At 35.5% G+C, this 113,720-nt stretch overlaps 4 protein-coding genes across 4 annotated transcripts; 1 reads left to right on the top strand and 3 right to left on the bottom strand.

Annotated features, from left to right (window-relative positions):
- Window positions 1-31,676: 31,676 nt before the first annotated feature.
- LOC141907619 (arf-GAP with GTPase, ANK repeat and PH domain-containing protein 1-like) lies at window positions 31,677-63,686 on the bottom strand. The gene is made up of 20 exons (XM_074797325.1): window positions 63,346-63,686; window positions 62,359-62,417; window positions 58,329-58,416; window positions 57,025-57,110; window positions 54,351-54,492; window positions 53,383-53,517; window positions 52,671-52,873; window positions 51,788-51,979; window positions 50,676-50,771; window positions 49,220-49,327; window positions 44,864-44,965; window positions 44,022-44,126; window positions 43,210-43,363; window positions 41,497-41,616; window positions 40,014-40,256; window positions 39,469-39,586; window positions 38,360-38,461; window positions 37,847-37,934; window positions 36,925-37,092; window positions 31,677-35,572 (listed from the first exon to the last, which is right to left on the bottom strand). The coding sequence occupies exons 1-20, from the start codon at window positions 63,536-63,538 to the stop codon at window positions 35,324-35,326; spliced, it is 2,751 nt and encodes a 916-aa protein (XP_074653426.1). The 5' UTR covers window positions 63,539-63,686; the 3' UTR covers window positions 31,677-35,323.
- A 2,310-nt stretch (window positions 63,687-65,996) lies between these two features.
- LOC141907734 (A disintegrin and metalloproteinase with thrombospondin motifs 9-like) lies at window positions 65,997-71,159 on the bottom strand. The gene is made up of 7 exons (XM_074797474.1): window positions 70,824-71,159; window positions 70,115-70,261; window positions 69,040-69,166; window positions 67,501-67,602; window positions 67,235-67,318; window positions 66,720-66,788; window positions 65,997-66,135 (listed from the first exon to the last, which is right to left on the bottom strand). The coding sequence occupies exons 1-6, from the start codon at window positions 71,157-71,159 to the stop codon at window positions 66,778-66,780; spliced, it is 807 nt and encodes a 268-aa protein (XP_074653575.1). The 3' UTR covers window positions 65,997-66,135; window positions 66,720-66,777.
- Window positions 71,160-74,279: 3,120 nt separating this feature from the next.
- Window positions 74,280-91,550, top strand: LOC141906697 (cyclic AMP-dependent transcription factor ATF-2-like). Its single transcript, XM_074795987.1, has 12 exons — window positions 74,280-74,396; window positions 77,051-77,145; window positions 78,734-78,839; window positions 79,903-80,012; window positions 80,373-80,604; window positions 81,230-81,419; window positions 82,023-82,254; window positions 83,020-83,183; window positions 83,613-83,684; window positions 84,346-84,442; window positions 85,045-85,162; window positions 86,071-91,550. Exons 2-12 carry the CDS (start codon window positions 77,074-77,076, stop codon window positions 86,451-86,453), a joined length of 1,776 nt encoding a protein of 591 aa, XP_074652088.1. The 5' UTR covers window positions 74,280-74,396; window positions 77,051-77,073; the 3' UTR covers window positions 86,454-91,550.
- An 856-nt stretch (window positions 91,551-92,406) lies between these two features.
- Window positions 92,407-104,101, bottom strand: LOC141906698 (aspartate--tRNA ligase, cytoplasmic-like). The gene is made up of 15 exons (XM_074795988.1): window positions 103,967-104,101; window positions 102,839-102,959; window positions 102,368-102,545; window positions 101,648-101,750; window positions 100,598-100,700; window positions 98,919-98,999; window positions 98,413-98,581; window positions 96,716-96,850; window positions 96,021-96,168; window positions 95,452-95,520; window positions 95,233-95,353; window positions 94,657-94,737; window positions 94,145-94,256; window positions 92,645-92,716; window positions 92,407-92,559 (listed from the first exon to the last, which is right to left on the bottom strand). Exons 1-15 carry the CDS (start codon window positions 103,999-104,001, stop codon window positions 92,468-92,470), a joined length of 1,620 nt encoding a protein of 539 aa, XP_074652089.1. The 5' UTR covers window positions 104,002-104,101; the 3' UTR covers window positions 92,407-92,467.
- Between the last annotated feature and the right edge of the window lie 9,619 nt (window positions 104,102-113,720).

The raw sequence follows: 113,720 nt of genomic DNA, 5'->3' as shown, positions 1-113,720 counted from the left end.
ATCTGCCTAAAAGATACACTACAAATATTATTTAACTAAAATTATACGGTTAGCTTACCTATAATGTCCAAGAAGACCAAAAACACAATGATATCCAATAGTTGATCTTTATTAATGTGACGGTCGACGCTGGACCCTCTTAGTTTTGGCTCCGCCTTCTTGGACGGGGCAACCGATTGGTGGATAGAAACCAAGCTAAAGTGGTGTTTACACAGGTGAAAGTTTGCCTGATAGTTTGGTCCACTAATGGACGGGATTTTGGGTGAAGTAGCTTTAACTCAAATCAAACGGCGTGCGCACAAGGTCGGCCACAAAAGTCTGACCAGCGTTTGCCAGCAGATAGATATTTGTATTCCAGCTTTAGTTAAACCTTCACTATTTTCTAAAATGAAATTAACCCAACCATTATTGTTTTGTTGTCGTATATTATTATAATATTTTGGTAATTCATTCCAATTTAGTGTTCTTATATCTGAATTTGTTATTATTTTTCCAAATTCTTTAGTATACAATATTCCTAATCCATCCATTGTTCCAATTTTTGCTCTAAAATCTTTATTTGAATTAATATTAAATTCAATACATATTTTATAAAACTTAGAAAAATTAATATTATTATTCAATTCTTTATATTTAATTTTGAACTTATACCGGTTAAAACACTTGAACTTAATCCTAATACACCAATTGATATAGCTAAGTGTTAATGGACTGAATATTGCTAGAAATGTTATTACATAACTAATTGTAACCGAACCACTTATAATCAAATAATATATAATTTTACTTTTTAAATATTTTTTCTTCTTTATCTTTAAGTCACTTTCAAATTCTAATATTTGTTTTTCTAAATATGTTTTTAATTTAGTTTTATTTATATCATGAGGAATAATATCAATATTATCAACTTTATCTTCCATTTATTTAGCAAAAAAAATTACTTATTAGTAAACTTATAAGCAACAAATATAACAATAACAGTTCCGCCTAAAATCCATATTATTTCATATTTCTGTTGTTCTTTACTTGAGGTATAATAATCTGATATTGTAGGTTTATGTAGATGTAATTTTTCTTTATTTGTTACGGCGTTATATAAACTCATTGCATCATCAACTGATTGAAAATCTCTATGTGAAATCTTCTGATCATATAATTCCTTGTTAATATAATCCATATAGTTTTGCCTCTTTTCTCTATATTCTTCCGCTGCTTTATTATATTTTTCTAATGCTAAGTTATGTCTTTTTTGTTCTGTTAATGAACCATTTTTATCAATATGCTTGAATAAATAACCACCACCAGTAAATGCTAAAGCGTTAACAATTGCCGATCCTATAATAGTTATAACTGCAGAAGCCATTTATTTAGTAAAATAATTACGCATTTATATGGGAGGAATATATTTTTGATTTTCTAAATAATCAATAGTTAAATTAGATAAAGTAACTGCTAACGTTAATTTTAAAATATCATTTATATCAAATCTATCAACATTAACACTGCCCATTTTGAATACTTTTTTTAATAACATTGAATAACCAACAGTTCCAACTGATAGTAATGCTCCATTATATAATCCAGTTATTATCCACTTATTATCACTCATTTTTTTATCAAAAAAATTACTATCATCAAAATATTTAGTTATCTTATTTATGATTAATTCGACATTTATTTCATTACTAGTTTCATTTGTATATATTTCAATTATTATTTTTTTAATATCATCGATGATAAAATCTTCATCTAATTCATAAAATCTTAAAGATTCTCTAAAATTAAATTAGTAATCTTTTCTACATTTAAAGTTTCTTTATCTATTGTTGTTTCATACTCAAATGTTGTTTCATTAGAAAATGCAATATTTTTGATATGTGTAATTACATCATTAATTTTAAATTTCATTTCTTTCTCACGTTTAAAATCAAATCCAAAACATATACTCGGTCCAACAGTTATATTCATTTATATAGTGCAAAAATTACTCTCTACATCTTATAACTAAATCATAAATTACAGGAAAGTTAAGTTATTCAAATCAATTAAGTATCCATTGTGATTTTTAATTTCTAATCTAAAATTATTAAATTGAGAAATGCATGGTTTGAAATCACATTCTGTTAAATTATAATTTATTTGCGTTCCAAATTGTTTAACATTTTTTAATGGTAAAATATTTAATATACTAGAATTACAAATTGTATCTTTAGTTGCTTCGAAAATTTTTGTAGGATCGATTAAATTGCAATAAATATAAAATTGTGTAAAAGGTAATATATTTGAATTACCATCTACGTTTCCTGTAACGGTATCTGGTACAATTCCTAACAGTTTAGCTATAGGTTTTTTTTTAACCATAAATGCATGTTGACTTTCATCATATACCTTTATTTTAATTTTATTTGTGCTATCACTTTTTATAAATCTAATTAAAAATTTATCATCTCTTCTAATTTTCAACCGTGCTCTACGATTGATTTCTTGAGCTAATGTTTCTAAATTATATAATCCTGGTTTTAAAGTTAGATGAAACCATTTATCTACATTTCTTATATGAATTAAAACAGTATTATCTTCAATAGTTTTATCCGATATATTATAAAAAGAATTACATAAACTTATATTTACTAATTTTAAATCTACACAATTTTTATATGCCCTATCTAATTGAACTAGTAAATTACGTGATTTATAATTTGTAAGTTTTCTAGAATCAACAAATATTCTGTATTCTTTTAATTCTACCATTTATTTTACATATTTTATTCGAAATCTATTTCATGGTGCCCCTTTTCATTCTTACCTTTGTTAACGAAATAGAAATCTCCAGAACATAATTCTTCTAGATCTTCACTTGATAATCTATGAAATCTATCTGGTAAATATGTTCTGAATTTATGTGTATTTCCTTTTAATCCTTCATATTCTAAGTGTATAACTAATTTATCTCCATAGTTATTAGTAACTGTATCAATATTTGTAATTAGATATTTCTTATGGATTGTTAATTCTGTTAACTTCTTAAATTTATAATCTACAGATTTTACATTTTTTATATCTTTAATTCTATCTAGAAATGATTTGTTGTTCTCACTGTTTGCTTGTTTACTCTCCATTTATAATACATATTTTTATTAAAATTTGATTAACACGTTAGAATTCTTTTCATTATCTCGTTCTCTTTTGTTTCTTCTCTTTTAAATTTTAAGTATTCATCTAAATTGCAACCATAAGCAACTGTATGAATTCCATCATCCAGAATATATCTTTTATCATCAAATGGTTTAGACTTATCTTTTTAATTTCTTCAATAAACATTTCATGATCTTCAGATCTTAAACATCTCATTTTATGTTTTCTAACTTCTTCATTGAATATACAATTGATGTAATCTTTGAAATGAATATTCTTTTCTACTACACTTTTGGTTATTCCTTTTAACTTTTTAGATTCATGTTCTTTAGTTTTATATGAATACTTTTTAGATCTAATACCGATGAATTCAATCATTTCTTCACCACCTAATTCATCTTTGAATTTACCGGGAACTTTTTTATTATCATTGCTAAACAATTCATGATCTTTAGGATAGTTACTAAAATCAAAATGATGTTTTAATGTTTTTAAATCATCTGTTATGTTATCAGTTTTTATCTTTAATATGTAAGAATCGGTATCAAAATATAAGATTTCTATATGTTTTTCTCCAAAAAGTGGTTGCAATACATTATAATAGAATTCATACATTAGTAATTTTGATAATTCTAAAACTGATGCGCCAACATAGATTGGTTTATTAAATTTCATTGATGTTCTTCTCATCTTAACTACAGCTAAATTTTCATCAAATATTCTGTTACCAATGAACTTAGGATATGATTGTAAATGCCTTATCCTTTTACCATTACTAACTAACTCAATATCATTTCTATTTCTAATATTTTCACAAGTCTTACCATAGAATGCATTATTCATTAACTTGAAGAAATCTTTTTCGAAATCAGTTTTAGCTTTAGTTCTCTGTTTGGTGCTAAAATCCATATATTTTTCTAACCACTTAGATTGACTAAATGAAATATATCTATGTACTTTTTTTAGGATCATTCCTTGATTCAAATAAAACTTTGACATTCTATAATGTACTACATAATTATATTTATCTTCTTGAGTTACCATTAACTTTTCTGTATGAATATGATTTTCGGGTTTAATTCTTTTTTGGTAATTTGATAATTCTTCATGAGTTACAGTTTTATGTTCGGGACAGTAAGCTAGATTTCTAGATTTAAATTTTTTATCTTCAGGATATTCTAAATCTACAACAAAGAAGTAACCAGTATCTGAATCATCTGCAATATCTAGAATTCTTTTCTTCCAATCAAATTTATCATTATTTTCATTCTGTAAAACTTCAGTTAATTCAAATACTCCATAAGGTTGTGGTTCCATCATTGCCCAACCATACAAATTATTTGCATCTATATATAATAACTTATATCCGGGGTTATCATTTACATTGAAATATCTATCACCTAATACACCTGAAACTCCTCCTCTTATAGATTTTTCAAATAATAGTGATTGATCTATATTTGTTAACAAATCCATTTTTATATCTGTAAATTTTAATCCACAATCCCATGTTAAACCTGGACTAGAATAACAATGACAAGGATCAATGTTAAAATATTTTAGGTTTACATCTCTAAACCTTTCGAATATATCGGTTAATAATAATACATCTGATTCTAAATATATATCTACTAATTGCCCATGATTTTCTATTTTGAAATGATTCCAAATATTCAATGTTCTATTATATACTTCATCTTTAACATATTCATTTTCTAATTCATCATAGAATTGTTCTTTCAATAATTCAGTTATATTGAAATCATTATGTGATTTATAAAATGAATATGGAATTGCTCCTTTATATCTTATTAATTGAAAATCATCATTATTTGGGTAATATTCTTTTAATATCTTTAATTCATCATCAACTAATGATTTTGATAAGTTATCTAATGAACTATTTAAAAATCTATATGAATCTATAAATCTTAGGCAACCAAATTGGAATGATATATAATTCTCAGAGGTTTTAGCTAACATTCTAAATTTATAAGTTGGTATTTTATCTTTTGATCTATTTGAATTTAATCTTTCCATTTCATTATTAATTTCTTCTATTTTATGGCATAACTGTTTGATGAATAAATGTGCATCATATCCTGATAGATTATGAAATATAACTGGTACAAAGTTAATTTTCTTAGCTTGTAAGTTACAATTCTCATGTGCAGCGCCTCTAAACTTTCCATTCAAATGATCATGGTCTCTTACTTTTTTATCTCTAAAATTAAATATCTTTTCACAATAATAACATTTATCTGCAAACTCAAATGCTTCTTTATCTTCTTCTGTCATTATAATTTTTATATTTGTATTCAATAATTTACTAAATCTTATTTCATATTCAATTAATAAGTCACAAAAATGATTGATAACATTTTCATTTCTATAATCATAATATTCACTTTCAATTAGTTCTGGATAATCAGATTTAATATATAACCCGAAAGCTGCGGCTGATTGATGAATCTTTTTAATTGTATTTGTTTTTGGTGTTTCATCTGAAAAATCATTTTCATTAGAATTTAATTTCTTTCTTTTATAATATATTTCTTTTCTATCTTGATCAGTTAATTCTTTATTTAATGATTCAAAATCTCCATATATTACAAATGGTACTTTATTTTTGTAATCATATTTTTTGAATTCTAATATTTTATCTTTTTCATTTGGTAAAACTAATTTACAATAATCATGATTTTCACATAATTGTTTATGATTTAATAATGTACTTTCATTACTGAATCTATGTAAACATTTTCTACATAGATATATTTTATGGTGATCATTTTCTGATTTAAAAAATAAATCGATTTGTTTAATCCACATATAATGATTCTCATAATATAGTATATCTATAACATCATTTGAATCATAATCTTTTGATAGATATAAAGGTTCTAATGTATAATGTTTTATATTGTTACCTTTTGTATTTGGTAATTTGATTAAATCAAATACATTTATTCTTAAATTATTATCTCTTTCTATCTTTGGGATGTTTTTAATTATAACAGGATACTTATCTATCTTATAATTATTTTCAAATGGTTTATAATGAGTTAATCTAAAACTATGTGTAATATCTTCTGTTGGATGTAAATAACTTATAATTGTCCATAGAAAAATTTATCATCTTCATTTTGTACATTTATTACAGCATTAGTTTTAAATGGTAGTTTAATATAACTCGATGCTTCAATATCTGGTTCTTTATAATATGATACATTATTTTCATCTATTGGTTTCGATTTAGTTAACTTATTATATTTTGTGTTATAAACATGTTAAGTCATAAATATTATTTCATCAAATATTAAACCAGATCCTTCAAAATATTTCTCTTCTATTTTAGTTTTTACTTCATTATAACATTTATCTAATTTATCATCTATATGTTGTTTATATATAATATGTTGTGAATGAGAATTTATATTATATATTGGTTTATCTTCAGATTTTATAAACTTTACTTTAACTGATATACTAATTTTAGGGTATTCAACATCTGTAATTATTTTTATAATATTTTTCATATTTTCTAAATGTTTTTTATTTTCTTCTAATGTTTTTCCTTTATGAAATTTAAACTCGATAGCTGCTGGGCCAATATCACTTTTAAATGCTTCGGTTATCTCTATATTTTTTTTATTATCCAATAAATTAATATATTTTCTTACATCTTCCATGTATGGTCTTTTATTGTTTAATTTATTTTTTATGCTTTTAATTGTCTTCTGTTTCTTATCACTATCTTTATCAAAATAATCTTCACCTAAAATATCATTATTCTTATTTCTAATATGACTTTTAGATTTTAAATGTTCATTATAATATCTTTTATCACTGAATGATTGATTACATGTATCACATTTGTATGTTTTTTTTTCATTCTTTAATTCATCTAATTTAGTTTCTAATATATCATCTTTATATTCTAGTTTCAATTTATTCTCTAAATGTGTTTTAGTTTTATTGTGTCTTGCTTTTTGGGATTTATCTATATTGATATTACATGTTGGGCAGTAGTACTTATTTGCTTCCATTTTAATACTAAATTTTTTATTAAAATTGATTTTAGAAGTTCAATGATTTATATCATGCATTATTTCAATCACTATTTACTAACACTTTTAATGTTTAAAAATCTAACTCATACAAATATGTATATTGAAATAATGTTGTAAATATATACTTTTATATCTATTCTATAAGAGCTCACACTTTACTCACACTTTTATATTGAATAATCTATCAATTTATATGTTATTCATATATATTTTATTCATGTATATAAATATTTTAAGAGTAATAGGGATAATAGGCTTTCATATCAAAGGTTGAAAGGGCTAGTGAGTAAAAAATGAAAAATATGAAAATAATAATAATTTCTATTTGAATTAGGAGTGAAACTCATATAAAATGAAAAATAAATTCGAGTGTGCGAGAATTTTTTTACATTTTATATGAGTTTCGCTACTAATTCAAATAGAAATTGTTATTATTTTCATATTTTTCATTTTTTATGAGCTCGACCTTTCGACCTTTGGTATGAAAGCCCATTATCCCTATTACTAATGTGTAATATATGATAAGGATCAAATGAAGTTATTTTGGATTTGAATATATCGATAATAGAATTGAATTGACCGACAACCAGTCTAGCCCCGATTTATATTCATGAAGAAGAGTACAACAGGTTCATCGAAAACTATCAAGTATAAGATAAGAGTGTGATTTAATTACAAAAAAATTTAAATTATTTGACGCCTGCGAAAAAATGTAGAATTTCTGGGATGAGCTAATGTGGAATTGCAAATTTTGAATATTTTGCCAAATAGCTTGTATGTGTACGCATAGACCTGTGACGTTTTGCACATCGATTTACGGTTGTCGTTTGTAAAATGACGCTGAATGGTTAACATTGTTTAGGTTTCATATTGGTAACGTTTTATAAGGCGTCAAAAAATGGTAAAATTCACAATCTAATTGTTATTTTCTAATGCCAATATTGATGGCGTACTGCACGCACGTCGACTCACCCAGAGAGCATCTTAAATAACGCATAGTTATCATGGGTCCTGCTAAAGTACGAAACTATGAAATTACGAAATATGAAACGAAATTACGAAATATGGAGCGAAATTAAGAAATGCTAAAGTACGAAACGAAATACTATACGAAATGCTAAACTACGAAACGAAATGGTCATTTTTTCGCGGGTCCAGCTAAAGTATAAAATGTAATACGAAACGAAAATTTTGTATAATTTTTTGCGCTATAGCAGCGGATTCGTGGAGCTGGCTTAAACATGCGCACCCGGTCTAGTGTGGCAGGGTTCCGTGCCGCGACTGAGTTTAGCGATGCCATCAGGGAGAATGATCTGCGCATGCTCATATACAACTGGAAGGGTGGCGATTAATTAATTACGGGTTAGAGAACGAAGTGTGCCTTAAAATATATCCTGCAGTGTTTAGGCTAAAAGATTGATACCTCGTTTCTCTTCTGCTGAGGAGTTTAAAAGTTGACCCGACCGGCCGCTAATCTACCCTGTACATTAATTTTTTTTGAGCTAAATGATCGATACTAGACAGGTTCAGATATGTCGGCCCGTGTCCAAGAACGGGATAATTCTATCGCGGTTACGAGCTCGGTGTCGCGTGAAGCGCTTGCCTTTCCTTTCTGCTACAGTCAACCCCGCATAAGTCGTCATCGAATTAGTAGTATCATCACATCTCTCGTATAATCATTTTGGTCCCGATTTTTTTCTTCTTTAAACCTTATGAAATAATGCTTATAACTCGTACTTTATAAGTCGTATTTTCAGTAAGTCGTATCAATTATAAATTCCAAATCTTCTGATTTCATTCAAAATACCTCGCGTAAGTCGTAGCCCGATATGCCGGCAACAGATAAATCAAAAATACGCTACAATATTGTCTGTGTAAGTGTTTAGACTGTTACAATGTAACTTTCTTGTGGTAGGGCACGATATATAGGACATGTGGTCAGCAGTATCGCACTGTATCATTTATTTTCCATTATCAAAATGAAATAAACTAAGACCTTTACCCTGTCTGGATTTTGCAAGGGATGCGGATTCGAAAAGAAAATTCACGGCCGGAATTTTTTTCAAATTGCTCGTCACAACGCTGTTAAGCGGTAAAAAGATCGTCATGTAGTCCATGTGTAGGGCCTATCATGCTTTACCGCGTCTGAGTTCGTGGAAATGGCGCAGCGTATTTATTATTTGTTTTTGAGAACATCCTACAAGTTTCTACTAATTGTAGACGTTCTTAAAACCCTCCAGTTTAAGAAAATAAATTCTTGAATATGGTACTTTCAAAAGATCATTTACATGCACCGCTGTCACCTTAAACGCTATCAGATAAGCCGGACTGCCACCAGCTCTTCCATCCGTGATAATGATGATGACGATGATACGCACTGGGCCGCGGCTAATCAGGCAGGGTTTCGTGACGTGGCAGAATGTCACCGATGCCATCAGATTCAAATCCCTATCGAAGGAGGATGAGAAATGGCTGCTTACTTTGTCTTCTAATGATATACTGTCTAAAAATCTTTCTGTCACGCTACCGGACCGTGCGAAACTCATATAAAATGTAAAAAAATTCTCGCACACTCGAATTTATTTTTCATTTTATATGAGTTTCACTCCTAATTCAAATAGAAATTATTATTATTTTCATATTTTTCATTTTTTACTCACTAGCCCTTTCAACCTTTGATATGAAAGCCTATTATCCCTATTACTCTTAAAATATTTATATACATGAATAAAATATATATGAATAACATATAAATTGATAGATTATTCAATATAAAAGTGTGAGTAAAGTGTGAGCTCTTATAGAATAGATATAAAAGTATATATTTACAACATTATTTCAATATACATATTTGTATGAGTTAGATTTTTAAACATTAAAAGTGTTAGTAAATAGTGATTGAAATAATGCATGATATAAATCATTGAACTTCTAAAATCAATTTTAATAAAAAATTTAGTATTAAAATGGAAGCAAATAAGTACTACTGCCCAACATGTAATATCAATATAGATAAATCCCAAAAAGCAAGACACAATAAAACTAAAACACATTTAGAGAATAAATTGAAACTAGAATATAAAGATGATATATTAGAAACTAAATTAGATGAATTAAAGAATGAAAAAAAAACATACAAATGTGATACATGTAATCAATCATTCAGTGATAAAAGATATTATAATGAACATTTAAAATCTAAAAGTCATATTAGAAATAAGAATAATGATATTTTAGGTGAAGATTATTTTGATAAAGATAGTGATAAGAAACAGAAGACAATTAAAAGCATAAAAAATAAATTAAACAATAAAAGACCATACATGGAAGATGTAAGAAAATATATTAATTTATTGGATAATAAAAAAAATATAGAGATAACCGAAGCATTTAAAAGTGATATTGGCCCAGCAGCTATCGAGTTTAAATTTCATAAAGGAAAAACATTAGAAGAAAATAAAAAACATTTAGAAAATATGAAAAATATTATAAAAATAATTACAGATGTTGAATACCCTAAAATTAGTATATCAGTTAAAGTAAAGTTTATAAAATCTGAAGATAAACCAATATATAATATAAATTCTCATTCACAACATATTATATATAAACAACATATAGATGATAAATTAGATAAATGTTATAATGAAGTAAAAACTAAAATAGAAGAGAAATATTTTGAAGGATCTGGTTTAATATTTGATGAAATAATATTTATGACTTAACATGTTTATAACACAAAATATAATAAGTTAACTAAATCGAAACCAATAGATGAAAATAATGTATCATATTATAAAGAACCAGATATTGAAGCATCGAGTTATATTAAACTACCATTTAAAACTAATGCTGTAATAAATGTACAAAATGAAGATGATAAATTTTTCTATGGACAATTATAAGTTATTTACATCCAACAGAAGATATTACACATAGTTTTAGATTAACTCATTATAAACCATTTGAAAATAATTATAAGATAGATAAGTATCCTGTTATAATTAAAAACATCCCAAAGATAGAAAGAGATAATAATTTAAGAATAAATGTATTTGATTTAATCAAATTACCAAATACAAAAGGTAACAATATAAAACATTATACATTAGAACCTTTATATCTATCAAAAGATTATGATTCAAATGATGTTATAGATATACTATATTATGAGAATCATTATATGTGGATTAAACAAATCGATTTATTTTTTAAATCAGAAAATGATCACCATAAAATATATCTATGTAGAAAATGTTTACATAGATTCAGTAATGAAAGTACATTATTAAATCATAAACAATTATGTGAAAATCATGATTATTGTAAATTAGTTTTACCAAATGAAAAAGATAAAATATTAGAATTCAAAAAATATGATTACAAAAATAAAGTACCATTTGTAATATATGGAGATTTTGAATCATTAAATAAAGAATTAACTGATCAAGATAGAAAAGAAATATATTATAAAAGAAAGAAATTAAATTCTAATGAAAATGATTTTTCAGATGAAACACCAAAAACAAATACAATTAAAAAGATTCATCAATCAGCCGCAGCTTTCGGGTTATATATTAAATCTGATTATCCAGAACTAATTGAAAGTGAATATTATGATTATAGAAATGAAAATGTTATCAATCATTTTTGTGACTTATTAATTGAATATGAAATAAGATTTAGTAAATTATTGAATACAAATATAAAAATTATAATGACAGAAGAAGATAAAGAAGCATTTGAGTTTGCAGATAAATGTTATTATTGTGAAAAGATATTTAATTTTAGAGATAAAAAAGTAAGAGACCATGATCATTTGAATGGAAAGTTTAGAGGCGCTGCACATGAGAATTGTAACTTACAAGCTAAGAAAATTAACTTTGTACCAGTTATATTTCATAATCTATCAGGATATGATGCACATTTATTCATCAAACAGTTATGCCATAAAATAGAAGAAATTAATAATGAAATGGAAAGATTAAATTCAAATAGATCAAAAGATAAAATACCAACTTATAAATTTAGAATGTTAGCTAAAACCTCTGAGAATTATATATCATTCCAATTTGGTTGCCTAAGATTTATAGATTCATATAGATTTTTAAATAGTTCATTAGATAACTTATCAAAATCATTAGTTGATGATGAATTAAAGATATTAAAAGAATATTACCCAAATAATGATGATTTTCAATTAATAAGATATAAAGGAGCAATTCCATATTCATTTTATAAATCACATAATGATTTCAATATAACTGAATTATTGAAAGAACAATTCTATGATGAATTAGAAAATGAATATGTTAAAGATGAAGTATATAATAGAACATTGAATATTTGGAATCATTTCAAAATAGAAAATCATGGGCAATTAGTAGATATATATTTAGAATCAGATGTATTATTATTAACCGATATATTCGAAAGGTTTAGAGATGTAAACCTAAAATATTTTAACATTGATCCTTGTCATTGTTATTCTAGTCCAGGTTTAACATGGGATTGTGGATTAAAATTTACAGATATAAAAATGGATTTGTTAACAAATATAGATCAATCACTATTATTTGAAAAATCTATAAGAGGAGGAGTTTCAGGTGTATTAGGTGATAGATATTTCAATGTAAATGATAACCCCGGATATAAGTTATTATATATAGATGCAAATAATTTGTATGGTTGGGCAATGATGGAACCACAACCTTATGGAGTATTTGAATTAACTGAAGTTTTACAGAATGAAAATAATGATAAATTTGATTGGAAGAAAAGAATTCTAGATATTGCAGATGATTCAGATACTGGTTACTTCTTTGTTGTAGATTTAGAATATCCTGAAGATAAAAAATTTAAATCTAGAAATCTAGCTTACTGTCCCGAACATAAAACTGTAACTCATGAAGAATTATCAAATTACCAAAAAAGAATTAAACCCGAAAATCATATTCATACAGAAAAGTTAATGGTAACTCAAGAAGATAAATATAATTATGTAGTACATTATAGAATGTCAAAGTTTTATTTGAATCAAGGAATGATCCTAAAAAAAGTACATAGATATATTTCATTTAGTCAATCTAAGTGGTTAGAAAAATATATGGATTTTAGCACCAAACAGAGAACTAAAGCTAAAACTGATTTCGAAAAAGATTTCTTCAAGTTAATGAATAATGCATTCTATGGTAAGACTTGTGAAAATATTAGAAATAGAAATGATATTGAGTTAGTTAGTAATGGTAAAAGGATAAGGCATTTACAATCATATCCTAAGTTCATTGGTAACAGAATATTTGATGAAAATTTAGCTGTAGTTAAGATGAGAAGAACATCAATGAAATTTAATAAACCAATCTATGTTGGCGCATCAGTTTTAGAATTATCAAAATTACTAATGTATGAATTCTATTATAATGTATTGCAACCACTTTTTGGAGAAAAACATATAGAAATCTTATATTTTGATACCGATTCTTACATATTAAAGATAAAAACTGATAACATAACAGATGATTTAAAAACATTAAAACATCATTTTGATTTTAGTAACTATCCTAAAGATCATGAATTGTTTAGCAATGATAATAAAAAAGTTCCCGGTAAATTCAAAGATGAATTAGGTGGTGAAGAAATGATTGAATTCATCGGTATTAGATCTAAAAAGTATTCATATAAAACTAAAGAACATGAATCTAAAAAGTTAAAAGGAATAACCAAAAGTGTAGTAGAAAAGAATATTCATTTCAAAGATTACATCAATTGTATATTCAATGAAGAAGTTAGAAAACATAAAATGAGATGTTTAAGATCTGAAGATCATGAAATGTTTATTGAAGAAATTAAAAAGATAAGTCTAAACCATTTGATGATAAAAGATATATTCTGGATGATGGAATTCATACAGTTGCTTATGGTTGCAATTTAGATGAATACTTAAAATTTAAAAGAGAAGAAACAAAAGAGAACGAGATAATGAAAAGAATTCTAACGTGTTAATCAAATTTTAATAAAAATATGTATTATAAATGGAGAGTAAACAAGCAAACAGTGAGAACAACAAATCATTTCTAGATAGAATTAAAGATATAACAAATGTAAAATCTGTAGATTATAAATTTAAGAAGTTAACAGAATTAACAATCCATAAGAAATATCTAATTACAAATATTGATACAGTTACTAATAACTATGGAGATAAATTAGTTATACACTTAGAATATGAAGGATTAAAAGGAAATACACATAAATTCAGAACATATTTACCAGATAGATTTCATAGATTATCAAGTGAAGATCTAGAAGAATTATGTTCTGGAGATTTCTATTTCGTTAACAAAGGTAAGAATGAAAAGGGGCACCATGAAATAGATTTCGAATAAAATATGTAAAATAAATGGTAGAATTAAAAGAATACAGAATATTTGTTGATTCTAGAAAACTTACAAATTATAAATCACGTAATTTACTAGTTCAATTAGATAGGGCATATAAAAATTGTGTAGATTTAAAATTAGTAAATATAAGTTTATGTAATTCTTTTTATAATATATCGGATAAAACTATTGAAGATAATACTGTTTTAATTCATATTAGAAATGTAGATAAATGGTTTCATCTAACTTTAAAACCAGGATTATATAATTTAGAAACATTAGCTCAAGAAATCAATCGTAGAGCACGGTTGAAAATTAGAAGAGATGATAAATTTTTAATTAGATTTATAAAAAGTGATAGCACAAATAAAATTAAAATAAAGGTATATGATGAAAGTCAACATGCATTTATGGTTAAAAAAAAACCTATAGCTAAACTGTTAGGAATTGTACCAGATACCGTTACAGGAAACGTAGATGGTAATTCAAATATATTACCTTTTACACAATTTTATATTTATTGCAATTTAATCGATCCTACAAAAATTTTCGAAGCAACTAAAGATACAATTTGTAATTCTAGTATATTAAATATTTTACCATTAAAAAATGTTAAACAATTTGGAACGCAAATAAATTATAATTTAACAGAATGTGATTTCAAACCATGCATTTCTCAATTTAATAATTTTAGATTAGAAATTAAAAATCACAATGGATACTTAATTGATTTGAATAACTTAACTTTCCTGTAATTTATGATTTAGTTATAAGATGTAGAGAGTAATTTTTGCACTATATAAATGAATATAACTGTTGGACCGAGTATATGTTTTGGATTTGATTTTAAACGTGAGAAAGAAATGAAATTTAAAATTAATGATGTAATTACACATATCAAAAATATTGCATTTTCTAATGAAACAACATTTGAGTATGAAACAACAATAGATAAAGAAACTTTAAATGTAGAAAAGATTACTAATTTAATTTTAGAGAATCTTTAAGATTTTATGAATTAGATGAAGATTTTATCATCGATGATATTAAAAAAATAATAATTGAAATATATACAAATGAAACTAGTAATGAAATAAATGTCGAATTAATCATAAATAAGATAACTAAATATTTTGATGATAGTAATTTTTTTGATAAAAAAATGAGTGATAATAAGTGGATAATAACTGGATTATATAATGGAGCATTACTATCAGTTGGAACTGTTGGTTATTCAATGTTATTAAAAAAAGTATTCAAAATGGGCAGTGTTAATGTTGATAGATTTGATATAAATGATATTTTAAAATTAACGTTAGCAGTTACTTTATCTAATTTAACTATTGATTATTTAGAAAATCAAAAATATATTCCTCCCATATAAATGCGTAATTATTTTACTAAATAAATGGCTTCTGCAGTTATAACTATTATAGGATCGGCAATTGTTAACGCTTTAGCATTTACTGGTGGTGGTTATTTATTCAAGCATATTGATAAAAATGGTTCATTAACAGAACAAAAAAGACATAACTTAGCATTAGAAAAATATAATAAAGCAGCGGAAGAATATAGAGAAAAGAGGCAAAACTATATGGATTATATTAACAAGGAATTATATGATCAGAAGATTTCACATAGAGATTTTCAATCAGTTGATGATGCAATGAGTTTATATAACGCCGTAACAAATAAAGAAAAATTACATCTACATAAACCTACAATATCAGATTATTATACCTCAAGTAAAGAACAACAGAAATATGAAATAATATGGATTTTAGGCGGAACTGTTATTGTTATATTTGTTGCTTATAAGTTTACTAATAAGTAATTTTTTTTGCTAAATAAATGGAAGATAAAGTTGATAATATTGATATTATTCCTCATGATATAAATAAAACTAAATTAAAAACATATTTAGAAAAACAAATATTAGAATTTGAAAGTGACTTAAAGATAAAGAAGAAAAAATATTTAAAAAGTAAAATTATATATTATTTGATTATAAGTGGTTCGGTTACAATTAGTTATGTAATAACATTTCTAGCAATATTCAGTCCATTAACACTTAGCTATATCAATTGGTGTATTAGGATTAAGTTCAAGTGTTTTAACCGGTATAAGTTCAAAATTAAATATAAAGAATTGAATAATAATATTAATTTTTCTAAGTTTTATAAAATATGTATTGAATTTAATATTAATTCAAATAAAGATTTTAGAGCAAAAATTGGAACAATGGATGGATTAGGAATATTGTATACTAAAGAATTTGGAAAAATAATAACAAATTCAGATATAAGAACACTAAATTGGAATGAATTACCAAAATATTATAATAATATACGACAACAAAACAATAATGGTTGGGTTAATTTCATTTTAGAAAATAGTGAAGGTTTAACTAAAGCTGGAATACAAAGAATAAATCAATCTATTAGAACTTATTTGATATGTATTTTAGGTGCGCAAGTTGAAACAAGATCCCCAATAATTGGAAATGATAACACTTCATTCGATGCACAGAAACAATTTAAAGTATTATTTGAAGATTCAATTCACAATGATAAAAATAGATCGATTCCGGAAAACATTGTAAGATATCAAAATTATTTAGATAAATCACATATTAGATTAAATTATTGTATAGGCCCTAATCTATTAATTATTTCTAATGATTTAGTATTAAAGATGGGAAACATAATTGGTTACAATAATCTAATTAAAACTGCAACAATAAATAATTCATTTGGATTAAATGATATAAATAAAAAGATAATTACTGCTCCAAAATTAATGGAAGGTGAAAAAAATAAAAAACACATTCAATCAACAGAAACTAAAACTGATAATATTAAATTAAATAATGATTCTAAAATTAAAGATTACAATACATCAGAAAATATAAGAACCGATAATATTCAACATGATATAATTAAAACTAATGATGATAATAAATCCCATGAAAATGCTAAATTAGCTTTAACTTGTATAGGAATTGTAATCGGAGGAATATGATATTTTAAATTTTTTTTTTTATTATGTTAATGGCAAAAGGTGGAGAAGATATTGGAATTGATACTTTTGGTGACGCTCCCGGTATAAGTGATGAACAACCACTTAATTTTGATGAAACAAGTTTCAGTAATGATGGTAATGAGCCAGGACGTAATTCTAATTAAACTACACCTGAATTTATTGATAAAACACATGCAATGATAAGAACTGAAAATGAAGTACCAGAATTAACAGGAAAAAAAAATAAATAATGAAAATTTAAAATCATCTTTTAAACCAATATTAAAAAAATCTGGTTTCAATATAACAGATAGTGGTATGGATTATTTAGTAGAAGATTTGAAATATTTAGATGGTGAATTTTATTATCGTGTGAAAGATGATTCGGATTATTTTCTTAATATCACTAATCAAAAGACAATAGAAAGTAAAATAGTAGAAAAATCAACTCTTTAACTTGGTATTGGTGATTAAAAATCAGATAGAATTAAGAAAATCATTAATGGTGTTATAACTAATGTTACACAAAAAGAAATAGATGATAATATAAGAGTATTTAAAAAAAGAAGTAATGAATTATTTGAAATAATTAAAGATAATTTAGAACCAGAAACTAGTAAACCTAATTCAAGAGAAGTTCAAACTGAAAAACTTTTACCTAAGGGATTACTTGTTGCAACAGATCAAGAATTAGAAGATTTAAATATATTTTCTAAAAAAAACAATTAGAGAAATAATAAGTATACGAAATGAAGCTGATAAAATTGCACATAATAAAAGTATAAGAGATATTAAAATTAACAATTTAGAAAAAGAATTAACTGATAAAAATAAAGAAATAGAAAAATTAAAGTCTGATTTAGATCGTCAAGTAATTGATGAAATAGAATATAAGCAAAAAGAATCACGTTTAAAAAAAGAAAAAGATGATTTAAAAGATAATTTAGAAGTACAAAAAGAAGAAATTAAATTATCATTAAAATCATATGATTATAATATTAATAGATTAAAAGTTGTTGTTAAAGATTTGTTGATTAAACCAAATTCTGAAATATCATTGAAAGATAGAATAAAATTATTATTTAAGTTTGAAGGAATAACAATTCTTTCAATTCTAACAGCTGTAACTATGTTATTTACAACAATTGGTTTAGCAATATCAAATGCTTTTAAACCTACTCCTACTCCTACTCCTACTCCCAATAAACCAGATAAACCCCCAGATAATAATTCTATACAAGATAAAGTTAAAGATGGTTTAAAGAAATTAGCAAAATATTTATGGGAACTATCAAAGAAATCTGCTGCAGCATTGCCAGGAATTATTGCGTCAATTGTTGGTTTTATATTGAAATCTGCAGGAAACATTATTAACTTTGCTGCTGAACATATTATTTTATTTTTAATTACAGTTGTAAGTGCTATTATTTTTGGGTTAGTAGATATGATATCAAAAAATATCAAGTAACCATGATAAAAAATAAATAATTAATTTTTTTGTTAAATAAATGAGTGGGAGTTTTATCAATCCTTCTAAGAATCATAGAATATCTAATGCTATTAAAGCAGAAAGATCACATCATATAATTACTCATAACCCTTCTAATATTAATCCCGATGATTATATGTTAGAATCCCTCGATTAACACAAAATACTTTTTATGTTCCAAATAGTATTTATTGATCAGCCGATATAAAAGTAATCGGTAATAATAATAATTATGTTGTTGATAATGTTGGAAAATATTTGATTAAAAAGTTAACAATAAAGATTGGTCCAGAAACAGTTTTCTCATTAGATGATCATAATTTATTTATGCATTATAAAGATTTATGGTTAACTAAAGAAAATAGAAATAATATGATATTTCAAGGCATCCAATCAGAAAACCAAAATAAATTAAGATCTGAAGCCAATAATGCAGTAGTAACTAATGCTGTAGATAATTTGATAAAAAAGATTTATGGAAGCAAATATAAAATTCCATTAGACTTTGAATTGATAAATAATAATGCACCTTTATATAAATACGCAATTCAAGAAGACGTTATATTCGAAATAACATTTGCTCCTGTTAATGAAATTGTATTATCTAGCGTTGTTAAAGATATGAGTTATAAATTATCGAATATATGTTTAGAATATGACACAGTAACTGATGAAAATATTTCAAGTATAATTCAAACTCAATACAATCAAGGATTTTCATTATTATATGATTATATTGATAAATTTAAAACTGTAACTATTAATGCAAATGATGAAATTATTAATGAGAATATTAACTTCCCGAGAAGATCTATTAAAGGTATATTAATATCTTTTACCATTGCAACATATACTAATGGTGCAATACAGGTTGATAAGTATTATAATCCTGAAATAACAAAAGTAGAAATAACTATCGAAGGAATAGCAAATAAAATATTTTGTCAAGGAATGAGAATGATAGATCAATGGCCAGAAATTAGAAAACATTTTATGAATGAAAAAGTAAAATCATCTGAAAATTGTAACATTAATCAAATTGATTATTATACCGGTAATAAATATGCATTATGGTTAGATTTTAGAATAACAGAGGATAATTCATTACATGGTTCTGGAAAAAAATTACAAAACACTAAAGATGGAATACAATTATTCATGACAAAGAAAAAAGGAAGTCTAAATTTCAAAATGCACATTTATATTATATCTGACGCGCAATTAAATATTGTAAATTCACAATTAGATAGTGTTATGTATTAAAATTTTAACTTTAATAAATATTTATATAATAAATGGAAGGTGGTAAAGTATATAAACATATTCCATACATCGATACACATGAAAATAATGATGGTTTATATTATGTAATACCTTGTAATATAGCTTTGATATTTGATCCTATTTTCAAAATTTATAAAACTAAACTAATAGAAATCGATAATAATAAAAGTGGTGTTGTTGATAATTTAAGTAATGTAATTGATAATAATGTAATACCTACTACATCTAATAATGTAATACCTACTACATCTAATAATGTAATACCTACTACATCTAATAATGTAATACCTTCTACATCTAATAATGTAATACCTTCTACATATAATAATGCAATAATATTAAATGTTAGTGAAAATAGAAATTATTGTGATTATTGTAAAGGTGAATTTTCAAACGCTCCATCAAATTGGAATAAACATATGAATACAAATTCACATATTACTAATGTTATAGAACGTGTTGGTTTAAGAGAATTTATAGAACACCCATTTAGATATGTTACAAAATTTGTTTCAAATAAAAAAGTAAATGGTAAAGAATTATATGAAGATTTTTTATTAGCAACACCTAATAAAGTTGAATTAGATTTAACCGATGCTAATAAAATATTAGGATCAAACACTATAAATGAAATATTAGGAGCAAACACTAATAAAGATGATAATGAAAATGGCGCCATACGGCACCCACATGGTGATATAGTTACAGATAAGCATATTGATAATAAAGATTCTATGAAACATAAAGTAGTAACTATTGATGATGCGGTAAAAAGAATAAGTATAAAAATAATGAAGAATTTGAAGAAGATTCGGTAAAAAGGGTGAAAAATAAGTATAAAAATAATGAAGAATTAGAAGAAGATTCGGTAGAGAATTTGAGAAAATTGTTAGGGTATGATAGTGAAAGTGATTAAGATATTAATTATATTTAACTCAAATAATAATATTAGTTGAAGATTGTATAAAATAATAGTAAATAAAAAAGAGGGTTTTAAGTATTTAAGGTATCTGATACATATCTAATACATATCTAATACAATCTAATACATAAAATATCTTATTTTATAAACTGATATTCATATGGAAATTGAAACCTCAGTAATAATAAATAACCTTTATTATTTTCAAACTTATTCATATATTAGTTGAAAAAATAAAAATAAATTGGTTAAAAATTGTATAAATAATATTTATTTAAAAAAGGGGGTTTTAAGTATCTAAGGTATCTAATAGGGTATCGGGTATTAGGGTATCTAATAGGGTATCAGGTATTAGGGTATCTAATACATAGGTATACAAATAGTTATTTTATAAATCTATATTCATATGGAAATTGTAGTCTCAGTAATAATTTTGAACCTTTATTATTCTTTAATTTATTCATATATTCATCATGTAATTCAGTAGGTATAATTTGATTTTCTTCCAATGATTGTTGCATAGATTTTTTATCTTTGTTATAAAATAAAACTAGAAATCTAATGTTTTCTCTAAAGTCTTTCACAATTGAATTATATTTTTGATTTAAAACCCAAGTTGTTATCCCAAAATGTCTTCCAGAGAAAGCTAAACACACAACACATAACTCACTTTCTCTAACTTTTGAATCATGTAAATTAGCGCAATCATCTATAATGAATAATGTATTTGATCCTTTATAAGTATCAATTGCTATTTTTATACAATTATCTAAATTTTCTTTTACTGTTTTAGGATCTAATATAATAAACTTTTTTATCTTAACTATGTCTCTATTATATGTTTTATTCATTTCATAAGTAGGACAGAATAATATTATATTACCAAAATGATTCTTATAAATAGTTTCTAACAAATCTAATATGAAATGTGTTTTACCACAGTTTGTTACTCCAGTAACTAACATATTATGCGGTTCAAATATAGATAAATCTTTATTCATTTATTCTTTTAATTTTACTAGATAAAATCCATTCGTTAAATTTATCATCATATCCTTTATATTTCACCAAAGAATACTTTTTTCCTTTAAGAGTTTTTGTTTTCAATACTTTTTCTATTTTGTATTCTATTTCATCTGGATTTGGTACAAGTGATAATTCTTGTTCGTAGAAATAACCTAATATTTCTTCATCTTTTATATCTTCTAATTTATAAACAAAAGGTTTAGTTAATATTATCTTTTTAATTTTAAATATTTCTTCAGTAAAATTAGGAGTATAACCTTTATAAAAGGTTTTTCGATATTTAGATATTCTAACGTGTTGTCCTATTTTAAATTTAGGTTCACCGAAATCATGTGTAACAAATGCTCCATATAAATTATTCCAAACTATTTCCGAATTATATTCTTTTCTAGCTTGTATAGGTTTCATATTTATAGAACTATGCTTAGAATTATTATAACCTTTCACTAAATCATCTAACACATCGATATATTTATATGTTTCATTAGCAGTAAAATATTTCCACATTCTAGTTTTCAATGTTTTATAAATCTTTCTATAATAGATGCTTTTTTATCTGAATGTGTTGAAAAATATTCTACATCGTTATCAGATAATAGTTTTTTTTTTAATTTTTATTGTAAAATTCCTTACCTTCATCAAATTGTATCTTATCTGGAATAGCTTCTTTAAATATATTTCTAAATGCATTTGTTACTTCTATACCAGTTTTATTTTTGATTGGAATTGACCATGCGTATCTACTGAATATATCTATAACATTTAATATCCAGAAATACCCTTTGTTGTATTCTTCTAAGTTCTTCATGTCAATTAAATCTGCTTGCCATTGTTGATCAATATATGAAACCATAACTTTTCTCGTTTAATAATTTTTATCCATTTTCTTATGGATTTGATATGTTGGTTGATTTTGTAACCATGATTTTAATTCACTATATTTTATATCACCATGTCGGTGCCGTACGGCACCATTTTCATTATCAGATTTAATTTTATTCCATAATTCTGAAACGTTAGAATATGATACTTCACTTTCTGGGTTATAATATAAATCTCTTAAATATTGTTCCATTTTCATCTTATTTTAATCCATTAATAATAATTTAGATTTAGTTTCAATGGTTTTATGATTTGACTTATTTTCTGGTATAATAGGTTTATTATCATTGGAATCATCTTTATCATCAGATTTGAATTTTGATTTATATATTACACCGGATAATATAATAACTGTTACTAATCCAACTGTAATATGTAATTTATAATTACTTCCAGCATTAGAAGAATCAGATGGATTATTATTTGAATCAATATCAGATAAAGTCTGTGATTGATTTATATCAGTTAATTTCTTTTTCTTAGCTTTTTTTGATTCTGAAGATCTTTTACCTAATTCTCTTGCCCATTTAATTTGTTTCTCGGATCTAACCTTCTTCTTAACGCCATCACTCATTTATTTTAGTTAATTTTTGTTCTGATTCATTTTCTGTTTCGACGTTTGGTTGTAGTACAGCGTCATCTGTTTCGTTCTTACCTGATTTATATTCCATAGGCTTGATGTTCGAAAATGTTATGACACCAGTAGAAATTAATGTCATAACCGATCCTAATTGAAATGAAGCATAACCAACCCATTTTTGTAATTCAGTCATAACTAAGTAGTCATTTTTCAAATCACTATATAATTTATTTTCATCATCAATTGGTATTAACTGGTTACATAACTTAGAATAACATTTGACAATACCATCTGAAATAGAATCATTTATTCGGGCTAATCTTGCCTCTTCATAAATCTTAAAATATTTTATTACTTTATCTGGTTTCATAGCATCTAATTCTTGAAAAGTTATTATTTTTCCCAAGAAATCCTTAGATTTCCCGCCAGCAATTAATAATTCAAGATGATGCTTACAATATAAATAGTATTCATAATCTATATTACAATTAACTTGAGCACAATTAGTTACAACTGTATCTTTATTATCACTTATACCCAAATCATCTAATGTCTTTTCAATATCAATACTATTCTTATTAGATTTCTTTGACATTTATATTAGAGAAAAAAAGCAAAAAAAAATATTATAAGTATCATAAAATGATACCAGTATCTCTTTAGGTTAATACTAAATTGACTAGGTTAGTTAAAGTTAAAGAATTTCTATTCAAATCTATTCAAAATCTATTCAATCTAATGTCAATTAGAATTACCAAAAGAAAATATTAAAAATATAATAGAATTCACTAGCTAGTTGAAGTTATTGTTTTTTTATTATATTTTATTTAAATTAGGATTTAGATTATCACCATGTGGGTGCCGTACGGCACCATCTCACTACTATTGTTTATCTATAGGAGCAGTAACTATAACTGTCCAAATAAGTCATTTCGGATTATCGATAATAAATCCTAAAACTGAAAATATATTCAAAGAAACGACTGGTGGAAATATTATTTCATAAACACATATATTTATTATGTAAATTTTAGCGATCAATAATAGAACAATGGAGAACAATAGAAATGCGGTCCAATCGGACCGGTTATTGCGCAATGCTTAGTTAACAGTAATCAATACAATATTGAAACAGATATATACAATCGAGATTACATTTTTGATATCTATATTACAAAGACCTTCAGTGTTATAATTTATAATTTTGTCCAGAATTCTTTAATTACTGGATTGTTTCCAATCATTTCTTCAATTTCTGGTAAATATCTTACTACTTCACTAAATGCTAATCCTAATATTTTGAATTTTTCATATTTTATTAATCTACCTACTCTTCTCAGTTTTCTTTCAAAACCGGCGCTGATATATCCACTCATTTTCTTAGTTTTCGATTCTTCGAGTCCCAATAGCAATTTAAGTCGCGTTGCTGGTAATTTTGGTAATTGTAGTTCGCGCGGTAATTGTTTATTATGTATTACATCACTCAGAATTTTCACCATTTCTTGATGATAGTCCAAATGTTCTTGTAATTTTTGTGAAGTTTGTTCGTCAATTACGAGAGTTTCATCCTCCATTTCTATTGATTCCTGAGTTTCACTATCCAGTAGCAATCGTTCCTCATCCGTTGGTTGGCTTAGAATTTCTGGTTGATCTCTGTATTCCATTTTAATCTAAAAGATGTCGTGAAAATGAATTACTGTACTTAAATATGTCTAAAGGTTTCCCTACTTCATAATATATGTACTTACATTTAGATTTAGAACTGTAAACTGTGTTTTGAGAGAGAATATCCAATACGTACTATGTATGTGAAAGTTGATTTCTAACTGCCAACGTGGCGCACGTTCGACCAAACTAATTACTTCTGCACAGATGTTCTTTATGATGAAGTTAATTAATTCTTTAGAATTGAAAACAAGATATATTTGGCAACATATGTTTTAGTAGTAAGCAAAAGCTATGTATTATATACATACAAAGCTCAAATAGAATTGCCAGCTTTCTAACCACTGATCAAAACCTCAGAATGCGGTTGATTCTGTGAAATACTATTCCATAATTCAACAAATGTCTTTGCTTTATCCAGTTGATCTAAATATAACTGTAAATCTAGTTTATTGGATTTAATTATGTTTTCCTTCTTTTCTAAAGGTCTTAGATTCTTCCAATTCCATATTAGCTTCTTATTATAATCATCACTCATGTCAAATTTAGAAATCGGCAACACGTGAGCAATATGAAAGTATTCACCATAATTATCTATATTCATTTTATCATCGAATTGAAATATAATCCATGATTTGAGAAATTCATCTGAACAACCCAATAGATTAGATAGTTCTTCTGAATGTGTTTCTTTGTTGAATAATTGTGTTAATCTAGATCTTAAACATTGTTTTAATCTAAAATTAAGATCTGTTTGATATCTTTCTCTCATATATTCTGTCATATAATCATTATAAGCTTCTCTATTATCTTCTCGATATTGTTTGGTATATAGTTTAAAACAAGTTTTACAGCAATATTGAAAACCATCTTTGCTAATCTTACGCTTACTAAATTCTGTTAAAGCTAATTTATCTAATTCACATTTAGAACACTTATTGTAGTATATATTTATAACACCACCAGTGTTATTTGTAATATTGATAGTTTGTGGTTGTTCTGATTCCATTTATTATACATATTTTTTAACTAAATTGATTTTAGAAGTTCAATGATTTATATCATGTATTATTTCAATCACACTTTACTAACACTTTTAATGTTTAAAAATCTAACTCACAAAAATATGAATATTGAAATAATGTTGTAAATATATACTTTTATATCTATTCTATAAGAGCTCACACTTTACTCACACTTTTATATTGAATAATCTATCAATTTATATGTTATTCATATATATTTTATTCATGTATATAAATATTTTAAGAGTAACAGGGATAATGGGCTCTCATATCAAAGGTTGAAAGGGCTAGTGAGTAAAAAATGAAAAATATGAAAATAATAATAATTTCTATTTGAATTAGGGGTGAAACTCATATAAAATGAAAAATAAATTCGAGTGTGCGAGAATTATTTTTCATTTTATATGAGTTTCGCTACTAATTCAAATAGAAATTGTTATTATTTTCATATTTTTCATTTTTTATGAGCTCGACCTTTCGACCTTTGGTATGAAAGCCCATTATCCCTATTACTCACATTTCAGGTAGTTTTCTTGTTGTAGATGACACCATGTGTTTTAATTCCTTTAAAGATAAACGACTGTATCGTGCAAAATGTCTTCTGATTTTTATTCATATCTCCGATATATAGCCAACATCGCGGATTCGGGATTTTGGTGGTATAGAGAGTATGGAAGTTTATCGGGATATTAATTACAGGAGTTCCTGCACCATTATGACGTCAGAGGTTAATGGTTACATTTTAACCCGTATCTGTTTCAGATGACCCAGAGCTGTCTTTACTAGTCGAATGACACAGGTTTTCATTAAATAAATAAAATATATCGCCATGCACTTTCAGCGGGTACTTTGTAGTATCAGAGAGTCACAACCTTACCGAAAAAAAGGTTTCCAGTCCTGTGGGTACGTGCGTGGTCAATGATATCATGTTCAAATTTAATTTATGACCTACAATTGGTAGTAAGCATGAAATTTAACGATATTTTGGTGATGATGCAATATGCTAGCGAAAACGGTAAATCGAAAGACCGTTGGCAGATTACCGAGCAATCTTACTGTAATGCATTCACATTGGTTTTACTTACACTAAATTTGGAACGCCATACTGGCTGACAACATGAGGATGATTTCTATCCTGAGGACTCGCAACCTATCCAAAATTTTTTGAGAATTTTGAGATAAACAGTACCCTTAATTTTGGTACTTTAATGAAGTCTTTAATTGACTTATCTAAGGATTATATACGTTTCGTGCGTATTGTCTGATATCTTATTCGATCAAAAAAGAAAGAAAGAAGAACCATAATGAATAGTATTCATGGAAAAATATCGGGTTCTCCACCATTATATTAATACTTACTGGCTTAAGACTCACAATCATAATGATCAACAATTAATCATCATCGTGTTTTGGTCTTCTTGGACATTACAGGATTATACAGGACAAAACAAGGATCCCGGGCTGTGCAACCATCGCTGATTAGATTATCTATCTTAGTCAACAAAGCATCAAAATTAACACACAAACGAAACAACTAAACCTAAACCAAAAAGTGTTTATATAATAGTATCACAGTTATATCAAAAATGTATTTTTGGTTATGTAGCCGACAAGATCGGTTGTCTCAAAGTATCGTGATATACATGAAAGCATAATCTCGAATTTTTGATGATGATTAATGTCAGCAACGAAATTACGGTGAAGCCTGGAAACTAGGCCCATTGGGCTTACCCTTCCTCTGACCCTGGATCCGCCATGTAAGGCTAATAGTTAGTCGGAATTATGAAGGCTAGACGTGTTTCAACTAGTCGTAATTTATTCGTATTCGGGTTGTCAAACCGCTAGCTCAATCTGCGTATGAACGGATAGATATATGTTTCATTTTACCATTCATTTCACAGAATCTCACAGATAGCATTCACCGAGGACAAACGTCGCATATAATGACAAGCTTGTCTCGACGGCGCGTCTAAATTGTAGGGTACACGCCTGTCATGGAACGTGTTCAGTGGTTCAACGAATCGGTTGCTGAAAAATGTTTCCCGACACGACGCGTTATATGGAATCTAGTCTGTGTTACAGTGATAGGTACAATAGGATGGTTCGGTTTATTCGCTAACATGATCACAGTCTTCGTCTTGTACCGTTTACATAAACTAAACCAGCCCGCAACTTCATATTTCATACTTATGTTACTCGCCATCTTTGACGATTTAGCTAGCGTCGGAACCATTATGTACAATCAGTTGAATTGGGTGCTCAGAATCAGCCGCCACGGAAGAATGGGGGTGTTTTTAGACGGTGCGAAAGCGGCGCCGGAACTATACATAGCGGGCAATTTGCTATTAAAATGGACATTTTACATTCGTAACAGCTTAACTGTACTAGTGACGTTCGACCGAGCGTTTAACATTTGTTTTCCAATAAAGGCTAAAAGACTTTGGAAGTTAAAGCAATGCAACATCGTTTTTGCGATATTCTTCATCGCGTGGACGGTGGATCTTTGTTTACGGACTCAAGACAGGACAATTGTGTACATCATTAATGAATGTACCTTCGGTAAGCGTATGCTTAATCACAAAAACATCTATAATCAACCCGTGACAGCTAGTCTTCTAAAAAATATTTTCTCAACATATTTCCCAGTTGCACTTGTACCGATATTGAACGTAATCATGATTCTGAAGTTAAAAAGTCACGAAAAGGCTAGAAGTAATCTAACCGGTCCCAAAACTGATAATCAAAATAAACAGAACGGGGCTTCGAGGATGGTTTTCATAGCATCTGCTATATTCGTGGTATTCAATCTGCCCGATATAGCTTATAATTTAATGATTATTTTTCCAAACACCATTAGATGGCCTTTGTTGCTTACAAGTGACGTTTTTCAAACTCTGAACTCGAGTGTCAACGGTATATTTTATTTCATCTATAGCCCTAAATTCAAGAAAGAACTAAAATCTATGTGGGGTAGCCACTAGCGTAGAACGATTATAGGACGAGTAACCCCGGGATAATGATAATATCTCACCGGAACAACTAAAATGGCCACTGTAGAAGACCTCCGCCGTTAAGCATTGCGCAATTCATTGATAAGCTAGCCTGATATTTTTACTTTGACCGAGTCAATTCTTCCGTTTAAAATTACCTTTTACGTGTAACACTCCTTTACTCAGCTATAAACCAAAATCGAATCCAAGAACATTTTCACTTTTGGTTGATCAGTGCCCGGTGACTAGTTCACACAACTATATCTGTACTTGATTTCCGATTTCAAAATCTAACTCCCGCCGTTTTTATCCCGGCAGGTCACGTGGTGGGTTTGTAAAGGACTCCAAATATCTAGGTCAATCGCTATTTTTAGATCTAAATATCTACGCTCGAAATTGATTATTCAATGAAAAAAATGATCATTTGTGCATGAGTCGGCCTCTTCCACGTGTTCTTAAATTTTCTGCTCAGTTCCGGTTAAGTTCACGCCGGTGCAGGCGATTTTTTCAATGGGGACTTTCTGGCCGTGCACGATTTCATTCACGCATACCGGTGGTTTAGGCCAATTGAACGTTTGTTTCACGATTAAATTCGATAATTCCCCGAGAATATTTACCGCCGAACCTCGGAGATAATCTCTAGTTCGGGTATGTGAGAACTGCCGCGATATTGGATGTTCTCGGAGCAATCCCCGCAGCTACAGCCTCGCATGCCAGGGCCACCTTCGGTTATCTGAGTTAGTCCGACTATATTCGAAACCGAATGTTCGTTAGTCGGAACTATATTTCGGAAATAGTTCGAAAATCAAGCGCATTCGATTATTAGTCCCGACCACTTGTCGACTAGATACGATAACCGAATTTGGCCCTGGGTCATCAGTCAAATAAGCTTTGTCAAAAGACTGTGGGTCGGCAGTCGAGGCCCACTTTAATCTGCCATTCATAAACCAAAAATAAGCCTTCAAATTGTTTTTGTGGTAACCTAAAATCTATCTATATCCACAAACGACAAATAAAGTTCATTCACACAGAAAATAAGAAACACGAATTATTTTATTATATTTAATAACAATTTCAGTATCGTGTCTTTCACGGACTAGGAGGCGGTGTGTTAATCGGGTGTAGAATAACGAGACGAGTTGTACTGTAAAGGTTAATTATTTCATTTGACGAACGGGCTTACGCCACATTGTGGATAATTAGACATATCTCAACTAAAAATAAAATTTTCATTATTCCTGAATGAGGTCCCCAGGATGCCTCCCGAAATTCAAAATACCCTAGCTACGTTTGCAAGGCGTTGCTCCAACGATGAGTTAACGAGAAAGATAAGGCAAATTTCACAGGAACTGTTGGCTTCCTTGTCTTGTACACACACACACGCACACACACACATTAGTTTGAGCATTGCTTTTGACGAGTAATTCCGAACCGATTTCTACAAACGAGGGCTTATGAACTTATAAGTGGACCCTGAACTAACTTCTGAATATCGTTATTTCCGTTTTAATTAAAACCACGCAGAGATTGAAAAACACGTTCTTTCATATTTAGCACCTAGGATACGATTCAAAACCATTTTGTGTCAGGCCCCTGTGGCAAATTTCAGTTTTCGGTGCCTGAAACATTTTGATCCATTCTCTGAAATTTACATATACGCTACAAAGGCCGAAACCGAGCCATAGAGCCCAGAAGGTGTGACAAAAAGCTTCAAATTGTATTGGCGTGGTAAGGCAGATGCCATTCAAGGACCATGACCATCATTCAAGGATGTAAGAGGCCTTTCCATGACTTTCAAGGCCTTGAATTGACCAATTCCCATTCCATGGCTTTTGAGGACCTCTATGAATCCTGTGATACTACTTATTAGGCATGTCGCTAAACCCACTAGTCAGAGACATGAGTGGGAGCTTATTTCGGAACTGGTCTCAGCCGTTATTACAACAATACGACAAAGTCAATAAAACGATAACGCATTATTTTCAGATACGTACAACCATTAATATTATAACTTTATTCATATCTTTTATCTTTTTTACATCAAATGTCGTATTAATATTAACAGTCTCGGTTTCTACATCAATATATTCATATAAACACATCGTCACAGTACAATGTACAAAAAATGAAACTATCTCATATCAATAATTAATTAATTAATAATTTCAATTACTTAATAATAATCAATAATAATAATAATGATAATAATAATAAAACATGCTATCTTCGTTTTTACAAAACAAATAATTACAATCATAGCTCTCAGTCATAAACTGTACAGCGACATACTTGCGTTAAAATCTATCATCGGCGATGAAAACAGAAAGTAAAATTTACGCGCATATGAATTTTGCTTTCATATCACTAAAACGACCTACAAATTAAGCGTATTTGAAAGTGGATCATCATTAATTTCATAATGAATTTCATAATCTGCCCGTCATGGTTGACAGGAGCGCTTCAGAATCGGGCTCAAGAGCAAGTTTTTATACCTCGCCATGCCATCAGGTTCAAATCCCAGAATGGAAGAACGCAGCTGACCTGCGCTTTATACAGTAGAGACTCTCCGCCCGAGTAGGTACCGATCAAATCGGATAAGTGTTCAAACAAATAATATTTCGATAAATGTTTTTTGAAATATTTTTTTGCGACACTACGAAATACAAAACATCCAACTCTTATATGGATATCACCCTTAAGTTGGACACATTTTTACGGTCCCAAAAGATCCAAAGCTTAACCCCAGCCTTTAAAAGGACAAGAGAGTAAGTTAAGAAAGAATTGAAAATACCGGTACAAGAAAACGAAGACAGCACTGAAACGTCATCTGGGAAACTCTCCCAACATCGACATCACGGATGAATAACTAAACTGGGCTTACTAAGCACCGAATCAGGTGTGAACGCAATTGGTTCTGTAAGCGCGGTATTCTGGCCAATTCGGAAGTATGCGGTACACACATATTTCCTAAGACCTGAATTTCGTGTGAACAAGATAATCAGCTACAAGATAAATCATTTAGGTGACAATTGCAGTGGAACTACGAAATACCTCATAGTTGACAGCCAACCTTAAAAATTTTGACTTTTAGTTTTGATGACAGTGATGATGATGATGATGACAATGATGATATTTGTTAAGCACTTTTAAGGTCATCGCGAAAGGGACACTGGGGTAGTGGGAAGGATTTGAACCGATGACCTGGCATCCCGCGGTTGCATACAATAATAACGCGACCAACTCTGGTCTGTTTGATCATTATACAGTAGAACCTCGTTACAACTAACTCGGATACAACGATTCATCGGTTATGACAAATATAGGAATCCGTCGCGAGTAAGACAATTTGATTAATTTCATACTGGATATAACGAACTATCGGTTATAACGAACATATTTTCTGGTCCCGTGAAGTTCGCTGTAAGTAACGAGGTTCCACCGTAAAATCTCTGACAAAATTCCAACTCACGACATGTCGAATGGAATCCCGTGCCGCAAGTCGTGGAGGATACACAGACATTTTTGAATAGAAAATGCTCGTCATAAATAGGTACGACGCAACCGGTAATTCTTCAGTTCAACACAGCCAATAAATACGACCTAAATGAGCATTGTTCTTATAAAGCACAAGCTTTCACAAACACACGCACGCACACACACACGTAATCAATGTGCGCACTCGGTTATCAAAAAAGCAACGAAATATTTGAGTACATTTGCGTTAACCTCTGGCAGACAAAAAAGTTTCTTTCATGAATATTATTTCTGGCATGCTGCCTACGAATTACTACTACACGTACGCATACATTACTACTTTACTCTTTTGAAGAACATAAATACGAAGATAATAATATCAATATTTCCATCGGGTTTCGTTGTACACAAGAAGAGTCTTTTTTCTGGTGACAAATACAAAACAGTACGAAAAATTTCACCGTTGAGCTCGCCATACGTAAGTTGTTTAGGTACCAGACCGCTATTGTTATTACACGTTAACAGTCAACCTCGGTTAATCGGTATCGCTTGGGACCGAGCATTTCAGTATTTTGTTATGTACGGATTACAGATAATCGGCAGTCCTACAAATCGGGTGTTACAGTGTTTTCAATAAGAGCCAGGTCCCAGGTCCCAGACCCGTCTGTCGTTTCTAAAGGACCCGCCTGTTTTTTCAAACTAGCTTTCGTTTCAGGGACTGTGACATATTATGGGACCCTCCTGTTTTTCGAAGGGACCTGGCTTGTTAATTTTTTATTGAAAACACTGTAATAACTTAGATTTTAGCTACCCTGTAAAGACACTTTATGGGTGTACTCTTTTATCAGATCAGAGAATCTGTTTGCCTCCAATCTTACTCTATCATTAGTTACATGACCTTTCGGAGAGTCCCGAACCTCCTTTCCGAGGAGGTGGTGTGATTCGGATTTTTTGTGGAGCCAACCGGAAATTTCCGATGGAGACTTCGGAGGTCGTAAAAGACTACGCGCTAAACATAACCCCAAACCGGGCACCGCCACCAAATGCAGGAGGTCAAAGACAGTTGGCACCTGTTATATATTGTATTTCGTTTCTGAGAATACCACGAATAACAATTTTGACCTCATAGTTATCAACTCAAGCGGCCGTTCGTTCTAAGTTCTAGCACCTCAAATCCGGAACTACTCTCTACCAACGTCACTTCGTTCAGAGACAACTTTCCTGTTCATAGCTGCACATGAAGTTTAAAACTATCAACAGCGCCGTTGAACATCGTTACTAAGTGGAAAGTCACTATGTACTACACTGATCGGTCTAAACACCATTATATTCGTTTCACTACAAATGTATGATCCCGATAGCTGACACGGAAAATGCGAGGACTTAAATACAAATTTGACGATGGGACCACGTATTTTTAGGTATTTGTCTACGGAATAAGTGAAAATATGGATTACGAAGTACCAATTGGACACAGAAATCTAAAGCGAATATCATTAAGAGGGAATAACCGAGGTTGACTTCATATACGGTATTTGTTCACACAAAAGGCAGTTATATTTCCTCTTTCAATCTCAAATTCATTCGAATTCACTCAAAACGTGGCAAACGACGCAAATAGGCTACAAAATAATCATCTTCAATGGCGACGAAAATATATATCGATTTAATAATAAATAATCATCATTGACCGAATAATCGATACCCGATATCGATGTATAATCAATAATTTCTTGTTTAATGACTAGATTGGCCTTCGATTGAAACCCCATTTTTCAACAATCTGAAATCCGGACTTATCAAATTCGGAGTTACGCAACGACAGGACCCAGTTCCGGTCACCCATTATGATTTTCAGCGCGGTTAGATTAAAATCCGTCGATCTTTTTTTTTTTTTTTCCTGAATTGTCACGAAACGGAATTTCGTAAATTATGCGTAGTTTTCGTTTCATTCGAATAATAACTCTCGGCTTCTAACCGTCTTACTATCTACCCAGAGCTCAGCTCCGCGCTATTAAAATCGAAAAACTACTCGATCTACACAATGTAATATTTGCTACAATGTCAAGACACAAGCGACGTTCAATATACACAGCTATAGAGAGACAAGAGAGACAGTTGATGTTCAATGCAGGATTCGCGTATCTCATTTAACACCGACACAACAAGACGATATTTCTCGATATTGAGGTAAAATCCGATTCTTTTTTTCTCTAAACTGCTAAACTGAAACTCATGAAAGCGTCGGCGGATTCGCAGGCCCGAATCCATCGAATTTACGTAGTCGGGTAATAGTATGCATTGCGACGAAAATGTCATTCTTTTTTGTTCCCTTTAATGCTCCGTGGTATTCGCTACAGCGGTCGCGAGGCGGTTAGTCATATGACGCTCGACGGCAACGATTCGAAACTGTCTTTCTTATTGCCACCAGACGGCGGCACCGGCGGCTGTACGGGTACTGGTCCTTGTTGATATTGGTGTTGACTGCTACGTCGGCGTGGCAACGTCGGGTTCTCTGGACAGCCGTTGTTTTGTAACAGCGAAACGCATTCGGGAACTTTCGACGTCCGCGCGTAGTACAGCGCATTTCGGCCATCTTTATCGACGACTTTCACATTGGCGTTGTACTGAAAGTAATTGAATACGCGATTAACATTTACTGACTTCGGAGAAACCACAATAGGCCTACTAGATTAGTTTTGAACTGTCAACTGCCCACTAATCATGTTTTGATACCGTACTAAATCATACATAATCAATGATACCTTGTCTTATGACTACAACTGTTACAAGACAGACAATTAAGTAAATCAAACCGATTTTGGTCTAAGTATACAACAGACTGAGTTGTTTTCAGCAATACTTTGCGTGTGTCCTGTCCGTCAAACCATCCAGGCATGCATTGTTCTGGTCCACGATATAGTTAGTTATCAGTTGATCTACCTTTTCTATGTATCTTCTGCATTTTTTTATCAACTTTTACCAGTTCAACTCGATAATGAATGTTTCCATTATGCGAGTGTGTATGTCGAATAAATGATCATTGATAGAAGATCAATGAAAATAATCGCAAGAGGAATTACCATATTGAATTTCAATGCATAAGTCTTTACGAACAAATCAACGTATATTGAAAGTAGATGAACCAATTATACTAATGAAATCATGGACCAAAATTTTGCACGGTCCGGTAGCGTGACTGAAAGATTTTTAGACAGTATATCATTAGAAGACAAAGTAAGCAGCCATTTCCCATCCTCCGTCGATAGGGATTTGAATCTGATGGCATCGGTGACATTCTGCCACGTCACGAAACCCTGCCTGATTAGCCCCGGCCCAGTGCGTATCATCGCCATCATCATTATCACGGATGGAAGAGCTGGTGGCAGTCCGGCTTATCTGATAGCATTTAAGGTGACAAGAGTTTCTATGTAAGCTTTCTAAGCATCTATTCGTGCACTTAGCCAGCCATTACGTCGTTATTATCCAATCAGAAATTGTTTAATTTCAGCCCGGGTTATTCTATGTACAAAGGTTGTCAGCTAGCTATCCACAAATATACAGCAAGCTATCAGATTGGCTCCCCACATTCGTGCATGGGTAAGGCGTGCAACTACGCTGAGGCTAATCGAGCACGGTTGCGCGCTGTGGCGGAGTGGCAGTTTAGAAGAGAAGTCCCAACTGCAAGTAACAGTGTAACCCTAGTGGGTCTTAAGAGACAGCCAGGGCCTTTTTATAGGTTGTTATGGCTCACAACCTTACTAAGTTTTCAGAGCTTAGTCCATGTATGTGTCTCGACAGCCAACGCCGGAGATGGTTTCGAACTAGGGACCTCTCGGTTCCCAGTCCTTTACTCTATACCAACTGAGCTAACTGCACAGGACTCTCGTGGTGCAATTAAATAGTGGATTAAATCCCTGCTGAAGGAGCGAGTGAAATCCCTGCTGAAGGAGCGAGTGAGAAGGATTGGAAAACTTACCCAAAGTAGTAGTTGAACGTAGACGAAGTTACCGAGCGCCGCGGCGATATGTAAAGCGGTACGAGCATCCTGTTTACTGTATGGTGCGTTCACATCATCAGGACCGGCATACGCCAATAATATTATCACATTGCGTATATCATCTCGTACTATAGAATCGATCAATTGCTGTAATACAAAAGGGAACATTGTTTGAAGGGAAGAGAGATGTAATTCATGAGACAAACTATAGGGTCCAGGGACACCACGTTCCCTCGGTAAGTGGTGCTAAAATGAAATGCTGAATCAAACTTTAAGAAACAATGCATTTTGAGAGTAGCTGCTACGGTAAAAGTGACTATCACAAAGTCACTGTTTACAATCAGGTGGTTTTACCTTCACTGCTAGCACACTATATATCAGAACCAGATGTTTATAAACATTCACTTTTCAGTAGCAGACTCCTTCAAACAGCCGATATGAAAAACCAACGGAATTGAAAGGTAGACTATTTCAGAGTGACTGTTTTTAAATGTATATACTACAGGAAAAGTAGCCGATTTCGTTATTTGCTTATTGTTCAAGTGGCTACTCAGTGAAAGTAGGCGTTTAAACTCAAAAGTGCGATAGACATGTTCTTGGATTCAGCCTTTCAAATGCTCGACGTATGGGCCCCACTCCGCGCAGTTGCGCCACCGCGCGGTATTTACGCGAAGCAGCAGAACACAAACATGGCCACTCTCTCAATTTTCAATGATAGAAATCGTGTGTGCATTTCAATTATTTCATCAGCCATTTCGTCATTATAACCCACAGCTTTCATATATCCATCCAAATATTTAGTTTCTTTCTTCCTGGATTATCTGGTCAGATTGAAAATTTCAGTACTTTTAGAGCCCCTGGTGAACATATGGAAACATACGAGTGTATCGTCTTTACTTACTTGACCTATCGGTTTTTCAGGAAATGGAAGCGGAGGCAAATATTCCTTATGTTCATACTTAGCACGAATATAAGTCTCCTTAAGTTCTCTGCAATAATAAAACATTCATCGTCGAGTTTTAAACTGATAGATCTAATTTCACCTCTTAAGCGTTTACTCGATAGTCGTGGATCGGTATGGGCGAGTGGTTAGAGCGACTCTCAATCAGTATGGGCGACTCTTAGATGCAAGATTGTGGGTTCTAACCCCTTACATTACTGTAGTGTCCTCGGGTAACAGACTTATCCACATTGCCTCTTTATCTAGACAAATATGCAACTCCTAAACGCTGAGAACAGTGGCTCAGATGTTTCTTCTCCCCATGGAGAGATTATCGAAAGTTAGGGCTATGGTAATTAAGTTACCAAATAATGTGTAAAGTGTTACGCACAACGACGAAGAATATGGGTCCTGGGAAGATTCTCCAACATTGTTGTTATAAACAGATTAGATCTGCCTTGTATTATGCGTTACCTTTGAGACGTTGGAGACGGTTTTTGACGCCGAATGCTGTTCTCCCAAACACTGTTCGCTAACGCGTTGCCAATACATGTCATCACTGCTACCAGTTCAGGCCTGTAACAAACGAAGTAACAGAAATGTTAATCCCTCAGTTATAGAGACTTTATCTACCTCATCTCAGCTGAGTACGCTTCATGAAAAGGTCAACGTTTCGATTCAATTGTTATCGGCGTCTTCATTCCACTCCAATTCTCACAACAATAATTGATGCGGGTATCATCAATCTGGCGCCTTTGAACTACCTCCCTTCCGACATTCACTATTGCCAAGTGTTTGTATAATGACCAATATCTGGCAATTTGAGAACGTTTAAGACCAATTTGTAACAAATCGAAAGAAATTTTCAGTATAAGTGTCAGCCCTCTTTGGAAATAACTTGCCTCACTAACTGAAGATCATGAGGTCAGTATCCCCCCTCCTGTTTTTAAACGTGTCACGCTCTCAAAGAGTATCTCTTTTACTCTGCTTCGTTAAACATTTCAATATTTTTGCCAGTTTCTGCCATCTGGCACTTGTATATATTTTGTGTGAGTGTGGTGTGAAAGCGAGTTTAGTGTGATTGGGAGTAAGAGGTTGGCATGAAAATCTTAAAAACCTTGATAGGTTTCCTCATACGTCCCTCCATCTAGAATTTTGTGTATTTCTTTTGCTATTATACAATGGGGTACCAGCACACACCAGATGGTGCAACAATGCACTCAGTTATAGATGGTGAAAATTAGTTCATTTTCAATGAACTTCGAACTAGATTTTTAGGCTCCGAAATGGAAATTTTGTCAGACAGGTCATCAAATATATATAAGATTGGCGTCCCCAATGATTGTATGGTATAGTTTCACTGAAAAAATATTTGCCGATGAGAAAAGTTTAGAAGAAATTGAAGAGTAGTAACCAAGCAATATTCATTTTTAGTTCATTAGCGATCAAAAATATCCCTCTTAAGAGGTGGAGTTCTCAAATCTGGATGATATCAAGAATTTGCCAAATGTGTGGAATGGCGAGGGGATTTAGTTCAGGCTGCGGATTTCAAGTTAAATCTTTTTATTTTTTCATTTACTTACGGCCATTCATCTAGGTCTAACGAACGAACTCTCGATACATGCGTTCCTAGGTTACGATGAATACCTGAGCATTCGATACATACAAGAGCACCAAGATTTATACTAGCCCAGTCAGGATCTGTAACGAAAATGAAAATAAAATAAAAACACATCAACATCACCATCCATATTAGATCGATCATATAATATTCCTCTGCATTTTTTACTCCAGTACTCCACCCACCAATCGTAGCTCAGTCTGAAGTTTTGGTTTGAAATGTTGTTATTCATTCACTTTTAATGAATCACATATTGATAAAGAAATGTGTTGTCAATAAGATATCCAAAATGGCCTGATTTTTTCCTGGTTTTTTGAGTGCAAATTTGTCATATTCCAGTTTCCCCTAATTTTTTTGCTTCTTTGAGTTTTCTAGGTGTTCCAGGTCAGCGGCCATCCTGACAATGTTACCGCTACAGTTAAGGATTATCCCAGGTTATATGCTAGGCTTTTGCCACAATACATGCGATACCTCGACCGCAACTTCTATAGTTCCAATAATACTCACTAGGGGCGTCACAGTCTGCACAATATCCATTGCCACGAACCATGCGAATAGTTTGAACAGCACTCGGATCCGATAATGTCATCGTTCGGCTCTTCGACTTTCCGCTCTGATTTGCTTGCAAACTACATAATATTTGTTGTTCTATAGCCGAGACCCATTCCTCGCGTTCTTCATGGTTCGCTCCTTCGAAATGCCACGTTTTATTGTCTATCGACACGATCATGAATTCAAATGCATCCGAATCTGGAAATAATTTGCACACGATACGTTACGGTAAACGGCCTGAATGGTTCAAAGTACCAGGACTGGTAGTTATTACGGTCTTGATATCAGTGCAGGTATCACCATCAGACATTTACGATTGCAAGTAAAGTTTTGCCAATCCCTCCATGAAATTGTGGTGATAATATGACTGGATAATATGACTGGGGCTGGTTTTATAGACTGGCATTAATTATCTTGAACTCAAATATCATGAGGCTAATTCAATTCATTTTCAATTGAGTTATCATTGGGGTAGAAGTCAACACCAAAGTTAACACCAGTCTACAAAACCAGACCCAGGTATTTCTTTAGTTCATCTGTAAGTGGTACTGTTTGTTATCAGCCCTCAAGCCACCCGCATCCACCCTGCCGGCACTCTTCAAGCCAACTGAATACGTCCGGACTCATTATTGTCTGCTACACAAAAAGGGTTACAGAGGGATTTGAACCCATTAGCTTGAATAAACTAGACACCCAACATGTAAAAATTCCATACAAAAATCAAGATTTTTGAAATTTTTGAGTATTTGATGTACATATGAACATGACAGAGCATATCGCTCAGTTCTATCTAGAAGCTGAAACTGTTGAAATTGATTTCTTTTTTTATTTGGAAGTATTCCATATAAATTTTTATTTATATTTTCATCAGTCTATTGGTATTCTTCAAGAGTCGCATTTTTGTCGCGAATAGTCCAAACTCCAATGAAAACACTGGTGGTAGATTAACCACACTTAACCACACAAACCAAACAGATTTGAAAGTTTTAAAATCGAGAATTTATTCGATCGAAAATTCATCATACAGACACGACGTTGTATCTTTTCTATCAAATTTTAACGATCGGAATAGATTCTCGATTTTAAAACTTTCAAATCTGTATATAGTGGGTGGATTTAGAGAGAGTTGTCAATTTAACCCTTTCACTGTATACGCACTCATACTGCCAGTGCATATTGCGTTTTCATGAAAAAAATCTAAATTTTCGATTTTATTTCACACAAAAATTGTCTCACATGCATTTCTTAACTGTTCGCTCTATGCAGTTTAAAGTTCGAAATCAATAGGTGCGGGACGTTTCCAAAACGTCATACCCACTTCGGGTGCCACTGTATGAGGTTTTCAAAATTTCATGTGCAGCAAAGGGGTTAATAGGAAGGATTAATCGAGTAAACTTTTTCGAATTAACATTTCGATCCACTATTAGATTCTTCTTACCGTCTTGTTGATTGGAATCGACGTTCTTCAGCGCTCCGCTTTTCGCTCGTTTGTGACGCTTTTTGATGTTCGGCGTGTCGTTTTTTCCTGAAGAGATTATCATATTGGGATCCACTGAATCTGAAACATCCACACATAACGACGACATAGACATGCGCCACGCACACATACGACACTGCTCAGCAAGACAACACAAGTTTCGTTAACCACCTAGCTGCAACAGTTATTTTTTCACACAAGCGCTTTTGACCCCCGAGTAAAATTTGGTCCATTTGAGCCCAGGCTAATCGTTTACACTGGTGCCAAATCGGTCTGTACCTGGTTGACACGGGCCAAATTTGGCCCACTCAAAAACGTCGGACCAGGCACTTGCTAAATTAAGTCATATTATTCCATGTGAACGCTTACTGGTTCTGGTTCCACGCTGGCATGATTTTGAGGAGTGAGTGGTTTATGCGTGAATGTGCTCCATAATTAGGCACAGGCCAAATTTGACTCGGCCTGCTCCAGGCCCGACTGACCCAGGCAAAATTGCCTCCGTGTGATCACGACTTCTGTGTTTAAATCCCTCAAGCTCACAGCACCCTTCGAATCTGATGGCATGGAGACAAGGGTACAAAACCCTACCCAAATGGACTATCTCTTTAGCAAAAGTTTGTGAATTATTTCCTATCACAAATTCCAATGAAAAATGGCGAAAGTGTTTAGGGTAGATACATGAACAAACCGTACAAGTGTGACTACAGTCATGCGCATTGTATAATAGGGCAGAGTTTCATACCATATAGCAGTCGTGATGGTTTCAATCCTTGCTGGATGCAGCGATTAGGGAATTATTGGTGGATTGAAGTTTTCTATTTCTTGACTATAAACAGCGAGAGACCCGAGACGAACCTGCCACCACCATGATTCGAACCCATGGATGCTGGATTGACTAGACTTTCACACCAGATACTGACGAAAACTACACTTATTAAACCAAAGAAATCTGATGACAGCTCCATAAAGCACCCTTTGCAGTGAGGTGGTTAATATTATTGATTATTGGTTGATTGATTGGTTGATTGATTGGTGAAAGAAAATGAAAGTGCAATTTTATATATGAAGGAATTAGCACTAGTCAATGAGGCTCTTTTCAATATTGTGCTTTTCTAGAAGAAGGAATATTCTTGTCAGCAGAAGATTTCTACCATCACTTGAGACGGAAGAATCGACACAAACTGCCAAACCTAGCCATCAAAAGATTAAGTCGATATTTCCTCTTTTGACAGAGCCCAATCACACAGTCCCTAAGCAAACAACATTGACCATGACCCAGTTTCATTTCGGTAATCAATCCCCTCTAAATCTATAACCCAATTTCATATGGATTAACTAAGATTTGAGATTAAGTCGTTGATTTTACTTTCACGTTGACGTTGAAAACTATCATCGGTTATTAACTTAAAATCTCCGAGGAACGCTGGACCTCAGTATAGAGTTCAAATTTTCAAAACTTCGTAGAATTTTTCGTTCCCAACTAAAATATAACAACAATGAAACTGAGACGGGTACAGAACAAAAACGACCCTGATTTAAGTTCAGATAGCTGAAATAATCGTCTTGCAAAACAAGCTTTAGACTTGTTTTTCCATTATTCGTTCGAAGCCACTCCCGGAAATGACCTGTCGCTAATAACGAGAACAACGGTATTGTTTAGGAGAAAGTAGTTACCATCTTTATGCGATAAATCGTTCAGTTGTGATTTCAGAAGGCCGTTGGTCGACATGGAGCCTTTCGTAGCGCAACGAGGTTTCATCATGCCTGGTATTTTTACGGTTGTTCGTAACAACGAGATTTCTTTGCCATGTACATCATCCATATAATCCTAAGAATACGATATCATAATTACTTGTATGATTGACGGACCACTGGTAGAATGGAAAATACTTGTGAATGCATACATACAAATTGTAAATAGAAAGAAAAAACGCTTATTTCACTAATAATCAAATCACGAATTGGTTTCAAATTAAATACGTTTTGGAAGAACAATGAATAAAGTGAATGGCTTATCAATTGAGCAAATCGGTTGACAAGTTGATAGAAGATCGTTAGGCCTCTCAAAACATACTCCAATATAAACTATTGAGTAAACCATACGTCGGATCAGTGAAAGTCAGATTAACACTAGAGGAAAATGTTGAGTCTTTGAACATGTTTTCCCAATTTTCTTGTCACAAAGTTGTTAGGACATGTAGGCCCTGACTAAGAAAGTCTATACATAGTACTAGTATGCCTCTATTAATAAGTGGTAATATAAGAAAGTCTATATATAGCATTAAGGTTGAACTCTGTCTCTTTTAATATGTCATAGTTTTCGCTCTAAAGCTGGAAAATTTGACTTTCTCACAGTTTTTCGAAGTCGCAGAAAATCCTCCAGTACCTGGTCATCTGACTTGCACATGGTTTACAGAATGTACATTATCATTGAGGATGATTTCATTATAACCGACTTACTTGGCTTATCTTGTAGGTAAACTTACGTGTAAGTTCGGATGATAGGTGAGTATTCCATCGTCTTTAAGCGTGACGTATTTCTTTTTCCACTCTTTATTCAAAGCTTTCGTCGATTTCTTATAAAGATAGCCCTGTAAATATACACGTCCAGAATGAATTAATGCCTACAACCAGGCTTGACTCCTACACGGGACGATACAGGCGAGGAAACCATAAGGGAGAGCAAATGAGTTATAGATGATTCACGATACAAAGAGATTTCAGGGACTCTGATTCAGAGTAATTACGAAAGAGGACTCAACACGTTCGCTGCCGATGAATCCTGCTAGCCCTTCATTGGCCTTTTACACCGCACAAGATTTCTGATTGGCTAGATATGTAGACTGGGTCAGGGGTGGATCCAGAGGGACTTATGAGACCCATACAAGTTCATCAAATTTCCTTGAGTGCCCGTTTTCCTCTCGTCCAAAAAAGACAATTAGTGTATTTCAGTGCGGGAGTACCGGGTACACGTAACATCGCCTCTTTGAACATCAAATTGCCCTTTTTGGACTTAGTCCCAAATTAGCCCCTCAGTGCGTGAGTTCACTTTTTGGGACATCAGAGTGCCCTTATGGGATGTGACAAGTCCTACAAAATTGGCCTCTGAATCCACCTCTGGACTATATGTACATATGTATTAATCAGCGACAGCATACTATTTCAGGACTGCACAGCTGATACTTCTGGGAGCTTCGTTACACCCAGACTGAACATAATTCAGGATTACCTCACCATTACCAGAATTACTTGAGTCATTTTCCTATGTCCACAGTTAAAGAAACGCGATTGTGTATAGGAGTAAAAAGAGTATGTAAAATTTTTGTACCTGCTTAATAGGTATAGCTCTGCCACTACCGACTTCGCCATTTTTACTCCTTCGTACCTCCTCGCTCTGACTAGGCGGTGGAGCCGCGTCGCCTTTTTTCTGCTGCAAAAAGTGAACACTTGTAAAATATATGTCGGGCAAAATACAACCGTTACTACAAACTGTCCGACGGCATCATCGAATAAGCAACCAGAAATAAATAACATTCGTAGAAACTTATAGTCCTCAGGGGGGAAAAAGACAAGATACAAAAACACAAATACACAAACAAACAGATAGAGCGTTCGAACCCGCAACTCACCAAAAGCAAATAAGGCAACGAAACATTTATGCATTGGCACAATTTTTGCTTCCAGATTAAAGAAATAAGCGCTAGTGAAACCATTTCAAGAATGTAGCTTTTGCGCGAAAATATATTTCACTTCCGACACCTACATACCTTGAATATGAAAAAATACTAGGTATAGATAAGACTGGCATTGCATTGTAATTGCGGTCACTAGTATTGCATAATAGTTAGGAAATTGCATTTCTTCATACGGGTAATCAATGATTTCTTTGTATTTGTTGAGTATAGATTTAAGCATAAGAGTTATGAAATTGCTGTTCTTTGTAATAGATTATTTCTTTTTATATCTTTGGGTATGTATTCAAATAACTACAGACGCACTTTGGTCAGGCTTTTATTAACACTTGGGAGTACATTTTCGCTACTGAAATTCCGCCGAAAGCTTCATACTAAAACGAAAAATAATTTTCAGTCCTCTATGCCGTGTTTTCTTATATACCAGGTATTTTCTCTTCCAACAACAACAAAAAATTTCTCTATATAACTGTCTTAATTTTCGATCTAATAATTAGCAAAAAGTTTGTTTAATTTTCTATTTTTCCCCTTTGCCTTTCCATTTCTCCCCTGATAAATATTGACCGTACTCCAAGTACGCTAATCAAAAAAGGCCTCAGTAATATCAACGATCTGTGAGTTAATACAGTTCGTCAAACATTTTTAGAAAATCACGAAGCAATTCCTTCGTAACGCACAAAAAATTCCAGCCTCTTCTAAACATGTCTACACATGGTGTTCGTTGTCTAGTAGATCTTCCCTGCTGCTATATACACATGCAACAATGTACATATTCATACATCAATAGTTTCTCAGGGGAGATATACATTCCAATAAGTAAGCCGCAATCACAAAAGCGTTTTTGGCACATGTCAAATTTTGCCAGGAACAACTGTTCACACGGGTGCCAAACGGGCCCGTGCCTGGTCCAAATAGTCCTTGAATTTGGCCCAACCAAAAACCTCAGACCAGGTCAGAGCCAAATTTTAACACTGGTAAAATTCATGTGCATGAATTGCAACAGCATTTAGTACAGGTCAGTGGTTTACGTGTGAGCACGCTCTTTAATTACCGTTAGGCACAAGCCAAATTTGACTTTGACTTGATCCGGGCCTAAATCGTATTTGTGTAATTATGGCTATAGTAATGATAGATACAGAATTAAGTAGATTCATCTGTCCAGGAAATTGATAAATCAAAATCATTTTACCGACTTTACTTGATCACAGTGACGCCATCATCAGACGTCACTGGGGATGCCCTCCTTGTCAACCTGCTAGCCTGCACCCAGGGGATGGCACCAACTCAACTGAAAGAGTGACAGAAGGGAATCCCCAGTGACGTCAGATGATGTTGTCGCGATCAAGACAGCAGTGACCGTTGAAAGGCTTGATCTAAGTCTCTACCGTAAATACATCCGGAGTTAAGTCATTAGAATGATCTTGATTTACCGATAGATAACACATCATCAGGATTTTTGTGCGATGACTACGAGGAGTCATTTATGTAAAAAAAAAGTGTGCTAAGTTGCGACGGGTAATAAAAAAAAAAACGGGCCTTATTCTCGAGCGAAATTTTGGGGAAACAGGGAAGGATGAATTTCCTCTCCGAATTTCAATACAATACATGTGACTATCAACCTATTCGAAGGCTATTGAATCATTCGAATTATTCTGCGTAGTGCACGGGGCATACGTAAGTCAGATTTTATTGGAAATAGAAACAATTGGAAGCGTAACAAATTCAATAATCAACACATCAGCTCGAAAATAATCAACGCAATTAATCCCTTTATTATAATCACGATAATAATAATAATAATAATAATAATAATAAAAATGATGATTAATTAATTAATCATTGAAGAGCTGATTAATGGCAAATCGAAATTATATCTCTAGGATTGGATTTGATCACATATAGACTGGTTGGAAAGACGTTATATGCATATATGATATATATATATATATATATATATATATATATATATATATATATATATATATATATATATATTATATTGCATAGTTATAGTAGGAGGACGACGTTCAGGGATGTGCCATATGTACTACTAAAACAACTTCAGTACCCACCCATCCACTTTTCACCGATCAAGAATTGTGAGTTAGATTTGACCAGATTTTATGTATGGAACGCGATGAATGAAAAAAAAAAAAACAGAAAAATCCGAGCACTGCGCCGACATATGATTTTTTCAATGATGTAGTCAAATATGACGATATACTTTGGTCACTATTCAACATCAGATTAATAGCAGTGTCAGTAGGCTATGATTAGTGCGGTAAACATATGACTGGAGGCACAGTAAAAACTTGGCCAACAAACTTTGTTTTCCTACTACACAAAATACGAATACGAAGAATCTTAGTCCAATACTAAAACGCTATTTGCGTGCTTAAATTAAGAAAATAAAGTTTTGGATTTGAATATGTTTCACTGTTTGTACTATGCGCATGTTGCTATGTTATTACGTATTTCTGACATCATTGCCGAACTAAGTTGTCTTTGAACTATGATAACATGTCTGGCATTGCCACCTATTTTTTGGAAAGTGTCAACAACACATGCTGCGCAAATTTCTCACATGTAAGTTCGTCGTTGTATCGAAGTGCTTCGTAAAAAATCATTATGTTAAAATAAGACTTTTTTTTCATTCATCGCGTTCCATACTCCATGCCCGCAAATCTGCAATTCTGTACAGTGTTCCCACATCTACCACCATAAATAAGAGGATTTCTAGAAGAAATTCTTCTCGAATGATATTAGGCTACATCAACGATTCGAATAATCTTTGTGTTCTGTAGGAAAAAACCTTCGAACGAAGGGGTCTACCGAGAAATTGTCACAACATGCATATTCATGTTCTTGCTGGAGTACATGATAGGTGAAAATGAGTATTTCATATGAATGAATCTTCTCTTCTTTACTTGTACTAAAAGCATTAAATCTGTGTCTATAATGAAAGCGCCTTCTTTGCTATACTTGGATAGGAATGTTTACTCAAAAGGTAATTCAACTACATTCAGATAAGAATAATATGTTGAACAGTTATTACCACTAGTCCCCCAGAAGACAGAATATCGTCATTGATTGATGGGCAATTAACAGCAGATTCTATTTACCCACACACAGAGAAATGGTTCGATCTAAAAATTTAAGAGCGACCCATCGATCTTGCCAGACAGCCCTTCCAGAAGCCGTCGTGATCACACAAATACCATTTGGTCTAGATCAAACTGGCCAGGACTAGGCCCTATTCGCGTACATACCGTGCCAAATTATAGAGCGCGGTCACACATGAATCACCGATGCTATCAAAACGATGCTGGAATAAGCGAGATGAGTTATGTCCAGAACCGGTGAGAATGTGTTACACATATAGGACAAGCTGTATAACGACTGGCCAAGTGGAACTAGTTCTATTGGTCTACTGGTTAGCACGCTTGCTCTCTATGTACGAAAACCCGCGCTTACCAGTAGACCAATAGAACTAGTCCCACTTGGCCAGTGGTTATACGGCTTGTCCTATATGCGCAACACATGCACGCATAATAATCTCACCAGTGCTGAAATGAAATTTGGCCGAGGCCTGGGTCTGACATTTTGGTCAGGCGAAATTTGACACGTGTCGAGCAGGCACATCCTCATTTGGTACCAACATGAATAAGCCACCTAGGCCAAATTTGAGCGCATATGTGATCGCGACTTGATACGGAAAAGGCCAGTTTAGCTCGGACTTATGCTAGTGTGAATGCGTCAAGCAGCTAGGTCCATTCTCTAAATAATTTATGGTAAAAAATACCGTTATCAAGTGCTAAGCCGCATATAGTCCCCTGAAAATCGTTGATTAACACTGGTGAATGGTAAATTACAACTGATGACTTATCCCGAATCTACAGGCAATGCGGCTGAACTGTTCTTAAGTCTCCCTGACCACGGGGCGGGTATTTTTTGGCACACCCCCGCTCGTTAAATGATCTACTACTACTTACACTAAACAGATTAGATCGACGTCTATTTTTCCTAGACTGCGTAGGGGTACTACTAGGCGTCGGTAAATCTTTGCTGCCGCTGCAACTGCTGTCGTCCGATTGTCGATCCTGTTGGATATAAGACAAATTGTCACACCACACGCAGGCGCCCCAAATGAAAACCATCATCGTCTAACCCTCATACAGCCGACCATACGACCAGTCCCTAATCACCACACACGTATACACACGGTATCGGCGTGCGTTCTACTATTATGATGCTTGTTAATGTCATTTCACGAGTCAATACATTCTACCGAGAATTCTCCACACCCAGCCTGGGCATTACTAGAATATGTACTTGCACACGAACAGGGGCGATAAATTTTGAACGGGGAACATTTTTGCGTGCCCGACAAAGAGAGTCCCGGAGTCTCGATGCGATAGCCAGAAGATAGGGGTGCTGTATCTGGAAAATCTTCAAAATCGAAGTCGTATTTGTTGTGCATTATGAGGGTTTTAGGCTTAGCTGATTTTGTAGATCGAGTTGAAAATGCTTTCTGGAGTTTGTTTATTTTTGAAGGAGCACTAGCAAATCTAGTCTGGATTCGCCAATTAATAAAATTGTTCAAATCAAAATTGTGGCTTTGTGCAACTGCGTAGAAGGCAGCTTAGGCATGAAAATTGGCTCAACGTAAGCTGTTGTCGAATTACGATAGGATGTCCTTACGTAATAGCAGTGATTTTCGTGGATAGTTTCAAAGCTCAAGGAGATTAGAATATGCGTCGAAATCATGCCAAGATTCATATAAACGAAGAGTTAAATCAAATCACCCGATTTCAGGAGACAATGTAATAAGTGATATATTAGTAGGAAAAAACGTTCATGCTTCAAAGTGATGGGCTTTTTTTTCGCATTTACTAACTACGTCACACATCTACCTTTACTAACAACGAAAAAGTAATTCACACAACATCGAAAATTAAAAACGAAACAAACAAAAATAAAATCACCCCAATCTCCAGCGATAAGCAATAGCTTTCAACTAACTATCCGATCTAATACTAACACAGCCCGATATGTAAGATTGTGAGGCTGAAGAAGTTTGACCGCAATCATTCCAACTCACGATGGAATGGCAAATCGTAGTTCGATTTTTTTTTTCTTTAAAGATTCCAAATCCGAATTACCACGTGTAGACTTCTTCAATTTTTCAATTCTTACATTGACACGTATTTATACAATATAGTCCATAGGCTTCCGTTATCCAGTCTACCAACACAAAACAGATTAGGGAAACCCCCGTGGTTGAAGGCACCCAGAAACCTTGAAAATCTGGGTATCAATGCCACAAGATTCAACCGCCCATCGACCACGGTTGAATCGTATGGCTGCGTCGACCAAATTTCTGCAGGTTTTAACGCGAGACTAAGTCTAATCTATTGCCGATTGCTAGCTTATCGCCCAAAAACTTACTAAGACCAAACTAGAACGCAAACGCGAGACTTTGTTGAGAAATGTCGAACCAGCGGCGGCGTCATCAGCTTCCTGAAGGTCGTCGGGAGCTACACCCTGAAAACATACATTTGTATATGTGAACATTTTAAGTGAAATGACTCGAACCTTACCCAGGAAGTAAGTCGCTCAAAAAGTAGGTTTTAAAGTTGACCAGCTGATAAATATAGTGACAATGTAACAACTGTGCCTGTGGTCACAGATGGGCAGCAGGCGCAGATCCGGGAGACAGGTGCTTTGGCTGCTAGAGCACGCCCCTTGTAAAATCTCTCGTATTATTCATTTTCAGTTTTTCATTGCTACATTTCAAAGCACAAGGTACATTTAAACATATCAGATGATCAAGCGGGGCCTAAAACACCCAGAATGCATGAAAATGGGGCTCATTTTCCAGAACTTTCTGCAGGATGACCAGCAGAGCACCCCATCCCTGCCTTGGGAGGATGCTCCATACGCAAATAGGCATATTTAAACTTGCCTTCACACGATCCTAAAGGCACAAACTACCACGCCTGGAGACTTAATTACATATTCCGGGTTGAATTTTTATGAAGTGAGTTTGTGAGGCAACTTGATTTAGTTGGATTTAACGGGTGCAAAGATTCATACACTCCGCATTGGAAAATTTCAAAATCCAATGAAGGGTATTTGGCCTAAGGGTTACTGACAGACTACAGCAGTCGATCTGTGGATACGTTATCTATCGATCAGCGTGTTCATGACCATTAGTCGATTATTGTCCTTAGATTTTCATCAAAGGACTTCTTCCCTGTACGCAGTGCGTACATTGTATCTGATTCAGATCCGTGTGGACAAAGAAATAATTTCAGCGATTATGAACAAATAAAACGAAACTACTATGGAAGGCTCCGCTCAAGCTGATCCCATCAACTCGGATAACGACCTTTTAAACTCAGATGTGTACGATGACCTTATGTACATGAATCATATACACCATCCCGACTCGGAAATTGCTCAAGCCAGACATTTTTACGATCCCAAAAAAAAAAAATCCGACTAGAGCGGAGCGTACGGTAGGATATTTCCGACCACCTCATCTCTCGGTCTCCTACCTGGTCTCTCTGATCTCCTCCCATGTGATGTTGTTGTTGTAATTGTTGTTGATAGAGTTGTTGTTGTTGTTGATTGCACGGTGGTACGCTGTATCCGTAATGGTCGCCGCTGTCGTCTTTCCGTCGGTCTTTATGTTTTTTATCTTTACGATCGTCGCGTACCGTGCCGTAATCTCGAGACACATACTGAGACTGCAAAAGAGTACACCGTGAGATACCGCTCAATTACTGCCAAAATGTCCCTGTAAAAGGCTAGTGTGTCCAAGGCTCATCCCTCCATGCCAAGGGCAAAAACATGGCGAAAGAGGTCAAAACTGTAGTCAGGAATTTGAAAAGGGAAGCATGTTTTCAAGACTAACGAGGAACTTCTACTTCTTATTGTTTGAAATATGAAACCAAGAGTCCATGTTTCAAATGGATGAAGAACCTCCTCCCCAGCCTCCCCTCTTGCACAACAAAAAGTAAACTTGATACACATACAAAAGAAGATCATTGTTAAAGTGTTTTGATGATTCACGTCACGCGCTACCAAGCTCAGCCAATCACATCTACAATACCACTATCGGTGAGAAAAGTGGCAACTATATCCCATGATATGAAAATGGCAGTCATCATGACTGATCAAAATGACTGCCATTTTCACATGACTCATGTGATCTGATTGGTGCGTTTGAATAAATTCATCACTATCAAGGTTGTAGCTTTACTGCTAGTTATTGTGAACCTTCACAGCCTAGCCCTTAATGTGTGATTAACCAAGACCTTAAACTCCCTCCATGACCCTGACCCTTCTCTCCTTCCCAAAAATAGCCTATACAACCCCGCCCAAACTGGTAGGTTTTAAGGGTTTTAATGGGCTTATTTTATTTCATGTCGCTTTTACCTGTATATTATGACTACTATTGCTGGGTGTATGAAACGTTCCGGAGCCGGAATTAGAGCCAGAACTATGCGAGTCGTAACCGGTCGACTTCGCCGACGACTGTCTCATGTATTCTCGTGATATTGCGTGATTCGGCGTGCTCGGACGAGAATTATTCGGCGTCAACGAATTGTTCATCTTCGATTGAACGATTTTACAACACGCTGAAAAACAAATCCATAAGCTAACGATAATGATGACGGTGTTTTTAAGTCGTCAGCTTGTGGACCAGACTTTTCACAAGGGCCCAGCAGACCAATAGTTACCCCGCCATCCTCCCAGGCAGGAATTGGAACCTGATGGCATCAAGATTGCCACCGAACGAAAGCCTACCACACTATACCGAGTGGGCAGCTTAGACGATGTCATTATTAGGCAATCAGATCCATTTTTTATTTCAGCCCAGGTTTTTCCATTTATAGAGTCTTCCGTGAAATTTACCTCAGCGATTATACGTATTATACGTATAATGAGCAATCTGATTGGTGCCACAAGTTTTCGCGCGGCATACCGATGCATGTACCTGCGCACTCGGTCTAGCGTGGCAGCGTTTCGAGCTGTGGCTGAGTGTAGCGATGCCATCAGGTTCGAATCCCTGCCGAGCATGTAGTTACCCATGCCAATGAAGTTACACAGTACACAAAAGGCGACGAGAACTACTGCGAGAACTTACCATCTTGAAAAACGCGTTCAACGTTCAAACCGTAAGTAGCGCACGTTTCATAATACGAACAGCGTTTTAAATCAGCGGCGAGTTTTCGAGCGCGGGTATCGTCTATAATGCGAGGATTAGTTTCACTTATTGCATCTAGAAAATAACAAATAAATGATCAATAATAATAATAATAATAATAATAATAATCCAAGATGCAAATGCGTCTAAGCCTGCTTGGTCAGGTGCTTAATCATAATCGGCCATCTTGGATGACATCATGATCTAGTTTGGTCATGCGATAGGTCATGCCAGTTGACATATTCATATGAAAGTTCTAACACGATAACTTTTTGAGTTGATGACCAAAGTGTATAATTTCAGAATCCAAGATAGCCAATCAGCCATTTTTGATCCAATTATCCACAAATATCCAAATCGTCCGCAATTTTTTTGATCATACACAATACATCTGAATTTGAAGACAATTAGGCAAAAATTGTGGTCTGTAGAGTGTTCACAAGAAACAATTGAATTTTGACCCCGTTCCTCAGTTATGAGGTCATCTTCAAGGTCATGTAGCTGAAAAACACAGTTTTAAGAGCACTTAATCTTAATGCACTGGGCCCATTCTTTTCAATGCGCAATTAGACCGCAAACTAATATCCTACCCAGGTTTCATCAAGATCGACCCACTATTAACGAAGCTAAGTTGCTAAAAGACAGACACAGAGACACACACAGACAGACAATATGAAAATAAGGGTCTCACGGAAGCCCGAGAACCAATAAGGGATCATTCATTTATTATGTACGCATAAAATTTGAATTTTTCACCCCCCTCCCCCTCTGTACGCCAAAATCGGCCATATTTCATTTTATACATTAAGCATTACAGTACGCAATTGCACTGACCCCTCCCGCTCCCCTAATGCCTACGTAATAAATGAATGACCCCTAAGAAAGATCATTCTACGACCTGCACGTACCTTGAGTACCGACGAGTATCAGAGGTATTTCAGCTGTATTTCTATAATGTGCCATTTTCGCGTAGTAATTATAAACAGTGTGAAAACTCATTTCATTCTCCAGCGAAAATACAAATATAACTGCATCGACCCAATGTGTAAACTGGAAAAAGAAAACGCAACGAAATAATGCAGATTCAATTCTAAAGGAGAAAGTGGGAATTAGAAATCAGAATACGCAATTGTTGCTTGAAAAGATCAGGTGCCAGTTGCTCAAAGGTTGGTTAGAATTAACCAGCGGATAGTTGATATGGTGACAATTGAAATTTCATTATAATTAATGAATATGGTATAAATGGTATAAATACCATAGTAACAATGAAATTTCATTGTTACTATGGTATTTAACGACAAGTTATCTTTAACCAACCTTTGAGCAACTGGCCCCATCACTGTAAAGCCCAACGCATAATTCAATTCAATTAAACTCTATATCATATGGATTGAGGCGTACGAAGTACACGATTGAGGAAACAAAAGAAAAAGAAACGTGTTTTCGAGCATTCCCCTGTGTTGAGTGCATTCACGAGAAACATGGTTTTGGGAAACAATGTTTCCGAGATCAAACGTGCTTGATTCCGTATTTCTGTGTTTCCCAGCATCGTGTACGGCTTTAGGGATAATGAAATTCTTTCCGTATTCTGCTGTATTATCTTTGTTATACATGAAGAACACATTTCATCCGAAAAAAAATTTGGGGCAAATGAAATCAATACGGTTTTCGAGAAACCCAGATTAAATATCATATTTCATTCACAAAAATTCACCCGATCTGCAGTAGGAATCGTCATCAAAAGTTGTAAATAAGTTCAATAATCTATATCCGATCCTTAAGTTCATCCCAATAACAATACCAGCTAGAAGTAGTTTAACCATTTTGCAGCGCATGACATTTTGAAAACATTGTATGACACCTAATGCGCGTGTGACGTTTTGGAAACATCCTGCACCTATCGATTTTGAGTTTAAAACCGTATAGAGCAAACAATAAAGGAACACATAGGAGATGATTTGATATGAAACAAAATCGAAATTCCGATTTCTATAACGGAAAATGCAGTGTATGCAGCAAAAATTAAAGGATCAATAGGGACTCAAACTCAAAACACAAATATAAAGACAATCTGATACTGAACCGACATTTTACCATTTGACATTTTGGAGAAATTTCGTTTAGATCTTTGAGCAGGGCTTACGAGTGCCCCTTACAAGCCTTAGAGGACAGTTCTTAGATTAGGACTTGATTTGAAAAGTAGAGGACATAGAGGACAAAATATACCAAGAAAATGTATCAGTAACGTATAGCAAACTAAGCATATTTCAATTCACATAAAAAGTTTCCGATAATTAATTTCAGATGGTTAAAATGAAAAATGAAAAAACCAAGGTATTTGCAGACTAGTCAAAATGCATATCTGAAATTCCACTTGCCCCTTCAAAAATCTTCTCGCCCTACACATGCTGTCCGACTGGTGGCACAATCATCTGATGTATCAATAGGGAAAAAGCTTTAAATGATATAAAACTGCACTAGCCCAGTGGACGAGTGATAATGATAACCTACTAACAGCCCTAATGAGAATATACTTGTCCCGGGCAATCAGACAAGCGTTTAGATCGGACCCTGGGGCATCGGAATGAATTGTACCTGCTGTTCGGAGGACTTAGAGGATATTTCTTCAAATCAGAGGACATTAGAGGACACTTTTCCAAATAAGAGGATTTAGAAGACATCTGGGAGCCCTGTTTCTTATATACAAAGACTACACTGGCCTCGCATTTAGCTTGACTAGATCAATCTTATCTGGGACGTTTAAGCGAATTATGGGGCAGTGATCATCAGCGATCATCATTATAAGCTGAGGAAATCTAAATGTTTCATCAGAGATGCATTCAACAATTGACTCCGTGGTAAGTGCAGCCCTGCTATAAGCAGGGATGAAAACGGCCCATCTTGAAAAAGTCGGAAAACATTTTCAAAAAAAAAGAATTTTTTTGGGGAACAAAAATCAGTAACTTTTAGCCAAAAGACTTCCTTTTGGTCAAAATGTTATAGTTTGGGCCTGAATTAGAGCCGCTTTTTAAAAGAGACGCCATATTGGTTTCTCTGACTCCACAGTTGTGCAAACAACTGCCGAAAACCGTCTTAAGGAGCACTAACTACAGAGCACCCCGATGTGACGCCCACGATTGAGGTGATTAAAGCGATTGAGGTGATTTACACTGTTCTCAGGAATAAAGAAAATGTTAGAAAAGGTCGGAAATCCGTCTATGGTCGGAAGATTTTCATCCCTGTATAAGTCGATATTCTTCTATGAAAAACTTATAAACAGAGAATCGAGAAATTCAGTTCAAAAGAAGCAACTTTGGTTACTAATAATAACAAAATTTCTAGGCCCTATAGCGCGATAATTCCATGCAAAAAAGCTAAGTTCAAATGCGCTCCTCCAGGATAAAGTCAAGGTATGTACGGAATAGTTAAGTTTTGATCATGGATTTAAATTCATATACACTCAGTAAAATACTACCGTATATAGATTCTACTAAAAAATTTCTTACGATGCGTGGGTTTTTCTTAAAAGCAACTTCGGTAACGCCAAATCAAAAAAAAAAATTTGTTTGGATCTTTTCTTACCTGCAATTCGGGTGGTCCGCCCTCGTCACGTATCAGTAATAAATAACTCTGTCCATCGATCATCACTTCTTTCTTAAACCGTCCGCCTGCAATAAAAATCCGTTGTTGAATTCATCGCACGGATAACCAATACGACTATTAAAACGCGGTTCGAACGCGCTTGAAACGCAGTAGGCCTAGCTAGCCGCGTCGTTCATTGAGACATAAAACGCTATCGACTTTTCTCTACGTGCGTGCTATAAGCTTTGTATGCGCAGCTATCATCCGCCCAAAATCAGCCTAATCACCGATAGTGCACCAGATATCCTTAAGCAACGTGACTAAAAACAGACGGTTCGATTCGAATACGACGTATACGCGTGCCGAACTGAAGTGCGATCGAGTTATCAACGTTGATCAATAGCAAACCAACAGCTAAAATGTGTATTAGTTACCGTAATAGTTCGATCGATTTACTCTTACGAACGAACTATTAGAAAAAAATATCGCGAGGCCACGCAAACAAATAACGCGTTTCTCATCCTCACCGAGCACCGAGGCTTCACTCACAATCAGCCGTGATTTCTGTTTTGATAGCTAGCATATTTCAAATTGATTATCATAAATTGGTCACAGCAATGAATTACCCGTACATCCCACTCACAGGACCCCATCCACTTACAATCCAGCTGGATTATTGTTTAACCTAAAACCATAACACCATTGATGAGACCTATATCCTCGTTGCGACGATAATACAACAAGAATCCCACGATAAAGACGAGAAAATAATAAAGTGCGAAAAATTTTCCTTAAGCTGGTATAGTTTATTCGACGTTTCGACTCTATATCAATACTCATTCAGGAATACTGAATAGCCAAAGCAGTTACAAGCTAAAGCAGTTACTATGTCATAGGCCTACTATTTCTTAGATTTTACCACTTTTGATTACTATTAAAGTAGTCTCTTTGTTCTGGAGAGTATAAATATACTTCATAATTTCCGTTATAACTCAGTATTTCTGAAGATGACTATTTTAGTCGAAACGTCAAATAAACTACCAGCTCAAAGAAACATTTTTGGACTTTTATTTTTTCGTGTTTATTTCGGGATTCTTGTTATAAAACCGTAACATTTTGAATCAATTTGAAAAATTTATCTTCAAGCCACGATCAACTGGAATGCTCGGCCACTTTTTAACGCTTCATTATTCAGAATCACCCATTCACATTCACCCGAATATCGTCCTCAAAAATCCACCCATATGAACGAGAAACTCAGTTGCTTTTTGTGTAGCCGTAACATAAAATCTTTTATATATTACCTTCAGGTGATTCCTCCTGCATATATGTACCAGTAAGATATCGATGAACCAATGCCGATTTTCCACTGTTCACCGAACCCAAAATTCCCTACAAGTAAAAACGAAATCCGAGTCTGAACGTTTTTTTCCAGCGCTCAGTGCAGGACACTACAGTAGGAGTTACCGTCTTCCAGGATGTTCAGTATAATCATCACAAACCTAATCGTGTCATATTGATTCTAAGTCACTGACGATGAGAAGGTTGCCATGTAAAAATGCTTTGTCCCCAGCGGCCAGTTCGGCAGTCATGACTTAGATTTAACACCGGTCCAGTGTTCACCTTTTAGGATTTCAAAGCGGCTGCATTCATTATTAAGTGTACGAATTCGTGGCTGCCCAAGTAGCAAGGCTTTCAACCCCCCAAAAAACTATGGGAAATTAAGCTAAATTTTGATGTACATGTATATAATTTTCTATTTTTCACATTAGCTCAATTTAAAGCCGAAGCAATTATCTGCATTGATAGAAAATCCAATCTGATGGGGGCAGCAGATATTCTATTAGCAGTGGCTGATTTTCAGAGGGGTGGATGGAAAAATGAAACTGTGGCCGTCCCACTAAAACCTGTTGTGGAGAAGACTGCTTTCAGTCTTACGCCAACTGTCCTGATTTCTACAGCCGATCTAAGTAGGTTAGAGTTCCCGGACCACATTAATGGGCCAGTAATGACAGTACAACTCGAGTGAAGTAGCTGTCTCCACAGAATTAAGGTTTTGAAAGGGTGGCATTTGAAATCTATCCATCTGAAAATCGGACATTAGCTACCCCAAAATCAATTGATACCAATGTTCCTAGTTAAGCTATGTGCTAATGTTACAGATAGCAGCATAAAAGTTCCGCCGTTTTTCAAATAATTTTTGAGAAAAATCGAAACCCAATAGCTTTGCCCCTTTAGACCAAGAGCTTTCACAAGAACCAGAGAAAACCGGCAAGAACTAGAGCTATTAGTAGACGATCGAATGAAACACTCAAATCTGCGCACACTGTTGATAATCGAAGAAGTCCCACAATTCGAATTATATGTGAAATAATTTATCAAAACGAAACCACACCGCTTCGGCTGTTGACTAACAGCCATCATCAGGTGGAATGATCATGCCTAATTCATACACAAATTTGGCGGTGGTGGCCATCTTGAATGAACTGTTGAATTACCCGCAATCAACAATTGGGCACATCCTCTATGCACTCCTAACCTGAATAACAAATTATGAGATAATTGGTCCAAAATAGTGGATTGTAGATCAAGAACAAGCTCCAAATTGCCTATTGCGCACACAAATATGACTCCAATAAGGTCCATCAATCGAAATTTCTTCAAAACTGGATTCCATCTACGGACAAACGAATGGAAAACAGACCAAAAGTCACTGCAATAGCCTGGTGGGGACTGGAGTCCCAAGTGGGTTAAAAATGAAAATTACAGAGTTGATAGTGCCCATGAACAATCTCATTTAAAATGACTTTCAAGGACTTTTATGACTCCAATTCCAGGACTTAAATATAAATAAGCGTCAAGGTAAAGCCGTGAATTCTGAAATCTACATTTTCCAGGCATCCTTATCTTATCAATAGATTTTTGATTTTTGAGAACTGTAACAGTGAACTTGTATTCCGGATCTGCAGGAATGCCATTCAAAGACCATGACAATGATTTAACGATTTTAGAGCCTATACCATCATACTCAAGGCCTTGGAATTAACCCCTTCCCATTCCAAAACTTCAAGGACTGCTATGAACGTTGAAATCAATTCTTTTCCTCATTCGAGTATTTCTTCATGAGATTTTGGAATGACCGCGGAAAACTTTTTTTAAACATTAAGTCTGAAAATTGTATTCAAATGATTTTTCTCAAAAAATTCTGGTGAAAATATGACAAGAGGACTACTGGGAATAAATTGTCGGAATTCCTAGCGACGATCCGACTTTGAATTCAAGCAACTCTATTAACAAGGCCTTCTCAGACCGAGGCAATCAAAGAATGTGGCACAGTACTCTCATCAGTATACACAGACACACGCGCGCACACAACTATTCTCAACACTGAAACTCCGCGAGTCGGAAGGAATGAATTGAACAGCAACAAGTCTCCCAGTGTACACACACTCGTTCATTTATACAGACGGAACAGAAATATTTCCCAGTATCGCTACGCCGGAGATCAGCCACTTAAACCACTTTATCGTCGGAATCCGGCGAGGAGAAAGGCGAGAAAGATTGCCACCATCATCATCATCATCATCATCATGATCATCATCAACATCAGCCAGGCGGCAAAAATCAGGTCAAATCAAAGAGCTACCGTGGAATTCATATATGTACACATGTTCTTTACATCGGATGATTCGATAGTTCAGGAATTGCCTCAATCAGGCTGTCGGTCTTGGGTGAAAATCGATCTTTAAAAGTTTCTCCGCCCAAAAACGTCAGTTTAGGGCGTATGTGATGAAATTACGTAAATGCACATGCACATGCGAAACCGCACATGGCTCATAGCATGCATGGCATTAGATAAGTAACAATGGTATTTGGAAAAATTACTCTAGAATAGAATCTCACATTCCTGACTTTTCCCTGATTTCAAAGGATAAAGCCCAGATTACCTGATTTTTCCCTGCAGGGAAACCCATTCCCAGATTCTCTGATTTTCCCTGGTCTGTACGAACCCCATCATCGTACGGGTTGCTTGGAAAATGAATCTATACGAAGTTTATACGATACATTATAATGAAGCAGCAAGGACGTCTCTCAAAACAGTTGTATCTTCCCTTCATTTATGATACAGGGTGTCAGACCACTTATTATTGCTACTTCCGAAATTTTCTCGAGTTTACCACGCTAGAGCTAAGGGGCAATATATATAGCAGCAAAGCAAAGGTTTTTCACCAATGACGGATTCATTAAAACGTCATTTTGGATCTTGTGATTCAACATTCAGTGAAAACTACACGCTATTGACACAACTCCAAAATTCTCAGAGTTTTCCAATTTCTGAATCTAATCAAATTCCTTGTAATCTTTTAGCATTTTCCCATTTCAGATCAGCGGTCACGCGTAATGAAGCTTATCAAAGGACATGACAAAGTGTCACAAAACATATTCATGACTTTTCATGAACATATTCATCATGGAAATTTGATTTGGTCACCGAGAATACAGATGAAACTGCTCGTCTCACAAAACACGACAGCAATTTTTTCAGAAATCACTGCAATTGTTGAAAGAAACCCAAAACAAATAGTTGTTCAGACACTGGGGTAGCATTCTAAGACAATGAGCTGGAGCTGGAATTTCTTTCAACAAATGCAGTGATTTCTAAAAAAAGCTTTATCAACAACTTTTGAAGTGGCGCATCCGTTAACTAATGATAACAAAAAATCAACGTTCTCCATTCTCCAATGGTTCGCAGGGGCAGATCCAGACAGAAGCACAAGGAGCACGTACTCCGTCACAATTGTCCAGCGCCTTTTTGAAAATACGATGGCAATATTTTTCAGGGCACCTTTTCAGCCCCGCAAAGTTAAGCTTATACTCTATATTCTCCCAATAGTTTGCAGGGGCAGATCCAGACAGAAGCACGAGGAGCACATGCTCCCATCATAATTTTCCAGCGCCTTTTTTTAGAAAATACAATGGCAATATTCTTCAGGGCACTTTTTCCACCCGCGACTAATAAGACAGCAGTCCACAGCGCAAAGTTTAGCTTATCCTCTCTATATTCTCTTAAAATGTCGCCCTAGTGCCTAAAAATTATATGAAAATGCACTGAAAAATTTGAAATTTTTCGCACCCTTGTTCTGGCTGTGTGGATACTTAACTTGCCATGGACACTTGACTTAAATTTGTGTGATCAGACCAGGGGATGACGTCGCTCCAACCCCCCTCCCTATTATTTAGGTTTTACAGAATAAGGGCTTATCATAATCATTCCTTTGAACATATTCAATGTATATACCAAAACTGAGCTGACAAGATGATACTTAAACCTACCAGTTTGATATCCGGAACTGAACGACTGAGGGTCCATTCTTGACTATTCACGAAAGAATCTGCAAAACAAAACCATGCATAATTGAGGGGTCCTGCTGGTACACTATGCCAACTTCAGAAGCAGTCATGAAATGCTCAACAATCTGACCAGATAATTTCTACATTCATTGCCCCCTCGCCAATGTGTGAACATACAGAAACCGATTACAGTTCTGGTACTTGAAATGGGCATCAATACTAGTGTCTATTTCAACCTAACTTGAGAGCATTCCTGGTGGCCTAGCTCAGTTTTGGTAGTACATAGATAGTAGTGATAGAAGTCTTATTAGGACCACAAAGGACTAGCAGTGGACCTAAAATATCGTTTTTTAATCCATTTTAAACTGTATTGTACAGTTTCGAATGGAATAAAAAATGATGATTTAGGTCGACTGCCTGTCCTTTCCGGTCCTATTAAGACCTTTATCAGTGTATATGTGCTACCAAAAATTTGCGAGCTAGGCCACCCAGAATGCTCTCAAGTCAGGTTGAAATAGACATTAGAAAATCATCAGTTATTGCTATAAGACAAAGACTGTAGATATTGTCTGGTCAGATTCAATTGAAAATGATCCAATGCTTAACCCTTAGATATAGATAAGGGTAAGCATTGGATCACTGCCAATTCATAATCCATCATTTATTTAAACATTAACCATATTCAATCCACCAAATTGCTATTGATGGACGATCCAAGCAGAATAACGAATTGAAGGATCACGAGTCAATTTTGCCATTGGCATTAAATCCCCTAAATCAAAAATGTATCATTCAGGTAATCATTTCCCAGTATCAAAGCCCATAATCAGGTGCCTGGCATGAAAATCCAATTCTTCTGATGATCCTTGACCTTTTAGACTAAAAGTAGGCGACAAGTATTTTGTTTGTTGCCAGTGATTAATTGATGTTTTTGATTTTTGTTGCATCAGCTCCGTTCTGATAGCTTACCTTCAATGCAAACAACGTGATCTCGCACGCGATCTTGCAGATCGGCGTCGCGAATCTCTTCGATCAAATCGTATATGGCGTAAATGCTCGGGTGAACGGATTCGAATCGTTGGATCTCCTGTCGAATGGACAGAGAGTTGTTCAATTGCGGCTGCTGTTGCTGCTGCTGCTGCATTATATACCGAGAACTCATCGTCACAATCAGTGCAGGTATCCTCCTCGCTAAATCTAGAAGCCTATCCGGTCACTACCTACGTTAAATCCATCGTATTCGCGGCAGACGATCGGATCAAGTTAGGCCTAAGCCTAACAAACATGTCAAAAAAAATTTTCGCTGAATCAAAATGGCTCACTTCCTTTGCTGTAAAGTCAGCGACCGCTTCAACGAAGTTGTGCACACTATTTATCGCCAAAAACAGTCGTAGCGATTGGATATGCTGGTCGTTGATCAACGGTGGCCAGTTGGGTTTAGGAATAAAAATGAAAGCCACATTTTCTGTATAATATGAATTCTCTTTTCTGGACGGGTTTTGGTGGAGGGTATGTTCAATAACAAGAAAGAATTCATCATTTTGGAATCCAAAGAAAAAACGAAGTCGACTGATCAGCGGGCCAGAAGTTTTTCCTCAAACTATTCATTCATGCGTTTTCATAATCATACAACAATTTGAAAAAGCAGCAACTTCTAAAAATCCCTCAGATGCTCGATAAAAACTTCAGATGGTGGTTTCTTAAATCTAATTGAGGGTTTTAACTAGTGATTCTTTGAAGAAAAGTACTGTGACGGAATAGGCATGTTCCGAATAACAAAATCCGACTTTTCAATATAAGGTTTTTTGAAGAAGAGTAGGAAAAATCGGGACCATCAATATTCATCCGATAAAGCGAATATCCGAATTTGGTCGATGCGACTAATGCAAGGTTTACTGTACCTAGCCGCCGTCACAGAGGGACTCAGTCGTTTCTTCGGACACTGGTAACATCGGTGTTCAACTCTTGTATGTCGCATTTGCAGCCCACGATTCCATATCCAGATCTAGTCGTTTGATGAGACTGATAGTCCTTTTGTTGTTTGTGTTGTTGTTGTTGTTGTGTTGTTGTTTTTAAATTTTTTGTTAAGTACCAGATCCAGTTCCACTTTCTGTGGGTTAAGAGTTAACTCGTGAGTTGGAACAGTTCAATTTTTTGAGTGATAAGCTCTGATTGAAATCTTACCACAGCACCGTGGAACTGAATCCAGCCACGGAGAGGCAACCAGCGGCGGGTCCAGGGTGCACCGTGCACCGCCTAAAAAGTCCTCGCTGTTTTTATAGGGGCTTACCTTTTTGTGAGAAAGAAGAGAAAGCATGTGAAAAATCCCTGAAAATGAGCAGGCCTAAGCTTTTACGTCTCGTCTAGGTCTTAAATTGATTGCGCTGGTAGCCGCTTCCGGCTCCGCATTTTGTGATTGGTTTTCCATAAGTAATGAATGCTTTAAATTTAGGGAAAATCGCTATTGAATTTGCGTGCGAGTAGAAACGTACTCTGATCGTGCCTAGAACGCGTCCCCGCTCATCTAATTTAATAAATTTTCTGGGCGAGGACCTACCAGATCCCCTTCCTAATTCGTGCACCCCCCCCCCCACCCCCTCAATGAACTCCTGGATCTGCCGCTGGCAACAAACGATTCAATTGATCCTTACCTGAATATATTTTTCGAGGTCGTCGCTCTACGCAATTATTGCGCCATCCTAACAACTCAGCTGATGAAGCCCTACGAGCCGGATCCTCGTCACAATGTTCGCTTATGGTACAGAATTCAAACTTGTTAATCAAAGCGCCGACTCTTGACGGAGAATACTGCAGCGACTTCTTCATAAGGCACGAATTATATTTGCCAGAATAAAATTCTGTAGTACGAATCTATTTCATTTTCAGTTTATCAATCGCCATACACGCCGTATATATACATGCTAGACATGAAAAATACCAGGAAGTGAATGGAGATTTATTGAATATATATAGAGAGAGATTTGATACTATTTTATATCCGGATTTAGATGCTTTAGTTTCACTATGGACTTTGCGACATAAATGATGGTACAACCTGGCCTGGCCGGTGTGATAATGACGATCATGGCAATTAAACGGTTTCTTTCCAAATCTTTATAGTACGCACTGTACCATGTCTGTACCATCTGCTAGTCAGTACGGTGAAATATAGCTAAATCACCGTAAAAAATCGAAGATGAAATTGGATAATACGAATGATCAAGTTTATTCATTGTTTGGTCACGTGTTCAAATTCGTTAAATCACGGACTCTGAAACGTTTTGATCTTAAAATAGGGATTGACCCTGTTGTTTGTTTAATTGGTAGATTTCGTTTGATTTTTTTTCACTCTAAAATGTAAAAAATCAACGATATATAATTTTCATTTTTATCTCAATCGACCGTTGAGCCAACGGACAACTGTACGAATACGTAACGTGATGTACATTGATTGGCAGCGCCTTTTCAACGTTCGGGGACATTCTCATATATTTTCAATACTGGTACTGCTATACCATATTTCTCGTGTTTGAAATCATGGCAAAGAAAATATCAATGTATACATTTTTCAAAATCAAGTTATCGTTTTATTTTTATTTTACACGTGTTTCATATTAATCGTGCGACGTATATAAATCATTTCAAGTGTTTTCAATCTTTAGACATTCGATAAGCCATCTGCTGTAACTATCTGTAGAACCAAAAGAATTAAATCGGCATTCTTCGCTGGAATCGTCGATCATCAAACCCTTAAATTCCCTGTCAAGATTAATGAACTAATTTCAAGTAAGAACAAAAGTGTTGCTGGGGTTTTAGATTCAATCGTCACACTTCCGGGTCACCAATGTCGAAATTATTTACTTAAAAAATCCTCCCCAATTATCAACATTTTATTGATTTTTTTCGACAAATTCTTGTTTAATATCGAACATTTTTATTATATTTTTCAAAAAACACCAATTTTAGGTGTTTTTACGCAACTCTTCATTAGTCCTTTAATGTTCTGCAGATACGTGAAACGTGCAACACCAAATACAAAATTTGTTAATCAAGACCCAATATAAGGAAGCTAGACAGATAGCATCATGTAGTAGCGTTTGTGTATATCAAATTGGGTAATCATTACAATATATATGTGACTGTAATTGTGCATACAACTGTAAACTGTTAATTTTGTTTGTATCCTGTGCTCTCATAGACTTGTATAATTTCAGGGGCAATAAAATTAAATCGTAATCATCATAAGCGGAAATGGCGCAAATGAAGTGCGCGGGAAGATTAGTGCGCGTACTCGTTGCTGTTCCTCTCGTGCGGCGGCATGCAAACGTAATGTTTATACGTACCTTGATGTTGAAATACAATAAGTTTAAGTTGCGCAGCCTGAATCTAATAATCCTTCGCCTAACAACTGACTAGATAAATATAAGATAAGGTTGGTTCAAAAAATCGTTGTCAAATGCATGGCAGAGTGTATGGCAGAGCGTTTCGTGAACTTTTCATGGATTCGAAATCCACGGCGGTAATTCACGTTGTTGCTGCTTACTACACCCGTTAACGTTTGAAAATTGATAAAATTGGCCATCCCTGTAGCCCGGGAAAAATATCTATAATTAGCATTTCATGAGTGGACAATTTTTTTTCAAAACGTATTTTGAAGGCATTTTGTAAAATTTGTAACAAAGCCCGTCGTTTTCAAACTATTTTACTCTCAGGCGTCAAACGGGGAGGTGGAGGGATGACAACTTTTTGACCTGACTACATATCTCAAGATTGAAAAGAATGTTTTGGCACGTGGATTAGAAAAAAAGCTAAATTATTTCGTGACTTCATAATCTATATCTTAGGCCATTTTCATTACCTGGTAGAATCTTCCAATTAGTCTTCGATACACAACTGTTCGGTCTTGTTCCGATCTCGTTGCGTCCGCTTACATTATCGATAACTAAAAGGAAAGAAAATGAAAAAGATAATCAATTTTTGTTTTTTCGCGAATCCACTGCGCAGACGAATGATGACATTCCATTCGATTCATGATTCTCGCCGGCAAATGAACTTAAGATTTCATAATAGCATGTTTTCAATATAATTCGTAAAATCACAGATTTTAAATTATAATCAATTTACCAGGCTTGCCTCCGCTCCTAGGGATGCATTTATGATATCCAGCACCCAGATGAATACAGGATTCGCCCATTCTGCATGGATTTATCAATTGACACGCATCAACTTAAGAACAACAAGAAAATTGATTTTTATTTATGGTTCGACGGAAAAGTCATGTGTACATCATTAAGGCAAGGAGAAATATAGAGAAATATTCTATGTTAACCTATCATGTTAAGATCGATTCATGAATATTTTTTTTCTCAAATTAATAAACTCCAGGACCCGGTTCCACATGTGAGTGAGAGTTAACTCGGGTTTAAAATTAGTTCTTTTTCAATGTTTTTAACTCTAGAGTCTAAATTAACTCACAACTGTGGAACTGGAGCCAGGTACACATTATTAACCCCTTCAGTGCATCCACACCGCAGTGCGGTGTATAAATCGGTGGTGGACTTTGCTAGTACATCGCATTGTGGTGTATTGATTTTATTAGTAATAAGTTTTTTTTATCTCTGTTGAAAGGTATGGCAGCACCTATCAAACAAAGTAAAACATTGGTAACTGACGATACACCGCTCTAAGCCTGCTATTCTATTTAGATAGAATTATTTCGAATTTTCAAACATTTTCAAAAGATTGTCTCCAGCACTTTCGGGTAAGTGAGCTCTGTATAGTCAAATCGAATCTCGTTCAATCTGCATTACTCTAAGACTACGGGCAGCCATGAACTGATGCAAAACAAAATTTAAAAATCGAAGGGAATCAATATAGATTAGTTTTTGCGCAATGATTATTCTCATCTTTACCATTGAATTCGTTTTTGCTAACCTAACTATGTCCGTAACACTTATCTACATAGCTATAACTGTTTTTGCTCTATATAAGTTTCATTATTATGGTTTCTGTCATCTATCACTTTATTATGCGTGCGTGCGTATGTGTGCGTGCGTATGTGTGTATGTGAGTGTGTGAGGGAGTGTGAGTGTGGTTCTTTGCATGTTGGGGGACTTGTACGTTTGACATAAGTCTTAACTGGCTTCTTCAAGTCTCCCCTGCTTAATATTAAAATATTTCATTTAACTTCATTTTTATAATGTACAATGATATATTGTAATATTTAGTGGAAATTTAAAAAAAATATATTATTGGCCCTTATCAGCCACCGCACTTAGGTATATAGGTTTAAGTTCTTTGATGTGATAAACATTATTTTCACGGAAATAAAGTCGGAAATTGATACATTCATACTATTGGACAAGACAGGGGAGGATCGAAGAGGGCGGGGTCAGGGGCAGATCCTGGAAATTCGGAAGGCCAGGTCCAGAAGAAAAGACATTTTTCAGATGAAGCAACTATTTCATAGGCTAGTATCGGGATCCAACCCTCGGCATTTTGAAGAAATACGTCAGAAAATATACATTTTACAAAAGGATGAGTGTCTAATTTGTAGGTTTTAACTATCATCTGACTTGACAAAAAGGCAACCTCAGTGAGAAGGCAAGGATCTGGACTTCCGAGATCCCACCTGAATCCGTCCCCTCGAAATGAAATACTTACAATCTAACAAGAGTTTTTGTTTTCTAACGCCGCATACGGAACATGACCAGCCGCCACAATCATGGGTGAAAATCTGAGGTTGCCTTTCGCCATTCGATGGCGATCTCTCATCAAACGCGATATTTGTCTGCAAAATGAGAATTACACATTTCAAACAGCATTAAGTATCTAGAGCAAAGAAACCTAGGCTTCGTGGACATGCAAAATTGTTTCTAACTTCGTGGAAATATCATATCGATAAGATATCTGAGCTCTATTTTTTGTATGCCATTCCAGATGAAAAAACCCTCTAACTTCTAAAATATTTTTAAAGCATACTATGGAGCCACATTCATTACTTTTATACAAGTTCGATCATGGAAAAACGAAAACTATTTGCTAGGGCGCAAAAACGAAGTTTTCATTTTTGCTCTATAAGTTTTGTTTTCCATGATTGTCATATAATAATGAACCCCAATAAAGCTTGCCAGTATAAAAAGCCATTTATAGCAATCAGAGAGGATCGACATATCGGTAATTCACTAGGAGGACGACCAGCCCGATTCGGGTGTTTTTATTTTTTCAATGTGTAATTTCGGATTAAATTATTTTGTTAAAATTTGTAATTTTGATTATCTGTCATACAAAGTGTAATACACACTTTGATAAAGGATAAACTACTACTACTACTATAATTTTCTTATCGACATTTAGGCGATTAATTAGATCGGCGTGTCTATATAATCACTCACGGATTTCACCGAGTTTGATTTGGGCTTTACGTGTGCGTTTTCAGAAGGCGAAAAAATTTCATAAACAATGTTTGATAGAGTGTATGAATAGTACGCCGAATCCCTCTGGGCATCTCTCAAAACAGTTGGAATACGCCATATACTTGGCAAACACGAGAAAAAATACACAAGAAATACGATTTCAAAAAAGATTGTAGATCATGTTAGTTGCTTCTTCCTATGACTCGTTAATCATAACCCTGTCCAAAATGACATTACAAGCGTATGACAAGATGAATATATATATTTGTGAGAATGTACGCTGAAATGAAAAAAATTTGTGTAAAATTGTTTTTTATACTCACGGCGTTATAATTTATGTAAAACGGTAGACCAGTTAGATCGATGCTGATTCGGCCCACTGCATATCTACATCCCCATACCTTCCCATACGACGGAGGTTGTCCAGTCGTTCGAGCAAATAACCAGTCGTTAGTGATGATCAGTAAACTCTGAAAATACACACGGTAGACTTTTCCCAAAATTTCCACAGATCGATAGGAATCTATTGATGATTTACTGATAACAATTTCTAAAAGTAATTATCGTGCTATCTAAGAAATTCGAGGCCTTTTTAATAGCTTGGTTTACGGGGTAGACCTATTCAATTAAAATTTGAGAGGAGGAAATGTAATTCAAAAAAGATTCCTTTAGTGAGATATAATCACTTTTTGAAGGAAAAGGGAACTGTCGATAGGGCAATAAACATATGCCCAAACAAATGATGCTTGGAAAGTTCGGGAATTCTGCACACTGCGAACAAAAAAGAACCTAGCATTTTCCATTTTTTTCATCATTCTAGCCAGGATCCTCATTCGGCGGATGTGAAATTTTTTTTCACTGCTCATTTTTTTCGCTGAATTCGTTACACGGACGGGAATAGAAAATATAAGATTTATTTCTATTTGAATTTTCGTCAAATTTCGGAGGCTGTTCCCGTAAACCAAGCTATTGAGGATAAGACCTAACTTACATATCGTTCGAAAAAATTAGATTATCAACATCACAACTTACATTTGGACAGAATAGCGCCTTACTAAAATTCGCGGTTCTTTCTCTTTGGAGAGAATTGAAAGGCCTCGAAATGGCGTAGTTCTTATCTTGACCGGCGGGTAATGTGAGATATTCCCTCGGATAACTGCCACCCATTCCTTCGCAGTATACGCGCGTTTTCAAATTGAATCTCGGTCCAACGTCTAAGATGTATTCGCCGTCTGCGGTGATGGCGTACGCGTTCTTCAAATACGCGCATGATGTGTTGTAGAACAAGAATTGGTTGGAGACGCGATTAGCAAAATTCGACGAAACTAGCAAACTAGCAATCACGACCGCCACCGCTGTGAACCTCATCGTCAGCTGCGTATACCCCGATATTTCAGGATAACAATTTCTGGTCAACTATCCAAATTGGAAGGATCAAATTGAAATTCTGAAAAGATACGCTATCACTAACAAGCATATGCACATACACTGTATATAACATTTTTTTCTCATTTTCTTCCGCGAATAGCTCAACAGAGAAAATCCCCCCCCCCCGATTGATCTCTTTTACTAACTCATTTAGTAAATTATCTACTGATGTGAGATCTCAATCTCTAATTGAAAGAATAAGTAGATGTTTATGAAGAGAATAAGTTTACTTATATATTACATCGAATAACAAATCATACTCACCCAACCACACCGGTTTCGACCAACTCTAATGAACTGGCTGAAATGTCACATAACTAACCCTGGTCCTTGTTAGGATCTCCAATTGCATTAATGCTGGCAATTAAAGTTACCCGAAGTTTGCCGTTTCGAGCGGCAGTTTCGAGTGTCAATATTCGAAATGGTCCCACATCCGGCGAAGTATCGGCATATATACGCGTACGACTACGAGGCTTTTTTAAAAGGTATGCTCTCCGATACATACGTACCACCACTCCGTAAAAGAGGCAATGGCCTGGTGTTTGGTTTCTAGGTGTCATAACCATTGAAATGATTCTGCTTATGCATATGGATCTTAATGTCACTTTGAAAATACTTTACGCTTGCTTTCAAAATGTTATCAAAATGTTATCAAAAGTTGATAAATTACTGGTTTTATTCATATTTTTAGGTAAATTGGAAAACATTCTAGTGAAATTCTACCGGAAGATTGATCTAAAGGCGTTTGTATGGAATGGATTCAGTTATCAGGTCAAATCATTTTCGAACCACGAAAAAAACTTGATATCCTCCGATACGTATAAGCCCTTCAATTGGGTAATCTAAAGTAGTCAGGAATCCTTTGGCGAGAGCTGTACAGAATATTTGTAATGAAGCTTGGAGCTACTCCTAACAACTTACTTCACTCCGTAAGATATTCCGACCAATGAGAAGATTGTTAGGGGAAACAAGCGCACGAGTTTGTAACACCTTGGAATAATCATTTGAAGCTATCAGATGATCACTCCAAGGTATTGCACCGAACGTACTTTCGGTGGCGAATATGATGTCATACAAGAATTTTTATGACTTTCAACGGTTTGAAGGCTGGCGTATACCGCCGGCCTTGCAGCTGCCCCTCGACTCGTTTCAACACAGTCACAGAGAATTGCGCCGCGAGGCAAAATTGGAGAGCATAACACTTTAAAATCAATCCGTTTAAAATCTGAAAGCTTAGTAATGGTTATTTAATTTCTATAGTGCCCTTTTCACTGTCGTACAATGTTCAACGGCGCTTTCCATTAAATTGGTATCATTAGACTTAAGACCAGTCTAAGACCAATTTAGTTCTATAGCCGATCTACCAACTTAAGACCAGTCTTAAGATTTAAGACCACTTTTTAGACTTAAGTCACGACTGTGCAACTGGCCCCAGGTACCCATTGACTCTTCGGTGAAATATAGGGAATGGGGATTAGTGTCTTGCTCGGGGACACTACACCGTAAGGTCCGTGGGTTCGAACCCAGCACGTTACCGTGTAGTGTCCCCGGGCAGGAAACTTATCGGCTTCCCACTCGTTCTGCAGGCCGGGTCTAAGTTACACCTAGTTTCTGTGATGATCGGAAAAATTCTTCTATGGTTGCAGCAAACTTAACTTGAAACTTGAAAATTCGAACGTACCTGCTATTTGAGTGGATTGATAACGCTGGTGCATTTTAAAATTGAAATACCAAAACCGAAGCAATTAAATAGGGGCACCGGGAAGGAAGTTCTTGAGCTATTCGATATACGCTAAAAACCTATACAGTAGTGGAAACATGCATTTGCTTTGTATCATATTGCAATAGTTGTCGAACAATAGCCGCCTGCCATGGAACTGAATAATGATGATTCGCAGAAGATTCACCAAAAACTATTGATCACGAAAAATAGGGCACTATATTGCACTTCCCTTCCCCTAAGATTAGTTTCTTCATATCCAGTTATCAGTAGTAGTAGTAGTAGTAGTATCCGTTTGGTACTCTGGTCTCTTAGACCTTGACCTCTTCTAGCGTAAAAATTAATACTGCAGCTTTGGTTGGTGCGCAGTTTTGTATATTCGTAAATCGATGCTCTGTCCGCCTACTATTCCGTTACCACTCGCGTTTTTTTATAACACAATTCTAAAAGTTTCATATATACACACGAAACATATATTCAGAGTTTAATCCTCACAGGGTTACAGCTTCGGGTGCGTACTCCAATGTCTGTCAAGTCTGACCTTAAAGCAATCCACCGGCGGTGCACTAACCAACTTCTAACGGTAGCGAATTCCAGATCTGGATCGTTCGAATGCTGAAAAAGTATTTTCTACAGTTTAATTTTGCTCTTGACAGAAACAATTCAAATGGATGACCGCGAGTTCTAGTGGACTGTACCCTGGGTAGAAAGTTTGGTGGGGAGGGACATTTACCATGTACATATTTATACGTGTTGATTGCATCACCCCTACTTCTTCTATAAACCAGGGTTGGAAGTTTAAGTTGTTTTAGGCGCTGTTCATAAGATCAATTCTGTAATCGGGGAACCATCCTAGTCACTCTCCTTTGGACTGCCTCAATCAGGGATTCAAAACGAACAAACGAACACAAAAAAACTTCGGTGATTGTGTACGGTGTGGGCGGTTCCTAGTTAGTTACCTAATCGTTGGTGGTAAGCTTTTTATAATCGGATGGGCTTATGTGGTTTTTGTGAAAATATCCCATTGTGAAACTAAACCACAGACAGGTTACTAACTAGGCGGTTCCGAACACAGTACAAATTTGAGAATCATTAATTGACCTTATTTAAACGGGTCAAATAGTGGGAGAAATTGTATGTCACGAATACTTCAGCCATGAGCGATTAACATTCTTTTACCGACTTTTGGTCGGTATTGGACGTTCGGTCGGTATTTTAGAGGTAAACGGTTTTGGTCGATATTTATAACTACCGCATATCTGGGATTCGATCTCACTCGAAGAATCCGTAGCGGGTACTAGTGTACGGTAATAAGTAACAACCTGTTTATTATTAGTAGACGCCATTTCTTGTCCAGCTGTCAAGTGTTGAATTTTTATGGACTTTTTGAGCGACTGCGACCATGAAATAATCGAGTGGTAATGAAGATACGTTTGAGTACACTCACGCGTGGCTAGGTAATGGAAAAATTGCTGCTATATGGATGAAATATAGGCCTTTTTTGTGTCTGATGTCAATGATGATGATTACAGACCTGCCTGGTTGGTGTCAGTCGGCAGCCTTGCAAGCTTTAAGGCTGCTCTTCCTAGCCAATAGTATTAGTATATTCATATGGCTATTTTGGTCTAACTGCAATTTGGGTCACCTATCCACTGGGTGGCGCTAGTGTTATTAAAGAATACCTAAACCTAAACCTAATAGTGTTATAACTTATGGTAAGGTTAGGTACATACCATGCATTGGACACCTAAACTGCAGTCATACCGCTATTTTAATTAAAACAAAAAAAACCCAAAAAATATCCTTTAAATTTCTCCCTGATACTTATATTTATTCTACTGCGCATACCCGAAAACTGTAATATTCATCAACAAGTTGATGCTGACAGTAAACGGAAGAAGAAGAAGATTACTGGGTTGAGTGTTGAGTGTCAGTGAGGAGAGGCCCACTCACTTCACCACACTCTCACTCACTCCGCGTCTAAAAGACAAAACTGCTCAATCACACAGTCAAGCCCCTGATACTTGTACGAATTTCGTCCCCTTCGATTGGAGTTCATGGGTACAAGCGTGAGGAGTCTGTGATGGTGTGTGGGGCGTGCCAAGGCAAGAGAGAGAATTTTAAGATTTTCACAAATTTGGCACGCAGCCATCATGCATTGTCATTGATGCGTGCCAAATTTTCGTGTAAACCTAATATGCCTGAACCATGCATGAACACTGCTGATGGGGTGTGTCGGCGCGACCCCGCGTGCCATGCTCTTGCTGCAATTTTCCCTGTTCTTCAAGATGCTCTATATTGTACATAGTGTATATACCTTTACTACTACTCTGAGGAACTTTATTATAGTTTGTACCATACAGACTCTTTTTTTTATCTTAAAATAGGGATTGTCCCTGTTGTTTGTTTGGTTTGTAAATTTCGTTAGATTTTTTGATTGAGTGTCCCTTACAGACCCACCACACCTGACGGGAGCGAAACAGGGGGTTTGATTTTGAAATCGGAAATCGAAGTACAGATATAGTTGTGTGATCGGCGGTCTAATTTACAGATTTTTTTTTTTTAAATTGAAGTACATAATTGGAAATTCGGTTAATACGAGGGACTGAGTTAACATCTGAACGACTCGAGCTACAACCGGCCTCTCAGACCCATCTCCACCATCACTGCGCCAACCTGTGTACCAGCAGAATAATCAGCCTGTTGATGGAGGCTGGTTACCAGGATGATGAGATCTGTCAGATACCGTATTTAAGTCAGTAGTAACCTATCTGTGGTTTCGTTTCAAAATCGCGTATTTTCTCAAGCCACAGTCAGGAATTGGATGGTGATTTTTCAATGAATTTGAGTAGGCCTAGATTTTACTCCACGCTCCGTTGCGTGCCATCGAAATGGCACTCCTTGACAGGACGCTAACAGGAACAAAAGCCATGCACGTGTCAAGGTTGCATCATCATCACTGACACTGTCACTGTCGGATACCTGTAGGCCTACTACTAACTCGACACCAAACTTCTACTAGGCCTATGCCTAGATTATTTTTTAGTAGGCCTAGTTTGATAAAGGTTTCCAAATCAAAATTCCGATAAGAATAGGGGTAGCAAGTCCACTCCAGGGGATGGATCCAGGAATTTTGAAAAGTGGTGCATTTCTGAGGAATCCCTTTAACTGGAGTGCCGCCGGTATGATGCCCAGCATTGGTGGCATCTGGGAGTCCTCTACCAGAAAAATTGTTTAAAAAGAATTGTTAAAACGTATTCTGAAACAGTCTTGTAACAGTAAGATAGGCCTAGTTCTAAGTCTTTTCTTATTGAACATGGATATGAAAATCATGAATTTTTCAATTCCATCGTTCGTGGATTGAGGAGTGTTGCGAATGTGGGTGCGTCAATTTTGTGGACATACTGGGTATGATGTAGATCGAGCAAGAGAACGGAGTTGGTCCAAGCCCATTGATGCTCTTTGAAATAATTTAAACTTTGCATCGTGCTCGCACTATATCAGTGCAATACTGTTTTGGTACCTGTGTTCGTTCGTTTAGGGGTTAGCTATGAAAATCATTTCATTTGATGGCATACTTTATATCGTAATCCTCTATGTACTAAAATATTCTGTTAATGATATCAATAAAGAGTGTCAATAAAGAGTGTCAAGATTAAAGAGTGTCAATAATCTACTAATTACATTGTAAAAGAATTTTTTTTTTAATTCGGGCCTAGAAGTTTTACATTGGGAAGAAAAATGAAGGTCATATAGGCCTTAAATAAAATATGCCCCTGAAACTCATACCCTATTGCAGAAAACTTGTCCCTGCATTTTGACAAGCTGTCTTTCCACTCTCTGTGGTCTGTTGGGTTTGGTTCTTTCGAGTTCTTACGTGCGTCAACATTACTGTTTGAATGCTTGCAGATGTAGGCTAATTGTAGGCCAGCTTTCATTTCGGACAATCAGGAATTTTTGGACTGGACCAATATGTACACTGTGAATAAGTATAACGATGTGGCCAGTTGTGACGAGTATCTACCCACCATCAGGGCTTAGTCCTTCCTTCAACTGACTATGCGGCTTATCACATTAAACTCGGTAACCATTTTTGTTTTATTTTATTCAGGATACGATCAATTTTGTCATATAATGTTGAAGATCAGTGATATGGGTGGTGACGATGATAAACCGTTTGCATGCCCGACACCCGGGTGTGGCATGGTAAGATTTCCTTTCTTTCAGTTCACCTCGACAGTTAAGTTCACCGTCTAGCTAGTAGTCGTTCCGAAACATTTTCTACCCTAGCGTGAAAAGCGCTCACATAAAGTTGATTCTAGTCCCCTGATTTTTTAAGGGACAAGGCTTTGAAGACCTATGCCGCCATTTAACCCAAAATTGATGATTGAAGTACCATAGTGACTCAAAACATTTGATTGTAACCTACTCAAAAACAGTTGAAGTCAACTTTAACATGGCAGTTTGCGGTTAAGTTGACGGATTTGGACTAGGATTGATGCCAATGTCTTATTTGCAGATTTTAATTCGATTTCAAATTTATAAGATGTTGGCCTAAATCACCGGAATGCAAAAATTCTTATCAATAAGCGGTAGATTCGGAATAATTCAGGATTGACGTTAGGGTGAAGCCCCAGCTGGCTACCGCATTCACTTTTCATCCATCGTTTGACCATCTGTAAACAGAATCTACTCTATTTGTGAATTTATCTACACGCCTTGATATTTGGATTAGGCCTATAATGTCCATGTGGTATCTGCGGCTCTAAATTTGGCAAAACCCGAATCAAGATGGACGATTGGGGCCAAAAGTGACAAAATCAGCACAAAAAAGATAATCAAAGTCGATTGACAGTTATTTGTGATATCGGCTAACAAAATGCAAATAGTGGACTATTCACTGTGGTGAACATAATGGAGAAATATTTTTATCTTCTTAGGTTTTATTTGATTTTAGAAATATAAAATTTAGTTTAGAATTAAATTTGATATATTGAATAAATATGTTCCGACTTCATTGACTCAGGGAAATTTCCTGAAAAGAAAAACGAATCAAGAACTCATAATCGCGATAGGCAGAAAGCCCGAATAAATGTTATAGACTTAGCGAAAAACATTTTTTCAAGGCCAACAACTTTCTAGTTCATTTGCTCACAAAGGTTTGATATTGCACCACAACGCTGGTTTGATTGTCAACCTCTATTCAGCGCTTTCGCGTCGAGCGTTGAATGGAAACCCCCGTACATCATTCGTTATTCAGACTATCTGGACAGTGACTCACCGTGTCGATTAAATCAAGGACGTATAAACTAGTTTAAATAGTTTGAATAAAGGCCATGGTTAAATTAACTCATTTCATCCAGTTCGTAACTTATAGCATTAAACTCATTCAAGTTTGCAGTGCCTATGTATGTGATTGTGGTACGGGACTCATTTAACAGCGACTCATCTGATTATAGGAAAGTTCCCCCAATCAACTGTCCCTTCAAAATTATACCCAGTTAACCCCCCCCCCCCCCATCAAAATTGCCCCTCCCATTGATTCGCCCATGTAGGAATTTTTTGGGGCATTTTTCTATTGGAACAAGGAATTGTACTATCTTAGAGTATTGCAATTTCATCGTTGATAAAAAAATTGATGATGCAAGGGAACATAAGGCCACTGTTTTGAAGAACCTAGGTATGGCAGGTAAGGCTTAAACAGAACTCCACTGCAAAGCATGCGGTTTTGGCTCTACCTTAGCTACATTTTGTTGGTTGTTGCTTGTATCGTGCTTTTATTTTTCATTTTCAGCGGTTTACGAATGAAGATCACCTGACCGTACATAAACAAAAACATGAAATGAAACTCACGTTGAATGCTTCGACCGCAAAAAATACTATTACTAATGTGTATGTGGGTAAGTATATCACAGGACGTAACTTATGGGTGCCGATCGAGAGTGATTTTCTTGACAGAATTTTTCCCAATCGCTGCATCCTTGCTCCATAGAGATTTGAAACTCTACTGCTGAATCGGCCCCTGCTTGATTAGCCCTCACGCTGAAGTGCGGCCGAAATCATCTTACCCGTTGTACTCGATAGGCCTATGCATGAATAGGTTTGAAACCCGGACTAGAATAGAATATGGTTTATGATGTGGCTGAAGCAAAGGTTCAGATCCTTGCCCACAGGGAGGATGTTTGAATTAATAGAGGATCTTGAAGAGGCCTTGTTTTTATACTGACCAGACAAGGTGATTACCAGAAGCTCAATGAGGGGTCAAGGGTTTCTGATTGAAAATCAAAATCATACTTCATGTCTAGGCTTTGTTGGATTTGTAGATTCGGTTAGAAATGCTTGCAGAGTTTATTTCGAAGGGGAGTAGAAAATTCAAGATTTCATATTAATAATTATATTTCTAGGAAGCGCTAGCAGAGAGTTAGAGGGGGTACAAATTATACATCATTTGAAGCATCTTTTCAAAGACTACAAATTGTCAAGGGCGCCCTTCGATCTGTTAAGGTTTAAGAGCTAGGGCCAAAAAATCTCATTTTGGAAATCAAAATTCCCATATTTGGCCCCCCATGGCCCCAATGGTTGGTCCTAGGAAGGGAGCATGACAAAAATGAACTTCAAGTTGTTCACTTTCCCACTGATGTCACACTGAAATTCCAAAAATGAAACTATTGGAAAATGTAAAATGCCCCCTTTCGGATGAACAGAGGGGCCTATCTATCAAAAATTTCACGCAATTTCATGCAATTTGTGACATATAGACCTAAGGTGGTGAACACTCCTTGAAATTTCACGAAGATCTGCCAGAAATTTATCTTTTTTTATGAAGACTCTTTTATGGAAGAAAAATAAACCCAGTAATAACGATAGATGTTCTGCCAGAAAGGCAGAAACTGAAAGAGGTGAAATATTCACCAATCTCACCTTTAGGATAGAAATGTTAATTGATAATTCCTCATTTTGCAGCCGATCAGACCCCGACGCCGACGAAGTTCTTAAAAAACTGCGAAGAAATCGGATTATTCCAGGAACTGAGTAAAAATCCTTTCGAGGAAGCATTTAAAAAAGCAGCAGAGGTACGTACGATTATGTTGTCAACTGAACATTTTTAACCCTTTAGTAACTGAACGGTGTATATAGTGGCTCATAGGAAAATCTTAAAGTTGAAGATGGTGATTTAACACCATTCTAAACCTGGTTCCCTGATGTTTTCAATTAATTAATTGGTTGCATTGTCACTTGCTTCGCTACTCCATTTTGTATTTAGTATATGCACTTACAGACAGAAATACTAGCAGTTTCATTGAGAAACTTCTTTTGGAAACAATGATACCAAAATGTAAACCTGAAAATTAAGCGAAGATGTATAAAGGGTATAAAGGGTCAATCAAATCTTAAATGAAAATATGCGTGTATGTTGTGTACGTATATTTCAGCATGTACCCCTGCCAGGTCCAAGTCTCGAGGGACCGCAAGAAATACTGGACACGCCCACCCCTCATATACGCACTTTAGTTACAGCTGATTCGACTGATCTGCCCTCTATAACGATTCACGATATCGACACGCCTACGGTTGACCTGCCCGTGACCCCGGCTGTGCCGTCGGTAACTCCAGTGCCGTCGTCAACTACATCGGATGATGACGTTACTGTTACAACATCGGAGGGTATGTGTACCATTGTGGCCTTATATTGTGGCGAATGTAAAATCCCACAATCGTTGAAAGACTAAGAAGTTAATTTGAAATATTAGAAATATTTCAGCAGTCCACTCTGTCAACCTCAACAAAAGTCTCAGTCCTCGTAATAAACTGCCTTCAAAATACATCGGTACTCTCGCCCCATTACCTACCGGGTAAATATCACAAAGTCTTAATTTGAGCAAAAAATGTCAATTAGAAATATTCGTAGTTGTACAGAAAACTACACCTGAATCGGTACCTTAGGGACTAAGACTTTTTTTTTACCCGATTAGATGATTACCGAAATTAGAAACCAAGTTTATATAGTGGAAAGAATAAAAATTTGCTTACAAAACTGCTGAATTAATGGTTCACCGCGAAAAACAGTACCGATTTAGGAAGAGTCTACGGTAATTGGGACATCAAGTGATGCAGATACTTCTTGAAAATTTGAATAATATCCAGGAATGACCGATCTAAAATAAGGTTTATTGATATTAGAACCACTAGATTGTTATGTTAAATTGAAAAGGAGCGGTAAGAGAATGATACCTGATCGAATATTTCGTGTGACTTTGTGTGCTGTATTGCGTGCGCGTTTTATTTTCAGCCGCTGTCGAGATTCAAGAAGGGCCGATGACGGAAGTCGCCTCATCTTCCACGCCGAACGATCTTACGATCGAAGCGTCGCCCGTTCAAATGACGATCGAAGCGTCGCCGGTTCAAACTATGACGACAACGCCGACGAATCCTCCGCCTCAAAAACAACAACATCGCATCACGAATCAAAGTCCAACGATGTACGTATAGATAGTTGCGAAATGGAATGTAACAACGTAAAGGGGTGGTGTCTTGAAAACGGTCAATCGATGAAATATCAGACTTGCCACTTACCGACCTGGATATCAGGAAAAAGTCAGGAAAAAATTTCCTTTTATTCAAAAAAGGCTGGGAATTTTCCAACAAAAAGAGCTAAAAGTTCAGGGATATTTGTTGAGATTGCGTGTAAAGTCAAATGGTTTTCGTCTATGTTGTACGTACGTTTTTGAGTGTGTTAATTGATTGGATTCTTAGCAGACCGAGTCAGAAAAAAAACCTGCATGTCAGGAAATAGTTGGGGGCAAAGTCGGGGTAGAAGCAAGTCAAATAAAAGTGGTCACCCAGGACCTCGAATTTCTTCTCAATTTAGGAAATGAATCAAAACTCTTGAATTTCAGCAAATTCCTAAAAAAAATCCAAAGGTCAGTCTCGGGGATTAGTAACATGCCTAATCCACCAGTCACCCATTGCAGGGGTGGGTTTTTGGGGGTCTGGACCCATGCCTTCCTACTGAGGTTACCCCTTTTGTCGAGACAGAGATCATGCAAATTGTAAAAATTTAATTATTATCGGTAATTTTTTAGAACGAGTACAAAGAAGTCGAACGCGAATACTGGCGCGTATACTGTACAGATGTTGGTACAGTTACCAAATGGTCAAACAATGCCGATCAGCTTCCCAGCGAACGCGGTACCGGGAGTGGTCAGTTCGACGACGCCGGCTTCGGTAGCTGGCGCTACGGCAACCGTCGCCGGTACGAGTGCTAAATCACCGGCTAGAAGTGTATCCAGTTCCACGTCGGCTCTTACGAAACAGGTACGTAGATATGCGAGATACAGTACCGCATTGTACCGGAGACATTTTTCGTGAGGCTTATGATTTAGAATCAATTTAGTTTGATTTATGCATGATTTCCATTATTGGGCTGGGCACTGGGTGTGTTATAAACCTATTTGATAGGTGAGTTGATTGTGCGTTGATTGTCCAGTGCTGATATTCAGCACTGGACAATCAACGCACTAACTCAAACAAATCCGCAAACTCTCTTCCAAAATTAGATGTTGTGCATTTTCATGTTGTACTATGTCCAGGATGGGTTTATTCTATGTTGTACTAGTTCAAAATCCCCTACACTTCAAGATAACATACATTTGGGGTGTTAATCGGTTGCCTATGGGAAGCTTTCTTAAGAATCACCTTTATCAACGAATCACCACAAAAATGTTGTCCGCATAGTATAATGGTATATTCACCTGTACGGAGGCTCAATTTTCCATTTGGTAAAATTGAAAAGTCGAACCCATGAAATACTTAGAGAATTTTAGGAAAAAACAGGTTTTTTTTAATTCATATAGCTGGAAACTACGTTATTATTATTAAAGGCTCCAATGCAGTTTACGTAATATGATATACAAGACATACGTGGTAACTCATCCAACGCAACATTTAAAACATCCTCATGGAAAATTCAGTTTAAATGTCTGGTGAAAGTTCAGTTTTAGGTTTTAAAACGCAGTAACGAATCAGATGATTTGACATACGCGATTTACAACGTGATTATGAATTAGTTTCGTATTGCAGCGATTGAAGGCTACATTGGTACAGAACGCTCAACACAGTCTTCTCGGTCACGTGGTGAAATCTATAAAACCAGAAATGAACGGCAGTAGAGGCAACTTGGCTACGACGAGTCGATCCGTCAGCATCGATAGCAATTTTACAGACGACCTCGAGGAAATTCACAGGTTAGCGCCAAATCAGCGATCTTATTAGGCAATACAACCGCTAAATAGAATAACATTTTTAACTTCCACGTGCAAAATTCCAGTTTTCATCACCAGTTTTGCGTGCTTTTGTGCTCGAAATTGAAAATACAATTGAATAAGGAAGTCATAAGGAACTATTCATTGGGACTTACAAATACGGTATAATATAGTCACGGATCAGAGAACAGCACCGGAAGTAGCAATTGTCAGGATGAAAGAAAAGCACGTAGCATTATTGACAAAAGTCAAAAGTTTTCAACGATTGATTTGAAAAACGGTCTGCCGATTATTAACTAGGAGTCTAGGGTACACGTTATTGTTGAAGGAGCTTAACACTCGTGGTTAAAGGGGTCATTGATAATAAACAGGGTTCAGGCATATTTGTACCAACTATTTTCATCATTACAGCATGAAACGAAAGCGTATGACTGAGTCCGATGATCCCGATGAAAGGAGGCGCAAATTTCTTGAACGTAACAGGTACCCGGTAGTTTTAAGCTGTTTATTCTGGAATTTCTGCAATATTGTGCTCAATTTTTCGAATACAGCCTCAGTAATTTCTGAACATGACCTCAAAAACCTTTGATGCAGGCCTAAGCGTTGATTTTTCTGGCCCACTAGTCCTGCATTGATCTAAAAGGTCATTTGAAGCAGAGACGAGCCTCCATAGGTGAATTTCAAAATAAGTTTCAACAATATTGTACCATACCTACAAACAATGATTTAGATTATTTGAAAAATACGATTTCAGTTTCTAGTCATATGTAGAACTAGAAATGTATTGTTATGATTTATTTCAAAATAATTCAATTGTATTGTCATGATTTATTTCATAAAATGGAAGCCCTTTTCACTCTGTTTTCTCTGATTCAACTTGAGAAAAAGAATCTTTGGCAATTTTTTGAAATCTTGATGGAACTGCATGCGAGATAGAATAAGATCTCAGCGCACAATTGAGTTTTTTGGCGCTTTTTCAAGACTAGAAATATGTCATATAGGTGTGAACTGTGCTCTCCAGATGGAGCTGAACAGCTTAGAAAAAGAAGTCTTACGAATCAATGAATTGACTATAGAATTCAGATTGCTGCTCTACCGGAAGAAAAAAAGGGCCTACTGTTCGAAATTGCAATTTTTATTTCAGAGCGGCAGCGGCTCGGTGTCGCCACAAACGAAAAGCTTGGATAACGAACTTGGAGAAAAAGTCTGACGATCTCCAAGGATTCAACCAAGGACTACAGGTATATGACTCGAATATGTCTGTCACACAGTGAACCTGCTTAATATACGGAATATAACTGAAATCAACACTTTCAAACAGAGAGTAAAACATTTGCTTTTCTGCAAAGCCTATGCTCTGTGAATTCAGCACCACTACCTTACAAAGCGCTGGTGAACATTATTATTAGTGAAACAGGCGCTATATAAAAGTGACATTATTATTATTATTATTATTATTATTAATTCGGATCATGATACCAGATTAGAATTAGATCAAATCTGGATTAAACTGATCCGTATTAAGCAGAGTTTGCTGTATTTAGTGTACGTATTAGTATTAATGATATTATCTAACTCTTGCCAAACCAGCAATCTAGAATTTTAAAGCTAGTTTTATAGGCCTATACATGTACTGATATTAACTTGGGGTCAACTTAATCGGCATTGAATTGAGTTAACCCTGGGTTGGAGTTAATACTAGTTGACTGACCATTCATCTACATCTGTACTGTGGTGGGTTTTTAAGCGACACCGTACACTTGACGTTAAATCGAAACAAATCAATCGACTAATCATACCTACTTCAACAGGTACATACGGTGATTGTATCATTTGTTTACAGGCAGAAATATCAGTTTTAAAGAGTGAAATATCGCAGTTGAAAGCGATGTTACTCGCACATAAAGACTGTCCAGTAACACGCCAACAACAAGCTGCAGGACAATTAAACATCGATAGCTGTAAGTAGTGATAAATTTTGGTCGGGAACCCCGTCGGTTGGGTAGGGTTTACAATGTAAACATTGCTAAGGATCCTCAGGTTTTCCTGTTGAAAAATCATAAATTCATTGATTGGGGCAGTAACCGACACAACAGAAAAACCTTAAAAAACATGTTGCTTTTCGTGAAGCTTGTCACTCCAATGCGCTAGATGAAATTATAAACAATGGTTTTGGTGAAAGTGCAATTATAAAAGGACTTTCATTGATTTAAGATCGTTCGATTGTAGATCTTATTTAGATAGGCTTACCGTATTTACTGATAACTTGTCTCCCGACTGGAGGAGGGAGATCTCTTATTTCACTCATCTAACGTGCACTGTCGCCTGGAGAGCTTAATTCCAAACTTGAAACAACAATTCTTATTCAAAATTATCCCTTTCAGTGCGTCTACACCGCAGTGCAGTGTACGAATCAGTGATGGATTTTGCTAGTACACCGCACTGCGGTGTATTGATTTAATTAGTAATTACTAATTATCTCTCTAGAAAGATGGCAGCACCTGTCAAACATAATGAAATATTAGTAACTAACGATATACCGCGCCAGGGTGTAGACGCACTATAGTGCTATTCCCGTTATTCAACACACTAGGGTGGAATTTTTCAGAATTTTCAAATTATCTTCAGCACTATAGGGTATTAATTAGCCTGCATTGAAAGGGTAAATGAACAATTTAGTAAACTGTGCTGTTTATGACGTATGCAATATGTTTCTTACCTTTCTTCAATGTCTTGCCCCATTCCTGATATGTTTGCCCCGGTGAAATCGTATGGCACTGCCACATTCTAGTCGTTCTAACTGATAAATCTGAAGTGAGCCATTAAGGTTGGTCATGTCACTAACAGACATTTGTCGTATCTATTCCAGTGTTAGAATCCGGTAGCGAAACGATGGACGGAGAGGAGGACGATTGCGTATCCGTCTCGTCGCCGATGTCGCTAACGATGGAAACGGTGCCGCAGACGACACCGCGACCGTGCGTAAACGTGCCGATAAACAATAAACTGCCGTTAGTTATAAACAACGTGACCACTACGAAAGGTATTGCCGGATTGACGAGTAACGGCGCGAGCGGGTCGACCCGGGGCGGCGTGGGCGCTCCGATGACGTTGCTGCCGACTAAAAATGTTTTACAAACACTGGTTTCGACTCAGACGGCCGGACTACCGGTCGCCGCTCCGACGTATATAATCGTGACGAACCCGGCGGTGTCCGCGTCGGCCATTAACGCGGCTACGCAACAAACCTGACAGGTTCAATAAACGTTGAATATTGTGGGCGCGCGTGGCCGGTACGGCTGAAAATTTGACTCGCTTTTTCAAGAAAAATTCGATAACTGTGATGCCACTTTTCTTTCAGTTGATTTCGAGATGCTCCGCGTTGTCGTCAAAACGATTAGATATTTCGTGTTCTCGTTTTTTTTTGTACCGCTAAAAAACTTACGGATGTTGTTTTTGACTTTTTATTTATCAAATTTTATGTTTATCGGAAAAGAATTAGGTAAATGACCTATCAATGAGTCGTGTGATTATTATCATAACATAAGAATGAATGTTATTTGATATCAATGTTGTTGGCTGATTTAAGTAATCATTTATTTACGGTTGAAATGAGGATTTGATAATCCGGGCCCGGTTTTATAGACCGGTTTCAACTAGACCCCCAGGGCTTGTTTTTATAGACCGGTATTACCTTTAACCCAGGGGTTAACTCTATTGATAATGAATTGAGTTAGCCCCCGGGTTAAAGATAATACTAGTCTATAAAACCGAGCCCTGCAGTTTATCTCATTCATAGTTGAAGTCTACCGGTAGTCTATTTTAAACTGGCCCTCCAGGTTTCTACAGTCTAAACTGGCTTAGTCGTAATCAGATAGGCCTTCACATCTCTGCAGTCGTTGCTATTTTTGAGAAAAATTTTTTCATTTCCGATTCAAACGACTAAGTGCTAGTCATCATTTGGATAAGTCAAAATAATGATGGTTACAGTTATGATGACTGAGACCGAGCAGTTTGACTGTATCACTTTATTCGGTGTATGCACATTTCATTTGATATTTACAGCATTAGGGTAGCAGTCTTCCATCCAGTGTTATTTAAGATTTTGTCCAATAGAAAAATATAGATTTTTTCGTAGGCAGTAGGCCATTCATAAAGTTAGTTCACACCCATCTATTGAGGAGGAGAGGCACAAAGGTATCCATCTATTGGGGAGGTATGGGGTGAATACCGGTACCAATATTGGCCCCTATAGGCTCTATATTGACATAGCGCTTAAATTGGATATCAGAATTCGTGTACATGTACATACCTAATGTATGGCCCCGTAATCTACTACATACAGTAAAACTCACTTAAGTATTAGAAGTTGGGATCATCCTATGTGGCGGACTTGGCCAAATGATTACTTATTATTCGTAACTTGAATCGCAAATGTAAATTTGGTCTCAGAAGCGAAGCCGACTTCAGTAATGGGATGACTTTACGGCGTTTGATTGTATGAGAGCTTTCAACTATAGAGCTTTTTGGAACCGCTGAATTTCTGAATTGTTTTAAATCATCATCTCTGCCATAAGCAACTACTAGGGATCTGTCATCCGTTGCCCACAAGTTGGCGTAGCTATGAGAAAAAGTACTGCGAGTCGACAAAATTCAGCCCTGAACCAAGTTGCACATTGCCCGGGTACGATTTTCCAAGTATGTAACTGGACCCAGTTCTACAATTCATAGTCATTCAGATATCGAGTTAAATTACAGAAGTTCATTTTCGATGCTCTACCCCTGGAATTGAATTTTATCCGGCACTCTGGGACTGGATCCAGGCATTTAAATTTAACCGGGCTCATGTATCACTGCTCATCTAAGGAATGGAAAAACCCGAAATTTCAGATATTTTCCAGAAAATTTCACGGGATTCAATCTCGGTTAGGGAGGTTTCGTACTTGATTGACATCGTAGTTTGTTTGCCATACAACAAAAAAGATAAACAAAGGGATTTACAAACGTGGAAGTTTTGTCATGTAAATCACTTATTTGTTTGCCAACCAAGATGGCGCAAAGCTGCAAAAATATCTAAAAGACTTTGCCATAAGATTTTAAAACGAATTGAAATTTATCCGTTGTACAAAATGCGTGAGTACTATCAATCAAAATAATGGTAATTAATCTATGTTAATTGTAAATAAGATGACACTTCGACTGTGGTATAAATATATTGTTGTTAAATGATAGATTTCATTGATATTTATTGAATTATTAATTAACGAAAGGAACCAGTTCTACGGTCGTCGTTGAAAATATGACTCCTTCCATTGTAGTAGAGCTGCGTTTCTTCCGAATGAAAACTCGATTACATCGGGTGAATTGAGAATTATTTATCGGTAGATGTTAGTGTTATATATCTGTATCCACTCTCATTGACGCGCTATATCGCCATCCTTAAGAAAATGCCATGGACTCATTTTAGAGTCCATGCAAAAACTGATCGTTGAGACTTCACTGGGTTTCCTATCTTGTCCCAGGGGTTTTGATTTCAAACTGAAATGCAATTTTTTTGCTTAAACCACTGACGTACATCGAAAATCAGATTTTCCAGACTATACCCATCAAACGGTGAACGTCTGAAGGGGTTAGTACTTGCAGTGCTATTCCTTTTACCCAGGGCCTAGATTGTTCTTAAGTTTAAATGTTTAATCATTAGAAATGAACTACCGTAATGAATAATCCTCGCAATATGAACTGTGGAGGACCGAGTGCGTTGGAAGCAATTTTTGATCGCCGATTATTGACTGCTGCGTCGAATTTACTTTAATTTCGTCAAAAACATGGTATTCAAAGAAAAAAAACTTCATTCAGTAGATAATCGCTGTGGCTTTTGCCGCTGCAGTCGCTGCACTTCCAACGCCACTGTGGACCAGTGTTCTACTTAATCTTAAAGACCAACAATTATGACTGGGGCAAAGTGAACATTCATAGAAAATGCCAAGTTTAGGTTCTCCACAATTCTGGGCGAAAGTTTAACTTGCCTGCATTTGAGTTAGTAATGTATTTGAAATGAAATACCACTAACTCTCCAGAGTCAAACATAACTGTCGAGTTTGCAACGAGGTCTTGGATGAAGTCTAACTAAATCAGAAGACTATGGAACTGGGTCTTTAGTTAACAATTATACTGTAGATATAACAATGAATCGGGTCATTGTTTGCATGAAACATCAACAGATTCTGTCAACTTTACTCGGTTCTGATCTGATATGATAAGGTGTGTGTCAAATGATGTTAAAATTGCAATGTTTCATGGTAATTCTCCTTAATAACTGATCATGATTTGTGTTAGTGCGGGTTCTGATCTAAGCACTTGCCAGGTACAAGTATCATCAGGGCAAGTAGGTTATCATTATCACTTGTCCGCCGGGCTGGTGCATTTTTATGTCTCAAAAGCTTTTTTCCAATTGATACAACGGATGAGTGTGTTGGACTGTGTGGGGCAAGTAGACTTTTGAAGTGAAATTTCAGATATTCTTGCCCCCGGCCAAATGGCCTTTATTCCTTAGATCGGGCCCTGTAATGATAGATCACCCCAAAACATCAGGAGTCAGTCGCGCTGTTGACGAGTCCCGAGATCAAGGCTTTTGATTCTATGATAGCTGTAAAAAAGATTCAACTAAGAGAGATTGGCATTACATGTATATGGTAATTTGAATTGGCTTATATACTTAAGCGGAAAGAGTTAGAATATTTAAATATCCATAAACAACGAGTTAATTGCAGTAGATTTATTTTCATTTTGATATATATGTATGTACTGTATTGACGTGAATGCACGAATACATGAAATATAAAACGTACGATTTCGAAATGACAAATACATGTAGTTTAAAATGTACCGAGTGCGAATAAATTGCCACTGGATAACTGAACATTCAATTTGCGGTTAGCTTAAAGTCACGAGTAACTCAGATCTTGAGAAAAAAAGAAGCATTACATACTAAAATGCACCAGTTTGGCAACAATAATTTCACATATATTCCGAATACCGGTATATACATCTTACTCTTTCTATTCGCTGATATTTACCGTTCCCTCGAAGCTTACGAAAAGGAAAAACGTAACGAGCATTTCGTTTTGTTAAACCAGTTTGAATTATCAAAATGAAGACGTTTACTCGTTGCGTGTTCATGGAGATTTAACCTGGTTTAAATCGCGCGACTGACTCCAGGTCGTGCGCGTCGATTCATTCTCGCTTCATCTCTGTCCATACAGAAACTAGTCAAATGCGTTTTAATAATACAGGTATAAAAATGGTTGCTAGAGATATATATTGTATGCATGTGCTTCTTACGTGCAATCTGTCATCTTTCGCGCTCGACTGTAAATCATTGTTTGTCAAACCGTTAACGTTAAAACAAGCATTCCATTGAAACCACGTAGAATGAAAAACTTAAGATAATTTCTTTTTCATTCTATGATTTAATTAACGGGTTACTCAGATAATGATATACCAGTTGCAGCAATTATATGCAGGTTTCAATATGCAGTCTGGACCCATGTATTCTTCCCATTTTGATCGTCCAGTCTTCACATGGGTTATCTAAGAACTGAGAAATTATACTGGGGCGGATCCAAGGGGAGGCTGCACACCTCTCCTAGAAATACATCAAGTTGCCCTATTTGACGTGAAAAATGAATACTATTCAACTGATCCCTAGAAAGTTTAAATTCATGAGCTTTTTCTCTGTACAGTGGAGCCTCGTTACGACTAACTTCAGGACCCAGTTTTGTGGACTGATATTGCCTTTAATCGGGGGGCTAACTCAATTGATAACGAATTGAGTTAGCCTTTGGGTTAAAGGCAAAACCAGTCTATCAAACCATCCCCAGGGGACTAGAAAATCTGTTCGTTATAACCGATAGTTCGTTATATCCAGTGTGAAATTATTGAAATTGTCCTATTTGCGAGGAAAATCTAGGTTCGTAATAACCACCGATAAACCGTCATATCAGACTTAGATCATTCGGCTTTAACAAGGTTCCACTGAATTTTCAAAAGTGATAAGATGTTTTCCAATTAGCTTTTTTCGGGGTGTCCTATTTCGGAGGATGCACCCTCCCTGAATCCGACGGTCGATTCGCCACGGTTTTATCTCCTCTTTCTCTCAAAACTCGATTGTCCAGACTTAGAAAATGGTGTGGTTCCAGACTGCATAAATTTCTCGAATGAAATGATTGAGTTAATTAATTGACTGTTAATGTGGTGGCATACACCGTCTCTCTCTCTCTCTCACTGTCTGTTCATCATGCATCAATGAGCTTATTCCTTGTAATGCATGAACGAAGTCACATTAAAATACAGGAAATCTTTGTTGAAAATATTAATGTTGTTTGTGTTTTGTTTAGAGCAGTGCGTGTTTTCACAATCAACGATGCATCGCGATGCGATACGTTGTGAAGAATTGTGAGAGAATTCATTATGCTATGTTGAAATCCACACGACTCGCACAGTGACTCGAACGGATGAACGGATTTAGGTTATTCATATCAAGGATTTCTGCTGCTAGTGCACTTAGACCCAGTATGAGCATAAAATCTTTAGAAAATTAAGGATACAGGAATGTGAGATCACACACATTAATTGTAAAACAAAGCATAACCTTTGAAACAATCTTTATCAGCTATTAGAGATGCCAGGTCAAGTCTTTTCAGTCCACTGCTCTTCTCTGCTACAGTTTCGAGGAAGGAGAGTTCATTACCGTGTTAGCTTGATGGAACAGTGATTATTGCTTTCGAAAAAAGGACTGTGGGCACAGAAGGGTAATCATTGGTTTTCACAATTCATTTAACCAGGGACTACGGTGAGTGACGAAACCGAACTAACAATGTACATAAAATCTAAATTTGGGAAAAAAATTTCCATACCAAACGACCCACCCTAAAAACTTGGGTAGGTGTTACAACACATACTGCATACAAGAAATGTATTTTTTCATTTGATTTCTGTGCCTGCTATCCACCTGTCCATTCCAGCATCCAGCATTGACAATTTTTGCTCATTCTTCTGTGTAGCGTTTGTTTGAAATGGTCAAATTTTGTAATCCTTTCACAAAAATGGCCTAGAATCTTCCTTCCAAATAGCCTGACATGGACCGAAATTCTGACTAGCCTGGAGGCTACGAACCTTGCTTTAACGGTGTTATTTTTCATGAGAAACAAATACTTTATTTCCAGCAAAATGACAATTCTACTAAAATAGGTTCATAGTATATTCTATTACGGAGTTACGCGTTTTGGATCTCGAGGGAATAGAGATGTCTTTCGTATATTGTGCAGTCCAAGATACAACATCAACACCCTTTCCATACCTGCAATAACACATAATCAGTTCAGTTTTATGTCCAACATGAAATTTACGCGATAATTTGACCGCCTTGAGCGTGGGTTACTTACCAATTCCACCTCCAGCGTGAGGGGGACAGCCATATTTGAACGAATCAATGTAAGCCTTTATCTTGTCGAGTTCTAAAATAGCGAACATAACATCATTTCATTCAACTACTAGATCGAATGAGGACGGCAATGAAGATAGACCCTGGATTAGTTAATTTTTTCTTTGTTTACATATATCCATATCGATTCTAAGACAATTGCCCCGTGGGCAACTGCCCCCCCCGCCCCGGACAATTGCCCCTGAATAAAATTCTTTTTGATTGGGTTTAACACCACCTAAATACTTTACTTAGAAATTCATTTGTATATTATTGAATATAGATTTATAAGATATAGAATTACTGATGTTGTGTGCAGATCAAAAACTTTATATCAGAACTTGAATTCTAATAATTCACTTACCAAATTAAAGGAAACTTAATAAGTCCACTTATTAGTGCATTAGTAAACGTTGGCTAAGTGTTACTTTAGCCAATCAAAAACTTTAAATCCGTAATGAGTAATCAGCTGCACTAATTAGCTAAAATAAGTTCGCTTTGTATAATTAATTAGAAGTAAATATCTGTGTTACTTGAATATTAGAAAAAATTAATTTGGGGGGCAATTGGCGGGGGGGCAACTGTCCTGGGGGGCAATTGTCCTGATACCATCCATGATATCTAGTCACATATCAACCTCTTGAGTACATGTACTACCATTGCACAAATGGAACAAATAGATAGTTGCACAAATTGTTATCCTTTTTGATTCAAAATGGCTAACATGTTTTCAATGAAAACATGCAGTAACCAAAAATTTGTAGCTGGTCCTTCATATTCACTGTTAGATGGCACCATATTATCCTGGTAGCAGCCTGGTAGGCCAACTTTGGTCGTCGGTGTTAGTTGACTATAGTCAAACTAAATGAAACCGAATGGGTTCGAGCATGGTCGCTGTAGTTCAGACCTATTTCCAACATGGCCGACACACTGAAATATATTACTACCGAACTATAGTGCGTTCGGATTTTAGTTCTGACCACTAGTCGACTAGCGAAGAGAACGAAGTTCGTCTAACGTGTTAACCTAACTGAACCCAGATGATCACACAGATCATATCTGCTACCCCAAAAATTTCCCAAATAGCTGGTGCAGTCCAATCCGATGGTCCAATAATGATTCTTCCCACTTGCTACTACACGTATTCTGAGTTTACTCGTAGTTACACGTATTCTGAGTTTACTCGTAGTGGCAATGCAGCGATTACATACCTAGCCAGCTAAATCCTCCAGAATTGAATGTACACAATACAAGCAGCCAGTTAGGGACAGTGTTATTACAAATTGAAAATTTCAAACAGGGAACCAGAAGGATCAGCAACAATAATGGCAGAAGTATAAGTATGAGATTAGTGACGAACATGTTAAGGAGATGGAGAGACAGTACACGTTGACATATAGCTGCTATTGTGTTTCTTATCAGGTCGAATTGTTATTTTAGACTTTTCAAGCGGGAAACCTACCTATTCCGTGAAAACTAGCTCGTTCGGTTAGAAAGTCAGGATCATGAATTCGTTGAGCACCGGACATGATTTCTTCGCCTCTCATGAAGATATCGTAAGAATTCGAATACATCTAGAAATTTGACCACAAAAACGAGAACGTAAACAGGAAAACAACCTACCGGCTACCTGGTAATTGATCTAATCTTGTTTCATCATTTTCATAGTTGGTCACCCTCAATCACCCTCCGCGCTCTTGATACTAATGGCTTTTGGAAAACGAACTAAGGAACATCATTCTCAAATTGATAATGAACTTAATTTTTGGGCCAAAGTCAGATACAATTCGATATAGTAGCATATAGCATCACCATGTTCTAATCCGTACATTTACATGATTTTTGTAATCAGGAATTCCAATTTAGAGCGGAATTAAGACGAATAAACTAGGATTCACTGTGTTCACCAACTTGTGCAGTATTAGCAAGTGAACTGTACATGAGAAGTTCCGTGCATCCACCATTACTTCTTACCTTGTTATTAGGGTCAACCATTGTATAGAATGGACGCACCGCCAGTGGGAACTTGTCGAGAATGAAAAAGTCTGTATCATACTGAAATAAAGATAATGGCCAATACTTAGCAAAACTCATATTTACAGCAGGGATTGTTCACACAGGAACAATGACAGTTGCACAGTTTTGAGCATCAGAATTCCAACCCACTGCTAACCCGAGAAATGTATCCAGTTACTTTTACAGTAAAACTGGCCAACTGAAGACTAATGACTAACTGGGATAAAAACAAAATCATTTTCTGACTTCTAAACATATTTTCCAATCCCTAACTCAGACTTTTGCTCAACTCAGATCAATCTTGTTGGTCCCTGTTGAAGCGTGATTTCTCTGAATTATGGATTGGAAGACTGAAAACTGATATCAAGGTAACACGAAAATGAAATTTCAATCAAGTATGCCATCAATACCTTGATTCATTTCATTGGTCCTGAATTATCTTGTCTACCGTAGATCGGATGAATGAAAAAAGCCCCAATTTTCCCTCACCCTTTACTGTGTAACAGGACGAAAGAGTAGTTTCAATGGCAGTACCTTCGTTTTGACTAGTTTTCCGAGGAGTTTTTCAGCAGGTGTTGATAAATCATCCTCGTCTCCCATCTCAACTCCGTTGTCTCGTAACATTTTAACTGCTTCTGGGAAATCCAGACGCAAACTGCTCGAAAAAAAAAAATGAATAAATAAAAGCATCCTTTTTATCTTGAATCTGACAATATGACAATGGGTCTCACAGGATGTGCAATATTTCCTTACGTTGGTTTCAAAAATTTGAAAGGCTCAAACGGATATTGTTTGTTTACTTGCTCGAGCTCATACTGGAAACTGGAAAATAAATTCGAAAAATTCTACGTTTACGGAAAAGAGTGGAACAAAATAAAACATGGATTTGTACCCAAAAACGAATGTTTGTGGAGTTAAGATTCAGCACATTTTTTCCAAGGTAAATGTTGGTATTATACAAGGTTCATAGTTGTCAGGCCTTGGACCCTAAGGCTAAAAATATTGACACCTTGTTTCTCCTTTCTGTCGAGCTTGAAACTTGATCTGGCCACTTGCCTATCTACCCTGTATAGTACTTTCTTTAAAATCACGATCAAGTTAACCATAAAAACAGACCCGGCCAAAATGTGATCAGTTCATTGCTACCAGAAATGAACCGATAACTAATTCTATTGCGGGTTACAAAATGACCCTGCCAATCATCGTGAGAAACAACATATCATTTCTAAGCCTAAATTGCATTAATCATTAAAATCAGAATCTACAAACAAACTCGATTGTATTAAAAAATCTAACGGTATTTTTGCAATTCGAGCACGTACCTTTTTTCGATACCTTCGAATATTCCGATAAACATATCGCTGAGAACGTCGAGCACTTCGTGATAATGGTATTCGATCGCCATCTCCATATCTAAACCTATAAATTCGGTCAGATGCCGATGCGTATTCGAATCCTCTGCGCGAAACACTGCAGGTACAACGATAATCATGTCTAAGTACGATAGCATTTAGTGGTCACCGATCACAACTTGGACAGAATTAAATAAAATTTATGGCATTTCAACGCAGCTTGCATAATTTCCGAGATTTGGCATGAAATGGGAATGAAAATATTTTGACGGAAACTTTTCTTGAATTCTTTCACATACGTATTTTCATAATTTTTCAGATTTTCACATTTCTTTCATGTCAACGAACAATAACATATGTAAGCGATTACTGATTACAATGTGGATGGATAAGAATAAAATTTCTTAAAACTTTAAAACAGCTTTCAGTGAAAATTCTGAGGTCAAATGTATATGGCGTATAAAGGGGATCAAAATATTTTGACAATTTTGAACGTTTCGAGACATTTTCATGATTTTTTTCAAACTTATTCATAGATTTCGAAGCAAGCGTCCATTTTTCACAATTTCAGACATTTTTTCCACATCAAGCCGGTTCCTGAATCTAGGGTATGAACATCGGTCATGAAGGTGGGCGCAGTAAACACACCAGAAAGATGTACATACCTGAACCTACGGTGAATACGCGGTCGAAATCAGCAGCAATTGCCATCTGTTTATACAACTGAGGTGACTGAGCAAGGTAACATTTTCCCTTGAAATACGTCACCTCAAACACGTTCGCGCCACCTTCTGACGCAGCTGAAATTGAAAGAAATACATCTGAGCTAGAGAGTTGACAACAATGAACATATTTGATCTGAATCGAAAAACAGGATTCTTATGAATTCATGAATTTGAATGTAGTGTCTATAACTCGTCAGAAAATTAATTGGAAAATCTAAGTTTATCACGATACCGTAAAGCTTGTTTCCTGTTTTTTCATGGATTACAAGTTTGTGTTATTTTGTAGTAAAATAGTCAAGGCTTTCATATGATATAAGATTCTATGAGGTGGAAGGCAAATATTTTGACGATTTGTGTGAAGACTTTCAACTTTGCGATCATCAATGTGCATGATCCTTGAAATTAACATTTTATCCCGAGAACAAAGCATTTCATAAACTAGGGGTCCAGCGACACCATGCCCACTTGGGAAGTGGTTTCAAATGCTCAACAATCTAACAATTTCAACATTCAACGCCCCCTGGTGACCATTTACAAAAACCAATGACCTTGAAACTCACCACAATCATAGAACATGTCAGCAGCTACGATTTTGTAATTGATTGTGATAACAAAATATGCCTCGTTACCAATTTAATATGGAAATACTAAGTCATTCTACTATTCAACGCCCCCTGGTGACCATATTCAAAACCCAATGACCTCGAAACTCACCACAATCATAGAACATGTCATGAACTACAACTTTGCAATCGATCATGGTAACAAAATATGCCTAGGTACCAATATAATAAGGAAATACTAAGTTATTCTACTATTCAAAGCCCCCTGGTGACCATATAGAAAAACTTATGTCCTTAAAACTCGCAACAATCATAGATGATGTCATGAGCTACAACTTTGCAATTGATTGTGGATACAAAATATGCATGCGAATATAATAAAGAAATGCTAAGATATTGTATTATTCAACACCCCCTGGTGGCCATATACGAAATCCAATTACCTTGAAACTCACCACAATCATAGAACACGTTATGAGCTACAACTTTCTAATTGATTGTGGTATCAAAATACGCTTAGGTATCAATATAATGTGGAAAAACTTTTTCCCACTTACGAATGAGTACTGGTGACACCAAGATGGCCGCCAATTGCGTCATAATTGGCTGATGAAAAATACCTGTCTCAGGTATAAAACATCCCTTTCCAAAGAATACCCATCACAAATTGAGAAATGGCAAACCAGTAGGAAGCTACAGGACTCAGAATTCGGGCCAAAATTAACATTTTTGGGAAATAAAAAGGTCATAGGACGGCTATCTTGAGTCCGACCGACCCAATTTTTGTTATGTTGATGGGCCCTGGGGGGATTAACATATATCCGAACATATAGCTGATTTTGGCGAACAACAATGGCTGCCAGTCGGCCATCTTGATTTTGATAGGGCCAGTTTTTGGGCTGAAGATGTGTCTAGGGTAGATACATGTGTAACCCAAATATCAAGACGTTACCTTGAAGCGTCTTCAAAACTTCCCAAAATAACTGGATTCCATCTACGGACGGACGGACGAAAAGTGAACGCAATAGCCCGCTGGGACTAAAGTCCCAAGTGGGCTAAAAACCATGCCGGTACCTGAAATCATTTTCGGCGTATGTATTTCCACGAAGCCCATATTCGTTAAAACGTCGCGGAATAGTTTACACACTCCCGATTCCAGGCGGAATATCGCTTGATTCGTCGCCGTTCGCAGATCGATCACTCGGTTGTCCAGCCGCGTATCCTGGTTCACCCGCGCTAAATCCTACGTAATATGACAAGTGAGCGAAATGAGTAAGATGATAAAATCATGACTTAAGTTTGTGACACACTCGGCGAATTTTACCCGTGAATTTCATTGCCCGTATTATTCACCGGCATTTCCAATTCAGGCGATCAAGGTTGGTAGGCCTACATTTTAGGAGGATTTTGCAATTAGACCAAACATGCTTGATTCCTACGAATCCATTCTCAACTAGAAAATTTGCAATCTTTACAAAAACTAAGCAAAATTGATTCCTTCGCTGATGAAATTCACATAGTAGTACCGATGTCACAAGCTTACGAGAAATATCATGAGCACTAGTATTCGAAGAACATACGGTAGAATCGCCGATTTCTGGACGCATCGCATCTTCTATTTGTAGTGGCAACATTGCCTCAGCAGAGCTCACAACCCAAACCTAAATTATACGGAATATCTGTTTCTAGAAAATCGCACTTTGAGAATGCAATCATTAATACACACAGTGTTCTCCCAGATGAAATGAGTTCTCATCTGAACTTTGGGCATCGCAATTCATTGCATAAGTTTGCCAGAAAATGGTAGATTTTTAGGTTATGATGAGATTGTATCAAACTGCCGGTAATAGCAGTCTTTAGCAGGCAGTAGAAGCATAAGCCGAACGCTGTAAGAAGAACTAAATATCAGTAAATGGTTCTTCTAACATTCAAATAGATAGTCTGATGGTCAGGAGTATCCTGCCCCAACTGTTATCACCATTACATATCTGTTGTTCTTAATCAATAGAGAATTCCGCAATAATAAAAATATAAAGTCTGAGAATGTTCCCTTGAGCTAGTTGTTCATTCGATGTTTCTCAATGTTTCAATTATATTCTCATAGTCACTTTCAGGAATACTCCTTTTCAGTATTCTTGAACATGATTAGTCATAGCTCGATTTCACGCCCCCCGATTCACCGCCAACCTCGCCTACTGACTACATTTCATCGGAAACTGAACATTTGTATCTAAAATGTACAGGAAAACCCCGATTTACCGCCCCTCGCATACCGCCACCGCCGACGTAATCTCCTAGTACAATCCTATACAAATCAATATTTTCCGATTTACCGCCATCATAAAAGTTGAGTAACTTGATCTTTAATAATATTACAATACGCCTAAAACTATTCCGATGACCTCGTTCATCCCACCTCACTGTGTTGCAAGTTTAGCCCTCCAGTAAGGTACGGTAATTAAAACTATTTCATTAGATGGCACTGACAGCGCCGAGTGTAAAAGAAAAACGGGAAGAATAAAGATCCATTGCAACGAAAATTTGACCATTTTTCTGTGCGTAATGAGACAATGATATGGCGATATACATATATATATATATATATATATATATATCGTTGATCGATTCCTAAATCAGACATCGCTACTGTACGCCGCCTTAATATATATATATATATATATATATATATATATATATATATATATATATATATATATATATATTAAGGCGACGTACAGTAGCGATGTCTGATTTAGGAATCGATCAACGATTAATATCCCCTAAATGTACCCGAAATGTTGTATGATTCCTACTTCTAGACTAGCCTACGATGTTCTGATGCACCGCGATGTAAAAAGTTTTTAATTTTGACAGGATGTTTTTAGAACATTTTCAAAATTCATCACATCAATATACATCGTTCTGAGCGGATAGTAGGTATATAGTAGGTATTTGAGTGACTTGACTTATAACCCCGATTTACTGCCACACTCTATTCACCGCCAAAATCAGGAATCCCCAAGGGTGGCCTTTAATCGAGGTATGACTGTATTAGAATACAATTGAAACATTGATTGAAACTATACGCTCAAGGAACATTTTCGGACTATCTTTCCATCATTTATTGTGGGATCATCGTCATGACACAGATGTAATGTTTTACCAATGGTGAACTGTTGTTCTTCTTATGATTGAGAATTTTGCTTCTATTTTAAGATAGAAGACATTTGAAGCCACCACACTGGCGACGAATCTTCACCTGTTCACAATGAATCTCTACGTCCTGTTGAGAACAGCTTTCAATTTTCTGATCGACCGTTTTTACGTATCCCTCCACGTCGACGATTGATTCTTTATTTATCCTGTCGATCAACGAGAACGTGAAAATGCGATAAACAGTGAAATTAAAACTTTTCGAATCACAGTTTACCCTACTTAACCCGTCTGATGGGTATAACATTGGGTCAGCAAATGAGAAGTCCATCCGCTGGTGTTCTGAGACTGGGAGTGAAATAAGGCATGCAGAATGCTATATACCTTCAAAATGATAGCAGAATAGGGTAGGAAAAAATGACTGGCAACTTTATGTCACATTCAGGATATGGAGACTATTAGATTATACAACTACTATATACCATATACTAATCTAAAACATTAAAAACATTATCCATTCACTAAATCAAGAATTTAGTCTCTCTAGAGAATCAAAATTCTCTCTTAGAGAACGTCCTAAGGTCGTGCCTGACTTGTTTAAATTCAATGCTTTTCTCGATTTTCAAGGCCCATCCACCCGGTAGGCCAACTTATGTTATGGTATGACACGTTCGATTCAGTTGCCTTCATATCTGCCTTATTTATGACGCAACCAAAAGCAAAAGCAAACGACCTCGATGTAAGCTTTGATGTCGCTAGGTCATTTTAATTGGTCATATGACTGTCTCAGGTCAGTTCAGTTGCCAGCGATAGTAACTGGCAAGAGATCGTAATACTCTATTTGCTGGAAATCCAGCACATCATTCCTTTCCAGTTGCGTCAGTATCTGCCGCAGTTACAGCCCGACTAAAGCTAGCTTTAACAGGGTCCTTACAGATCAGTCATTCCTGGATATAAGGAGTTTGCATGGAGTTTCAGAGGAGAAAATTTCAAATCTTGAGGAAGCGTCACATCCACATCCCATCTACTGACATAGATCAGTACTATGACACTGACATCTCCTCTCAAATCAGTAATGCTTATCTGTTTTATCTCTGTTTAACTGTTAGTCAGCACTGAAAGGTTTAATACGGTTGTACTAGTAATCCGTTCTTACCCAGCAACAAATTTCACCATTTGTTTGCTGACAGTTTTACTAACAAACACAAAGCCTTGCACGGTGTACTGCTGTAGACGCAACACAAAGAAACACGATTTGCCTAAAATAGAAAAACAAGCCAAGTTCTATTATATTGGGTTGCGCTCTAGCATATCATAGATATGCCTAGACAGTTTTAATAGTTTTTCTTATTGCATGGTAAACGTTTAGCGCAACCTGAAAAACAGGGTCCACTGTTGCTGGGTTAGTATGACTTAAGATAAAATTCATTTGCAATGTTTTTTTTATTATCTTAAGAGATAAAGATGATTGTCGTTGTTTATTTATCATTGATCTATACACATTCGATGTTTCCCTTACAAACCCATTACACCTGCCCAGAATGGAACAGGGAGTTTGATTTTGAAATCAGAAATTGAAGTAAAGACATAGCTAAATGCCAGTCAAAATTACATGCCATACTTTTTGTTTAGATCAAAGTACATCATTCGAAATTTCCGTTTTTAAGTAAAATCATGGGGCCAGTTTCACAAAAAAGTTTAACTCAAATTTTTGTTGTAATTGCTATTGGTTACTTCATGTTTTTTCAATGAGGACAACAATTCAAACTCAACCGTTTTTGGCTTACACTTTTTCGTGAAACTGGGCCCTGGACCATATTTCCTGTTATAGGAAAAAAATAAACCTATGGTCTTTTTGAATTACGATTTAGCCTACCTTTACTACGGCTGGTATGAAGTCTACCGCGAAGCCAGATCTTCTTATCCTTCAGATCAGTGTTGATGTCTTTAATCGCGACCAGAGCTCGATTGACTTTATTCTGCGACTGGATCATCGGCATCGTGCCGTAATGACCTTCTGAACAGTCTACGCCGTCGACAACTTCATCTTTCACCTACAAGAACATCCATCACGTTACATCAAAATTAGAGGGGCATCTATTGTTTTGACCTTCAAATGCCTTAGATGTTCGATTACTTCTGGGTACTGTCTTAAACACGCCGCACACAAGGCAATTTTTTTGTCACAAATGATAAGATTTTGAATCATCAGCGACATTTGTTTGAATTACCGACGATCGCTGTCTGGTGGCCTGTGACCACATACTAGCGATTTACCACTTTTACCGCTCGCTGAAAAGTGAAGATGCCAAGATTCAAGCCATTTTAATCAGATTTTATTTCTTACCTCAGCTGCGCCACCAGCTTGTTTATTCTCCTGTTCTTTATGGGATGCTTTTTTCGCCGCCTTTTCAGCTTTCTTCTGCAGCTTTTTAAGCGCTCCTTTAGATATTGGTTTGCCATCGGGTCTAAACAACATAGAGAGAATACAGTATATTCTTCAATTATTGAAACCCACTATTAGAATTTTGAATCCAATAGATAGGCTTCTAATACCTATAAAACAATGCTAGTGTTAATTTCTTACCAAAAATTGGTTAAATTGGATAGGGCAGATAAATATCTGGCAACAAAATTGATACTCAAATAAATTGGTGGGTCAAGTACAACCAAGATAAATTCGAAATACCCAAATGACAATTTGGGATTGCCAAATAGTTGCCAACTTTTTAGCTATGCAATAATGATACTTGGTTCAATATCCTTGGGAATAAAATCAGATGAAAACTGAAAAAGGGTTTTTCTCTATCCGTTTTGAGAAAGGGTTTTCAAAAGCAGCACTTTGAAAACTGTCAAAGTGCTGCTTGTATCATATGCCATGTTTGTCTATCAGCATCTATTGACCACTAATTGGAAGAAGAGGAACTTTTATGATATAAAAATGGGGACAAAAATCCTTAACATTTGCAAGCAATGCATGAATTGACAATCTTTTGGAACGAATTCTATGCATTATAACTAAGACATAGAGGGCGATAGGGTTTAAGTCCTAGCAAATTCTATGAATTAACAACAGGATAATCTTACCAATTCCTGCTGAAATAGAGCGAATCAAGATTATTGCGTTTATTTACATTCAAAAGCAAATGACAGAGTTAATAGGCTGAGTTGAAAGCCAGTTACCGTATTGATGCGGCGGAAACCTAGCGTGCATGTGCAGCAATTTCCAATGTTCAAGTTCAATTGATGTTTCTAAAAAATCTCTATCGAAACGATCACACTTATCAGGATCATGTAATTGCCATAGAAGAAAAAAATACGAGCTTTGATCGACAGCCCAAAATTAGCCGCGCAAGAGCGTGGACCCGCTGCATCGATACGGTCACAGGAAAAATGTCCGAAATGTCCACATAATGAATTGGAAAACGGCAATGATTTACACCATGTCCATGTATAAAATCAAACCCAGACCTACCCGATGACCATTCCATCGTGATTTTCGTCCTGCATCTTATCTGTTTTTACGCCAACACCGTAGTAACGCCTGAACTCAAGAATGTGAACCCGAACCCAGCGAACCGAACCCGGCTAACAATTCAATTTACTTAATTACTTCCGGGTTTTTCTAACCAACATGCTCCACTTGTTCATTTTCAATCAACATTCTCCACATCACTATTCAATTCAATTAAACGTTTATTGCGCCTTATGTTTACGAGGCTTCGGTGCCCGGTAAATTACAAAAAGTTGATACAGACATTTATACACGATAACGATTTAAACTTACGATATAAAACAACATTAATAAACAATTAGATAATTTTGGCAGAGCGGCAACCTGTCCCTCCGACCAGGAAATCTTGAGCGGTGCCCGTGACGCCTTGTGTTTCTAGCGTCGGGGAACCGTGACAACAACCGCTACTCCACTAGGACGGTAAGACCAATAAAGGATCTGCGGCCAGGATTTAGCGTGAGCTTTGGTGGGAGACAATCAAACCCTGGCAGGAGAGGATGGAGTTCTTACGAACATATGAAACCGAATGTCCGGTCAGTCGGAACTGTGATCCGGGAATTAAAGTCGACCACGGGATTGAACACATTATCGAGGGTTTGATTGCTTCCCGCCGAAGCAAACGCCAACACAATGGCCGCAATGCGATTGTTTTGTCGTAAGAAAGTTCAGCCATTTTGTTCGCAGTGCGCATGCTCATTGCCGTGTTTATCACGTGGAATCACTGAACGCGCAAAACGTCGCGGGGAAGTGTCGTCGGAGTAATGGTGGCTGATTCTGTCCACATTAAAAAGAAAATCGGACTCTCGATCTCCAACTTTTCGTTGAAACGCCATGGTCAAAACCAACTTCTCGTTTTAATGCCTCGTTAAAACCAGTTTTTCGTTTTAATGCGAAGTTGAAACCATTTTTTTCATTTAATGCCACGTCAATAGTTTTTCGTTTTAGCACCACGATGAATTTTTCGTTTAAACGCCCGAGGTAAAGCTTTTTTTTTATTTTGTTAAAAAATTCTAGAGAACCCTTCCGCGCCGCCCAACACCTCGCTTCGCTTTGTCGGCACCCCTATCTGAAATCCTGGATCCACCGTCGGCAATGTTTTAGCCAATCTTCTTTGATTCACTTTGGCATACTCTATATATCGGTATAGATATAGCGCGTGTTTGATTAAACCTGTTCCGTGGACGGGTATTTTGCTGCGATACAAATTTTGCATTTTACAAGTACGAGATAATGGGGCTGATCGTGATCAATTCAAAATGAATGGAATAGTTTTTTTACCGTTCATGTTTTTCAGTCATGTTTACCGTTATGTAGTATCGTAGAAATATTCCTTGGGAATTTGACGTGGTTTATGTATTATTCAAGGTGATGCACCACACTTTCAAGTTAGTTTTCTCGCTTACTCGACCCATTGACAGGTATTTCCAAGCGTAATCTTTAATTTCCATTTGCTCTATCAGTTGGCATTCGTAAAGCAAAATGAGAACATAGAAAGAATTCGAGATAATATTTCTTAAAATTTGTTCGAAAACGACAATCAACAAACGGTAAAGAAAACGTTAATGAAACTCAGCATTCACAAAATGCAGGAAATTCTCCTCTTCTGCGATACGATGCATGAACTCTCCAGTGGTTAAAGTTTCAAACTTGATTCATTTCTAGCTAACTGCATGTAGCTTTGCAGCTATACACTAGTTTTATTTGTAATATCATTTCAGTGGTTCAAACTTGATTCAATTCTCACCCTCTAATTCAGCACCATGTAATTTCACAATTTTTTTTTACAAAGCAGACATTTTAAAAATCTGAGAATTATTGATTTTAACTTTGTGGTCGACAAAGAATATTGTGAGATGATTTATTCTCTATCGAATGACGAATAGCAGCTGCATCCATGAAAAGATACGTATGGATTTCTAATTTAATTTCTGCATGAGTCAGTCCATAACCAAACAAAGTTGAAAACCATGAATTCTACACAGATGGAGTTCGTTCATCGATCTCATATCAGTCATATCGTCCTGATGTCCGTGGAGAACAAGTCTGGAGTCTACCGTACTGTATCATTGGTCATTCTACCTGTCTGGTTCATGTTAGGAGCCTTCGGAAATTCGGCTACTTTCCTGATAATGACTAGTCGCAGATTCCGGAGTTTATCATACGCTAGCTATCTGATCGTTTTGTCTCTCAGTGATTTGGTGATTTGCGTCAGTTTCACACTGATGCCTTTTTTACAGTTTGTTCTCTTGCACATTAAAGACGGTCCCATATTCATGATGAATTCAACGATCAGTTGTCAATTTTATGAACTTACAATTGGATTTGTTGCAGCTTATTGTTCGTGGTTAATTGTAGCAATATCTCTAGAACGTGCGGCAGTTGTGATCTTCCCGTTCACTTCTCGTTTGATATGTACGCCTAGATTCGCCCAATGCGTCATCGCTATTATTTCCATAATTAACGTTTTGGTAACAGTTGTTCGTCCTGCAATAACTACGCACTATTCTTACCAGTCGATCGTGGGATGCTATTTCGAATCATTTGACGAATCCTTACCTTTTATCGCCTATGTCACATATGTATTCATTATACCTTTATCCTTGATAATTACATCGAATTCTGTAACAATTATTCAGTTATTCAGAAGTTTGAAAATGATTTCGTCTGATCAGAAAACTACAAAAGCAAAACGTACAACATTAATGCTTGTAACAGTTTCACTTACATTTGTAATATTCACAATTCCATCCTGTATTGCGGTATTCGTATCGATCTTGGGGCAACGAGAAATTCTTTTAGAAATCTTCAGTCAATTTCAAATGTGCAATTATGTTGTAAATTTTTACGTATATCTTTTACTAGGGCGAGAAATTCGAGAATATTTCTGCAAGCAAATCCGCTGCCGAAATTCAGAGAAATAAATGTCGACCATTCGTCAACTTATCTCTCACTGTAGAACTTGAAGAAATAGAAATTATAGTTTCTTAAAAGAACATATTCTATTTGTGTGGTGACCAGTAAGCAATTTAACTGTTACGACTAAGTCACATGTGGACATAGACGCTCCCAGGGTTAGGGTTAGGGTAAGTACATTTAATTTACACAACGTCACAAGGCCTCTCTTCTCGATGGACCCAATTTCATTTTTCCTTTCTGTAGAGCAAGTATGATTTTTCCGTGGATGTTTGACTGTTTTGCCTTCTATAACGCACCAGAATCTAATTCGCTCTCACGGATGTGTGGAGTGCAGATAACGATTTGCTCTCTAACAAATGATGAATAGGTATCGTAAACATAAGTTAATTACTATATGTAAGAATTCTTTAACATGAAATTGATTCACCAACATAGACGGAGGAGACTGTCAGAGCAAATAGTACGAGACCGTCATTGGTCAAAAACAGTGATTAGTTTTACAAAATAAATAAGATTAATCCGTATAGCAGATCATTTATATGCAAACCTTTGGAAATTTAGAAAACTTGCGAAGCAGCGATACTGAGTTTTCTGCCCTGTAAGACCATGTACATTCGTAATTAAAGAGAAAATTACTAAGTTACAAAATTGCGCAAAGTTCCTGAAATGTTTGAATTTTTTCAAAATTTATTTCTCAAAATAACCAAGTTGAGAACCCTGAATTTTTAGGCGTGAATTTCAACTTAATTTGAGTCTGGATTCGCTTTTGGGTATTTAGCTCTGGGCTAAAATGCTAATGATGTAGATGTATGAAGAAATGGACCTAAATTGAATTTTCATTTATTTCAGAAATAACTGGCAACAATGTATACAATATGTGACAATCAATACGTAATGGTGCTGATGGAATATACATGAAATGTATTGTTTCACATTTCAAGGGACGCTGCGCTGTCAGAAATGTGTATTGAAACATGTAAGGTTTACTGAACGAATTAACTGATGGAAACTTAAACAGGTTATCGCCACGACATTTTTGATACAGGTTTTGTATAGTTTAGAGATATTCTTCACGTTTTCTAAACTACCTGTTTTTTGGTCTTGGTGCTAACTTATTTGCGATTATAATTATACGCGAGACGCTTTTGCGGTATGGAGCAAAATAAAGCGTAATCCGTATGTATGTGGAAATAGCCATCTAGAAAACTAACTTGATTTATCGACACCTTGGAAAATAATACATATATCGCTTGATATTGTCGACAATGAATAATAAGATAATATGTAATGTTCAAGATCAATAAAAGTATTTTGAATTTGAATATATTGATAATTGAATCGAATTGCCTGGCAACCAGTTTGACCCCGATATATTGATGACGTAGTGCACATCCTATCAAAAATAATTGTTAAAATTTATCAGAAATAAAATAAAAGTTGTGAAGTAAGTATATTTAATTACATAATAAACGCCAAATTTCATAATTGTAATTGTTATTTCGAAACGCCAATATTGATGTCGTAGTGCACATCGACTCATTCAGAACCCTTATATAACGCATACTTCACATGTATGTATCAATGCATTAAAACGTTGCTATAACGGTTTTTATGGCGTCAAACAAATTATGAAGAAAACTAGGAGTTTCGCAGTCGGAATTCGAATACATCTTCTTATTTCTTTTCGAAATTTTCTAAAACTGATGAAATATACAATGAAATTTACTGCGTTGTTTGATATTTCCAGAGTCGCTGTTGTCAGCATAATGAGTTGAAGCATGTACGGTTTACGGGGCAAATTAAGAACGAAGGTTTTACACTTAGAACAGCATTGACAATATTGTTAGGTAGCGATAGAGTTAGATATAAACAAGTTATCGCCACAAGATTTCTGATACAGGTTTTGTCTTGTTTAGAAATATCTAGTGCATTTTTCAATGGGTGTTAATTGGCCTCGATGCTAGCTTTATAGCGATCATAAACATATTCGAAACGCTTATGCAGTATGGAGCAATATAAACGGTTATCCGTAAGTATATGGAAAAAGCGATCCTAAAAACGACGTTTTCCGAAGATCGGAAATCAGGAAATAATATGCAGTTTTGGCGCCCGTCTTCGACGAACGTAGGTGTGAATGCCATATAAGTTGTAGAAAGTTCCCTCTACTATTAGGGTAATGATCCATTGACATAGGATCAAACATCGACGCGGAGATTAGGTAAAATATGCCGTAGCTTTGAAAGGCATACAAATAGCAAATGTCCTCTCTAGAGAAAAAATACACAACGTCCAAGTGGATAATCTTAATGAAACATTTACCGTTACGAGTAAAAACTTACAAACAAATTTAGAAAACGTGTAAATTAGGTATATACCAAAGCCTGTACCCGAAGAGTAGCTGACCTTCTCTAGCAGTTTCAACGACATTGCGTTCAAATATATGATATCGGATAAAGCTAATGAGATCAAGTATTGAGTACTGGGACCGTCTAGTTCATTGCGCAATCGAATGAGTAAAATTAACGTAAGCAAGCTACCGACACTGCCGACAATCATCAAGAGATAGACTATAACACTGTACGTGTACCAGACGGTCGTTTGCCAACGTTCTGAAGGCGACTGGAGAAATGTACGATTCATAATTCCATGAAATTTAAATTGACGTGCCTCTGAAAAATTATTCGATGATCTAATGAGGTGAGGTGTGTCAGTGTTCGTTAATGACGTATTAGTTGCGTTGGTATCAAACGATAGATATACATTTGTAAATCATATTCAATTGCATGTATCAACCGTTACATGGGAGGTCTAGATACCCGCATGGATATAAATGATTTTGCCATGATTTTGGTTTCATATAATTAAAGAAAACAAGATGTTAAACTTATTGTTATTTCAGTAGCACTAACTATTAAGTTAGAAAATGCGGTTTTTACTTTTTGCCAAAACACGTTGTAAGGAATGCTCAAAATCAATTCGTGAAAGGTTTCGACCTCTAAATTAAGATAATTCTGAGCCACTATTTCTCGAATCTGAGTCGTTTTGTTGTTTTTTTCTCAGTGAGTTTATTTCTCCGAACTGATCGCAGAGATGAATTTGGTGGAGAAAATGGATGAACGCTTCTTCAGAATTTCTACAGCGAACATCGATATCGAAACGATAACCTTGACCCTAACACAGTGGCGTCCTATCGTTTAAACCGAGGCTTAATAATAATAATAATAATAATAATAATAATGATGATGATAATGATAATGATAATGATAGACTAAATGAAATTCTATAGAAATGTTCTGATCGCTATGCGTTACTTTACTAAATTCATCCCCGATTCGGTAATTCGGTAAGTGACCCTGTGTCCATAGAATGATGGTGATATTATAGTCCATAGGGTATCAAAGTACGTTGTGTTCTTTAGATCTATTTTCTGGTACCGTTATACTTTAGAAAATGTTTTGCCGATTTTATGTCGAGTTGACATATTATGTTCAGAAATTTACTTCTTACTTTCTTTTTTTGTCGGTCCAAACTTGTCCGAGTAAGGGAGGTTGCGTATTTTCATATTGGATGTCGGGGAGCTGCCGTCATATTAACGCCACGTTCAAACTAAGTGTTCTTTCTAACACAGTATTAACAACGAAAAAAGGACCAGCACGTTGTAACTAAAAACGACCAAGTCGACCTGAACATGGAATATGTTTTGTTTTTCTTTTTACAATGGCTCGAATCAGCCGCCCATATTTCAAATACAAACATTCATCTTCCTCTCATGTAGAAACGTAGAGTTGAAAGCGCTGAAAATCCATGATGTTTTAACCTCTCCATCTAATTCTATGGCTTTTAGAGAGTAAACGCTGAAAAACTAAACACTGCAGAACTTCGAAAACAAAACCACCGTGAATGACGGAATAGTTATGGAATGAATTTAGAGTATCTTTCGAGAATGTTTATTTTGTTACTAAAAACTTTCCTCCGATGAAACGGTGTCTTTTTTAGATATTTGCTCATAAATTCACAAACCCACCCAGACGAACAGACGATGACAAAACCAATATTTGAAGTGCCGTGTGCAAAAAGTAAACGGTTTTCTGAATTTCAAATTCGGGCGACTGATGGAAAACAAATACTCGAGATCGTAATAAATGAAACCATTCGTTGCACAGTTTTGTTCGTCAAAAACGACTCTGACAACTTGCAAAGGGGAACGATGCCACAGCAAATTTCAACCGTTGTTCGAAACTTCGAGTTTGACTGTTGTGCACGACAAGCCAAATTTCTGAACACGTACAATCATCGAACAAGCGACTGTATAGGAACATTTTAAAACTGTTAGCTTTTCAAATGTCAAGCATTTTCCTCTTACGAACTGGTTCTTTGTACGTATTTGATGGACAAAACTCTGTTGTTAACAGTTACAGTACTGTCGCAAATATATTTCATTCAAACCACCAGATCTGTTTGAAGTCTGAGCCGAATCTGTGAAATATGGATTCAATTCGGTTTCTAGTGATATTTATTTATTTCGAGTGCAGTCATATCAAAGGTAATGTTCAATATGTATTTGGAATTTATTGTTGCTTTCAAAAGATTTTCTTCGCCGCCATTTGTTTCATAATGCTAGTATTTTCTAGATGTTTTTAAAAATTTATTTCGTAAAAAGTGTTTCTTTTCGCGTTGAATGAGAATATCGTTGATACGTTGTATTCTATCGGTTTTAGGGCAGCGGTCAATTATAGAACTTATTCAAAAGGAAAGACACAGGTCACTGAAAGAACCTTATGGATTTTGTCGTGAAACCGATACCGTCTGTTCCAAGGACACGCTATGTAAATTGATGGGAACTTGCTGTGTTTCTGCAGCCACTGCGTCCGGGAACACACATTTTTTAGATGATTACATCACGTGTACATCGAATCCCGTTCACAAAAAGGCACTCGCAGACTACTATTACTGGACGGTTTCGAGATGCCCACTTAATTCGAACGTTACGAGTGAAGTCGTGCAACGATGCCAGAAAACTGACGAATCTAAAGGTGATGAAAATATGCGCGATAGATTATTTGTAAATTACAAAGACCAATTCGTATTTAAGAATGTGTTTTGTTTAATGTGTCACGGTTTCGACGTTAATTCGGCGAAAGCGATTCGATTTAAGAGCAAATGTCCGAAAAACGTGTCGGTCGTCAACGCACCGAGATTCCGCGACGGGCTTCTCGAATATTTGCTGAACAGTTCCTGTAAATTGTTTTTGATTACTTCTGCTAAGAATCTTCTTGTAAAATGCAAACCGAAAACTGTCTCTAGTTGTCCGTCTAGTGAATCGTCACAATATTACAGGCGTGCGGCAGATATCAGACTCGATACGCTCTCCAGGAATCTGTGCACAAAATACCTATCACCAGTTACTATAAGTCAGACTAATCGAAAGTATCGTAACATGCATTGTTTGATTTGTAATGGGAATTTGACCAATATATATTTCCTTCAATCAAAAATCTTACAATGCCCTCAGCCCCCGTTTGCTAAGGTAGTTGGTAAATTACAATTCGGAACCTTATCTTACATGTTTGATTTATCAGCAGGCACGGGGAATGTTCAGATAAATGTCGGCGACCAGAGTTTTGATGTTTGTCCTATCGGGCAGAAATACGAGCGACTGATGTCTAAATGCGTCCAGGCTAACAAAAAACCGTTTCAATTGGTATATGTACATTTACAAATAATGGTGACGCGTTGGCCAAACGACACAACATGTAGGCATGTGAAGTTAAAAGATTCTGTGGTAAATGCGTGTTTAAAGCAGAGCGTAGAGAAGACTGTGTTGCATATCGCATTGTCTATGGGTGGTGATGTCAAAAGCTTTACTAATTTTGAGAATTTGATGACGAATTATTCGATGCCATCCAAATTTTGCTCATTTCGACGATTCTATTCCGTTCAGTTTGATATTGAAGTGTCGATTTCGCTGAAATCACTTTTGGAAATGTTGAACAACAAGTCGGTTTTTCAGTCGGATGAAGATTGTCCAAATATGGAAATTCTCGAAAGCCGTTTGCAAAACCATCAAATTCCTGACGTCACCGTTTGTTCTACACGAAGATTGGTGACTCACGAGCCTAATCAATATTCAATCGACGTTATCAATGATACCGATTACGTCAATTTGTATAACGATAATTTGACTCCGGGTATAGTTGAAAATGGTATCTTCTTACGGCTCTGGGGTAAGAGGGACGGGCCTTTGGGCACTGAATTGACCACGTGCGCTCGGTTCAAATGCCAAAATAGATTCAATGTTACAGATTTCACATTTAACAACAGAAATACAATCAACACTTTGTTTAACAACAAACCACATGACTTCCAAATCGGCGAGTATAAGATAATCAATGGAACCGAAAACGGATCTAATTTGGCACTCGTTTGTTTTTACGATTCGTCAACTAAGATTGAAGAAACTATAAACGCGATTCTAAGTAGTCTATCGCTTGTCGGTCTGACAATAACCTTCGCTACCTATTGCCAATACAGTGTACTGAGAAATTTACCAGGTTTGTGTTTAATGCAGCTTATGGCTTCAATGGCCGCCGGTACAACACTCTATACTTTCGTAGCCTTTCAACGATTAGTCGTAGAAAGCGGGCACGTTTGTACTGCTGTTGCTATCGTCACTCATTATTTTCAACTTGTTTCGTTTTTCTGGATGAACGCTATAAGTTTCGACACGTCCCGAACTTTCGTGCGGCTGGCCCCCCATAGTCCCGGTAAAAATACGCTTAAACTGGTAAAATATTCCGTC

The sequence above is a fragment of the Tubulanus polymorphus genome, chromosome 6 (assembly GCF_964204645.1).
Source record: "Tubulanus polymorphus chromosome 6, tnTubPoly1.2, whole genome shotgun sequence".
In the NCBI taxonomy this organism is placed as follows: domain Eukaryota; kingdom Metazoa; phylum Nemertea; class Palaeonemertea; order Tubulaniformes; family Tubulanidae; genus Tubulanus; species Tubulanus polymorphus.
This window is presented reverse-complemented; position numbering and strand designations above follow the sequence as displayed.

What these genes read in the sequence shown, in the direction of transcription:
- LOC141907619 (XM_074797325.1), bottom strand. Translation starts at nt 63,538, where the DNA reads ATGAGTTCTCGGTATATAATGCAGCAGCAGCAGCAACAGCAGCCGCAA. An exon ending in TTAGACCTAGATGAATGGCC is followed by an intron (nt 38,462 to 39,468) that starts GTAAGTAAATGA and finishes CGTTTGTTACAG; the next exon opens with GCCTGAACTGGTAGCAGTGA. An exon ending in CTGAAAAACCGATAGGTCAA is followed by an intron (nt 37,093 to 37,846) that starts GTAAGTAAAGAC and finishes TTTGTATTACAG; the next exon opens with CAATTGATCGATTCTATAGT.
- LOC141907734 (XM_074797474.1), bottom strand. Translation starts at nt 71,159, where the DNA reads ATGAGGTTCACAGCGGTGGCGGTCGTGATTGCTAGTTTGCTAGTTTCG. An exon ending in AGGCGCTATTCTGTCCAAAT is followed by an intron (nt 70,262 to 70,823) that starts GTAAGTTGTGAT and finishes GTGTATTTTCAG; the next exon opens with AGTTTACTGATCATCACTAA. An exon ending in TTTACATAAATTATAACGCC is followed by an intron (nt 69,167 to 70,114) that starts GTGAGTATAAAA and finishes CTCATTTTGCAG; the next exon opens with ACAAATATCGCGTTTGATGA.
- LOC141906697 (XM_074795987.1), top strand. Translation starts at nt 77,074, where the DNA reads ATGTTGAAGATCAGTGATATGGGTGGTGACGATGATAAACCGTTTGCA. An exon ending in TACTGTTACAACATCGGAGG is followed by an intron (nt 80,605 to 81,229) that starts GTATGTGTACCA and finishes TTTTATTTTCAG; the next exon opens with CCGCTGTCGAGATTCAAGAA. An exon ending in AAATTTCTTGAACGTAACAG is followed by an intron (nt 83,685 to 84,345) that starts GTACCCGGTAGT and finishes TTTTTATTTCAG; the next exon opens with AGCGGCAGCGGCTCGGTGTC.
- LOC141906698 (XM_074795988.1), bottom strand. Translation starts at nt 104,001, where the DNA reads ATGCAGGACGAAAATCACGATGGAATGGTCATCGG. An exon ending in GAAAACTAGTCAAAACGAAG is followed by an intron (nt 94,738 to 95,232) that starts GTACTGCCATTG and finishes TCTTTATTTCAG; the next exon opens with TATGATACAGACTTTTTCAT. An exon ending in AGCTAGTTTTCACGGAATAG is followed by an intron (nt 92,717 to 94,144) that starts GTAGGTTTCCCG and finishes TCGCTATTTTAG; the next exon opens with AACTCGACAAGATAAAGGCT.